This window comes from Myotis yumanensis, unplaced genomic scaffold, assembly GCF_028538775.1.
Source record: "Myotis yumanensis isolate MYYU_CA2020_CCGP unplaced genomic scaffold, mMyoYum1.0.hap1 SCAF_18, whole genome shotgun sequence".
NCBI lineage: Eukaryota > Metazoa > Chordata > Mammalia > Chiroptera > Vespertilionidae > Myotis > Myotis yumanensis.
The window spans coordinates 1,949,004-2,085,641 of record NW_027223769.1 but is presented as its reverse complement, the minus strand read 5'-3'; the positions used below and the strand labels follow the sequence as shown (position 1 = coordinate 2,085,641).

The following is a 136,638-nucleotide window of genomic DNA, read 5'->3' as shown; positions in this document are numbered from 1 at the left end:
AAGAGGGTGGGTCTGTTTTCTGTCCCTCCCTCCCGCGCCCAGCTGGAGGTTTCTGTGGAAACTGCAGCTGAGAAAGGACGAGTGAAGGTCACGCAGCGAGAGCCAAAACAAGGCCGAGTAGGAGGGGAGAGGTGGGGGAGAGAGAGAATGGGAAGAGACCCAGATGGGGGGGAGAGGTGGGGAGAGACAATGAGGGGTGCAGAGAGGGATAGGGAAGGAGAGTTCGGGGCAGATGAGGTGAAAGGATGAGAGATGGGCGGAGGGGGAGACAGGAAGCAGGGAGGGTACCTGGGAATTGAGGCTGAGAGAAGCAGGAATTGAGGTGGAGCAGAGAAGGTGAGAGACAAGAAGCCATAGGAAACTACAGGGTGACCGGAGGGGACTAGAGCAGTGAGCGAAGCCAAACGGACAGCGCGAGGCAGAGAGACTGGCCCTGCCCCTGTGGCCCAGAGCAGGGAGCTGTCCGTTCAGCACCGGACCGGCTGCAGCACTGCTCTGTCTCCCCGGCGGGGCCTGCCTTGGTAGAACTCGGGCAGGTCACACCCCAAGATACCTGCCTATTACACAGCACCCTCAATCCCCATTCAGCCCCTTCTGTATCAGACACTTGCCCTCAGGGACAAGTGTGAGAGTGAGCTTGTGTCTCAATGGTTCTGTTGTCTCCACATGTCTCTTACAGACTCTAATCGATGTCTCTGCCCTTGGCCCATACTGTGAGTCTGTCCAGAGACTAGACTACATTTGCAGACATTTCTAGTCTCTCCCAGTCCTGGTCCCAATACCACACTGCTGATCATCTCTGGGTTCTTCCCATTTCCGAGTCTCACCCCCACCCCCATTTCTGCTCTGAGTCTCTCCAGTCTTTATCTTGGAGTGTCTTCAGTTTTCTAACTGTCTGTGTCCCTGTGTCTGTGTCACCTTCACTGAGTACTTCTGTTGCTCTGTCTCCCTCCATCCATTTTCTCATCTCTGTTTTTGTCCATCTGTATCTGCCTCTCTCTGGTCCTGGACTATGTGTCCATTTCTCCTCTTAGGTGCCCCTGTCTCTAGTGCTGAGTTCCCCTGTCGTTGTCCATCCCTGTGACCTTCCTAAGTCTTCCCCCCCAATTCCGCAGAGCACCATGCACAGTCATCAGTCTCACCAGGGTGGTGCCTGAGGAGGGAGTGCGTGTCTAGCGTGGGGTGTGGGGACCAAGGCTTCCCGAGCCCAGCTGGAGAGTAGGAGGAGAGAACCTAGAATCTCTTGGGACCCGGACACCTCCAGGCTTCTCTGTCTCTCCATCCCTTCCCCATGGTCCTCGCTCATTCCTGCAGGCCAAGGTGTCAGGAGAGGGAGGAGATATGTTGACAGGTTCTCTCTTGCTCCCCCAGGAAGGAGACAGAGTTGGGGAGAGGAGCCTGGGGTCCAAATACCTGGCTTAAAAAATGTGCCCTCCCTTCCCCAGTCTCCATGGAGACAGGCCAGGTCTGCTGGCCCAGCCTCCTTTGCTGCATATTCGGCCTCCCTGTTACCATAGCAACAAGGGACAGCAGAGAGGGAAGGGGATAGGTCAGAGTAGGGCATTGGGCTGAGGCTCTGGGTGCTGGGAGAAGCCAAGAAACTGCCTCCCTGCCTCCTACTGACACACCAGGCTCACACTGCTCCTTGCCTGTGAACACTCCCATAGGTGGAGAGGAGACCCACATTCCGAGAAAGCCACAGGGACAGGTTCTCTGCTCCTTCTACTCTCCTCAGGGAGAGTCTGGAACATTCCTCATAGAGCCCAGGGGTGGGGTGGGAGACCATGACTCCTCGGGTTCCACTGGGTGACTGCTGGGGTGCTGGGTGTATGTGGCAGGCCTGGGGTATGGGTGCCGGCTGTGGGTCTGTATGTGCATACGCATACCAACATGGATGTGTGTGGCATATGGGTGAGGACGTTGGGGTGTATTTGGAGGTGCCACAAAGGTGTACACAATAACACCCCAATAGATGGTGTGTACAGCATGGGAGGTGTGTGGGATGGCATCGAGTGATGTTTCTGTGAATTGTTGTGCTGTGTGAGTCCATCATTAACAATTAGCAACCATAATTTGTCATTTTGGCACTGAGGGCCTTTGTTCATGCCCAGATATACTGGGGAGGCGCATATGTGATGGTGTGTGTGTGTGTTGTGTGACCATGCAACAGCGTCCACAAAGGCCCCTGTGGTGTCTGGAGGCAGTGTGAGGCCTGTGGTGTGCGATGACGCTGAGTGTGGATGTGTGTTGGTTCTGTGGGTGGCATGGTTTTGGGTCTCTGTGTGAGCTGGCACGAGGCCAGATATGGTGTAGTGTTCCGAGGGGGTGTGTTAATCTACATGGCACTTTATGACTGTGATTGTGTTGTGGTGTGGTGGTGTGTGAGGTTTGTGCTATGTGCATTTCATTTCTCCGTGTTCGTGAGGCTTGCTTGAGGTTTTGTGAGGGGGCAGTGCAGTGTGTGTGAGTGAGGGTGCTGTGATTGTCAAGCTGAGGTGGGGTGTGATGGAGTGGTGCGTGTGTGTCCCCAGGGTCTGGGCTACCTGGGTGACCGTGGCTGTGGTGCTGAGTGCGGCCTCTGGTTGTGATGTGCCTCCTGTGGGCCTGTGCAGTTGTGTCTTATTGGATGGCTCTGCCAAGGTGAGGGGCAGGAGGAATACACACATTGAGGGGCCTCAGGTCTCCTCCCCGCTCGCTCTGTAGCACCCCCTCCTCATTGTGGGGTCTCCCTTCCCACTTGTGCCCTTTACAGCGCCCCCTCCTGAGCAGAACCCCACGCAGTCTCCAGCCGCCCCCCCGCCCCCCTTCACTGCGGACAGAGGTGCTCTGGGCCCCCCGCCTCGCTGCGGTGGTTTACCGGGCTTTCCCCGCACCGGGTGTCCACCTCCCACAGCCCAGCCCTCCCCCTCGTGGCATACCCCACAATGAGGGGAATTCCGGGGCTCTCCCTCCCTCAGTGCCCCCTCCTCGGAGGCGCCCCCACATTGTGAGGGTCTCTAGGTTTTTCATTGCGGGGGATCTCCGGAATCCCCCTCCTGCAACGTTCTCCCTTGGCGGAGGCTGGGGGCGGGGAGGACAGCTGCAGTACCGGAGGCGGGGCCGCGGGCTGTTCGTCAGGGCGGCGGCGCCCCTGATTGGCCGGCGCCGGTCCCCCCCGCGGGCGCGGGCATATGAGACAGCGGAGGCGGCGGCCGCCGCAGACCCTGTGCGGTAGGGCTGACGGCCGACGGACGCGGACGGCGCGGGCGCTGCAGAGGCCCCCAGCCCGAGCCCGCGCCTGAGCCCACCCCGAGGCCCCTTCCCCGGCCCCTTCCCCGCCTGCGGGCCCGTGACCTCTGAAGCCGCCAAGATGGGGGTAGGTGCTCGGGCGGCGGGGCGGTGCCTGTGCGCAACCTGGAGGGTCCAGTTATGAGCGCGCTGACCCGGCCCGCGCTTGCCGTGTCTCCGGGGGAATGTGTTTGGCCACCTGGGTCGGGGTCTGTGCCGCATGTCGGCCTGTCTCTGTGTGCGGGTCCGCGGGGCACGGACCGGCCTCCGCATCCCTGCCTGCCCGATGCTGTGGCATGCCCAGTCTCTGTGCGTGCGTGTGCTTGTGCGCGCGTGTGAGCTCCTGGCTCTGCCAGGCCCTGGGAGCACCGTCCGCCTGCGATTGTGTAGCCCGGTGTGTCTGACCCTCTGCAACCACGTCTGGGTGTGTCTGCCGGCTGGTGTTTGTGTCTGGGGGTGTTGAAGCCCCTCTGCTTCCCTGGCCGGGTGGGGACCAGATGACCTCTCTTTCTCCTTCCAGGCCTGAGAGGGGGAGGGGGTCTCTGCAGTGCGGTGCAGTGCGGCCTGGGGCTGCGGTTGTGTTCAGCCCTTATCTGGGGGAGCAAACATTGGGGCTGGGAGGAGCAGGAGAACCCTGGCTGGGGACGGAGTGCCTGGCTGAAGGCAAACGTTTGCAAATGCGTGGTGGGGGGCGGTGGGAGGGGGATCCCGCATGCCTGGCTATGCCCTTGCCTCAGTGTCCGTGTGTCCTTGTCTGTCTGCGAGTCTCTCCAACAGATGCCGCCTCCTTTCCTGGCTGACCACCTGACCCCCAGCAGCCCTGGATTCCTCCCTGAGTGCCTGGGGCCCGTGGGGTGGGGGAGGAGAGGGATGGGAGAGCGGGTGGGCTAGGCTGGGTGAGATGCAGAGAGAGGGTCTGGATGGGAGAAGCTAAGAAAAAGAGAATATGAGGGATGGGGAGAAAGATGGCGGATGAACAGCTGATGGGCCCAGGGATGGAGGTGGGGGATGGGGTGTCAGATCTGTGGATTGAGGTGGGTGAGGGGGGATAGGGAGAAGAAATGGGTGGGGAGAGGACTAGGGAGAGGAAGGGGGGGTGGGAGTCAGTGATGCTTCCAGGTAAGTGGGATGGAGAAAGGGGACGCATGGCAGATGGAAGAGAGGACTGAGGCTAAAGGCCTTAGAGAAGGAACTGTCGGGGGGCGGGGGCGGGGGCCGGGGGGGCGGGCAGGAGGGTTGGGGGGAACTTGGGAAAAGAAGTGGGGACAAGAAGAGAAGTGAGGTGCTTTAGACATGGAAGCAGAGACAGAGACATGGCAAGATGGAGAAAAATGCAGGGACAAAGAGATACTCCAAAAGAGACAGGGAGAAAGAGAAAGAAAGAGACACGGGCAGAGAGACCTAGTAAGCCATAGAGAGACAAGGAGAGAAACAGGCTGAGAGAGGTGACCCAAGGACACACGTGCTCTCCAGACACAACCTGAGTTAGCCCGAGTGGGAGGAGGAGACAGAAGGCAATAGGGGAGGTGGAGGGAGAGATGCCCAAAGATGATGTACAGATACCCTGAGGGGGGAGGGACGGGCTGGCCAGGTACCGAGACTGTGTGAGCTGAGGGCATCAGGGAGGCGGACAGCACAGAAAATGGCAAGGAGCCACATAGGCAGACTGCAGCGAGACAGGCGCGCCCCCCACTCTTGAAGGTGCTCCCGCCCTGCAGTGCACCCCTCTGGGCCTCCTGCCTTCACTGGGAAAGTCTCAGCTCCCCCTCCAACAGATGGAAGCCTGTCCCCAAGGGAGTCTGGTCATGGCAAGGGCAAGCAAGAGCCAAGGTCGCCCAGCCCCCTCCCTCAGACTAGGGTCCAGGCCCCCAGCCCTTCCTCCCTCAGACCTAGGGGTCCAGGCCCCCAAGCCCTCCTCCCTCAGACCCAGGAGTCCAGGCCCCAGCCCCTCCTCCCTCAGACCCAGGAGTCCAGGCCCCAGCCCCTCCTCCCTCAGACCCAGGAGTCCAGGCCCCAGCCCCTCCTCCCTCAGACCCAGGGGTCCAGGTCCCAGCTCCTCCTCTAGAAGACCCAGGGTCCAGGTCCCACTCCTAGGCCTCACAGGGACCAGAGCATCAGTTCCCAGCCTCCCCTAAGGCTTCAGGGATGCACAGCTGGCTTTCTTCCCGACTCCAGCCAGGCCCCCATCTTTCCTCTCCTGCCTCCCCCTTCATATCTCTACCCTGACCCCAGGAGCTAATATCTCCACATCTCTCCTCCATGGGTCTACTTCTCTGCAGAGGCTGAGACCCCTCCTGGGACTGAGGCTGAAGGAGTGTCCTCACTGTCCCCAAGCCTCTGTGCGCCGTGTCAGGCGCAATGCTGCTGCAGGGCTGGCCCAGGGCCAACCCTCCCTCCCACCCCCTGTTCTGTCCCAGAAGCTCTAGGCTGCAGCCCTGCCCAGTAGCCCCCCAAGCTCAGCCTCGGGTCTGGGGGCAGATAGCAGGCAGCTCAGCCCTCTGCAAGGTCACGAGGAGATTATCGCTGAGCCTCGCTGAGCCTGGGATCCTGGCCTGGCCATGGGCCCATGGGATCTGTCAGCAGCCCTCCACCAGCACTCGGCCTCTCCCCACCCCTCCCTTCACCGTCCCAGGACACTGCCTTCCCCATCTGCCCAGGCTGCCAGACTGGGACTTCGGTCACTCGCCCTCACCGCATCCAGTCAAGCCAGGCCTGGGGCTTCTGCCTCTTGCTCTTGTGCACCCCTAATCCCAGCCAGCTCCCACTCTGTCCTCCAGAGACCTGACTGTGTCCACCCCTGTCCAACCTGTTCACAGGAGAGTGGCAGGGACCCACAGCTTGTCAATCAAAGCCCTCAGGCTGGCTGGCTCCCAAGATGTGCTGGGTCCTCTGAGAGACAGACTGAAACATCCGTGGGGCTGGGGAGTGAGGCCCAGGGTAAGAGACCGGAGGAGAAGAGCAGGGTGAGCAACATACATGAGAGCTGGAGCGGGAGGGACAGATGCCAAGCTGGGTGCAGAGACAGACAGACACAGAGAGGAAGACTGCAGAGTGAGACAGTGAGAGACAGTTAGGGAGAAACTCACCGAGCCTCACAGAGCAGAGGCAGATTGAGAGATGAAGGCAGACACAAGACCGAGAGGGGCAGAGATAAGGATGCGGAAAGATGCAAAGACAGAAAATACTGACACTTAGAGAGGCTGAGATCCCAGGCTGGGGGCCTGGACTCCTGGGTCTGGAGAAGGAACCCAGAGGGACAGACTCAGCTGGACTCAGCAGACAGAGATGGTTCAAGAGATGGAGACAGACATTGTGTGAGAGACAGAGAGACATAAAGAGCTGGAGAGCAGAGGGAAACAAAAGTCATAGAGAGACCCAGGCAGCGAGACTCAGACAGAGAGAGACACAGGCAGACAGCATTAAGTGAGGAGGGCGAGAGATCAGGGATAGAAATAGCCACAGAGATGCAGAGACAGGGGGAGACAGGGAGAGACAGGGGGAGACAAAACAGAACAAGATAGAGAGGCATAAACAGAGACCCAGACAAATCAAGAGAGAGGCAGACAGATACAAGACACAGACACTTGGAAGGTTGGACAGGCCTGGAGTGGGGGAGAAGGAGACAGAGGAGACACACAGAAGTAAAAAGACACATAGAGACAGAGGAAGTGACAGCAGACCTGGGCGCAGAAACAGAGAGACGCGCAGACACCCCGATGGAGACCCTCAGGGACAGACCCCCAGCAGCACGTGGAGCCAGAGGCGGTGGGGCCATTTGGCAGAGATGAGACTCACAAGTTTAAGAGACACCAAGAGCCAGAGGGAATCCCACCATGAGAGACACAGGGCAGGGGAGAGTGGCTCGGAGGACCGGTGCCCCCGTAACCCCTTCTCGCCCGCAGTCTGGTGGCTCTGACAGCTATCGTGTCGCCACCTCGCAGGACAAGAAAGATGACAAGAGCTCGCCCAAGAAGAGCAAGGCCGCCAAGGAGCGCCGGGACATGGAGGACCTCAAGAAGGAGGTGGCCATGGTAAGCCCTGCCCTTGGCACCGCACCGGGTCCCAGACAGGCCCCACCCCAGCCCTGGGCCCCACAGTCACATGCCTCCCCTCAAACCCTCGTTCCTCAGACAGAGCACAAGATGTCGGTGGAGGAGGTCTGCCGGAAGTACAACACGGACTGCGTGCAGGTGCGCGGGCCTGGGTGTGGGCTGGGCTGGGCCGGGTCCTGGGGTGCGCGTGGAGTGCTGGGGTGCCGGGGCTGCTCGGGGAAGGTTCTGTGTGAGACCTGTGCCCCCAGGGTCTGACCCACAGCAAAGCCCAGGAGATCCTGGCCCGGGACGGGCCTAATGCGCTCACGCCGCCGCCCACCACCCCCGAGTGGGTCAAGTTCTGCCGCCAGCTCTTCGGGGGCTTCTCTATCCTGCTGTGGATCGGGGCCATCCTCTGCTTCCTGGCCTACGGCATCCAGGCGGGCACCGAGGACGACCCCTCTGGGGACAACGTGAGTGCCCTCCACCCTGCTCTGCACAAGGCGCTTCTCCCTGTCCCCGTAGACTTTTCAGAGCCCACTCCCCTCCCTTTCTCTGCTGCCTTTCACAATCATCCCATGAAAGAACTGGAGAAAGGACAAGGGAAACAGCCTCAGATGGCCAAGTCACTTACCCAAGATCACACAGCAGGACACGTAAGCTGGGCTCCGTCCCAAGACTGTGTGATCTCAGTGGCCTCGGGGGCAGGCACCACCGGGGGCTGTGGCCTGAAAGAGCCCAAAGAGAGAGCTTGCTCATGTAGAGACCCAGGCAAACCCAACTACGGGGCTGTCAGGGCCCAACTACCAACACAGGGACACATGACATGCCCATGAACACAGGCCCACGCACTGATTACATATAGATTCTTGCCTGCACACACACGCACAGATACACATGCGCAGAGTCAGTGCAGTCACACTTGGGTACAGCCACGCAGCCACCTAGTTCAGGCACACGGGTACAGACAGGCTGATGGAAAGAGACACAGGACCTCGAACACACAGCGTTGCAAGCAGGCAAACATGAGGATCAGGCACAAACACACAGTATTCTCAGAAATTAAACCCAAACAGGAAGCGAGACCAACAGACAGAGACAAAGGTTCACACACAGAGACTCAAACACAGTCCCATAAATTTAAAGCCAGGCATGCAGACGGTCAGACATACACACTGACCTAAACAGACAGACACAGGGACAGACACTAGCACACCCCAGATTCTCTAACACAGACCGAAGGCAGACAGAGAGATGGACAAAATAGAGAGATGGACAGACCCAGACACCTAAACACTCATGCTCAGAAAGAGGGACTCACACATGATAGGCAGACAGACTCACAGACAAGAGAGACTGACACACAGACCTTTACATGGACACAGCCCTGGGGTCAGACACACAATTACAAACCCCCATTGGCACACAGCTCCCTTCCCAGATTCCACAAACTCGGCGGGGTGGGGGGGGTGGGGAGGGCTCGGCCAGCCTGACCCTGCATCTCCCCGCAGCTCTACCTGGGCATCGTGCTGGCGGCCGTGGTCATCATCACCGGCTGCTTCTCCTACTACCAGGAGGCCAAGAGCTCCAAGATCATGGAGTCCTTCAAGAACATGGTTCCCCAGGTGCGGGTGCCCAGGAAAGGCCAAAGGGGGAGGGGACAGGTGGTGGGTGCCCTGCCAAGAGACTGCAGGGAGAGAGTCCGGGAGGTGACTCCTTTCCATCCCTCCCCAGCAAGCCCTCGTGATCCGGGAAGGTGAGAAGATGCAGGTGAATGCTGAGGAGGTGGTGGTCGGGGACCTGGTGGAGATCAAGGGTGGAGACCGAGTCCCAGCAGACCTGCGGATTATCTCAGCCCACGGCTGCAAGGTGGGCCTGGGCCTGGGGCCCAGCTCTGCTCTTCCTAGAGTGGCCTGGAGTCCAGGCCCCCAGCCCCTCCTCCCTCAGACCCAGGAGTCCAGGCCCCCAGCCCCTCCTCCCTCAGACCCAGGAGTCCAGGCCCCCAGCCCCTCCTCCCTCAGACCCAGGAGTCCAGGCCCCAGCCCCTCCTCCCTCAGACCCAGGAGTCCAGGCCCCCAGCCCCTCCTCCCTCAGACCCAGGAGTCCAGGCCCCCAGCCCCTCCTCCCTCAGACCCAGGAGTCCAGGCCCCCAGCCCCTCCTCCCTCAGACCCAGGAGTCCAGGCCCCCAGCCCCTCCTCCCTCAGACCCAGGAGTCCAGGCCCCCAGCCCCTCCTCCCTCAGACCCAGGAGTCCAGGCCCCCAGCCCCTCCTCCCTCAGACCCAGGAGTCCAGGCCCCCAGCCCCTCCTCCCTCAGACCCAGGAGTCCAGGCCCCCAGCCCCTCCTCCCTCAGACCCAGGAGTCCAGGCCCCCAGCCCCTCCTCCCTCAGACCCAGGAGTCCAGGCCCCCAGCCCCTCCTCCCTCAGACCCAGGAGTCCAGGCCCCCAGCCCCTCCTCCCTCAGACCCAGGAGTCCAGGCCCCAGCCCCTCCTCCCTCAGACCCAGGAGTCCAGGCCCCCAGCCCCTCCTCCCTCAGACCCAGGAGTCCAGGCCCCCAGCCCCTCCTCCCTCACACCCAGGAGTCCAGGCCCCCAGCCCCTCCTCCCTCACACCCAGGAGTCCAGGCCCCCAGCCCCTCCTCCCTCAGACCCAGGAGTCCAGGCCCCCAGCCCCTCCTCCCTCACACCCAGGAGTCCAGGCCCCCAGCCCCTCCTCCCTCACACCCAGAAGTTCAGGCCCCCAGCCCCTCCTCCCTCAGACCCAGGAGTCCAGGTCCCCAACCCCTCCTCCCTCAGACCCAGGAGTCCAGGCCCCAGCCCCTCCTCCCTCAGACCCAGGAGTCCAGGTCCCCAACCCCTCCTCCCTCAGACCCAGAAGTCCAGGCCCCAGCCCCTCCTCCCTCAGACCCAGGAGTCCAGGTCCCCAACCCCTCCTCCCTCAGACCCAGGAGTCCAGGCCCCCAGCCCCTCCTCCCTCAGACCCAGGAGTCCAGGCCCCCAACCCCTCCTCCCTCAGACCCAGGAGTCCAGGCCCCAGGCCCTCCTCCTTCAAACCTAGGAGTCTAGGCCAAGCATGTCAAATTCAAAGGCTAACAGGGGCCAAATAAACAGGGTTTAATTTTATGTGGGGTGCAAAAAAACAAAAGCTTCAATTTTCATAGAAACGTAGGTTTATTTCGATAGAGACATGCTGAATATAAAGGGCTGAAATAAATGAGTAATCGTTAACATAAAATAATAGAACATTTTAATAAAAATTAATATTTTTTCTTGAACATGAACTTACCAGACACTGAATAACTGCACAAATTAATAAGCATAATGCAAACAAACCTATTTTTCCTGTTCTCCGAAAGCAAAATATTTCCTGTTGCGCACACCAAACAAGTCAGTCTAAGGCTAATGACGTGGCCATCGGCTGCTAAAATATTTGCTGCTAGTATTGGTGGAGAGAAATGGTGCGCCCGCACGTAAGGCGCGTAAGGGAAATGAATGCAACATGATTTATAGTAATCAGTCATTGGCGAGTGTTGTAGTTCTTAATTAATAATTATGTATAACAGGATATTGTAAAAATCAAGTTACGAAATTTTTATTAAAACGTTTCTTACATACCATTATATTGGCTGGGCCGCAAAAATATTCGTTGTGGGCTGCATGTGGCCTGTGGGCCGTGAGTTTGACATGCTTGGTCTAGGCTCCTGTCCCCACCCCGCAGACCCATAGGTGCCTGAGACTTTGGCAGAAGCCCTGTACCCTCTCCATCCATCTGCAGGAGCCCAACCTCTGGCCTTTCAAACACCACTCACCCACCCACCCACCCACCCACCCAGGCTTCTAGCTGTGACCTCAAGGGACACAGACTTCAGGCCCAGTCTCCTGTGGACAAACGGCCCCTGATCCCAGGCCCCGGGCTAAGCCCTCTCTCCTCCGCACCCACCCCCAGGTGGACAACTCCTCCCTGACCGGCGAGTCCGAACCCCAGACCCGCTCTCCCGACTGCACACACGACAACCCCTTGGAGACCCGGAACATCACCTTCTTTTCCACCAACTGTGTGGAAGGTGCGGTGGGGTGCGGTGGGGGCACCAGGTTGGGCAGGGCTGGTCCAGACGGGCCCAGGTCCCCCTGAACCTCACGGAGCTCCTCCCCACACCTCAGCCTAATCCCCTGTGGCCCCACAGGCACGGCTCGGGGCGTGGTGGTGGCCACAGGGGACCGCACTGTCATGGGCCGCATCGCCACCCTGGCCTCAGGGCTGGAGGTGGGCAAGACACCCATCGCCATCGAGATCGAGCACTTCATCCAGCTCATCACTGGCGTGGCCGTCTTCCTGGGCGTCTCCTTCTTCGTCCTCTCCCTCATTCTTGGGTACACCTGGCTCGAGGCTGTCATCTTCCTCATCGGCATCATCGTGGCCAATGTCCCAGAGGGCCTGCTGGCCACGGTCACTGTAAGGCCTGGACTTTACAGTGGGTTTGGGGGAGGGTGGGCTGGGGGTCCAGACCCCTGGGTCTGGGGGAGGAGGACCCTCTACTACTGGGTCTGAGGGAGGAGGGGCTGGGGTGTGGATTTCAATGTTCTTGATAAGGGCAACTTGGGTATTTCAGGCTGAGCCTCCTAGATCTTGAATGAGGAGGGTCCTGGGACTCAGAGAACCTCATTAACAAAACAAACAAACAAAAATCTTGAGAAACACTACAAGGCATAAAGGACTAACAAGTCTATCTTTTTAAAGTTAACTCACAAATTTAAGAAGTACACCGTAGTGATAGTGGTAGAAATCTAAAAAAGACATTAAAGCCCTAGCTGGTTTGGCTCAGTGGATAGAGTGTCGGCCTGCAGACTGAAGGGTCCCAGGTTCGATTCCAGTCAAGGGCACATGCTCGGGTTTCAGGCTCGATCCCCAGTAAGGGGTGTGCAAGAGGCAGCCGATCAACGATCATCTCTCTCATCATTGAGGATTCTGTTTCTCTCCCGCTCTCTTCTTCTCTGAAATCAATAAAAAATATATTTAAAAAAATAAAAAAGACATTAAAGTAGTTTAAAAATAAGATAACAGTCCCCTTTCCTCCGCTCAGCCGCCAGCCCCCTTACGGAAGTCCGCTCTCTGCGCTCCTCCCACAGGCGTGGGCACGTTGCAGCGTGTTAGAAGTTTTCATGCACGTCGAAGGGATGGTCCTAAGAAGACTCGTCTGCCTCTTGATCCTTTTAGTTAATACTAGAGGCCCGATGCACGAAATTCGTGCAAAGGGGATTGGCTCTCACAACCCCTCGCAGCCCCAGCCGGCCCTGGCAGCCTCAGCTTTGTCCAGACGGTCATTCTGCTGTTTGGTCTAATTAGCATATTAGCTCTTTATTATATAGGAGAATATTAGCAGGCAGAGTTTCCCACTTCACCATATTTGAAGCTACTCTTGGCCAAAGGCTGTTCACAGACATCGAATACACACACATGGGGTTGCACGTGAGAAGGTACAGACTGAGCATCAGGGCAAATGGAACACTCATGTCAGCTGCACCGGCTCAAGGTCCCCAGAATCCCCTTCAAGACCTCACCCAGCCCCTGCGTCCACCCCCAGGGAAACCCCTACACGGGCCCTGCTGAGGCACAGCTTTCCTGCTTCAGGTCAATTGGAATATTCAGTGTCAATTCTTGTTTCTGTTTCTTTTTTTTTGCTGAACATCCTGGGGGTGGGTGCGGAGGAGAGAGACTTTAATGAGACAGAATCATTGATCAGCTGCCTCCTGCACACCTCCTACTGGGGATCAAGCCTGCAACCTGGGCATATGCCCTTGACCAGAATCAAATCTGGGACCCTTCCGTCTGTAGGCTGATGCTCTATCCACTGAGCAAAAAGGCTAGGGCTGAACATCATATTTTTGAACTTTATCCATGCAGTTGCCTGCAACAGTAGCTTGCTCTTTTTCATTGTTATATAATATTCCATCTTTATTCCACAATTTATTTATCCCTCCTGCTGTTAGTGGGCATTGGGGTTGTTTTCATTTTGAAACTATTGTAAGTGCTGCTGCTGTGGACATTCCAGTACATGTCTTTTGAGACACATTTTTCTGTTGGTTTGTGCCTTGGGGTGGAATTGCTGGGTGACACCTTTCTCCCTGGGCGAGGCAGTTGGGTGGCTGGCGCTCGTATTGCTGGTCCAATCCTGCCGCCTGCCTCTGCCTGTACCTTGCCTGTCCCCGTGCATCCGCAGGTGTGCCTGACACTGACTGCCAAGCGCATGGCCCGGAAGAACTGCCTTGTGAAAAACCTGGAGGCTGTAGAGACCCTGGGCTCCACGTCCACCATCTGCTCGGACAAGACAGGGACCCTCACCCAGAACCGCATGACGGTTGCCCACATGTGGTTTGACAACCAGATCCACGAGGCCGACACCACGGAGGACCAGTCAGGTGAGGGTGGGATCCAGGCGGGGACCCAGGGGGCCTGGCCCCACACGCCCCCAGCTGTGACACGTGCCTCCTCCAGGGACCTCGTTCGACAAGAGCTCGCACACCTGGGTGGCCCTGTCCCACATCGCCGGGCTCTGCAACAGGGCCGTCTTCAAGGGTGGTCAGGACAACATCCCTGTGCTCAAGGTGGGTCCGGCTGCCCGCCTGGCTTTGGCCCCGCCCACGCCCACCCCTGCTGCTCTGCCCTGACAGCCCTCTCTCCCCAGAGGGACGTGGCCGGCGATGCCTCGGAGTCGGCCCTGCTCAAGTGCATCGAGCTGTCGTCCGGCTCCGTGAAGCTGATGCGGGAACGGAACAAGAAAGTGGCCGAGATCCCCTTTAACTCCACCAACAAATACCAGGTACCGGCCTGGACCTCCCTTTCTCTCTGATGCCTTAGCGGTCAGCCCTGCTGCCCTCCTGCTTTGGGTAGGTTACTAACCTTCACAGAGCCTTGGTTTCCCCATCTGTAAAATGGGAATGATAGTGCCCACCTGGCAGGGAGAGGAACAGAGCTGAGCAAGAGCGAGGTCTCTGCCGGAGCAGGAAACGGAGGAGTAAAGATCTTCCCGCAGCAGAGCGTGGGAACCAGCCGGGGGTCTCTTTCATTCATTTACATTTTTTTTTGAGCAGCCACCGCGTGTCACACACGTGGTTTAGATCCTGGGGGTAGATACCCAGTGAGTCCCTCTCATGGAACTTACTCTCTAGTGCTAGAAAACAGACAATGACAAAGGCACAAGGAAGTGGGGAATATTTCTGCCGGTCATCGTGCTGAGGGTGGGAGCCAGGGGAAGTGTCCCAGGCAGTGGGCACAGTATGTGCAAAGGCCCTGAGGTAGGAGTATGTTGACGTGTTTCAACAAGAGCCAGGCAGCCAGTGTGGCAGAGCAGAAAGCCAGGGAATGTGGTGGGAGCTGAGGGCAGTGGATGCTGGGCCAGGTCCTGGCAGGCCTTCCGGGCCGTGGAGAGGTCTTGGGTGTGACTCTGTTGGGGACATGAGCCACGGGAGGGCTCTGAGCAGGGGAGAGATGGAACCTGACTTATGTTCTTTAATTTAATATTTTTTTGTTAATCCTCACCAAAGGATATTGTTTTCCTTTTTCCCATTGATTTTTAAAGAAAACAGAAGAGAGAGAGGGAGTGAGGGGGAGAGGGGAAGAGAGAGAGAGAGAAACATCGATGTGAGAGAGCCGCATCAATTGGTTGCCTCTCACACGAGCCCCAACCGGAGCAGGGAGAGAACCTGCAACCCAAGTACCTGCCCTTGCCCGGAAATCAAACCCTCGACCTTTCGGTGCTTGAACCACTGAGCCACGCCAGCCAGGGCTTGCCTCACATTTTCAAACAGCTTTAGAGAGATTAATTCACATGCCATAGCTCACCCATTTAAAGTGTGTAACTCAGTACTTTTAGTATTTTCACAGGGATGTGCTGTCATCTACACAGTCAATTTTAGCACATTTATCACCTCAAAAAGAAACCCCACTTTCCTTAACTGTTGCCCTCAACCTCCCCCCCTCCCCAAGCCCTAGGCCAACACTAATCTACTTCCTGTCTCTATGGATTTGCCTGTTCTGGACTTTTCACATAAATGGCCTTTTGTATGTGGCTTCTTTCACGCAGCATAATGTTTTCAAGGTTTATCCATGTAGCAGGGATCAGTGTTTCATCCTTTTCATGGCCGAATAATCTTCCATTGAATGGATAGGCCACAATGTGTTTGTTCCTGTCGGCTAGTGTGAATAACGCTGCTGCGAACATTCACGGTACAAGTGTTTGGGTGGGAGCAGTCTGCATGTCTCTTGGGGGTATGCTAGGGGATGGCTGGGTCACAGGGTAACTCTGCATTTTGGGGAGCTGCCAGACTGTTTTCCAAAGTGGCTGCACCACTTCCCATTAACTCACACTGTTAAAGGACGTGTCTGCTGTGGGGGAGAAATGCTATGGGGCAGGGAAGGCTGAATGGGGCTTCAGTGTGGAGGCTGCTGCGATGTCCCATGTGAGAGGTGGTGGTGGCCAGGAGATCAGAATCTGGGTGCATTTCACAGGTGAGCCGACCAGATGTGGGGAGGCCCAGATGTGGGATAAGGAGACGGGGGAGGCCACGGGTAGGGAGAGAGGCATGCGTCCTGTGGACAGCTGGTATTTCTGTGGGAAATCAGAGGGGCAGAAATGTCTGCGGTAGAGACAGAAACTGGCAGGGGAGAGCAGAGCTCTCTGCAGGGTCTGAGAAACAATGATCTCAGCTAGCGGTGTAGCTAGCACCTCTGGGGGGGGCTGCCTGTCCTGGCGCCCCGGCTCCAGTGGGGCTGGGGTCCTCTCCCTGCCGGTTTGGGCAGCTCCAGGTCCCGGTGAGGCTCAGGCACTCCCACCCTCTCCCCTGTCCCCAGCTCTCCATCCATGAGACCGAGGACCCCAATGACAACCGGTACCTGCTGGTGATGAAGGGCGCCCCTGAGCGCATCCTGGACCGCTGCGCCACCATCCTGCTTCAGGGCAAGGAGCAGCCCCTGGACGAGGAGATGAAGGAAGCCTTCCAGAACGCCTACCTCGAGCTCGGAGGCCTGGGCGAGCGGGTGCTGGGTGCGCAGCATGGGTGGGGCTGAGTTGGGGCGCGGGCGGGGTCCTCTCTGGGGGTAAGGACGGGGTGACACTGCCCAGAGCTGGCTCAGAATAGGGTCTCCCAGAATGCACCCTGAATGAATGAATGAATGAATGAATGAGAAGGGATGACAGGGGATGACTGTTGGCTGGCTGGCTGGCCCACTGGGGATGACTGCTGGGACTGGAGGCCAGGAGCCGTGGGGCAAGAGGCCAGAGGCCTGGGGTGGGGGCCCTCATGCCTGCACCGTCTCTGCCACCAGGTTTCTGCCATTACTACCTGCCTGAGGAGCAGTTCCCCAAGGGCTTTGCCTTCGACTGTGATGACGTGAACTTCACCACAGACAACCTGTGCTTCGTGGGCCTCATGTCCATGATCGACCCGCCCCGGGCGGCCGTCCCGGATGCAGTGGGCAAGTGCCGCAGCGCAGGCATCAAGGTGTGGCCCGGGGCCGCTGGGGGGACAGGGCCGGCGCCCCAGGGGCCAGGGCAGAGGCTGGACCATCCCCAAACAATGCCCACAGGTCATCATGGTCACGGGCGATCACCCCATCACGGCAAAGGCCATTGCCAAGGGTGTGGGCATCATCTCCGAGGGCAACGAGACTGTGGAGGACATTGCCGCCCGGCTCAACATTCCCGTCAGCCAGGTCAACCCCCGGTGAGCACCTTCTCCCCAGGGGGCGGCGGCCCCCTTCCTGCCGGGCCTCCTCTGTGGACTCGGCGCCCTGGTCCCGTTCCTCCTCCACCGGTGAGGACTGCAGGCTGGAGTAGCCTCACATCCCAGCTTTGCACTCCGGGCCGTGTGACCTTGACCAAGTCATTCAGCCTCCCTGAGCCTCCGCTTCAGAGCAGGTCCTCTGCCTCTCCCGTCTGGGGCTCTGGCCTGCCGGCACCCTGCCCATCGGTCGCCGCACCACTCCCCACACGTCCTTCCTGACCACTCCCGCTCTTCCCAGGGACGCCAAGGCCTGTGTGATCCACGGCACCGACCTCAAGGACTTCACCTCCGAGCAAATCGACGAGATCCTGCAGAACCACACGGAGATCGTCTTCGCCCGCACGTCCCCCCAGCAGAAGCTCATCATCGTGGAGGGCTGTCAGAGACAGGTGGGCTGCGCCGGGCTCCTCGGAGGGGCCGGGCCGGGCTGGACTCGGGCGGCCTTCTCACCCTCTCTCCCTGCAGGGGGCCATCGTGGCTGTGACTGGGGACGGCGTGAACGACTCCCCCGCGCTGAAGAAGGCCGACATCGGGGTGGCCATGGGCATCGCTGGCTCTGACGTCTCAAAGCAGGCGGCGGACATGATTCTGCTGGACGACAACTTTGCCTCCATCGTCACGGGTGTGGAGGAGGGTGAGTGGCCGGTGGCCCTGGACACGGAGTCCCTGCCTGAGGCTGGGGAAAAGGAAGGGCCTAGGCCAGGGATGCATGGCAAGGAGACCCCGGAACCCCACTGTGACCAAGGAGCCCGGGCTTCTCCTTTCAGTCTCCCTCCCCGCGGGGTTGGGGCTTCCTGGGGGCAGGACCGAGAGGTTGCTCTCCTGGGTCCCAGTGTTGCCCAGCGCAGGCCCAGGCTGATGAGAAGATTCAGAAGCATTTTTAAACCCTTGTAAGTGCAAACACAGGAGCAGAGGGTCCCACAGGAGGCCCTCACCCATCGGGGGTCAGGGTCCTGGAAGCCGCCCAGGACCACGTGGGCAGTGCCAGGGAGGGAGCTACAGGCAGAGGAAGCTGAGTGTGTGAGACAGGGGCCCTGGGAGCCCAGGCCACACAGCCTGGGCCCCACCTCCTGACGGGTCTTGATACAGCCACTGATGGGGCTTGTTCTCATTTTTAAAAAATGATTTTTATAAGGAGAGGAAGGGAGAGAAAGAGAGAGGGAGAAACATCAGTGTGAGGGCAACATCGATTGGCTGCCTCTCGCACACCCCCTACTGGGGATCAAGTGGGCAAACCAGCAACCTTTTGGTGCCCGGAGGACACTCAGCCAACTGAGCTGCACAGGCCAGGCTGGGGCTTGTTCACGTTTAATTTTATTCTGATCGTCAAAGTAGCTCATGGTAATTATCTAAAATGTAGAGAAGCGTGAAGAAGGAAGTTGGAACTGCCCGGAACCTCACCACCCACAAGTAATCACTGTTCGTGCTGCGGCGTCCTTTCTCCCAGCTTCTCTCTCCCCATCGGAAATGTCCCCCGTGTAAAAAATTATGTGCAAGAGAGAATTCAAACAGGAAAGCTGAGCCTGAAGTGACACATTAAATGCCCTTTCCCTTGTCTCCTGCCTCCCAGAGGACACCATGGCTAACCCTGTGCATCTGCGTGTATGCAATGCACACACGCATGGATATGCGTGCTCACGTCTTCCAGACATTTACTAGGACCCTACTTTATGCATCACACAGGGTGCTGGAGACACAGCTGTGAGCAGAGCATGGTCCCTCTGTGGGAGAGACAGCTTTAAGTTCACCAACAAATAAATGCATAACTGCAAATTGCGATAAGTGCTAAGAAAGAAAGTAGGGTGCTATGACAGATGCTAATGGGGTTCCTTCCTCCTTAGAGAGGGAGGACAAGGCCTCTCTGGAGTGACAACAGCAGAGTTTAATTTCCATGAGGGGAAGTCCCTGTTATCTCCAAAGCAGAGTGAACAGCATAGTGAACCCCGCTGTCACCGACACCCAGCTCGGACAGTTACAGCTCATGCAGATCTTGTTTCATTTCCCCTCCCCCACTACACACTCTGGATCACGTTCAAGCACATTTAAGTAATTGTTTCATCCATAAATGTCTTAGGATGAGATACCGCTAGTTTGTGGAGAGTAGTGCATGCATTAGAGCAGTGGTTTGCAACCTTGGCTGCACATTAGAATCACCTGGGAATCCTTTTAAAACCCTGATTTCTGGGCCTCATCCTCCAGAAATTCTGTTTCTTTGGTATGGGGTGGGGTCACAACATTAGTAACAAAGAAACAGAATTTCCGGAGGATGAGGCCAAGGTTGAGAACCACTGCATTAGAGGGAGAGTGAATAGCAGGTGTAAACACCTAATCGTCTTATTGTTACACAAAGGTGATCAAACCATCCGTACATGCCTGCAGCCTACTTTCCGGTCCCTCCTTTCTTTTTGTTTTTTGTTTTTTGGGTTTTTTTTGGTTAATCCTCACCTGCGGATATTTTTCCATTGATTTTTAGGGAGAGTGGATGAGATAGGGGAACACAGAAACATCGATGTGAGAGAAACACATCGATTGGTTGCCTCCTGCACAGGCCCTGACCAGGGCCCAGGCAGGGAGGAGCTTGCAATCAAGGTACGTGCCCTTGACCGGAATCGAATCTGGGACCCTTTGGTCCACAGGCCGACACTCTAGCCACTGAGCCAAACCAGCCAGGGCTCCTGTTCCTTCACGACATATCTTGTTGCTCTTGTCTCTCAGCACATGAGAGATGGTGGAGCGAGGGGCTGGCTGGAGTCGTCTTTAGTTTCTTTGTACTTTGTATACACTGTACTGATTGAATTTTTTTTAAATATATTTTTATTGATTTCAGAGAGGAATTGAGAGGGAGAGAGAGATAAAAATATCAATGATGAGAGAGAATCATTGATCAGCTGCCTCCTGCACACCTCACACTGGGGATTGAGCCTGCATGTGCCTTTGACCGGAATTGAACCTGGGACCCTTCAGTCCGCAGGCCGATGCTCTGCCCACGGAGCCAAACCAGCCAGGGCTATTGGATTATGACATGTACAGTAAGGTGTAAGGTGGGCAGCTCAATGACTTTTACACATGTACACATCTGTGCAACCACCAGCCCCTTGAGTTTCATCAGGTCCCCTCCAGCCTTTATCCCTGCTCCCAGAAACAACCACTAGCTTGACTTTGGGCTCTATAAATCACTTTCAAATCTCATCTAAATGGAATCATGCAATATGAAAGCTTTTGTTTGTGGCTTTTTTCACTCAGTGGATCATCTGTGAGATTCATCCATGGAGTTGGGTGTGACCCAGCTTGATCCTTTTCCTTGCTGCGTGGTATTCCACTGTGTGGATGGGCCGGTTTATTTATCCACTCCCCTGTCGATTGACATGGGGGTCGGTTCTGGCTTTTGCTATCATGACTAACACTATGCTGAACATCCACACTTGCCTTTTGGTGGACAGAAGCACCGATTTCCCTTGGGTAGAAGCCTAGAGCAGGTCTACTGGGTCAATAGGGAAGGGGAGATTTAACCTTAGAGACTGCCAAACCGTCTTCCAAAGCGGTTGTATTTCAAGAACGGTTTGGACAGGGGTAATATGGTTGGACGTTTGTGTGGACAGTGGGCAGGTGAGGAGATGGATTAGTAAGGACCCGTGAATTGAGCAGGGAAGGGGCAGAGGGAATAGGATGCGATGGTTTGAGCACCTGAGGTCTGAACCAGTCCCTGCCACAGGCCGCCTGATCTTTGACAACCTGAAGAAGTCCATTGCCTATACCCTGACCAGCAACATCCCTGAGATCACACCCTTCCTACTGTTCATCATGGCCAACATCCCACTGCCTCTGGGCACCATCACCATCCTCTGCATCGACCTGGGCACTGACATGGTGAGCCCACAGCCACGCCCAGGGCCCTGGGGGCAGGGTCCCTCACTCCCCGGCTCACCCAGCCTCTCCTGCCCAGGTCCCTGCCATCTCATTGGCATACGAGGCTGCAGAGAGTGACATCATGAAGAGACAGCCCAGGAACCCGCGCACTGACAAGCTGGTTAATGAGCGGCTCATCAGCATGGCCTACGGGCAGATTGGTGAGGATCTGGGGACCCTGCCTTGACTATGGCTGTTGGCCCAAAACCTAGCGCAGTGCCTGGCCCACTGTGGGTACCCAGAAACCTTGTGCTGGATGAGTGGAGAACAAGTAGGACTTGGTGCTGCAGGTCTGGAAGAAGTGGCTTACAGATGGGTGGTGGTCACCACGGTGGGGGACAGGCCTGAAAGGGGGGTGCACCCGGGGGGCACATGGGACACTGAGTAGCAGAACAGGGTTGGCCCCAGGCTGCTCCCCAACCTCCGTGATGGGAAGGATGAGACCAGCCTGTGAGCTCTATGAGGGCATTTCTCTCTGCCTCCTCCTCAACCTGCTGCTAGAGGTGATGAGTGCTGAGCCTGAGGTGCTGAGCTCCCCGTCACTGGGATGTTCCAGGAAGCAGAGGCTTCCCGGTGGTGATCAGGAGCCTGGGGAGGTCATTCCTGCATGTGGTTAAGACTTAAGCCCAAGTGTCCTCGGGGATGTCCTGGTGTTCAGGGGGCCTCGTCAGGTGGGAGGGGCCACCAGGTTATCTGTCTGGGGAGCCCTCTCCCCGAGCTTCTGTCCCAGGTGACCCATCTCAGGTGCTCGCCACCAGACGGGCCTCTGAGAGCCCAGCCCCAGATGCTGTTTAGCATGAGGACTGAGGGGCCCACCCTCCGCCAGGTGGGGGTCTCAAGGGGCCCCAGAGGTGCCGTGGGCTGGCTGTCAGCCCACCCGAGCCTCTCCACGCCTCCCCTCTCTCCTCCTCTCAGGAATGATCCAAGCTCTCGGAGGCTTCTTCTCCTACTTTGTGATCCTGGCAGAAAATGGTTTCTTGCCTGGCAACCTGGTGGGCATCCGGTTGAACTGGGACGACCGCACCATCAATGACCTTGAGGACAGTTACGGGCAGCAGTGGGTGAGTGGGGCTGGCCCCACAGCATGGCAGGGCTCCCAGCCAGCGTCCCCCATGCAAGCTGTCCTGCTTCCTACGATGGCCCTTCTGCCCCAGAGTCCAGATGAACACCCTTGCTGGACACGCAGGGCCTCCGGAGCCCTAGGCCCAGCCTGTCAGGGCCTGGTGTCTACGGGCCACACACTCTCTGCCCTGCCAGGCGAGACACCTTCGCTGCCTTCTTCCCATCGCTGTCTGTCCCTTCAAAGCCCACTGGTGTCTGTCCCCTCGGGAGGCCCATGGGGTCCTCGACCTCCTCCCACTCCCCTCGATGCCAGGGATGGTCCCTGGTCCCCAACTGACGACTGAGGTCACCGTTAACCTCTCCTTCCAAGTACATCCCTGACTTCCCATGAGGCATGAGCCTAAGAGGGGAGACCTTTCTGAGGTGCTGGGGGACCCCATCGGGAGAGTCCCTGCTTTGCCCGGGTGCAGACAGGGAGCCTGGGGCCGGGCCACAGGCACACTGACTGCCGTCCTGCACGCTGGTCATGGCTCTTGCAGACGTACGAGCAGAGGAAAGTGGTGGAGTTCACGTGCCACACGGCCTTCTTTGTGAGCATCGTGGTCGTCCAGTGGGCTGACCTGATCATCTGCAAGACCCGCAGGAACTCGGTCTTCCAGCAGGGCATGAAGTGAGGGCTGCGTGCCTGCCTCCCCTCCTGCTGTTTCCGTTTTTTGCCTCTCAGTTGACCCCTCTCCCTCTCTCTGCATCTCTGTATCTCTGGTGTGTGTGTGTGTGTGTGTGTGTGTGTTCCTGGGTCCCTCTCCAGATCTGCTTTACCTTTTCACGCACCTGCCTGCCTGCGTGTCTGTCGTGGTTTCTGCCTTCCTGTCTTTATCTTTCATTGTGGCCATCTGCCCGGATCCCTTTTTGCCTCTCTGCCTCTTTCTGTCTGTCTCCCTGTGTCTCTGTGCCGGCCTCTCTGCCTGCCTTGGGGGTGCCTCTGTCTGTGGGTGGGTTAGGGCTGCTGGTCCAGCCCTGCCTATGCCTCCAGGAACAAGATCCTGATCTTCGGCTTGTTTGAGGAGACGGCCCTCGCTGCCTTCCTGTCCTACTGCCCCGGCATGGACGTGGCCCTTCGCATGTACCCTCTCAAGTGAGTGCCCCTCACACTCCCAGGACTTCCTGCCACCGGGAGGAGCCTACAGGAATCTCCCCAGGGGCCACCTCACAGGCCCCCTCTCTTGGTGTCTCCCGGAACCCCCTTCTCTGGGTCCCCACTGCAGCCCCTGTTCTGCAGCCACCAAGCCTCCCCCTCCACTGTGGGGTGTCCTCACAGTGGGTGCTCGGAAGAGCCCGGCCCGCAGCCATGGCCGAGGCACCCCTTCTTGTGGGCAGGAGGGGTCAAGGGAGAACCCCCCTCAGCGTGGCCCCTCCTGTCCTCTGGGACTCTGCCCACTGCCCCATCTCGGCCCCACACTGACGCCTCCTGTTGTCCCATCTCCGCAGGCCCAGCTGGTGGTTCTGTGCCTTCCCCTACAGCTTCCTCATCTTCGTCTATGACGAAATTCGCAAACTCATCCTGCGCAGGAACCCCGGGGGTGAGGGGCTACAGGGGCAGAAGGGCGGGACAGAGGAGTGGCTGAGGGAACAGGCAGGCACCGCGGGGGCGGGGCGGGGCGGCACCCCGGCGGCTGGTCTGGCGCTAACCTCACTCTCTGTCTCCCCACCTCCCTTCTATGTCCTCGTCTCTCCCTTCCCTTTCCAACTCTTCTCTCTCCCTGCCTCTCTGGGCCTCCTCTCTGTCTTTCCACGTGTGTCTCTCTCCTTCTTGGTTCCTTCCCATGTGTGTCTCTCTCTCTCTTTTTCTCTGTCTTGGTGTTTCTTTCCATGCCTGTCTCTCTCTGTGTCTGTTTCTTTCCTCTCCAGGTTGGGTGGAGAAGGAAACCTACTACTGACCTCAGCCCCACCACCTCACCCATCTCTTCCCTGCCCCCGAAGCCCAGGAGCGCCCCCTCCAGTCCCCCCAATTTTGTATTCTCTGGGGAGGGGTCCTCTCTCCCCTTGGTCCCCACCTTGGCCCCACCCCCTCAAAGTATCTCCAGCCCTCTCCCTCTGCTGGCTTCTCTCCCCACCCTCCCCCACCCCCCCCACCCCCCCCACCCGTCCCCGCCTCTCTCCTCTCTTTTCTGTGTCTCTGTTCCTCTCCCTCTCCTCACCTCTACTTCCCAGCCCCCTCCCTGGGCTCTTTTTTACTCCCCCTCAGCGTCCCCCCACCCTGGCTGATGCCATCTCTGGTTCTGGACAATTATCAAATACATCAGTGGGGAGAGAGAAACGCGTGTGTTGTGCTTGCTTTCTGGGCTGGAAGAGGGGGCGGGAAGGCGTCTCCTGTGCTGGCACACGGGGCTGGGGGGTTCACACAATGTCAGGAACATGGACTGGCTCCAGCTTGGGAGGCACAGGATCTCAGGGTTACAGTGAAAGCAAGTAGCTTGGATTCGACCGGCGACAGGCGATGGGCGATGGGATTGTGGGATGGATCAGAACAGGGGAGAGGAAGAGAATCCCACTCCGGATCCTCTCGTATTGGAACAGGACCCCAGGGAGGCAATGACAGTGACAACGTGATGATGTGATGGTGGTGATTCATTGAGCATCCACTCTGTGCTCTACCCTCTTATAAGCACTCTACATATATAAACACATGTAATCCTCACAGGTATGAGGCATAGAGAGGGAAAGTGACTTGCTCAAGGTCACACAGCAGAGAGGAGACAAATCTGAGATTTGTAGAGGCTATCCAAGCTCTAAGTCACTGTGCTATTTTTTCTCTCTTTTTAAATTGATTTGAGAGAGAGAGAGAGAAACATCAATGTGAGAGAGAAGCATCAATTGGTTGCCTTCTGTAAGTGCCCCAACCAAATATCAAACCGAAACTTGGGTATGTGCCCTGATCGGGAATCGAACCTGCCACCTTTCGGTGTATGGGATGACACTCCAACCAACTAAGCCACACTGACCAGGGCTCTCTCTCTTTTTATTGAGATAAACTTTCATATAGTGAAGTGCACAAATCTTAAAGGCACAGCTCAACAATGTAAAAAATTACATCCACGCTGTACAACAGGCCAGTGTGGCTCCGTTGGTTGGAGCATCATCCCTTACGCCACATTGTCGCATGTAATTGGTGGCCCACTCTTCACTGCTGCGTGGTATTCCACTGCACGACTATAACAAAATGTGTCCGTCTATTCTCCTGTTGATAGACATTCGGGTTGTTTACACTTTGAGGGCTATTGTAATTGGTGCTGCTAGGAATAGGAACATTCTAGTATTAACACATTGGGTACATGCATAGCAGTGAGACGACTGGTCATGGGGTGGACTCTGTTTAGCTTTAATTGAAACAGCTAGACCTTTCCCAAAGCTCTTGCGTCATTTTGCATTCCAATAGTGCATGAAAGTTCCATTTGCTCCACATCCTTGTCAACACTTGATATAGTCAGTCTTTTGAATTTTAGCCATTCTGGTTGGGCAGGTATACCACTTCCCTGAGGCAGCCTTTCTAACACAGCCCGGAGGTGTGAGTCAGAGGAGGGGCTGGGGGCAGGATGCTAAGAGCTCACAAGTGTGAGTGAGTATGTGCACATGTGCACTGCACAAACAATGCTGAAGGAGTGCCTGAATCTGAGGGGTGGGGGTTGTATGAGCCTGGACCTTTCCTAGGGAGGCTGCAGAAACTACTTTGTTCATCAGGTACCAGGTGAGAAATGCTCCCAGAGATGGGGGCAATCAGAGGCCCAGAGAGGGGAGGGACTTCCTTGAGGTCACACAACAGGGATATAACCCAGGTTTCTGATTATCTGTACTAAGGTCTTCTCACCCTCCCAGCTCTTCTTCCTTGGAGGATCCAAGAGGCAGGAAGGAGACCTCAGGCTAGAGGCATATGGGGCTAAGGCCCACCTCCCACAGTCTTCTCAGGCGACCCCCTCATCTCCCACCATCCCCCTAATTCAGGGCCCCCTTGCCATAGGCCCCCTCTCTCAAGGACCCGATCTCCCACTATCCCCTTGTCTCAGGGATTCTCCCATCTTTCACAATATTTCTCTCTGCCTTGGGGCCCCGTCTCCCACAATATCTGTTTCAGGGGTCTCCTCTTCCACACTGCCCCTGGGACAAGGCCCCATCTCCCCAAACCCTTGATTCAGAGTTTGATTCAAAGTTGCTCCTGCCGAAACCGGTTTGGCTCAGTGGATAGAGCGTCGGCCTGCGGACTGAGGGGTCCTGGGTTCGATTCCGGTTAAGGGCATGTACCTGGATTGCGGGCACGTACCCAGTGGGAGATGTGCAGGAGGCGGCTGATCGATGTTTCTCTCTCATCGATGTTTCTAGCTCTCTATCTCTCTCCCTTCCTCTCTGTAAAAAATCAATAAAATATATTAAAAAAAAAAAAGTTGCTCCCATGCCTTGCTTAAAGGCCTCGCCAACAATGCCCTGGCCTCTGGACCCCACCACCGTCCATGGCCCACGTGTTCAACACCTCAGGCCTCTGCCCATTATGTCCGCTCAGAGAAGTACTGGTGGGTTACGGAGTACAATCACTTCCATTGAGTTCCTGTAAGGCCACCCAACAGCTCTCATAACAAAAGTCAAATCCAAGTTTCCCCAGGTTGGCCATGGGAGGAGGCAGCTACTCTGGACCTCTGCCTCCAACTCTTGCTCCCCAGTATTTATCTTCCTCTTGGGGACTCTTTCACTGGTGACCCCTGCTGCTCCCACCACTTTGAACTCGGGTGCTGCTGCCCCATTAACACTCTGGGCTAAGTGTGCACTCACTGTCCTCCTTTGACTTCTTGAAGCCAAGTGGGAAACCTGAACAAGACTCGGCCCAAAGCTGGGGCTGATAAACAGTAACAGCCAATCGGGTCTTCACAGTGTGGTTCCTTCAGCTTCAGGTTAAGACCCTCCTCAGGGGCCTCCCTATTGCTCCACTAGTCCCTTCGGCAGAAGGATGTCCCCCACCTCCTGGGAGTGCCCTCCAACACTCTTCTCCCAGCTCCTCCTGGGTGAGACCATGGGTAGAGTCCCCTTAGGGCAGTGATGGCGAGCCTTTTGAGCTCGGTGTGTCAGCATTTTGAAAAACCCTAACTTAACTCTGGTGCCGTGTCACATATAGAAATTTTTTGATATTTGCAACCATAGTAAAACAAAGATTTATGTTTTTGATATTTATTTTATATATTTAAATGCCATTTAACAAAAATCAACCAAAAAAATGACACGCGTGTCACCTGACACGAGTGTCATAGGTTCGCCATCACTGCCTTAGGGTGCAATCACTTCCTGCCTCCCCAGATCTCCCTGTACCCATGCCACGTTGATCCTGTGAAGTTTGTGTCTTATTCCCCAGCTGACTGGCTCTTTGCCACCTCAAAGCCCAAACCCAAAAGGGATGTGGACCTTGGAAAACAAGAATTGGGGTTAAGAGTCACCTGGATATCCCACGTGGGAATCCAGCCTTGGAAAATGAGGCCTCAGTCTAGGCTTCCTGACACTTCACACACATTCTGAGGCTGTTTTGTGCACCCTTTAGAATGCCAGTCATTTTCCCACAACTCACTCAGAGGCAGGGTAGGGGCAAAGACTGAGAGAGACACGGATGTGGGAACTAGGGAAAAGAAAGTTCCAGGTCTCAGGTTTTGGGATATTCAAGGGGCCCACAGCCCTTAATATCTTACTGTTAAATTTGAGAAGGCTGAACTCTAGACATAATCATAACATGCATGATGCTATAGTAGCAATAACATCCCCTACCATTTACTGAACTAAGTGTCAAGACTCAAACACTTTACATGGACCATGTAACTGAATTATCACAACCCCGTTGGGTGCGGGTACTGTCAGGGTTCTCATTGTACAGGTGAATGCACTGAGGTTCAGGGAGCTGATGAGGTCAACACAACCCGATTTTCACCTCTCACTCAGCTCTTTTGGTTATAACAACTCCCTTTTTAAAAATTTCAACCTTTTCCCTTTCCCAACTTCCTTCTTCCTACTCAGGGAGGGTGGTGGTGGTGGAGGGGGTGTCTCTAAATTCCTAGTCCTAAACCATTCATCTCTGGGAGCCCAAAGGGTGGTGGGGGAAGTTTTGCTCCCCACCTCAAATACTCCTTCCAGCAACCATGGCCCTCTCACTAGTCTCTGTCTCTTGAGGAAGGAAGTAATAAGATTCCCATGAATTCTCTACAGTCTCACTGTTCAAAACGTGGTCCATGCACCAGTAACATCAGCATCACCTAAGTCTTAAGAACTTGTAAAAATCAGATAAATGGGCCTCACCCCAGATCGGCTGAATCAGTGTTTTTATGAAGTCTCCAAGTGTTTCGTATGCCTTCTAGAGTCAGAACGACAGCGCTCACGGTCCCCATTGTACATAGCACCCGCTTCTGCCTTAGAGCTCCCTTAATGGCCAATAGTGACAATCTCCCCGACGCCACACGCCCGACTTCTGGAACTACAACTCCCACAATGCCCAGAGGCGCTCGTCGTCACGTTACACGACTACATTTCCCAAGATGTTTGGGGACCACCATCATGGCGCCCACCCTCCCCGACACCAACAGAACTACAACTCCCACAATGCTTAGCGACAGAACTCCAGTTCCGAACGGCGCCACGTAGGCTCTGCTGGGTGGGGCCCGGCTCCCGAGGGGCCGGCGGGGTCCGCAGGACCCAGGACTCGTTACAGCGGTTCTACCCTTCACGACGCAGACATGGCAGCCGAGAAGGACCAGCAGAAGGATGCCGAGGCGGAAGGGCTGAGCGCTACGTGAGCAGGCCGGCTGTAGCCCCCCTGATCGAGACCCTCCCGGGCCCTCCGTCCCCCTCCTCCCTCGGGTCCCAGGAATCCAGGCCCCCAGACACTAGAGTCTGGGCCTCTGGTCTCCTCTCCGAGGCCTGTGGAGTCTGGGCCCTCAGCCCCCTTCCCCTAGGGTCCAGGAACCTTGCATCCTGACCCCCTAGGACCCCGGAGTCTGGGCCTCCGCAGCCTTCTTGGGGGGCGGGGGGCGGGGGTCCGGCCTCCAGCCCGGCTCCCACTGACCTGGCCCCGCCCACCAGGACTCTGCTGCCGAAACTGATCCCCTCCGGCGTGGGCCGTGAGTGGCTGGAACGGCACCGCGCCGCCATCCGGCCCTGGGGCGCCTTCGTGGACCAGCGCTGCTTCTCGCGGCCCCGCAACCTGGGCGAGCTGTGCCAGCGCCTCGTACGAAATGTGGAGTACTACCAGAGCAACTATGTGTTCGTGTTCCTCGGCCTCATCGTGTACTGCGTGTGAGTGCCCTCCGCCAGGCCCCGCACCGGCCCCGCCCCGCCGGCCCGGACCCTCCCGCCCCGGCCAGGCCCCGCCCCCACCGGGCAGGCCCGCCCCGACCGGCCAGGCCCCGCCCCCGCCGGCCCGGACCCTCCCGCCCCGGCCAGGCCCCACCCCGACCGGCCAGGCCCCACCCCGACCGGCCAGGCCCCGCCCCCACAGGCCCCACCCCACCTGCCCGGACCCTCCCGCCCCGGCCAGGCCCGCCCCCACCGGCCAGGCCCCACCCCGACCGGCCCCACCCCACCTGCCCGGACCCTCCCGCCCCGACCGGCCAGGCCCCACCCCGACCGGCCAGGCCCGCCCCGACCGGGCCGGCCCGCCCCGACCGGCCAGGCCCCGCCCCCACCGGGCAGGCCCGCCCCGACCGGCCAGGCCCCGCCCCCGCCGGCCCGGACCCTCCCGCCCCGGCCAGGCCCCACCCCGACCGGCCAGGTCCGCCCCCACCGGCCAGGCCCCGCCCCCACCGGCCAGGCCCCGCCCCCACCAGGTCTTGCTGGCCGGCCCAGCCCTCAGCGGCCAGCCCATCTTCTCTCTGGCCAGGCCCTGTCCCCAGGGGATAGCTCTGCCACTCTCTCACCAAAGACCTGGTCCCTACTTCCCAATCAGCCTGTCCTGTTTGACCAAATGTGACCTGAACTTGCCAGACCTCAAGGACATAGCCGCCATCCGCGGGTGTAAGGTCCGGGTCCCCCTGGTTGGGCCAGCCCCACTGCCTGACCGATGCCTCCCCGCCCTCCTGCAGGGTTACGTCTCCCATGCTGCTGGTGGCCCTGGCCGTCTTCTTTGGTGCCTGTTACATCCTCTATCTGCGCACATTGCAGTCCAAGCTCGTACTCTTTGGTGAGAAATCCCCTGCAAATGGATCCCTAGAGTCAGGCCTAGAGACCCTCAAATCCTGGTCTCATGGAACAAAAGCCTGAGAACCCAAACCCAAGTCTGGCCACGCCTAGATCGACACCAGACCCCCCCTCCCCGCCCCCCCAAACCCTAAAATCTCAGACGCACCAGATGCTCCACTCAGACTCAGCCACCCACATTTTTATTCCCCAAACCTAGGATGAGATACCCGGAACCCACTCTCCACCTGCTTCTGTTCCTTAAACTTACTCTTTGAGGAAACATCAGCTTTTGACACCCACACTGGACACCAGGTGGCGACGTTGTGCTGGCCTAGATCTGTCCCCATCCCTGTCCTGCCTCTTAGGGTGGGATCAGAAAAATCTTGAGACTTCTCAGGGAAGCTGAGGCCTTGGGAAGAAAGGGGCCTGAGTCCCTGGGTGGGGGTGCTCAAGGTTTGGAGTGGGGATAGGGAGGCGTTGGGATCTGATAAGCAGGTAGTCCTACAGGGGTCTGCAGGTTATATGCTTGACAAAGGTGGGCGGGTGGACAGGATGGTAAGCAAGGACAGGGCATGGAGGGAGCGGCTGGAGCACAGCCTCGGCCTGGTGTCAGCTGTTGCCGCCCGGGGGCCTGCACATCTGTCCTAGTCTGCCGAGAAACCAGAAGTCTGTGCTGTTACGTGAAGTAGTTTGGTTTCTCTGTCAGCCTCAAGTCAAATTCTTGGGGAACATTGTGCGTTTACAAGTCAGACTTGGCCCTTGGGCCACCAGTTTGAGACTCCTGGTCTGTATAAGAGCAGGTTGGAGCAGGAGAGCCCTAGTCTGGGGGGAGTGGGAGCCGGGAGCTTCCCAGAGGAAGTGGGGTTGGAGGCAGGGGGAGGGCTGAGGAAGGTGTGCTGACAGTGAAGACATTGGAGACACGGGTCGGCCTGGACTTGGAGGGCCTTGGCCTGAGGAGTTTGGGTGATCCTGAGGCTCCCACTGGACTGTTGGGGTGCATTCAGGGTTACTCTGGGAGAGAGCAGCTGCCCCAATGCTGTCTGTCCCCCAGGCCGAGAGGTGAGCCCAGCCCATCAGTATGCTATGGCTGGAGCCGTCTCCTTTCCCTTCTTCTGGCTGGCTGGCGCAGGCTCAGCCGTCTTCTGGGTTCTGGGTAAGTACAGCGTCTGGCTAGTGGGGGTGGAGGGTGGGTACCAGGAGAGGGAGCAAGGCCCTGAACTGTCCATTTTTCTGCAGGAGCCACCCTTGTGGTCATTGGCTCCCACGCCGCCTTCCACCAGATCCAGGCCGTGGATGGGGAAGAGCTGCAGATGGAGCCAGTGTGAGGGGTCTGCCAGCCTCCAGAGCCAGCTGCCCATCCCTGTCCCTGCCTGCCCAGCTCTGCTACTCCAGCCAACAGCTGCCTTCCCATCATAAGCCCAGGGAACCAGCTTTGGAAATAAAGCTGTTGTAGTTGTCATTCAGCACATACCATACTCTCCCTGGGTATTTTTTTGTGGGTCTGTGTGGGGTGATGCTGGGACACCTCAGAGACTGAGGCAGAGGGGGCCTGCCGTTCGGGAAAGATAATAGGCAGGATAAATAATTAAAATATTCGAGCATTGCCAGTGGTGGTAAGTGGAAAGAGGAGAAAAGAATTGGGAAGGGAGACTGTGCCAGGGCTCCCATGTTCGATGATTCACTGGGAAGACTTGGTACACAGCTGGGATTTATTGTGAAAAGATACAAAGCAAAATCGCAAAGGATAAAGGCACATGGAAAGGAAACCGGGCACAAGTGTCCCAGAGTCGCCCAGCGGAGGCACAGGGAGTGCTCCTTCCCCCAGCAGTGACCTGTGACAGCACGTGGGGAGTGTCTGCCAGGGAAGCCCCTAGGGTCTCGGGGCCCAGGCTTTCCCCTGGGGCTGGCCACGGAAGTCCCCTGTCTGACATGGACCAAAATTCCAGATCCCCAGGAGGAAAGCGGGTGTTCCGATAAACAATAGCATTTCACAAACTGTTCAGCCATGTGAGCCACTCCTCAGGGAATGGTGGGAACTGTCCTGAAGTCCAAGTTCCCAGATGCCAGCCCAGGGCCCACACACAGGCAGGCAGCTCTAAGGACAACAGCCCCGGGCCTGCTATGTTAAGGGCATAGAGAAAGTTCTGGAGTGAAGACCCAAATAGAGTGAGGGAGCAGCTGCAGATCCTTGGAAGGGAGAACATTTTGGGCAGAGGAAGCAGGGAGTTGGTGCAAAGGCCTGGAGATGGCAGTGTTTCTGGAGGTCTGAGGATCGGGGAGGAGGCTGGGTGGCTGGAGCAGCTGAGCTGGGGAATTTGGGAGCCTTGCCCTAGCCAGTTTTACTCAGTGGATAGAGCGTCAGCCTGCGGACTGAAGGGTCCCAGGTTCGATTCCCGTCAAGGGCACATGCCCCAGTTGCGGCTCCATCCTCAGTAGGGGGCGTGCAGGCGGCAGCCGATCAATGATTCTCATCATTGATGCTTCTCCCTCTCCCTTCCTCTCTGAAATCAATTAAAAAAAAGAACTTGGGAGCCTTGCAGGCTTCAGTGCAGGCTCTGAGTGAGATTAAAGGGACAGGAATTGCTTCTTATTGTAATGTGAAGACTGTCGTGTGGAAATACCGACAAAAGAGAAACACCTGGTAGGGAAAGCATTAGACAGATAATGACAACAATGTGAGGTGACAGAGAGGGCCTGGAAAGCTACTTCAGAAGGGGCTGATTCTGGAGGGCTCTCTGAGGAGGTGACATTTCGGTGAGCCCTGAGGGACACGAGCCACAGGAAGGGCTGAGGGGAAGGGTTCTAAGCAGAGGCATGGCCTCTCCAACATCATATCTCATCACCAAAATTCATGGTTCATCACTGATTCAGCAAATGTTATCAAATGCCCATGGAGGACCCAGCATCCTGTCAGTCATGAGAGCCACCAGCCACGTGTGGCTATTGAGCACTTGAAACATGGCTGGTCCAAACTGAGACATGTTGTGAGGGCAAAACAACAGATTGCAAGGACTTAGTAGGACAAGAGTGTAAAATGTCTCAATTTTTTATATTGGTTATGTGTTGGAAGGATATACTGGTTTAAATTATTTTCTCCTTTTACATTTTTCATAATTGATTAAATAGCACATGTAAAGCTACATTTGTGGCTCGGATTCTGTTCCCACTGGACTCGCTGGCTAAGATGCTGGGGAAACGTCAGGGTGGCAAATGGACAAGGCCCTGCTCGCTCAGAGCTCACATTCAGTGGGAAGGTGCAATACCCGGGCCAGACAACCAGCAGCGGGGAAGTCTCAGTCGTACACAGACTGAAGCCAATAAAACGGGATTGGGTGAGACTAGAGAGCAGTTGAGGAAGGGCAGGGCCTCGCTGGGCAGTGAAAAGGAGATTGCCTCTTGGAGGTCTGGGGGAAGAATATTCCAGCCAGAAGGACCAGCAAGTGCAAAGGGCCTGAGGTTGGCCGTGCTCAGGAGTGAGGGGACAGCCTTAGGAGATGATGTTGGGGGCCAGATCACACAGGACCTGCAAGCCATGGGAGGGCTTTGAGGAGCAGGGAAGGGACAGGATCAAGTGTGAGCATTAGAAATACCCCTTTGGGGGAGAAACCAAGATGGCGGCATAGGTAAACACCAGAGATTGCTGCCTCATACAATCACTTCAAAAATACAACTAAAAGACGGAACAGACATCATCCAGAACCACAGGAAGGCTGGCTGAGTGGAAATTCTACAACTAGAAGGAAAGAGAAAAGCATACTGAGACTCAGAGGAGGTGCAGTGCGGAAGTAAAATACAAAGGTGCGGAGGTGCATACGGAGAGGGCTGGCGGCTGAGGACACGATTGTCTTTTTCAATCGGGAGGGAGTCTCAAGCTCTGAGCTCCAGTTCTGGGCGAGTCTCTGGGGACCCAGACTCATACGGGAGAAACGGGACTGTCTGGCATTGGTCAGAACTTGAGGGCAGCTTTCTCTCGGAGGCACTCGCAGTGATTGCCAATTGCTAGAGCCTCTGAGGACAGGACTGAGAGCAGCCATACTGCTCGCTCCCCCAGCCCTGTTGATCCCCTGGGACCCCGCCCTGCCCAAGCCGTGCACGGAGGCTTTTGCATATGAAAGGCCCAGCCCTTTGTAATCTGAAAATTACTTAACAAACTGCAGCTGGCCCAAGGCCCCACAGCAACTTGCATTGCTTTACAGCTGGCTTCTGCTGGGTAGCCTCAGGCAGAAGCTAGATTAGCACCTCCTTAGATCCAAGAGCCAGTGTACCCAGTGGTCAGAGTGGGACCATCCAGTTACAACTCCTCAGATCCATAAGGGACACACTCAGGGGGCAGAATCAGTGAGCACCAAAGCCCCACTGAAGCAAGTTTTGCCCCTTAAGGGTGTTTTCAGCACAGAAGTTCTCCCACCGTAGACACAGCTGATTCTCACAGCCAGTTGGCCTGGAGGTCAATTCCTCCCAGTGATACCTACAACAATCAAGGCTTAACTACAACAAGACTGTGCACAAAGCCCACAAGGGGGTGCACCAAGAGTGTCTACCTCAGGTAATTGGGGAGGCTGAGCCACTGGGCCCTATAGGACACTTAGCACAGAAAGCCACTCTATCGACACAGCGAAGCATAAAAAATGCTGAGACAAAGAAACAGGACACAAATGACAGAAATGGAGGAAAGCAAACTACTGGATATAAAGTTCAAAACCACACTTTTAAGGTTTTTCAAGAATTTTCTAGAAACCGCCGATAAACTTAATGAGACCCTCAAGAAATCTAGTGAGACCCTCGATGTTGTGATAAAGGACCAACTAGAAATTAAGCATACACTGACTGAAATAAAGAATATTATACAGACTCCCAACAGCAGACTAGAGGATCGCAAGAATTAAGTCAAAGATTTGAAATACGAAAAAGTAAAAACACCCAACCAGAAAAGCAAAATGAAAAAAGATTCCATAAATATGAAGATAGTGTAAGGAGCCTCTGGGACAGCTTCAAGCGTACCAACATCCAAATTATAGGGGTGCCAGAAGAAGAGAGAGAGCAAGATATTGAAAACCTATTTGAAGAAATAATGACAGAAAACTTCCTCTACCTGGTGAAAGAAATAGACTTACAAGTCCAGGAAGCACAGAGAACCCCAAACAAAAGGAATCCAAAGAGGACCACACCAAGACACATCATAATTAAAATGCCAAGAGCAAAAGACAAAGAGAGAATCTTAAAAGCAGCAAGAGAAAGACAGTCAATTACCTACAAGGGAGTACCCATATGACTGTCAGCTGATTTCTCAACAGAAACTTTGCAGACCAGAAGGGAGTGGCAAGAAATATTCAAAGTGATGAATACCAAGAACCTACAACCAAGATTACTTTATCCAGCAAAGTTATCATTCAGAATTGAAGGTCAGATAAAGAGCTTCACAGATAAAGAAAAGCTAAAGGAGTTCATCACCACTAAACCAGTATTATATGAAATGCTGAAAGGTATCTTTTAAGAAGAGGAAGAAGAAGAAAAAGGTAAAGATACAAATTATGAACAACAAATACACATCCATCAATAAGTGAATCTAAAAATCAAGTGAATAGCCCTAACCGGTTTGGCTCAGTGGATAGAGCCTCGGCCTGTGGACTCAAGGGTCCCAGGTTCGATTCCGGTCAAGGGCATGTACCTTGATTGCTGGCACATCCCCAGTGGGGAGTTTGCAGGAGGCAGCTGATCTATGTTTCTCTCTCATCGATGTTTCTAACCCTCTATCCCTCTCCCTTCCTCTCTGTAAAAAATCAATAAAATATATTTTAAAAAAAAAGAAATACCCCTTTGAGGTGGTGGGATGAGTTGGAGGGAATGAGACCAGGGAGGATGCACCAAGCTAGGGAAGATGAGGCAGGGACGTGGAATGTAGAGGAGAGACAGGAAAGGTGGATTCAGGAAGAACAGGGTGAGGACTTGGTGACTGACCTAGTCACCAAGGAGCAGAGTGGAAGGGGTCATCCCACATTTCAGGTTTCCAGCAGGATGCAAACACCAGGAGGCCTGGTGTCTGGGTTCATACTGGTCCTACCAGGGACGCGCTTCCAGTGGCAGCCACCAGAGGGCGGAACGTGCTTCCTCCAGAGTCCAGACCTCCAAGGAGGGAGCCAGAAATGGATTGTCCTGCAGAGGAGACGCCGGGTGCCTGAGGCCCAGAGTCAGGCACCTAGGTTACTCCAAGATCAACATCCCCAACCCCATTTGGGGGTAACAGGGAGCATTTTGTCTGTTAATGCACATACCAGTGTTCCTGGGGAAGACCAGGTCTTCACACCAGGGGGGTGGAGGGAGACTGCATCCAGTTTCGGCTCCTGGGTCTGGAGTGAGTATGGTCAGGTGCCTGGTTGGAGGTGACTGGGGGCCCAGGGCCCTGGAGCTGAGGTCACTGAGGCAAGTGGTCAGCAGCCTGGGGCTAGGGGCCAGTGGGAGGCTGAGACTCAGTCCAGAAGCTTAATCTGGGGGTGACTGACTGACTTCAGGCCCCTGATTCTGATGTTGAGTTATTGAGATGCTGAGACCGGAAGATTCCATACAGGGTTGTCAAGGTCTAGGGACCATTTCCCATCCATCCCTGCCTGAATGACGCCGGGGTTCAGAGGTTTGCTTTGGGGGCCTGGTGTCTCATCAAGGAGACAGAGACCAAAAGTCTGGTTGTCAGTTTTGGTGATGGAGGCTGATTGGGAGTGACAGATTAGGGATCTGGCTGTCAACTTCATGATTAAAAAGCCTGTGGGTCCCAGTTTGGTGTGACAGGGACAAGGGATCCAGTTGTCCAGTATGGCGTGTCAGAGCCAGGGAGTGCCTGCACCTCCTTTTGGCAGTCAGACTGGGCATCTGGTTGTCTTGTTTGGGCTGAGAATCCAGTTTCTGGTTCAGGGTAATAGAAATAGGGAATCTATTGCCAACTTTGAGATGACAGACTGGTGGTCATTTATCTAGCTTGGGGTGACAGAAGGGGGTTCTTGAGGCCTGGGTGTCTAGGTGGCAAATTGGGAGTGATGATGCTAGGAGTCCGGGCCCTCATTTGGGATGACATGGTAGGGTGTCCCCTTGGCTGGAGGCAACCTGATTGGGATCTGGAGGCACCAACACTGTCTAGTTGGTGGTGACAAAGCCCAAAGGTCCTGTTGTATAATTTGGGACAATGAATATTGGGAGTCTCATTGCCTAGTGTGGGGGACAGTGACTGGGAGGATTGTGTTGTTTAGTTTGGGGAATACCTGCTTGTCTAGTTTGTTCTGAAAAACACACTGGGTCTAGTTCTCAGTTTAAGTGACAGATTAGGGACTCTTTTTCTGGTTGGGAATGACAGGGACGGAGTTGTTAGAGGTGTCAGAGACTACAATTCTTGTCAAGGTTGAGGTGACGGGGGATGGAATTCTAAGGTCTAGTTTGGGGTGACAGACTGAGGGTCTGATTGTCTAGTTTGGGGTAACCAAAAGTGGAGCTTCTTTAGGGATATCAGAATTGGGGCCTACTCTCTTTTGGGGTGACAGAATGGTAGTCTAGTTGCTGAATGAGACACCAAAATTTTAAGGTTGAGATTCCAGACTGAGCATTCAATTACTAGTTTGTAGTGACAGAAATTGGGGGTCTGGTGGGCTCTACGGGGATGTCTAAGACTTGTAGTCTCATTTTGGATGCCAGAGACACAAGGCCAATTGTCTTGCGTGGGGTTATAGAGACCAAGGGACTAATTATCTAGCTTGGGACAATGCATGACAGTGGGGTTCAGAGCTTTGGTTTGGGATGAGAGACAGTGGGTGATCACCGGGCTAGGTTGAGGTGACAGACCTACTGAGTCCTACTGTTGGGCTTGGGAGCAGAGATTACCGATGTGGTTGTGATTGAGATCTCAGAGGACGATGGGTTTCTTTGTTTAGTGTGGAGTCCCAGAAGCCGGGTGTCCAGATGGCTAATTTGGGACATCAGAAGTGGGGAGTTGCCCTAGCCCATTTGGCTCAGTGATTAGAGCATCGGCCTGCGGACTGAAGGGTCCCAGGTTCAATTCCAGTAAAGGGCACATACTTTGGTTGAAGGATCAATCAGGGCTTGTGCAGTAGGCAACCAATCGATGTGTCTCTCTCATATTGATGTTTCTCTCTCTGTGTCTCTCTCCCTCCCTTCCACTCTCTAAAAATCAATGGAGCCGAACCGGTTTGGCTCAGTGGATAGAGCGTCAGCCTGCAGACTCAAGGGTCCCAGGTTCGATTCCGGTCAAGGGCATGTACCTGGGTTGCGGGCACATCCCTACTGGGGGCTGTGCAGGAGGCAGCTGATCGATCTCTCTCATTGATGTTTCTAACTCTCTATCCCTCTCCCTTCTTCTCTGTAAAAATTCAATAAAATATATTTTTTAAAAATATCAATGGAAAAATATTCTCCTCAGGTGAGGATTTTTTAAAAAGTGGGGTTTATTTGTCTAGATTGGGGTGGCAGAGACTAGGGGTTCTGAAATCCCAGGACCTGGCTTGGGATGACAGACTCGGAAGTTGAGTTTGGGGTGACAGACCAGGAGATAGTTGTCTAATTTGTGATGACAGAGATGAGGGATCGGTTGTCCAGTTTGAGAAGAAATGACTGGGGTCACAGGGTCTAGTTTTGGGCGACTTAGAATGGGAGTTTGCTTGCTTCCTTTGGAATGAATGGACCAGAAGATGAAGGTTAATGGGGCTGTGGGTCCAGGCCTCTAGTTTGAGGTGACATGTTATGCATCTGTTGCTCACTGTGGAGTGACAGAGCCTAGAGGTACCATTGTCTTGTTTGGGTAGCAGAGTCTGGGGGTTGGGTTGTCTAGTATTATGGGACAGAGACTGGGTGCTGGGCATATTTGGGGTGACAGACTGGCACCTGGTTGTTAAGTGTTGAGTAACAAACCATAGGTATCAAGGAACACTTGGGCAAAGAGACTGGAGATTTGGCTATCTAGTTTTATAGGACAGAGACTGGGGACCCAGGCTGTATTTGAGGTGACAGACTGGGGTCTGGTTGTCTAGTTTGAGGGGACAGAGGCTGGGGCCCCAGGATTTACTTGGGGTATCAGAGACTATGGGTCTAGTTTGCTAGGATAATGACTGAGATCTTAGAGTGTGTTCGGGGTGGCAGAGATTAAGGTCTGATTGTCTAGTTTTGTGGGATAGAGACTGGCATCCCAGGACATTTTTGGGGTGGGGTGGCAGAGTGGTTGAGACTGGAGGTTTGGTTGTGGAGTCTGGGTGGGGGACTGGGTGCTCAGCTTGCTAACTTGTGGAGACCGTTTGAGTTCTGGTTGTCTAGTTTGATGTGGCAGATTTAGTCATCCATTGTCATGTTTGCGGTGGCAGGCTGTAGGTCTAGTTGTCTAGATGGTGTGACAGAAACTGTTGGTCTTGTTTTCTAGTTTTGGTGACATGACTGGGCCCTTTTGTCCTATCTGAGAAGACAGAGACTGGGATCAGCTGATGAGACCAGATGTCAAAGGCCCTGCTTTGGGGTGACATAGTGGGGGATACAGTCTTTCAGTTTCAGATGGCACTGACTGCTTGTCTCTGGGTCTGGGGCCAATTTATTTGAATAATAATTCAGTTTAAGTTTAGAAACTATGGGGCAAGTCATGTAGCTTGGGATGACAGAATTGGGGTCTCATTATCTACTTGTGGGTGATGAGGTAACAAAGATTGGGGACTCTGGTGGGTTTAAAGGAAATGAGATGGGGACTGGTCTGTCTTCTGTGGGTACCTTGGAGGGCTCTCAGAGACTGGGGTCTGGTAGTCTATTTTGGGGTGACAGCCTAGCTCAGTTGTCTAGTTTGGGGAGGCACAAACTTGGGGTCCAGTGGCTCAATGTGAGATGACACATGACGTTGTGGAGACCGCTTATGTTTTCATAACTGAGGGTCTGCTGCTCTGTTTGGGATGGTGTGACTGGGGCTGTGGGAGCCTAGCTTCATATGGCAGAGATTATGGTACAGGGTCTAGTTTGGGGCATTAGACCAGGAATCTGTGTAGTGTGTGGCAACATGGCTGCCAGTTGTCTAATTCAGGGCACAGAGCTTGGGGTGTGGCTATGCAGCTGGAGGCCATGGGACTGAGGACCGCCTTTTTCAAAAAATATATATTTTATTGATTTTTTACAGAGAGGAAGGGAGAGGGACAGAGAGTTAGAAACATCGATGAGCAAGAAACATCGATCAGCTGCCTCCTGCACGCCCCCCACTGGGGATATGCCCGCAGCCAAGGCACATGCCCTTGACCGGAATCAAACCCGGGACCCTTGAGTCCACAGGCTGATGCTCTAACCACTGAACAAAACCGGTTAGGGCGAGGAGCGCCTTTTTTAGTTTGAGGTGGTCAGAGCTGTCATTCCAGTCCCCTAGTTTGGGGTGCAGAGCCCAGGGACTCAGTGCCTTCCAAATGCAGCTGAGTCTGAGACAGCTGTCACGTGACTGAGTCAGGGGGTTCCCACTCCCCAGAATGGGGGACCTGAATGAATGTGGACTTCTGAGCAATTGTGGCCTGGGGTGGGGGTTACTGAAGCAGGGAGTCAGGAGGTCAGGACCCCAGGGCCCAGGACCCACTCGAGGAGCTTGGGGATGCCTATGACATGAAGACCAATGGCTCTCAAGGCTGTGCATCTCCATATGTGAGTGTGGAGGCGACAGACGCTGGGGTAGAGATACCGGAGGTGGGGAAGATTGAGGCTGGCGCACAACAAATGAGCTGGGGGGGGCCTTCTGGCCCTGCAGGGGTTGGGGGGGCTCTGATGCCTTTATCAGATACAATAGGATTACAAGAGTCAGTCTATTTCAGGGGCAAATGGTTATGATGGTAAAATGTGCTGTTGCAGATGATAAAACTGGGAACCCAGATGCCTACTGTGGGGAGATGGGCTGCATTTCATTTCATTTATCTATCTGTCTGTCTATCTGTCTGTCTGTCTATTTATTTATTTATTTATTTATTTTTAATCCTTACCCAATGATATTTTTTCCATTGATCTTTATTTTTTTTTTTTGCTCAAATAGAAAAATATTATGAGTTTGTCAGTACTTTTAAAAATTTTCAAATGGTGCCAAGAAAAGTCTAATGAAGAAACTCATCAGAAAAAACTTCCTACACAGATCATTAAATCTGTGCAGTTCTGTCTTGTTTATTTTTTTTAATTGGAAATGAACTAAACAAGGAGAACTAAATATTGTTAGGTGTTATCTAAGACAGCATTGCTGGTTTACTTTTAACCTTCACCCGGGCCACAGTTTTGAGAGAAGACATGATTATTGGATCACCATCCTATGTTTTTAATTAGGTTCTTGCCGAATATGCACCACAACTTTCTCTTCAGCTATTCTGGCAAGGACATAGAAGCATAAATTAACACATGACACCATTTGCTTACATGCTAAAGATGTCAAGTATTCTTTCTAGTTTTAATGTGTTATTGAGCCATCACATGGCTCCCATCCAGGTCGTGAGAATGGAGGCATCTTTGGATATGGAAACTAATCTTCAGACAAAAGTCACATCTAAGTACCTGGTGTATGTCCAAGTTGCTTATAGTCTCAAGATGCCAAATAATCATGTATCTTCTCCCAATTGCTTCTATTGTCATTGAGAGTTGATTATTTCTGTAGAACACAACCTGCTTTACAAATAGTCAAAGTCCAAAGTCGTTGGTGGAACTCTTTGAGCAGCACTCATTAACACCAGCCTGCGATGCCTACTTGTCCCGAGTCCTTCTGCATGAAGAACCCAGCTTTGTTGTTTTTCTCTCTCATGTAAACATAACCCCAGGCCTGGACTGGATTTCTCTCAGTTCTGGAGGCTGGGAGCTCCAAGATCAGGGTGCCAGCATGTTCACATTCTGGTTAGAACTCACATCCTGGTTCATGGCTGTGACTTCTCACTGTGTTCTCACATGGTGGAGGGAGTTCCATTGAAGAGAGTGGAAAAGAGGACAGAGAAGGGGAGAGAGAGAGAAACATTGATGTGAGAGAGACACATCACACATTGACTAGTTGCCTCCTGCCCAGGCCCTGACCGGGTCCAGGGATCGAACCTGCAAACCTTCTGTCAGAGGGCTGGTGCTCTAACCACTGAGCACCCGCCAACCCGCATTTCAAATAATGAACTTGGGGTGACTGGAGTCCCTTCTGCCAAAGCCTGGGCATTTGTGAGTCCGTGTTCTTGATTTGGGTGTCTAAAGCCAGGCTTTAGATCTGCAGTGGTGCAGACTTATGTGGGGCTGAAGGAGCTACTGATGCCTAGAGTGGAAGGGACCTGTCAAGATTGGGTGAATGAGCCCTGGCTGGTTTGGCTCAGTGGATGGAGCATTGGCCTGCAGACTGAAGGGTCCTAGGTTCGATTCTGGTCAGGGGCACATGCCCGGGGTGTGGGCTTGGTCCCCAGTGGGGGGCTTGCAGGCAGTGGTCAATCCATGATTCTCTTACATCATTGATGTTTCCATCTCTCTCTCCCTCTCCCTTCTTCTCTGAAATCAATAAAAATATATATATTTTTAAAAAGATTGGGTGAGTGAGTCTGGAGACTCAGCTATCCAGTTGAGAGTGACGGTTTAGGGTTCAGTGGTCACCACGTTGGGCAGCCCATATGCTCATTTGGAGTCCTACTAGGGACTAGTTTGGGGGTCACTGAGCCTGGGTGTCCCACACCTTGGTTTGGTGGGTATATCTGACTCTGGAACACCAGATGCCCAGCCTGTGGGTGACTAGCTGTGGGTTCAGATGCCTACATGGAGAGTGACTCACTATGGCTTTACTGACTGTAGGAACCTGAAGGTTAATTTAGGGGTGAGTGAGACTGTGACCTGCATTCTAAGTTGGGGACTAAAGCTGGGACCCTAAATGCCAAATTAGAGGCAATTTAGATGGACAGACACCAGATCCCTAGTTTGGGGTAGCTGAGGAAAACCACTCAGATGCCTAGTTTAGGGGTGCTGCCTATGGGCTGCCCAGATGTTGAGGTTGGGATGACTAACTGGGAGTCCAAATGCCCCTGGGTCACCTGTGGTTGACTGTGTCATCAGATGCCTCCTGGGGGGGGGGGGGGTTGTCATCTTGTGTATCAGAGCCTAGTTCTGAGGTCATTTGAGAGGGAAACTCGCTGCCTCGTTAAGAGTTCCTAATACTTACATACAATTTGGAGCTCACTAAGCCTCAAAGCCTAGTCGCCGAGGTTTGAGGTGATGAGGTGACTATCACTGGGGTTCGTTGTACCTGGCGTGGGGTGATAGTTTGGGGTGTTATTGCCTAGTATGGGGGTATCTGAGGTTAATTACTCAGGTACCTAGTTAGGGGTGACTGGCATGGAGGCTCAGACCTTGGGGAGCCTAGATGACTGGATTAGGGGTAATTTAATTTGGGGGTCTGAGACCTAGTTTGGGATGGGCTAACCTTGGGCCCAAATGCTGAGTTTGGGGTTTACCAACTAGTGGGGCTCTGATGCTTATTTTTTAGGGGTGCTGAGACCAAGTGCCTCATTTTGAGGTGTCTCAATGTCAACCGTCAATTGTGGCTGTGACCATGAAGTTAGAGGTTACTGCCTGGGGGGGACCCCAAGGCTCATTTAGTGGTGATGGTGGCTGTGACTTCATGTACACGCCTTGGGCTGCCTCAGCCTCAGGGTTTAGTTAACAGATTTAGGGGTGATTGCAGGTCTGATGCTGTGATGGTGGGAAACGAGGCTGAGATCCGGAAGCCTGGTCTGGGGACTAGAGCTAGTTTGGGGCAGCTGACTGTGCGGGTCCACATCCCTAGTTTTGGGGGTCACTGAGTCTAAGGATGCAGAGGCTTGGCTTGGGAGACTGTTAGTTTCCTGTGGTTGGTAACAAACTGGGTTGCTTAAAAGAACAGAACTGCATTCTCTCAGAGTCTGGAGGCCAGAAGTCCAAAACCAAGGTGACAGCAAGGCCGAGCTCCCCCTGAAGGCTCCCGGGGAGGCTCCTTCCTCCTCTGGTGGCTGCACCTGCCTCTGTCAGTCAGTTAATCCAGCGTGAGCTCATCTGGAGACCCTTCACTTCATTACATCTGCCAAGACCCTTTCCAATAAAGTCCCGGCTTACAACATGGGCTTTTAGGGGTTACCATCAACACACTACAGGGGCGTTTGAGGCAGGCACCCTAAATTCTGAGATTGAGTCTGATTGTGGGGTTCTGAGAGTTTGGCTTAGGGTGGCTGACCTTGGGAGTCAGCTCCTGATGCCTGATGTGGGGGCTCTTCACTTGATTTGCCCACTTTGAGGGGGGTAACAGCCTATGAGGTCCTAATGGTTAGTGTGTGGGTAACTAAAGCTTGGGGACCAGAGTGTAGTTTGGGTATCAAGCTTCAGTGTCACTTATTGGGGAGTTTGTGAGTCTTATGACGGGATGACTGAGGGATGGGGGGAGCTCAGATATCTATTTTAAGGGCAGCTGATGCTGGGGTTCCTGATGCAAGGTTTGGGGGTGATGGCAGAGGCCTAGATGACTAATGTCAGAGTAACGCCCTCCTCAAATGCCCTGCTGCTGTGGGGGTGGGAAGAGTTCTGATCGTGGTTTCGTGCAGCGGTTCTCAACCTGTGGGTCGCGACCCCTTTGGCGGTCGAACGACCCTTTCACAGGGGTCGCCTAAGACCATCCTGCATATCAGATATTTACATTATGATCCATAACAGTAGCAAAATTACAGTTATGAAGTAGCAACGAAAATAATTTTATGGTTGGGTCACAACATGAGGAACTGTATTTAAAGGTTGAGAACCACTAGTGGAAACTTAGTCTGGGGAACCAGATGTCTAGTTTGGGGATCTTAAGCTGGTGGGGCCCAGATTCTAAGTTTAGCTTGACTGGGTCTGGAGATCAAGATTGGGGCTGCCTAGTTGAGGGGTGACTGAGTTTCAGTTCCACTTCCTGGTTTCTATTGAGAATGGAGGTCACATGCTGAGTGGGGTTACAGCAGCTGAGGGCCCATTTGACTAGGTCACAGGTGATTTATCTTGGGGTCCTGATGTCTGTTTAGGGTTCAATGAGGAAGGTCCAGTTTAGGTGCCTAATTTGGGGGTGACTAAGTCTGGGGTGCCTATTTGGGGGTGAATTGTGGAATTACTGGCACTTATGTTGGGGTGACTGAGCCCATCTCCCTTATCCTATCAGTGTCTTGGGCTGGAGGTTTGAGGCAAATGGTGGCAGGGCCTAGAGTCCTCATTTTGGGGTGTCTTGGGCTGGGTTGCGGGTACATCCCTGATGTTTCTGAGTCTGGGTTATATTCTGATGGTCTGGGGTGACCCAGCTCACGGTAAAGGTCAGATCCTAGGTTCTCCTGTGGACTTGGGGGTTTCTGAGGAGGGGTGGGGGTTCGCATGCCTGTTTTGTGGATATTAGATGCCTTCTTTAGGGGAATCTGAGGCTGGGCCCAGAAGTGCTAAATCAGGCCCCAATGCTGTCCCCAAGGCTTGGCCTCTGCCCCGACAGTCCGTTCCGTGGGGACAGATTTGGGGATCACGGGCCTGGAACACGTGGTTCTGGCGGGGATTGAGGGGGCAGGCGGGGTGAGAGCGGGGCGCGGCGGCGCAGAGCCGGCTGCACCCCCGGGGCCGGCGGTGGCGCTGGCGGGGTTCCCGCGGGAAGCAGAGCGCGGCGGGGCCGCCGGCGGCGGGAGGGCGAGCGCCGGAGTGACAGGAGAGGAAGAAAAATGGGCCGAGAAATCAGAGTGGACGCGCGGGGGGCGCGAGTCCGGGAGCGGGCGGCGGCGGCGGCGGGCGGGGGCCGCGCTTCTGCCTCGAGGGACGCTGCCCGCGCCTCCGGACCCCCGCCCCCGGCGCCGACCCGACCTTCTCCCTAATTCCAGCCCGCACCGCCCTCGCGGTCCCCGCCCCCGCCCCCGCCGGGAGCGCTACTTTCCCCGGGGCCGCGCCCTCCCCGCGCGCGCTCCTCCCCCGCCGCCCGCTTTCCACTCGCGGCGCCCGCGTTCTAAACTCGGCCCCCTCCTCTCCCAGCTCAGCCCCGGCATCCCACTCCGTCCTCCTCAAATGCCCCCAGGACACCCCACCCCCCGCACCCCTCTCAAAGGTCTGCAGCGGAAACGGGCGCTGCGGGCGGGGCGGGGCGGGGCGGGGCGGGGGTGGCGGCCAATGGAGCGGGAAGCAGGACAAATGAGGCCCGGCCCGCGCGGCCGACAGGCCCCTCCATCTTCCCATTAGCGCCTAATGGCCCCCCCGCCGCCTCCTGATGAAGATTTATCGGCCCCGGAACTCCCGCCCCCTCCGCCCCCTCCGCCCCCTCCGCCCCCTCCGCCCTCCGGCCTCCCCCTCCCCGCCCGCCCCCGCCCCCGCCCCGGACACCTGATGAAGCCGTCAGCGGGGCGGGCGGGGCGGCGGGAGCCCGACCCGGGACGGCAGCGCGGGACTGAGTCGCTGCGACACCCCAGGGAACGTCCCGGGCCGTGGAGTCAGACCTGGGAGGGATTTGAGGGGGGCTGGGGGGGCGAGGCCCAGGAGCCCCCAGCGGTGATGGGAAGGGGGTGGGGGCTCCGGCCACCGCTGGAGCCGAGCCGGGCCTCCCACTCCCAGCGGGGTCCAGAGACCAGGGTCTGAGCGAGAAGTGGACTCGGGACCCGAACTCTGGGTCCTGAGAGCGGAGAAGATCGGGGCCGGGACCCTGGGGTCTGGGAGGCAGAGGGGGCTGGGAGCCTGGCATGGGGGGGCTGGGTTGGGAGCCCCCTGATTGATTTCTGTTTACGGCTGTCCCCGCGGGCGGAAGAGCGAATCGCGCCCCATCCATCAACAGGCTCGCAGCCTCCCTAATAAAAACATTTTACTCCTAAATGATCTCGAACTAATTAACTCAAAGTGTTAATTAAAGTTTGCGCAGACAGCATTGTCATCAGGGAGGGCGGTGGATCCATCTTCCTGAGAGAGAGAGACAGGGTTTGGGGGGGCAACTGGAGAAGGGAGGGCTCCCCGCCCCCTCCCAGCCGATCCCTGCCCCCTGCCGGGCCAACGCCCTGCAACCTCCCTGGCTTCTCTCTGCATCTGTCTCTCCTCTGAGTTTTTCTCTGTTGCTCTTTTCCTGCCTGTGTTTCTCCCATCTCTGTCACTACGTGGGTCTCTGTCTCTCTCTTACTATCTCCTACGGGAACACTGTTTCCCCAAGTTGCTCCCTCCTCCCCCTAATGTGCAGCCTTTATCCCTGTGTCTGTGTGCCCCGGGGTTATGTGTGTGGACACATGTGTGTGTCAGGGTTTGTGTGTGCACATATGTGTTTGGATCCAGGGCATGTCTGTGGACACGTGTCAGGGTTTGTGTGCACACAGCTATGCGTGAGCGCAGGGGTATGTGTGTGAGCACTGTGTGTCTGGACGTGTGACCAGTGCCAACAGACAGGCTGTGGGACCCTAGCAGGGTGTCCCTGAGACAGGGAGGACCTCTGAGGGACCCTGCGGACACGGCCGGGGTCCCCTTCCCATCTCCCCCTGGCAGGGGCAGGCAGGAGCCGAATGCAGGCACAGCAGGTGGGTGAGTGCCCAAGTGTGATTTCACCTGTGAACTCGCGAACTCCTGCACACGAGAATGTGCAGCCCCTCCCTCTGCCTCTCACAGGCGCCTCCTCCCCAGCCCCGCTCAGCTCAGCTCAGCGCCCCCTTGCTCCTCTTCCTCTGTCCGGGGCTGCCTGTGGGGCAAGGGAGCTGGGGCCAGGACAGGCCACCAGGCCATGGGCATCTGTGGGGTGGCTGGCTGGGCCGCCCGGTGTGAGCTCATACATCAGGGCTGACAGGCTCCGAAAGCCCCGGAATTAAAATCTAAATCGAATATTGATCACCCGCTCCGGCTCTGGCCGTGGCGCCCACTACTGCCCCCCCATCCCCAGCTCCTGCTCACGCTCCCTGCTCCCCTGCTCTCAGGCATCACCACTGTCCTGTCTTTCTCTCTCTTTCACTTCTCCTGGTGACTTGCCTCTGGCCCCCGCAGGTGCCCTCTCAGTCAGGGACAGAGAAATAGACACCCAGAGACAGAGAGATCGACACAGACACAGAGACACGGGGCTGCACAAAACAGACCCAGACACAGAACAGTTACACGCACACCCCAGTCAGGCCCAGAGCAAGAGACAGGGGCACAACGCAGGCAGACAAACAGCACACAGGCACACACAGACGCACACACAGGAAGTCACACAGTCACACCCTGAAAGACACACAGATACTACACACAGATGTACATAGAAAAAGTTACACTCGGACACACGGGCAGACAGACAAATATGCACAGGCCCATGGAGTTACAGCCACACACAGGTCACAGAGGCACAGATAGGCAGGCACAGTCACAAAGCAAGTTACAACGCAGGCAGCGTGAGAGAGAGACAGAAAGTACAGCCACCCATGCAAGACAGACACACTGAGCTCTGGAGTGGCAGAGAACACACACACCCCTGCCCCCCATTTCCACTCGTCCGTCCTGATATCATGGCCACCTCCCGCTGGCTTGCCCCCCAAATACCACCCCGACCGCTGGATCCAGACACCAACAAGACGCCCTGCACAGGGAGGATGCTCTCAGACCTCCCTTTGCCCACCCCAAATCCACTCAGCAGTCCCCTCCATGCCCCAAGGTCTTGGGCTCCAAGGAAGGGAGCTGGAGATGTGGGCCCCAGAGGGGGCAAAAAGAGACCCCCACCTCAGAGGGGCAGGGGCAGGGCCAAGGTCATGCTGCCCAGGCTGGTCCAGGAATATGGGGTCCCAGTTTCTGAGTCCACCTCCACAGGTGGGATGGAGGCCAGACAGCAGGAAGAACTTCCTTGGGCCACGAGGGCTGGGGCCCCACCCCACCCCACCCCCACCCCATGGCTTCCAGGCTGGGGTGGGTGGCGGAGGAGGCGGGCGGTGGCGGCTGCCTGGGAGAAGATGAATCTTTCATGAGTGATTTGCGGCCGCCTCTTCTCGTCCCGTGTTGTTTAATGTTTCAATTTGGGCGAAAGCAAAACATTCAATCAGGCGGATTAAGTGCGTAATGCGTCTCATCGCTCAATCTGTCGCCTCCGCCGGGCAGCCCGCCGTGTGGGGGGACGGGCGGGGGTGGCGGGTAGAGACCCAGTCGGGGGAGCCTGTGTCCCAGCTTCACTCCTAAGCTGCGCCTCTGGGACACCCTCAGCCCTCGACCGGCCAGGCCACAGTCTCCCCGTCCTGGGAATTCCACTCGCCTGCTGGGGCCCTGGCTTCTCTGCCCACCTGTCTTCTCTCCCCTGTGCTTCCTCTGCGACACGTCTCCCCCTTCTCCCCTTCTCCCTTCTTCAGGTCTGTCGGCCACCCCTCTGTCACACTGTCCTGTCCACATGGTTCCTGGCTCTCAGTCTACCTTTTCACCAGCCCAGACTCTCTCTCTCCTACCACGGTCTCCCTGTCACCCCTCTTCTCTGCCCACTGTCTGCAGACACCTCCCTCTGCCCCCCATCTTTCCCTGTCCCTCTCTGATTTGGCCATCTCCATGTCCTCTCCCTCTCTTTCCCACTCTCTTTCAACCAGGGTCTCAATCCTCTGTCTGCCTACTTCTCCGTCCCCTTTTCATCTCTGTCCCTGTATGTGTCCACCTGTCTCTCTGTCCATATCTCTCTGTCTCTGTCTCTGCTCCCATTTGGGTCTGTCCCTCTGCCCTGCCTTCCCTTCTCTGGGTCGCTTGGCTTGTCTGCACCCGGTCCCTTGCCTGGCCCAATCTCCGCGTCCACCAGGGGGCAGCACGTACAGGCTTTTCAGGTGGGGAGGCTGAGGAGCTCCCGGCTGGCCCTCTTGCCTGCCTGCAGACCGTCCTGTTCGTGAGTGTCCCTGCCAACCAGCTCCCTCCTCCCTCAGACCCAGGCGTCCAGGCCCCCCAGCGCCCTCCTCCGTCAGACTAGGAGCCCAGCCCCCCAACCTCCTCCTTCCTCAGACCAAGGACTCAGGATCCCCAACCACGTTCTCTCTTAGAACCCAGGGGTCCTGTCCTCCAGCCCCCTCCGTCCTCTCTTCCGGGCAGACTGACCTGCTCTGGGGGATAAATAGAGATTTTAGCTGGGAACTGACAGGCACTAACCAGAAGCGCTGTCACCACTGCCTGCTGCTGCGGCCCATGGGGCTGTGAGGCCAGGAACCCACCGTGTGTGCAGACTCAGGAACAGGGACACACAGATGGACTCAAGGACTCAACCTGCAAGAACACACACAGACAACAGCAACCCCCCCACACACACCTACCCTGAACACAGCCCATCACACTGGGTCAGACTCCTCGCCCCCTGAGAGGCTCAAAGACACACTCACACTCACACTCACACTCACACTCGGCCTCCACCAGGCCTGCAGCTCAGGCCTGGACACACACTTCCCCCCTTCAGAGGGCCTTTGGGGGCAGCACAGGCAGGGCAGGGGGTTCTCTCCAAGCCGCCACCTCTGTCTGTGCCCTCAGCCCAGGGCCCCCAAGCCTGGGCCCTTGCCTGCCCTTCCCCCCTCCCCTCTGCCCCTGCCTCTTCTCTCCTTCCCATATTCTCTCTCTTGCTCGGATCCCCAGGGGACTCCCTCCATGTCTCCTTCTCCCTTGTCTCTCACTTTTAGTGCCTCTTCCACCTGAGAGTTTCTCCTGCCTCTTCCTCCATCCTCCTCTTCCTCTGGATTTGTCTTGTCCATTTCTTTGCACCCACTGGTAGGTCTCTAACCTCTGGGTTTCTCTGTGAACACATTCAGTTTCTCTCTCTCTCTCTCTCTCTCTCTCTCTCAGCCCCCATCTTGTCTCTCTGTCTCTGAGTGTCTCTCGGAATGTCTCTGTCTCCTGCCCCCTCCCTCTCTGTAACTCTAGGCTTTAGCACCCTAAGTCTCTCTCTCGGTCTCCCCGCTCTGCATATCTCTGTCTCCCCTGACCCCATCTCCCTGGGCCTCCCTCTCACGGTCTGTCCCTCTCTCTGTCTCTCTGTCCATCCATCTCTCTCTCCTCCCAGCCCCTCCCGCCCCCCCTCTCTCCCTTTCTGTCTCACTCTTCGCCTCTCTCTTTTCTCTCTCAAGTGTTTTCAATTTTATTCTGAGTGGAATTAACTACCCCTGATGTCAAATTGCCGCCGAAATCGATAATAATATCTTTACAAAAGAGGATATTCTTCTCTCGGAGAACGGCCTCTGAAAAATGGAAAATTTAGTCGAAATTGATTCATTACTTGACACTTTATAGAACGGCTGCGTATTGATCGCACCTGTCATGTCCCATCTCCCCTAATCGAAGCTGAAGGCCGGCTCCGATGCCTGCTATTTTTCATAATTCCACCGCAGCCGACAGCTCCACAAACAGCGCCCGCCGCCTCCCGCTCCGGCCGCCGCCGCGCGCCCTCGGCCTGGCCCCGGCCTCGCGGGCCGCCTGCACCGCTGGCTCGGCGTCCATCTGTCCGCCAATTCCCTGACCGTCCTCTGTCTGTTCTCCCTCACGCATAACCACGCTCCCCTGCAGTCCGTCTGTCCTCTCTGCCCCAACCCGAGTCCGTCCATCCTTTTCATGCCCCCCCCCACCCCAGTCTACTCAACACCCCCGCCCTTGTCCCTCTGTCTGTCTCCGCGCGCGCGCACACACACACACACACACACACACACACACGGGTATGCCCGGCAGGCAAGGTTGCTTCCCTGAGCTTTGTGTCTGTCCCTGTGGCTGTCGGTTCGTCCTCCCTGCCAGGGGCCAACCTTCCCCCTTCTTCCCCCTTCCACTACCTCCCAGGGGTGGGGGATGGTGGGTTGGGGGAGGGGTGGGAATGCTGTCTGCTCCCCCACCCCTCCGCCCAGCTCCTGCCACCTCCCTGGGAAGCTGTGGCCCTGAACTCCTCTCTACTGCTCCTTCCCTCCACCCTCCCTGCTCTCTTTGCCGTCCTCCCGCTCCCTCCTGCCCTGTTCTGAACCTCAGTGAAGACCTAGACCAGCCAGACACAGGCCCTGCCCTCAAGGAGCTGTGAGCCAGGGACTTCCCCTCCCCCTCCCATCCCCACAGGATGTCAGACTTGCCAGAGGAGGTGCAGAGAGCCTGGGGGTAGGATGGACTCTGCTTGGTGGGGGTTCGGTCTCAGGGGGCAGCCGAGTCTATTGTGAGGGGTGTGTGGGGCCTTAGAGCAGGGCAGTGGGAACAGAGCCCCGCCCCAGGACCAGCGGCCTTGGCTCGGGTCCCACTTCCAACACCACCTAGCTGTGTGGAGTGGACAGGTGGCTTCTGGGCCTCAGTTTCCTCATGGGTAAAATGGGCGTAACACTGATAGCACCTGCCTCACAGGGCTGTGGTCCTGAGAATGAGACCAGTTAATCTGTGTACAGAGTTTGGGCCAGTGGCTGGTCCCAAGCAAATACCATTGAAATGCTCCTCGTCACGGTTATTCTAATTGTGCCTGGAAACTGTTCAGCCCCACCCCCTGCTCCCACTCGGGTGGTCCGGCCGTCAGGGAGGGCATGGAGGGAGTGGGTTAGGGGGCTGGATTCTGGGGTAAGGGGTCAGCTCACACCATCCTGGCTTCACTCTCTGGTGTTAAAAGCAATCCAAGGGGGTTATGAAGAGCCTATGGAGGCTACAGAGCCCAGGGGGTAATACATCTAGTCCCTTGGGTGTTAAAGGCTGGTGAGTGTGTCCTTCCCTCCTCTCTCTCCCTCCCTCTCTCCCTGGAGGCATTAAACATCCTGAGGGCGTTCTTTCCCAGGGGGGTCTTAACTACAGTCGCCTGCTATTGCAGCCTCCCTGGGGACATTAACTACAGCTTAATGGTCCCCCTCCTGTGAGACGCTTCCTTCAGTCAAGTAGGTGTTGGCGATACTGCTAATGAGTGAATGTGCGGCCTCAGTGGGTGGCACCCCCTCCTCGGGAAACGCCGAACACACACACCCTCCCTTTTATTGAGCACCTTCTATGTGTGGACAGGGCATGGCACACTCTGCCGTCCACCTTCTCACGAATCCTCCCAATGCCCTGGGGCTCAGAGAGGGAACAGAGATGGCCCCAAAATGCACAGCCCAAAGGGTGTTACAGAGATCAGGAAGGTGTCTTTTGGAGTGTTTTTCACCTGTCCTTGGCCTGTCGTCCAGCCTGCCAGGTCCTGGCTAGGGAGGCATGGGAGCTCTCCCCGGAGGCTGGCATAACCCGTGGGGACTGGAAGCCGTCAGCCTCTCTCTCACAGGTGTCGCCTGCCGTCTAACAAGTGTTTCTGACCCTCCGGGATGGCTTCATCTCTCCCAGCGGTGGGGCTTAGCGATAGAGTGTGAGAGCCCTCCTTGCTGGGCTGCCTTATGGGTGTCACTAACATTCCAGGGATGTTCCGTTTTCCGGAAAGGTGTTGTGTTCAGTGTAATAAGTGGTATTTCCCAGAGAGTGTGCTTACTGAAGGCTGTTACATACAGCCGATCGGGTTCTTTCTGCTCAGGTGTTCTCTCTCTCTTCCCAGGTGTCCTTTTGCTCATTTAATGGTCATCAGATACATTCGGGTTGGTGTTCTAGCTCTCTTCATGGGTGTCATAGCCACCTGCAGGGCGTTTTCTCTCTTCCAAGGGGCGGTGGGGGCAGTGAGGAGTCCTACCCCACAGAGGGTGCCCCAGAACCCCCTCCTTGGCATCCAGGGCCACTCACTGCAAAGGTGCTAGCACAGTGTTCTTCACAGTCCGGTGGGCGTCACAGACACCCAAGGGGTATGAATGTCAGAGACTGTCCAGCTGGTGAGCTACCTTCAAGGATGCTGCGTGCAGTCAGGGTCACTAGATACCAGAGGGTCCCGGCTGCCCTGTGGGCACTCAGGTACCACCTAATGAAGGGGCAGAGACGCCCAGTGCGGGACTTCTTGTTGGCTCCTTGAAAGTGTTGTTCCATGTGGAGACAGTGAGGGAATTCTCATGTTCTAGCAGAATGCTTGGTATTTTTAATATGATTAAGTTGAAGTAGTGTAGTGCTCAGAGCGAGTGTGTGTTGATTTGATGCTTGGAATGAGGCCAAGTGCGCGCCCTTCTCCTGCTATTGATCCATCCCGACAACTTTAGGAGGAAGTCCTCATTGTTGCTCCATTTTACAGATGAAGAAACTAAGGCTGGGGATGCTTGGGCACAAGTGAGTGGTGAGCGGTGGGAGAGCTGGAGCCTGTTTGAAGTCTCCTTCACGCCCCCAGCACCTGGCAGAGCTGTCCTGACCGTGGCATATCCACTTGGGGAAGGTTGTGTTGCCCCAGACTCTTTCCCCTCCTGAGGCAGGTGACTTTAGGAGTGGCCCCTGAGAATGTGGCTGTGGGACTTGTTGGGGGAAGCCTGACTTGGGAATGGGAGAGTAAGTGGGGAGGGAAGTGGCGAGGGGAGAGGGAGAAGAGGGAAAGGGAATGCGCTAGGAAGGGACAGGAGGGTGAATAATGAGGGTGATGGTCAGCCTGGGCCAGGGAGCCAGGAGTGGAGCTAAAGTCCAGGCTAGAGGCTGCTGCGTCCAGGGCCTGAGGCCTGGGGGTATTTACTTGTCATTTCAGTGGGAGCAGATCTGCTGGGCCCTTCCCTGTGGCTGCGGGTGTGCACCATGCTCCTGTGATTGCCTGGGCATTTGAAGGGGAGCGTCAGTGTGTCTGTCTACGTGCCCAGGGCTCATGTGTCAGCGAGGGTTTTCGGTGTCCAGGGATAGAGCACACCTGTATGTCACCATGGGTGTTGTGTGCCCATGTGTCCAGTTTGTGGGTCAGGGCAGGTCAGTGTGTGCTGGCTGCGTGTCCATCTCTGTGTGCATGCCTCTCTGTGTGTGTTCCTGCGGGTAGGGTGTCCATGTGCCCACTAAGCTGTCCTGTGTGAGAGTGCACTGTCTGTGTTACTGTATCCGTGTGTCCTTAGGGCCATGCGCCTGCTATCCAGGCCGTGTGTGTGTGTGTGTGTGTGTGTCCACCAGGGGTTCTGGCCTCCACCTCACGCCTGGTTCGTGTGTCCAAGGGCGTCCTCTTCGGGAGGGAGGGGCGCGGCAGGGAGGCAAGGGGGTCTCCCCACCTCTCCACCCACCCCGCCCCCACCCCTACTCTCTCAGTCCCGGGATCGAACCTTATTTAGAGTCGCGATTCGACATCTGTTTTCAAATTTGATCAGCTCTGAACTTTATTTTCCGAGTTTGAGGAAAATTATATTCCATCGATCGCGCTCCCGCCCCCTCCCCCGCACCGCCCGCCGCAGCCGCCGCCACCTCCATATATCTGCGCACCGAGCCGGGCCGGGCGGCCGCGAGGGCGGGAGGCTCGCGCGCGTGGAGGAGCCCGGGGAGGAGGAGGAGGAAAAGGAGGAAGAGGAGGTGGAGGAGGAGGGGGAGGAGGTGGAGGAGGAGGAGGCCCCGCGCCCCGATCACCGCGCCGCCACCCGCCCAGAGCTCGGTCCCCAGCTTCCCGCGTCTGGGTCTCTCTCTGCGCGTCTCTGTTTGGCGTCTCTCTGCGCCTCCCTGTCTCTGCGCAGCCCGTCTCTGGCTGTCTCCCGGTGTTGAGTCTCCCTCAGTCCCGATCTCTCCGTGACTCTCGCTTTCTGCCCGCGCCCCCTCTTTTTGCGCTCCCACCCCCGCCCCCGGGGCCCCGGGCGCCTCCCTCGCCCCGTCTCCGCCCCGGCGCCCCCTCCCCAGGACGCCGCGGGGCATGGCTGTGGGACCCGAACTTTAAACACTTCTCTCCGGACCGGGGCGGATGCGCAAACCCAGCAAGTGAGTGAGAGGCCGGCCGCACAGGGGCGGGGATGGGGGGCGTGGATTCCTGTCCCGGGCCGGGGCGGGCGCCGGGAGTGCTCCCGGGAGACCTGCGGAGGGGGGCGGGGGGGGGCCTGCGGAAGCCCGAGGCGGGAGGCGCGGGAGGGGGGTCGCCGCCCCGGCAGTGGGGGCGGGCGGGGGCTGCACCATCCCTGGGGAGGCGGGAGCGGGTGGGAAGGCTGGCGGTGCGCCCTCGGGCCAGGGCGGTTAGGGATCGGGCCAGGGGGCCGGGAAATGCGGGAGAGTGCGGGAGCGTGGGGCTGGGAGCGACTGGGGTCTGAAAATTTGGGAATGGGGCTGGCGGGCGACCTGAGGGCGTGTCTGGGCATTTGGCAAGAGCCCTGGTGGGTTTAGAGGGCGCCGAGGGCTGGAAATTTGGGACCTGGGGGCGCAGAGCCAGGAGACTGGGTGTTCGCAGTTGAGAGCTGGGGATCGGGACGGGTGTGTGGATATTTGGGGCTGGGTCAGTATGGGGGCTGGATTTGGGGTGCTGGGAGGTCTGTATTTGGAGCTCGAGTTCAAGGCTGAGGGTCTTTAAATTTGGGTCTGGATATTGGTGTGAGGGGTCAAAGGGGCTGTGGGAAAGACATTTGGGCCAATTTTGGGGTCTGCACAACTTGGGGTACAGAGCGCAGGCCCAACCCTGACTTTCCAGGCCGTGTCCTTCGGGGTCAGGCGGCTCACTGTGCCTGGCTGCCTGCTCCTCACTGTGTCTGTCCCTTCCAGCGGCTGTGTCCACTCCGACCCTCCCAGGATCTGTCCCTCTCACTCTTTATCTCGCCTCTTGCAGCATCTCTGTCTCTTTGGGCTCAACTCTTAGGCTGTCTCTCAGAATCGCCTTGCCTGTCTCCCTCTGCATCTTTCTCAGCGTCTCTCTGTCTCTCCGTCTCTCTGTCTCTCACTATCTCTGGGTCTCTGTCTCCCCCAGCATCTCTGTCTCTGTCTCCCCCTCGCTGGTTTCCGCTCAGATTAAGCCGGGGACCTAATTCCAGGCCCAGGATCGAATTTTCTGGCAACAAAGGGAAATAGCGAATCGATCGGTCGCTCCGGAGATTAAGAGACAAGCGGCGCGCGGATCTATCACGGCTAAACGCCCCCTCCCCCGCCCGTCCCCCGCCCCGCCGGCTGCGGAGGCCCGACGCGCTCCGAATGGCCAAGCAGCCTCAGGAGCTCGGGCCGCCGGGCCGCCGACAGCCAGGCCTGGCCGAGCCCAGAACTATCCTAACTGTGTGCCCGGCTGAGGATGGGGCCGCCCGAGGGATGGGAGAGCCGGGCCTGACCCAGGGGAGACCAGAGAGGGGAGTGGGTGAAACCCAGGCAGCAAACCACCCGGAAGGCTCATGCTGAACACACCTGTGGCCTCAGGTAACACCTCGTACAGTGTCCACTCCTGTCCGTCAATACACCTGTCACATCAGGGTTCCTCCTTCAGTCCCCACATCCGGACCTGCAGGTAACATTTCTCTCCTTATACCTGCTCCCTACTGGTAGCACCTGTCCTCTGCACCAGTTCCCCTCATCGGCCTCAGTGGGTACCACCTATTTCCTCTCACCTGCCCCCTCCAGGTAACACTTGTGGCCTTTACACCTGCTCCAATGATCTCAGACACCTGTGATCTCTCAGACCTGAGCATGGTCTCTTCTTACCTGCTCGCCAGGTAATACCTATTCTCCAAAAGCTGCCCTTTCCACCTGAAGCCCCGTCTGTGTCATTTCATAGGACGTTGCCCCCTTCCTACCTGCGCCTACACCTCCCACCTGTCCCCAAAACTGCGCACACACACTTGTTTCTCACACATTCATGTTTCTTCACACCTGCCTCCCCTCAAGCAGGAGCTGTTTGCCATATATTCACACACACACACACACACACACACTTTCCTTTGCACATAGTATTCACACGTGCATCCTCCCTCTGGCATGTTCTCCAGTAGCAGTTGTCCTCTCCCCCTTCCTGGCTCTCACCGGACCGCTCCCAGGCAATGCCAATGTGTCTGCCCTCTCACCTGTCCTTCCAGAAGCACTTCCCACACACGTGTCACCAAGAACACACCTGCTTCACACCCGCTCTCTGCCTGTGCCTCGCTCCCTCACACTCCCATTGTTTTACACACACACACACACACACTTCCAGAGGATTCCTGGATCTGTCTTTCCCACTTGTCTTTTCAGGTGACTCATCCCAGATAACACCTGCACCAATTCTGTGTCTCTCTCCTGCCGTGGTCTCTCACAGCCCTTGTCCTCTGAAAATCACCCCTGTCCACCTGCACACTGGCCGCTCGCCTTGTGTCTGACTCCTCACTGTTTCTGTCTCGCTGTCTTTCACAGCACAACACCACTTCCCACACTCACAGTTTGGGGCAGGAAATCTGTCCGTGGACACAGGTATCGGCCTCACCTGTATACCTGTTTCCCCACCCCTGCCCCTCAGGCGCTGCCTGCCTACTTCTTTCCCCACATACCCCATAGCTCATGTTGTTCACTTCCTCTCTCCTGCTGCACAAGGTCACATCAGCGTCTCCACACACCTGCCTCTTCCTCCTCACCTGTCTCCCTCAGGCACCATCACCTGCTCGGGTACCACGCTCACTCGTTTCCTCAGCAGATGGGTACTGAGCAGTCCACACTGCCCTCCGTAACCTCTCCGCTTTACATGTCTTCACCCGGTCTCTGCCCGAACCCTGGCCTCCTGTCCTGTCCCCACAGAGAACAGCTGCTCCCGGTCACACTTCTGCCCCACAGACAGGCACCTGACTCCCGACACCGGGTCCCCCTCTGTCCTCCTCCCCCACATCCGTGTAACCCTTGTCCCTTCATAGCTTTTTCAAACCTTGTGTATCCATAAGCACCTTGTCTCAGCTATGCTGACCTTCACTACCTGCTCATGCAACCTGTCACTCCCACACGTAGGAGACCAACCTCCGATCCCTCACACCTGTCTCCAGCCTGCGCCCCTCTGCAGACACGTGTCTCTTCACAGAGCGTGTCCCCAGCCATCTTCTCCTCAAGGAGCACCTTTTCGGTGAGCATAAGTGACACCTGCAGCATTTGTTACACATGCTACCCCTGTTCCCAGCCGTCCACACAGCTGCCCGCTGCATCGCGCAGAATCCCTTGCGTCCGAGGTTCTCAGACCTCAACGTGTCAGAAACACGGAGGGGCTTGTGGCAACACAGAGACTGGCCTCCCCAGAGGTTCTGGTGCAGCTGGTCTGGGTGGAGCCCGAGACCCTGCATTCCTAACACCCTCCCTGCTGCTGCTGCTGCCACCACATGGCCCACTCCCTGAGGAGCACCTATCCACGGCACCTTGCAAACTGCCACTTTGTTACACCTGTCCTGCGACAGGCGCTGTTCTCAGTTCTTCACATCCATTGTCTCATTTCCTCCTCACAGGACCCTTACGAGGGTGGTGCTTACTCTTCTCCCCGTTTTACAGAGAAGGAAACTGAGCCCAGAGCAATGGGGTCATTTCTTTGACGTCTCAGAAGCTGGTAGATAGTGGAGATTTGAGTCAAACTGAGGCCATCTGACTTCAGTCATCCAGGTGTGCTTGCCTCCCACACCTGCCTAGCTGCTGACCTTCCTCCGAAGACTCTGTCCACCTAGTCACAGGGGCCACGCTTGCGTCTCCATCGCCTGCCAGCTCTCCAACACCTCAGCCTTACACTCTCCCTCCCTCCTGCCCTGGGACACGCCTCACCTCCCTGGTGTCACACCTGCCGCTGTCCCACACTAACTCCAGGAAGCTTGCCATCCGAATTCTCACTCCCACCTGCTCCCCGCACCAGCCTCATGGGGCCACCACGAACCTGTCTCCCAGACACACCCTGGTCTCCGGAACTACCCACCTCTTTACCCGCTCGTGTCCATCTGCCTTTATCCCCTTCCTCTGTCTCTCTGCCCATCTCTGAATCTGAGTCTCCTTTTCTGTGTCTCTGTCTCTTCCTCTGGCTCTTTTCCTCCCTCCCAGTCTCCCTGTCTCTTCGTTGTCTGTCTCTTTTTCGCTGTCTCTGTATCTCTTCCTATCTCTTTATAGCCCTCTGACTCTCCTTCCTGCACTCTCTGTCTGTCTCCTTCCTCTTCTCTGTCCCTTGCTGTCTTTTCTGACATTGCAAATATCGGGGGACTTGAAGCTGTAACTGAGCCCTATTTGTGTCCAGGCATCAACATTCACCCCTGTGAAACTTTGGCCAAGTTACTTGCCCTGTCTGAGCCTCAGTTTCCACATCTGTGAAATGGGCATCATGACAGTTGCTACCTCCCAGGTCATGGTGAGGATGAGGTGCTGAGGGCAGTGAGAGGACCCAGGCTAGATAGGAGTTGGTCTCCCTTCTGTGGGTCGCTCTCTGTTCCTGTCTCTTTCCAAGGGCTGTAGCCCCCACCCCCGGCTGTCAGTGGGAGTGTGTGGTGGGGGGGAATGGAGAGAAAGGTGGGCAGAGGCATCCCGGCCGGCCGAGGCCTGGGCATGGGACCAGTGTGGGGCTGGGGACAGGGATCGATCCACTCGGCGGCAGTGCGCGGGCCAGGATTGCATCTTGTCACAATAATTTATTGCTCTCATCCCATCTGATCGATGGCGCTGAATTAGCACCGTGCAATGCCCCTGGAGCCCCAAGCCTCCCCAAGCCCCCTGGACCCGGCCCTTCTCTGGCCCCGTGGGATCCCCACAGCCAAGGCACCCAGTTCCAGCCGGCCCAGGCCCACACCTGGGCCTGGTGGGTGCTCGACCCTGCCCTCGGTCTGCTGTTTCCCTGTCCCCCTGTCTCTTCCCCTTCTCACTGTTCCACTTTTTGCCCCTCATGTTTGCCTTCCTGAGCCTTTGACCCCATGTGTCTGTTCCTCATTTTCTCTCAGTCACCCACTTCTCCCTCATTTTCAAGCCCATGTCTTCATCCATTTAATTCCCTGTTCCTCTCTGCTTCTGTGTCTGTCTCCCATCTGCCTGTCCCCTGGTTCTCTGCTCCATTCCTATCTGCCTGTCCCTGTCTCTCTGCCCCCTTTGTCCCAAGTCTTGCTACCCCACCTCCATTTCTGTCCCCCATTCCCTGGCTTTCTGGTCCCTCTGACTCACCATCCCTCTCTTTCTGTTTCCCTGCCTTGCTCCATTTCATCTGAATTCCATTTAAACAATTTTCCTGAGCACATACTTGGCACCAAGCCCCGTGAGTAGGACACACAGCGCCGTCCCTCGGCCATCCCAGCCCGTGCTCAGCCGCTGTCTCTGGTGGACGGCGGAAGGCGTGGGCTCAGAAGGTCCAGCCGGGGCAGCCTGGTGGGCCTGGGGCTGGGATGAGGAGGGGAGAGAGCTGGGATTGAGGGAGAACTTGTGTTGGGAAGAGGTGAGGGTTCAGGATGAGGCAGGTTTGGGTGTGGGAATGGGACCATGTGGAGGTGAGGAGGCGGGAGGGGGCTTGGAGTTGGGGTGGTAGCCCTGAGCTGACATCCCCCCAGGACTGCTGAAGGGCCCTGAACCCACCCTGAGATCAGCCCGCCCGCCTGCCCTCTTAGGCCTTTCCCACCCTCCAGCCTGCCCCCTGCAGCTGCCTCATCCACTTCTTCGCCTCGGCCCTAATCCCTCAATTTTCCGCATCTCTGCCCCCTCCTCTTCTTCTCCCCTGACCCCGGGTCTCTCCAGCAGCTCTCTCCCCGTCACCTCCGGAGCTTTAATTCACTTTGTCAAGCCTCTCTGACTCAACGCCTCTTCCAGGGGCCCCTGACTTGGGTCTCCCGCCTCGGTCTCTGCCTCTATCTCTGTCTCTGCCCCTCTGTCCCTCTCCCTCCATCGTTCTCTCTCCCTCTCTGTGTCTCTCTCCCTTTCTGTGTCTCTCTCCTTCTCTGTGTCTCTGCCTCTCTCTCTTCCTCTCTGTGTCTCTGGCCCTCTCTGGGTGTCTCTCCTGTCTTCCCCTTGCTCCCCGGCACTTCCTCCCTCTCTGGGCCTCTGGAGGGAGGGGCAGGGCTCCCCACGCAGAGGTTGGAGGAGCAGCCTGGATCCGCATAGCAGCTTCCCTCGCTCGCCTCCCTCTCCCCTCTCCCAGCGCTGTTTGGTAGGCGGGGTGCGTGGCACTGCGGCTCCCACCTCCCTGGGGACGCTCTCTCACCACCCCCACTGACACGGTGCTGCACGCTGGCCACAGCCCCAGGGACGTCCGTGCAGAGCCTGGGACTCAGGGAGAGAGACAGAGACCCAGAGAGACCCACCGCCCCAGACAGATGCCTGCTAGAGGGAGAGGCTGGGAGTGGGTGGGCGTGAGGTCTCCATCCCTGCCCTGGTTTGGTGCCTCCTAACCACCCTAAACCAGTGCCACAGACACGCCCTCTGGCTGGGAGCCTGTGCCTCACCATCCGTCTCACTCTGTCCCTCAGTCTGTCCTGCACAACGTAGCCTTGGCAGAGGTTCCCGTGTACGTGCGTGTGTGTTGCGTGTGTACGCTATGGCGACTGTCTGTGTGTGTGTCTGTGATGTGTGACACTACATATGCGTGTGGGTGGGTCTCGGCTGTCTCTTCGTGTGTCTGTGACTTGTGGAGGCGTGTGTGTTCCTGGGTGATCTAGGGACTGGCCTGTGTGCCTCATAAAGCCATGCGTGTCGTGTTTGTGAGCGTGTGTGTGACAGTGTGAGTGCCTGGTGTGACGTTCCCCAGTCAGGTGGCCAGGCCGGCAGCCCACGGCCTGAGGGCCAAGAGTCGGGCTTTGTCAGGGAGCCGAGGAAGGCCTGAGCGCTGCCGCCCCAATGGGACCCCAGGAGCCCGGCTGGGGTGGTTGTGAGGAACCCAGTGGGGAACTGCCCTGGGAAAAGGCCACAAAAATCCCCCCAAATCTGTGACCCGAGACCGGCGTGTGAGCTCGTGTGGCAGTGTGTTTGTGACAAGGCATTGCTGTTGTGTCTCTGAGCCTGCGGGTGTGTGTCTGAGTCTCGGATCAGACGTGCACGTTTGTGTGTGCGTGTGCGTGTGTGTAGTCATTTCGGGGAGCGGGATGTCACGGGCTGGGGAAGTAGGGCCAGCTCCTGAGAACCGAGTGAATGATGCTGTGTGACCAGCCAAAGGCTGGAGGCTGCGTGTGTGGTTGTGTATGTGTGTGTGTGGCTGTTGGCGGGTGCACGTGTGTGCTCCGTGTGTGAGCTGATGCCTGTGATGTGTGGGGCTGAGTTTCTGTGCTGACATGTGTGTGGTGCCTCTGTGTGTGTTCTGTGTGTCTGGGTGCGGATGAGCCAGCTCTCAAATGAACCAGCCTGTTGTGGGGGGGCGGGGGGGGGGGGGGAGACAGGGTGTGGCCTGGAGAGAAGTAGTGAGGTGTGTGTGTGTGTGTGTGTGTGTGTGTGTGTGTGCGTGCGCGCGCGCACGCCTATCCCAGGCACCCTCACCCAGGGTTGGGCCAGAGCATTTGGTTGATGTGAGCAGGAGTAGGAGTGGGGGTGCCTTTAGGGGGGTGTGGTTGTGTAAGTCCTGGCAGGAAAGTCCCCGTCACCTTCCTGACCCTGTCCTCCCCTGTGATGGTCTGGGTTTGTGTACCCACGGACATGGCCGTAATCTATACGGACTGGCGTGCGTGTGAGCGTGCACACGTATGGAGTGTGACAGCAGGCAGCCAGGACGCACGTGGTGTGGGAAGTGTGCCCACTGGTGGGTGTCCAGAGAGAGTGTGTGCAGGGGGCTCCACTGTGTGTCTCTACTGTGTGCATGGCATGTCCTGCAGGGTGTCTGGCGTAGGGAGGGGTGTGCCCCCCAGGTGGGTACAGGCTCCATGTCAGGCTGTATGTGTGTGTGTCCAGGCGTAATGTGTGTGCCTGTTGGTGTGTGTGTACGTGTGGGGGCGGCGGAGGGAGAAGGGTCTTGGGCCGCATCTCTCTCCTCTTTAGACAGAGCCCTGGAGAAGATATGAAATTTAAAAAAAAAATCAATTTTCATTCCACTTGTGCAGATTGTGTTAAGGGGAGCTGGGGGCTGGGTGAGGGATGAAGGGGCTGGGGAGGGGGTGAGGCCCGAGGCGGCTCCCGAGGCGGCCGGAGCAGCTTAGAGAAATCAAAACAACTGGTTAAACCCCAGCCCGGGGGCCCCAGTGATGGGAGGCGTAGAGAGACACGGAGAGACAGAGAAGGACAGAGAGAAACGGAGACGCCCAGAGACAGAGACAAGGAACAGAGACACTGGGAACAGGTATCCATCTGGAGAAGCGGCAGCCAGAGCGATGGAGCCGCAGGACCATCGGTGAGAGACGCCGATACCTTGTGGGGTCTGAGGGCCCAAGAGACCTGTCTCTGGAGAGACAGCACCAGAAGCAGACCTGAGACAGGGCACAGCTCACATGCGAGGGCACACATGCAGAGACATGCACACCTCACACAGAGAGACTGCACACCTTACACACATGTGCGTGCACGCAGAGACTGCACACCTTACATGCCTGTGCATGCACACAGAGACTGCACACCTTACATACATGTGCGTGCACGCAGAGACTGCACACCTTACATGCCTGTGCATGCACACAGAGACTGCACACTTTACATGCCTGTAAGTGCACAGAGACCGCACGCCTTACATGCCGGTGCGTGTGCACAAAGACCGCACACCTTACATGCCTGTGTGTGCACACAGAGACTGCACACCTTACATGCATGTGTGTGCATGCAGAGACTGCACACCTTACATGCCTGTGCATGCACACAGAGACTGCACACCTTACATGCATGTGTGTGCATGCAGAGACCACGTGCCTTACATGCCTGTGTGGGCACGCAGAGACTGCACACCTTACATGTCTGTGCTCACATGGAGAGACTGCACACTTTACATGCCTGTAAATGCACAGAGACCGCACACCTTACATGCCTGTGTGTGCACACAGAGCCTGCACAGCTTACATGTATGTGTGCATATGCCGAGACTGCACACATGTGTGCACACACAGAGACATGCTGGAGAAGGGTGGGGTGGATGGATGGACAGGCAGACAGCTGGGCAAATGGCAGCAGGAGCAACGGGATCCCAGGTGGGGATCTCTCTGAGTGTCCACCCCATCCCAACGCAGCCCCTCACCCAGATAGCCAGTGGGGGTGAGTGCCACTGTGCAGACAGTCCGTGTGTGTGGTGTGTGCATGTGCATCTCGTCTTCATGTGATGCAGCACATGTACACGAAGGGTCTCTAGTGCTTGCCTGTGTGACTCTGTGTGCTTGCATGTCACTGTGTGACTGGCTGTGCTGGTGCGAGCCCGGGGCCTGGGTATGTCTGTTTCCGTGTGGCGTTGCGTCACTTAGGTCTGTGTGTTTGCATTGCTTGTGGACCTTGGTGTGCAGTTATGTCTGTCAGTGTGTGTCTGTCTGTGACTTGGGATTGTGGGTCTTTGTTTCTGTGTGAATGTCTGTGATCATGATGTGTGACTATTTTGACAATCATGTCTGTGAGTTGTGTTTGACATAAGGCATGTGTGCCTGAGTTGCTGTGTGGGTCTGTGTGATGCGTGTTGGTTGTAACAGTCTTTGTGCATATGATTTTGTTGACTCGTGCATCACACATCTGAGTGTTGTGTTGTGTGATGTTGTGGTGTGTGCTGCTTTGCTGGCCCGTGTCTGTGTGTTGTGTTGTGTTGTGTGACGTTGTGGTGTGTGCTGCTTTGCTGACCTGTGTCTGTGTGTTGTGTTGTGTTGTGTTGTGTGACATTGTGGTGTGTGCTGCTTTGCTGACCCGTGTCTGTGTGTTGTGTTGTGTGACGTTGTGGTGTGTGCTGCTTTGCCGACCCGTGTCTGTGTGTTGTGTTGTGTGACGTTGTGGTGTGTGCTGCTTTGCCGACCCGTGTCTGTGTGTTGTGTTGTGTGACGTTGTGGTGTGTGCTGCTTTGCCGACCCGTGTCTGTGTGTTGTGTTGTGTAGTGTTGTGTGATGTTGTGGTGTGTGCTGCTTTGCTGACCCGTGTCTGTGTGTTGTGTTGTGCTGTTTGACGTTGTGGTGTGTGCTGCTTTGCTGACCCGTGTCTGTGTGTTGTGTTGTGCTGTTTGACGTTGTGGTGTGTGCTGCTTTGCTGACCTGTGTCTGTGTTGTGCTGTTTGACGTTGTGGTGTGTGTGCCTGGGTTGGTGTGTGGGTCTGTGATCTGCTTGGCAGGGAGAGGAGGAAGGCAGCTGTGGCCTGCCCAGCCCCTCTCTAACTGCTGTGTGCACACGCACACGCACACGCGCACACACATTCGGTGCTGTGGCTGCGGGCGGTGGAGATGGGGGTGGGGGGTGGAGGAAGCAAAATAAAATTAAAAATTAAAGCTTGCCCGGAGTCCCCATCCGCACAGCGGCCGTGGGGAGCCGCAGGGGGAGCAGCTCCCCCTCCACAGCCACCCTGGCTGGGGCTGTCTGTCTGTCTGTGTGTCTGTGTAGCTGTCCTACTGGACCCCTACCCGGCCCCACAGCCCCGGCCCGAAGGCCCCACTCTCTCCATCGGTCGATCAGTGATCAATGGGGCCAGGAGGGCGCCAGGGGCAGGGCGAGATCAAAGGGGCCCCAAGAGATGGACACGGGGACGGAAACAGAGACAGGGAGACAGACAGAGCCGTGGAGACAGAGTCAGAGACAGGAGATGGAATGGGGAGTGGAGAGACGTGGAGACCAGAGACATGAAGGCAGAGCAACGTGGAGACACAGAGCTGGCGGGAGGCATGATCCAGGGACCGAGACATGGGGATCCGGAGACTCAGGACTTCAAACCCGGACAGTCCGGCAAAAACGAAGGGAAGGGGACAGGATGGGAGGAGGCAGGGACCGGTCTGGTGGGCGACAGGGCAGAGGCGGGAGACAGAGACCAGAGAAGTGGCAGGCAGAGACCACGAGATGGCAGAGACATGTGAGAGAGACAGCGGCGGGGGGTGGGGGGAGCGTGGGAGCAGGGCCTGGAGCGCCGATCCCACGGCTCCTCGTTATAACGTGTCCGGAGGAGGCGGCGGGGAGTTGAAAGCATCGGGAAGAGAAATCAAAACCAACACGGAAATGAGAGGGGCCAATGGGGGGGGGGGGGGGATAGGGCGGGGGAAGGAGGGAGGGGACCCGGAGAGGCAGAGAGAGCCGGGGATGTGGGAGAGGTGGACAGGGAGAGGTGCGGAGTCCGGGTGATGGAGAGAGATGGGGAGACAAATGGGAGGGAGATGAAGAGAGAAACAGACAGGGACAGGGTGGGGGCAGAGACAGCGAGATGGGAGAGTTAGAGGTAGAGAGAAGGAGGAAAAGAGGTGGTGGAGAGAGAGGGAGCGAGAGACGGAGAGATGGAAGAACTGGGGAGATAGGGAGAGAGACGGAAGGGTTGGGGACGGGCGTGGAAGACAGAGAAATAGGGCAAAGGATTGAGTGGAGGCAGAGAGACCAAGAGAGATGGGGAGAAACAGTGACAGGGAGAGAGACACCACAGGTTGAGGAGAGACAAGGGAAGAGAGAAGAGAGAGAGAATTGGGAGGAGACAGAAGGAAAGAGACCGAGTGAGGAGAGAAATAAAGAGGGAGACGAAAGAGAAAGTTGGGCAGAGGGAGACCCTGAGGGGCAGATGAGGTGGGGGGTGGGGGTTGGCCCCAGAGGGGCCTGAGCGGGAGGGGATGTGTGGGAGGGGCCTCAGTAGACTCTGGGCCATGGGTTGGGGTGAGGGTGTGCGGGTGACTGGACAAGTCTGGGGGGAGTGAGCTATCTGACAAGTCCTCTCTGATGTCCACCGGGGAGGTGGGGCTTAGGGGGAGCAGGGTGCCTGTGGGTTTCTGAGGGACATGTAAGATCTTTGGGGAGCAGTGGGGTGTTTTAAGAGGATTGGTATATTTAAGGGTATGCGGGCTGAAATGTCTAAGGGGGGTGCCTGGGTGGTGGGGTGTCTGAGGGGTGGGGCTGCCAGAAGGGGAAGGTTCTGAGAGAGGGGCAAGGAGGGGTGGGGTGCCTTAGGGAGAGGAGGTATCTGAGGAGGGGTGTCTGCGGGAGGGGTCTGAGCGGGAGGACCCGTCTGAGGGGAGGCAGAGCTAACGGGAAGGAGTGCCTGAGGGGGAGGCAGATCTAAGGAGGAAGAGGCGCCTGGGAAGCAGGTCCAGGTGGCGGGTGAACCGCAGGTTGCAGGAGGGTGTCTGTGGGGGGCACATGCAGGCGCTGGGGCTGCTCTGTGTGGGTGGGCGGAGGGCAGGGCCGGCCTGTCCCCTCCCAGCCCGTGGGGCGGCACCCGCCCTGGCCAGCTCTGGGCAGACAGAGGAGAGGGATGGGGGTCAGCGGGGGGCGGGGTGGGGGCGAGGTTCAGAGAGAGAGAAACCTGGGGCAGCCACAGAGAGACAGAGGGAGAGGCCAGGCGCAAGAGGGGGACGCAGGGACGGCGGCAGAGACTGTGCGGGGCGGCGGGCGGGCTGGTGGGAGCGGCGCGTGTGAGTGAGCAAGTGAATGGTGAGGAGCCAGGAGGGAGGCTGGGAGCACCCCGTGCTGAGTGCTCCGGGCAGAGAAGGGAGGCAGCCGGGAGGGAAGGATCTCGGCACAGGGTCAGGGAAAGGGACCGGACGAGGGGCAGAGAGGTGCCAGGTGGGGGGGGAAGGCGGCTGGCAGGTCTCGGCGCTGACCCCTGTCTGTCTCTCCGCCCGCCCTGTGCTGTCCCGCGTGTCTGTCCCGGCCTCTCTGCAGGGCTGGCTCCACCATGGACTGTAGCTGCGTCTCCGACCTGCTCTTCGCCCCGCCTGCCCTGCCGGCTCTCTGGACCCCTGGTAACTGGCCTGGCCCCTCCCCCCACCCCAGCCCTCAGGCCTTCCCAGCGGCCCCTCCCGGTCTCTCCCTCTGCTCCCTCTCCCTCCCGGGTCTCTGTCAGAGTCTCCTGAATCCAATTCCTTAATGAAAAACTTGGCTAAAAACTTCACAGCCAGATGTCCCTGCCACCTGCCTGCGGGATGTGAGGGTCTTGGGGAGGGTGGGTGAGGTGTTGAGGTCCGAGAGGCACAGGGATTCAGGGTCCCGAGGTCCTGAGGGTTTGCTGAGCACATCTGAGCCTTCCGTCACCAGGGACCTGCGGGCAGGGAGAAGCGGCGGACTGCCTCAGGGTGAACCCTTCCGCCTGGCCCTTACCGGCCTGTGGCATGGCCTGTGGCATTCCTAATGGGGTCCTCGTGTGAGGGTGGGCGCCCCTGAGCCTCAGCCCTGGGTCCCTTTCTTGCACAGGCACTGATGGAGTGTGTGTGTGTGTAGGGGGAGGGGGGGGGGACCAGAGGCCCATAGGCCAGGGGCTGTGGACAAGGGACAGACAGGATCATCCAGACAGGGACTTGGAGACCCGGCCCAGCCAAAGGAGCCCTGGGAGGACGGCTGCTCAGAAGGCTGCTCAGGATGGGGACGTGGACAGTAAGAACCGGCTTGGGTGTGATTTGAGTCCAAGTCACACGCCCCACAGATGAGCAGTGCGCGCGCGCGTGTGTGTGTGTGTGTGTGTGTGTGTGTGTACGTGTGTTTGTGCAGACTGAGACCTGTGCCTGGTTATTTGGGGCTGTGGAGTGTCACACTTGAGTGTTTCTGGAAGAAGGGTCACTGGGATTGTGTGTGTGTGTGTGTGTGTGTGTGTGAGCTGGTGTGCCTCCTTGTGCTGCACAGCTGAGGCTGCCTGGGTGGCTCCGGTCGGGGCGTGTCGCATTTCTGTGGCACGTCTAGTGTGTCTACATTTTAGGATTGGGGTGGGTGTCTGCCAGCTTGCCGAGTGCACCTGCCTCAGTGAGTGAAGCCCCTTCGCCTGGTCCTTACTGGCCGGTGGCATGGCCTGTGGCATTCCTAATGGGGGTCTTGGTCCTGAGGGTGGGCGGCCCCGGGCCTCGCCTCAGCGCTGGGGCTGTGTGTGTGTGTGTGTGTTCTTGCATCTGTGCCACTGAGTGTGACTGAGTGTTGGAGGCTGTCAGTGTGTGTCCTGTGCTGAAGTGCTGGGTCCTCTCTCTGGGTGTGTGTGTGTGTACACGCGCCCGTGTGTCAGCAGGCACCACACATTTGAGGACAGGTGTGTTTCTGGGTTGGGTTGTGTGTGGCCAGTTGCGTTGTCACCTTTGGGTTGTGTGTGTATGTCTGTGATAGTCGCGTCCCCACTAGGATGTGTTCTGGGTGTGGACTGGGCCAGGCCCCCTGTGTTGATGGAGCCCTTGGTCTGAGGTGGGAAAAACCCCACATGGAGTTGAGAAAACTCTCCCTTCGGGGAGGAGACTGCCTGGCCTTCCTGTCCCGGCCTCAGGGAGGGCCTTGGTGCCCCGTGTACACACCAGGCAGCCCGGACCAGCCTTGCTCCTCCTCGCCTCCCGCCCCTGAAATCCTAATGAGCCAGAGAGGGAAGGGAAGGCCCGGGGACCACACAGCAGTGGACACAGGCTGGTCTCCCAGCTCGGCGTCGCCTCCCTCGCCCTCGAGAACCCCATTCCCTTTCTTACACGGCTCTCAGCTCTTTATAGGCCAATTCTGCCTCTGTCTTTTGTGTGTTTTTTCCTGCCTTGTTTTAATGCCAGGGCCTGGGGTCTCTGAGGAAGGGAAAGTAGATAGAGGATGTGGCCCAGGAATGCGTATAGGATCTGGGGCTTCCTGGATGGTGAGGTTGAGGGGTGAGCAAGCACATTCCATTTCCCCCCAGCGTCTGGGCATATTTGGACAACGGGGTGCAGGATGCCATTGGAGTGTGGAAAGCTGAGTGAGCTGTGGGTGTTATAGAGTGTGGGTGCCTGGGGGGGGGGGCTGTTATCATGGTGTCACCCTGTGTGTGCCTGTCAGGTTGACACGTCTGTCTTGATGCTGCCTCACTGTCTCCCCCACCCTCTGTCGTGTTTGGATCGTTGGGATCCTGTGTTTGTCGCCGCGGTTGTGTTGCAGTTCTGAGGGGCCCGAGGAGATGTGTAATTGTGTGTTGGGGTGAGTGTGCAGTGTTGGGTGTCTGGTGTGGCACATTGTGCTGGTGTGCTGTGCCCAGCAGGAGTGTGCCAGGCAGGTGCATCTGTGTCCAACGTGTAGCTGGTGTCCTCAAGGGGGAGTGGACGCCTGCGTGACAGGGGCACAGTGTGGGTATCTGCAGGCACACTGCTCTCCGACCGGCAGCACGGATGCAGGGAGGGAACCCAGTGGCGAGAAAGGCATAAATACATGACATAGAGATGTGTGCGCAGGCCCAGCCTGGATGTGCCAGGGTGGGGTGGGCCGCGAGGGGAGCTTTGGGGAGCAATGGAACAGGGACGGCACAGGGAGGCGGGAGGCGGCAGGCATGGGGCTGAGAAAGCAGACCAGAGACCTTGGGAGCAGGCCAGGGGGAGGTGGTGTGCAACGGAGGGAGAGGGTTAATGCCTTCCCTGCAGGCTAGCCCTCCCCACAGTCAAGGACAGGAAACTGGGCCTCCTACCCTCCACCCCAGGACGCTGAACCTGGGAGAGTAGTGCCAAGACAGGGACCCGATGCTGAGTTCTCTCGCATTATTGGGAGTTTGGGGACTAGAGAGCCATTGGGGCATGGAGAGTAGGAATTCAGTCCCTAAAGATGCCTGAGGCTGGGCAGCTGCTCATCTGGGGAGGGCGGGGTGCCTCCTGGGGTCTAAGCAGGGCCACTCCTCCTGCTGTCCCCAGGGTTTGCCTTCCCGGATTGGGCCTACAAGCCGGAGTCGTCGCCTGGCTCGAGGCAGATCCAGCTGTGGCACTTCATCCTGGAGCTGCTGCAGAAGGAGGAGTACCAGGGTGTCATCGCCTGGCAGGGGGACTACGGGGAATTCGTCATCAAGGACCCCGACGAGGTGGCCCGGCTCTGGGGCATCCGCAAGTGCAAGCCCCACATGAACTACGACAAGCTGAGCCGGGCCCTGCGGTGAGCCTCGCCCCTCCTCCCCTCGTGGGCCTCTGGGCCCTCCGGGGAGCTTCTCCTGGACTCCCAGGCAGAACCCCTGATCGCGGCCAGGGCTCTCCTCGGGTCTAGTACGTCCCCGAGTGGAAGGCAGGCGAGGAGGAAGGGCCCACACTGTGGGCTCTGAGCCACACAGGCAGGACCCGGGCCCTGCCTCACCCCACCTTGCTCTGGGACCTTGGTCAGGGGGCTTCTGTGAGCCTGTTTCCCCAGCTGTGCTCTGTGGCTGGCAGAGCATGGGCCCGGGACCCTCCCTCCACCCCTTCTCCCTCTCCCCACAGCTACTACTACAACAAGCGGATTCTCCACAAGACCAAAGGCAAGAGGTTCACCTACAAGTTCAACTTCAGCAAAGTTGTGCTGGTCAATTACCCGCTGCTGGACGTGGCGGCAGCCACCACGGGCTCCCCGCTCTTGCTGAGCCCTGGTCCCTTTGGGGGGGGCCCGGGGCCAGATGCTCCTCCCCTCACCCCCGAGGTGAGTTAGGATGCGGGGGTCTCAGAACTGGAGCATTTGGTGTCCCCAAGCCATGGAGCCCCTGGGGAGGGGTGGCCAGTCTGAGCAGCACCGCCTCCCTCACCTCCCCCTCCAGACCCTGCAGACCCTGTTCTCTGCCCCACGCCTGGGAGAGCCGGGGGCCCGGGCACCCCTGTTCACCCCTGAGACGGACAAACTGCGTCTGGACAGCCCTTTCCCATTCCTGGGCTCTGGTAAGGGCCTGGGTCCCAGGGGTGCTGGGAGGGGGATGCTGCAGCTTTAGGGAAGAGGATGGGCAAAGAGAGGGAGGAGACAGGATGCAGGAAGGAGGCGGGGTGGCAAGGCTTGTGCTTGTGTGTGTGTGTGTGTGTGTGTGTGTGTGTGTGTTTAAAAGCTGGAGAGGGATTTGCGGGGAGGGGAACTAGAAAGGGGGCTGGGCTGGGAGAAGGGCTCTCAGGGGCATCGAAGGACTGGGAAGCCTCATGAGGGTGGGGGGACAGGAGTGGGGGGGACAGTGCAGGGGCCACAGTAGGTGGGTGGCACCCTTCGCTCAGGCCCAGGCAGGCAGCCCTGACTGGAGCAATGGCCCAGCCCGATGCATCCCGTGTCCCTAGGTGCCACCGGCTATTCCAAGCCCCCTGGTCTGCTGGGCCCTTACAGCCGAGCCTTCCCGGAGTACCCCTGGAACTTTAACCCGTACCTCGCTGGCCCCTTCCCCAAGCTGCCCGCTTCTCTCTACCCGCCCCACTTCTACCCCAACCCTCTGGCCAGCTCCCTGGGCCATCTGCCCTCAGCAGGGGCAGGGGGAGGCCCCACGACTGTACCCCTACTGGCTGCCACAGGGGAGGGCCTGGGCCCCGAGCGCCCCTCGGGCCTGGCAGCAGCCCCCCGCCTGGCACTGCCAGGGGCTGGGGGTCCAGAGACCACGCTGGGAGGGAAGGAGGACAGCGACTCAGAGTTGGAGATCACGGATGTCAGCGGCTGCAGCTCTGACAGTGAGGGTGACGAAGGCCTCCCTGTGCCCCCCAAGCCCAAGGGGGGCAAAGGAGGGCTTGGCAGCTGAGCCAGCGTGGGGGATGGGTTCTGCTGGGGCAGGGACCAGGGCCACTGCCTGTGTAGCCTCTCCGTGTCTGGTTTGCCCTCGATGTCCTGCCAGAGGCCAGGGACCAGCCCTCAGCCCCGTCCAGGGCAGGACACGTGGCTGCCCAGTCTTCCTCCCCAGCCCCAGGTTGGGGTCTCACCTCCCCTCCAGAGAGGCGAGGGAACATGACGGCCTCCAGCCTTCTTCCCAGGCTCCCGTTTGAGGGGGTCCCTACCTGGCCCCACTCCCAAAGTGCAATACGGCGCCCAGCCTCCCCGCCCGCCCTACCCCCGTGCTGTGACCTGTGTGTTTGTGTGGCTGTGTGTCCCCTGTGCCAGCCCGTCCTGACACCCTCTCTACACAAGCCCCCTGGGGACAGGGTGCTCAGAGCAATAATCCCGCCCCCAGCCCCCGCCCAGGAGGGCTCCCCTCCCCACCAGCTCCCCATGACCCCAACAGCCACCTCCAGAGTTTACTACAAAAATAAAAGAACAGAAAGGAGTGTGGATGTGGGTGCCCAGCACTGTGGGTGACCATGGGGGTTGGGAGTGGGAGCTGGGGGGGTGGGGAGGGTGCCTGGGGGGAAACTGGTAACACATGGAATGAATGAACAAGTGGAGAAAGGCAGGAGGCACAGAGGCAACGCGGTGGGTCTGACCCAGGCAGGGGATGCCAGTCGGAGAGCTCCAGACACCATGCCAGGGCCCACCTCACCACACAGAGCTCTTCTTAGATAATATATATTAAAAATAAACCTCCAAGATATAAAAACAGAGCAAAGGCACTTGGGGGTGGGAGATGGGGGGGTGGCCCCCCAGGCAATACTGGGATGGCCCGGGAAATGGTGATCACTGTGGTGCCTGGGGAATGAAGCCCTGAGTCCCCCAAGCAGAAGGCCAAGGCCAGCGGGAGGGTGGAGGCGGCAGTGGTCCCAGCCGGACCCCCTCAGACTTGGCCCGAAAGCCTGCGCCCTGTCCGTGGGCCCTCGGGGTGCATATGCTGTGGCAGCTGTGCAGTAGTGGGTGGTGGTCCTCCCGTCTCTCCATCTTGCAGAAGGCCTTGGGGACGTAGGAGAAGAGCAGGAAGGAGAGAGGAGGGAGAGGAGGAGAGACAGAGAGAGAGACAGACATGGGAAAAGGGGAGAGAAAGGGAGGGTGGGGAGAAAGCAAAAAATGGCCTGAGAAACAGAAACTGACAAGATGGAAAGACGCGAAGGTGGACTGGGGAGATTCAGAAAGAGGAAGACAGGGAGAGGAGCGGATGTGGAGGGGCCCCTAGTACCCCTCTCTGGGCAGTGCTCAGCCCCCTAGCTCCCCACTCACCTGCCTGGGGCAGGGAGCCTCAGGTGCAGCCAGACTGGGAGACAGTGTTCTCTCCCAGCTGAGACAAGGTGAGTCGCAGGCGACAAAACTCCTCCTCCACCTCCTGGTTGGGGAGTCATCCATGAGAGGGGCCCTCACCGAGTCAGCCCCGCCCCGCACCCCCCTCCCACCTGCCCGCCACCACCTCCAGCTGTTTAATGGTCTCCTCCAGGCCAAGTAGCTCCTCTCGGATGTCCTGGGTCTGTGTGGGGCTCAAGGGGCCGCCCCCTGGGACCCCACCCCCTTCAGGGGGAGGCCTTGCCCCGCTGTCTTCCTCTGAGGGGAGCAGGAGCTGCTTCAGGGACAGCACTGGCCAGGGACAAGGGGTCAGAGTCAGAGGCTGGGCTGGGGTTGAGATGGGGGATTTGGAGGGGAGCAGGGAAGAGGCAAAGGAGGGGAGCAGCCAGGGGCCTGTGGGTGGGAGGGAGGGTGGGCGCCAGCCAGGCTGAGCTTGGGGTTAGCCGGGCCTGCAGATGGAGCTGGGATGCAAAAGGGAGGGCATAGGCGAGGCCGAGGCGAGGGCTGGGACCGGGTGGGAGGGCACCCAGGATGGAGGTGGGTCCAGGGAGACTGCACTGAAGGGACAGAAGCTGCAGAAGGGCCTGGGGCGGGCATGTGGCTGGCTGGCGCAGCTTGTGGCGGCTGAGCACGAGGCAGGTTGGGAAGCACCAGTCTGGCCCGGCGCAGCCCTGCGAGGAGAGGGGACTACCTTTCTGCAGGGCTTTGGCAGCGAGCTGGCCCTCGGGGCCGGGCCTGCAGAAGGGCTGGAGCGCGCTGAGGGTTCTCTCGATCCGGCCTGGGTGGGGAGCAGGATGGGTGGTCAGATTCTGCCTGGTTTCCTGTGGATACCCCACCCGCACTGGAGGCCCCTCCAGGCTCACCATCCGTGGGAGGCATCTCTCGGCTGCCACCGTTGCCGTTCTCAGAGCTGCTGAGCAGGGGTTCGCGGGTGCTGGGAGAGGAAGTGCTGGGTGACCCCCACACCCTTGACCTCGAGGGAGGCAGGGGCAGGGAGGGAGACCGAGACAGAGGTCAAGGCTGGGAGGCAGGGAGACAGAGAAGCCCGGCCAGTGGAAGGCAGAGGCCTGGGTGGGAGAAGGTGGGCCACGGTGGGGCAGCACACACACGCACACACACATGCACACAGGCATGCACATGGACCAAGGCTAGAGTTCAAGTTCTGGGGACACACAAGAAGCCAGGCCCAGCCCCCCAGCCCTCCAGTTCCCCCCCGCCCTGCTCACCTGCTTGGACTGGGCCGGGGTTTGGGGCGGGAGGCAGGGGCAGGGACCTTCAGGGATCCGGCGGTCTCAGTGATAAGGGCACACCAGCTGGGGAGACAGGCCAGCACCTGGGCAGTCAGAGCCCCCAGACCTTGTGCCAGGGCCTCCAGCCCTCACCCTGTCCCCAGGGACTCAGAGACCGGACCCTCCTCCTCCGCCTGTTTGTGGAACTCAACCCCCCTTACTTCTTCCGCTCTGACACGGTCTGCGCCACCAGCTCATAGATCTGGGCCTCTTGGTCCCAGGTGAAAATGACATAGAAGGCTTTGTGATCTGTGAGGGGATAGAGGCGGCTCAGAGCCAGGCAGCCCTCACGGACCCCGGTGCCCTCCTCCCAGCCTTCCCTCTCATGATCCCACATCGACCCAGGCAGCCCTTCTCCACCATCCTGGCCCCGGGGCAGCTTCTTGGCAACATGTTGGCAAATCCCTTGTCACTGGGCTCCTGGCTCCCACTCCTGCACCCCTACAGCCCCCAAGCGCCGTCAGGTGTCTTCAAAATGGCAGGTAGAGCTGGCCAGCCCTGTGCAAACCTGGGGCAGTGTCCCAGCTCACTTGGTAAAACCCACAACATGGCAGGGCCCTGCCCAGTTCTCGGGCTCCCTCCCACAGCCGGCCTCGAGCCTGCCACTGCTCAACCTCTGCTGTGGCCTCCCCTTCGCCAGAATGCGAGATCCCCGGCACTTTGGAGGGTTCCCTGCCCACTCCCTAGGGCCTAGGCAGCCATGCCTTGCGCCCAGGGCCAGGCCTCACCGGTGGCCACCTCCCGGGTCATGGCGGAGGTGAGCCGCAGCACTGGACGCAGCATGGTCTTGCCGTCGGGTGTGGGGGTCAGCGTCCGGCTGTGTGACTTGAGCAGCAGCCGCTCGTCCTGGCGCTGGAGCAGCAGCAGCAGGTCGTCCAGCAGCAGCACGTGGACCTCTGCAGGGGCACAGCCCTGCTCAGCACCCCGGCCTGAGCACCTCCCCCCCCCCCCCCCCCCCCGCCGCCGAGGCCTGGCTCGCCGCCCGGGGGCTCACCCACAGCCTTGTCCCTTGTCACCCGCCATGTCAGTGGGCCCTCGTGCACCAGCTTCTTCTTGGTGATGTCCAGGTTCTGGAGGCGGGAAGGAGTGACGGTCAGTGCAGGACAGGGCGGGGCAGGGTGGGTGGAGATGACCATGGGGCTGGGTATCAGTCGGGTCAGGATGGTGCTGGGGGAAGGGGGAGGGGTCAGCGTGGACGGGCCTCTCTGGGTCCCTGGGACCATTGGAGAAGGCCTGGGCAGCAGGGCCAGGGCCGAGGGAGAGGGGCGAAGGCAGGCAGGGTCACCTTGAACTCGCTCAGCATGGGGTCACTGCTCTGACGCAGGTGGGACAAGTCCAGGCGCCTCTGATAGTCCTTGAGCCGCTGGAGCAGGAGCAGTGTCATAAGTACAAGCCAAGGGCTGGGGCCATCCCACCGTGTCCCCAGGGAGACAAGCCCAGGGTGAGGCCTGACCTCCAGTAACCCTAAAAGGGAGGAGCTGAGGGTTACTCAGCAGAAGTGGCCCCGCGATGGGCTGAGCCAGGCTCACCAGCAGGTCCTCCATGTCCCGCACGGCCTGGTTGACGTGGTGCAGAATCTCTCGGCAGCACTCGGCTGCCAGCTCCACCTTCTCCCGTTCCGCAGGCTCCTCTGTGGGCGAGGGAGGGACCAGCCCAGGTGAGCTCCAAGCCTGGACACCGCTGGTCCCTGGCCAGGGTGGGAGACGGGAGAGCGGGCCCAGCAGGTGGGCGGGGCCGTACCTGTGTTCTGCGCGATGCTTTGCAGGAGCAGGGGGTACTTGGTCAGCCGCTGCATCTCCGTGGGGATCATGTCCTTCAGCTGCAGGCGGCGGCACCGCGGGCGGCTCTCGGCCTCCTAAGGGGACAGCAGCGCTGAGGTGGCCCACGCTTGGGCCTAGCCTCTGGGTCAGCGCACCAGCCCCTCCTCCCTGGACCATGACCCAGCGCCCCCCCTGCCCACCCCCACAACCCGCACAGCCTGCCTCACCTGCACGAAGGCACAGAAACGAGGCTCCTTGCGCTGCTTGGCTTTAAGCTGCTCTAAGGCAAAGGACTGGCGGCTGCAGAAGCGGGAGGAGATTTTCTGGAACCAGGAGCCCTCGGCACCATCGAACTATAGCGAGATTCAGGCCAGGGGGTGTCTCAGGTGGGACATGGAAGCCCAGACAGAAGGACAGAACTGGGGGCCCAGGCCCTTGGCTTCCAGGTCCCTGGCTGTAGGGGCGGGTGGGGTGTGCGGGGCAGGGGTGCGGGTGGAGCTGGGCTGGGCGCTCTCACCCGGGCCAGCAGCACATCTCCAATCTCCTCAATGAGGTAGCCGCTCTCCTGCCTCCGCTTCATCAGGCGATCAAGGAACAGAGCTGTGGGGGGACGGTCAGGATAGGGGGTGCTGTCAGAACTCCCAAGATTGTATATAGAGCCTGGTGGGAGCTGGCGGGGGTGGGGCTGCAGGTGTGTCTGCCTGATCCCTGGAGCCAGTGGGCTAGCCCCCTGGAATTTGAGCTCCGGGGGTCGGGGCGGGGTTGATCCCAGTGCTAGACTTGGGGGTCCAGGAGAGCGGGCTAGACCCCCAAGTCTAGGCGCCAAGGCCTCAGAGGAGGAGCCCGGTGGTGGGGTGGGCAGGAGGGCGGTGGCCCTGCACTCACAATGCACCTCGATGAGCTCGTCCAGGCTGGGGAAGATGTTCTGTAGCTCCTCCAGGGGGAAGAAGCCCCCGTCGGCCATGGGCTGGTAGAAGAGGTCGTGCAGCACCCGCAGCATACGCACGTGGGCCGCCTCCGTCACCAGCAGCTCTGTGGGCAGCAGGAAGGAAGTGTGGTTGGGAGGGTGCCGGCTATGGGGGCAGTCTCAGAGGCAGGCTGGGGGGATGAGGAGAAAGGGACGGGATGGAGACAACCCTCTCTGGGTTGAAGTCATCTGCCCCTGAGATCGCCACTGAGGAGGCGCTGGCCCGCTGCCTCTCCTTTCTGGCAGTGGCAGCCAGCAGGGCGACCAACGTGCCCGTCTGCCTGGCACCACAGGCTTCCCAGGACATGGGGTGTTAGTGCCCAAACGGGGAAAGTCCCGGGCAAACCAGGACGGCTCAGTCGCCCCATGGCCAGCACGCTGGCAGCTGTGCTCCGTGCCCAACCGTCCAGCAAGGGAATCAGCCTCGGTCTCAGGGACCACGACTCCCTCTACTCAGGGTGCAGCCCAGATGCAGGGCCCACGGTGCGTGCTGAGCACCAGGCCCTGCAGCCTCGCTGTGTGTCTGTGCCTCTTTTTCTGGTGAGAACCTGCTATGCTTCAGATGTGGTAGCCACTAGCCCCAGGCCGCTCTTCAAGTATTAAATAAAATGAAACACAAACTTCAGTCCTCAGGTGTACTCGCCAGAGTTCAAGTGCTCAACAGCCATTGCGTGGCTGCTGGTGACTCTGGTGACGGTGCTGCACAGGCACCGATCGGCATTTCCATCATTCCAGAAAGTTCTGAGAGCACTGCTTATGTTTCGAGCATGTACTTAGGAGGATCTGTGACCTAAAAAGCATTCGCCTACAGCTTTAAAAATCCCGAATGAGGACCTTCTCCAAGTAAACTTCCAAACGAGCTTCCAAAGTATCTCTTTTTGCCAAATGCCCTTTATACACACAATTCAAACCCACAGAAAAGAACAAGACAAAAATGAGACTCCCTCACTCTGCCCAGAACCAGCACGACCGATACCTTCCCCGTCTCCCCATGGACCCCCAGCGGCCGAGACCGTGTACCAGCAGCAGCTGCACTCGCTGCTCTCACTCTGCCCTACGTGTGCTAGACACTCCACGCGAACGTCTCATCCTGACAGCCCTTGAGACAGGAGCTATCAGTGCCCACGTCTCACCAACAGGGAAGCAAAGGCTACGCCAGAAATGCAACTGTACACACATCTCCTGCTCCCAGCACAGCACCGTCTTCAGAAACGTCTCCCTGCCGGCAGCACCCCTGCCGCGGAGCGGCCCTTCTACAGTTTACGTGAGAAACGGCCCGGCCTCCCGCGCTGCCTGCCGAGACCACGGCAGACGGACAGCTCCCTGCACCGTCTCCTCTGCGGAGCGGGACGCGTCCGAGGGCACACGGCTGGAGAGGGCACTCACCGCTAATGACCTCCTGCCGCTTCACCTGGCCCTTGGGCAGGCTGTGCAGGGTGCCGGGGGGTACGAGCTCCCGCCAGCCGGGGGGTTCTTCTGGTTCCAGCTCCAGTCCTGACCGTCCCGGCTCCCCCTCATCTCCGGGCTCAGGGCTGTGGGACAGAGGCCTGGTCAAGGCTCGGCTTAGGGTGGCCCAGAGAGGAGACGTGACTCCTAGTGTCCACCCCGCCCTGCCTCCCCCCACTTGTCTTCAGCATCTGTGCCCCCAGGTGGCCCATGCTGCAGAGCAGCCCAGATTTCTAGAAAGAACTGTCCTACCCTCTCCTGGAACCACTGCAGGCCTTCAGTGACCTCAGCATCGATACCCAGTTCTCTGTGACTCTGTCACTGACCCTCCCCTCGGCCCCCCATCCTCCCCAACTTTCCAGGCTGACTCAGTGGTTGGGGTGGGGTGTTGGAGTGACGTACGTGGCTCGTCGGGCAGGGCCAAGCACGGCCGTGGCAGAGCTGGGGTCCATGTCCACGTCGCTCCGGGAGCGGCCCCCACCCCGGCCCTTAGCCCCGAGGCTGCCCCGGGAAGGCCGGCGGCGGTCACTCACCCGCAGGCTCTCCGAGCGCCCCAGACGCCCCGATAGCCTGGACCCCGAGGCCAAGGATAGAGTCAGGCAGAGGCCAAGACAAGGACAGAGACGAAGAAAGACCAGGACAGGGAGAGACCAGGACAGGGACAGGGAGAGACCAGGACAGGGACAGATGGGGAGAGACCAGGACGGGGACAGGGAGAGAACAGGACAGGGACAGACGGGGAGAGACCAGGACGGGGACAGGGAGAGAACAGGACAGGGACAGACGGGGAGAGAACAGGACAGGGACAGGGAGAGACCAGGACGGGGACAGGGAGAGAACAGGACGGGGACAGGGAGAGACAAGGACGGGGACCAGGACAGAGATCAAACATGCAACAGAAGAGAGGAGTCAGAAGGAGCGGTGGCATGTAGGGGTGCTCAGTGGGGGTGGTCAGGAAAGATACGGAAACTTGGTGGGGAAGGGAGGGGAACCCAGTGTGGAACTCAGGACTGACCCCTCCCTTCCCTGAGGTGGGGGTGGGGGCAGAGCCAGGAGTTGGGGGTGGGAGAAGGGGGATTTTAATACTTAGCTCTTTGGCTGGGAGGGTGATGTCCCCACCCACCCCTCTTAGAGGTGAAGGGGAGTGGGTGGCCCATGGGGAGAGGGGAGGGGCTGGGAGAAATGGGGGAGGGGCTAGCCCTGCCCCATGACCCAAGGCCCAGGCACCCACCTCTTCCACTTTCTGGGGAGAGAGGGGCACAGGGTCAGAGGCGGACCCGAATGGAACCCAACTCACCTCCCCCATCCACCAAAGGGTCCCCAAAGCGGCTGCACAAGGACAGGCAGGGGGCAGAGCCTGCCCCCCCAACTGTGAGGGGGACAGGGCCCCCAGGCATGGAGCACAGAGGACTGGGGGGCTGAGGGAAGGGGCACCAGAAAGCAGGAGCAAGGCCGCAGGGCTGAGGCTTAAACGAGCAGAGGGAGGGATGAAAGTGAAGGGGTGAGGGGAGAGGGGCCAGTTAAGGGGTGAAGGGCATGGGAAGGAGGAGGAAAAGAGTGGGAGGAGCAGAGGCAAATGAAAGGAAAGAGGAAGGAGGAAGGAGAAATAATTATAAAAAAGAAGAGGGAAAAAAGGAAAAAGGAATGAAAGATGACGAAAGGGGGAAGAAGGAAAGAGGGAAGATAGAAAGGGAGAGCAGGGCAGAGTGAAGGTGGCTTGGGGACAGCAGGTGCAAATGGCAGCAAGACCCCCACGCCCATCCGCCCAGGCCCAATTCCTGCGCTCAGCACCCTGCCTGGGTACCTCTCTGTATCAGGACCCTCCTCGGTGCTCTCCAGGGGCGCTGGGGGCTCCAGGCTGGCGGGGCCCTGCGGGGGCGGGTCCCCCAGCTCCGGGGAGGCCTCACCTGTGGCGTGGGGGAGAGCAGGGCTGGCTGGGAGGCCCTTTGACAGAGACTCCGCTCTGGGGGTCTGTTTCTTCCGCCGGAATGAGGGGTGGAGACCATCCCCAACTGCCCCATCTAGTGCCTGGCAGACACCAAGTGGCTGCTCTGTACACTCATGGGGGACGGACAGACGGAAAGGCCTCTGAGAACACAGCTGGGGCCCACAGAACTGGTGGGGAGACTGGATGCTCTGCTCGAAGCCTCCACATCCATTTGTTCGCCTGACCCTCAGCACGGACTTTCGGGAAGAGGACACATACACCCCATTTAGAGATGAGGAGCTGAGGCTCAGAGAGGGGTGCTCAGTGGGGGGTGAATGCCAAGGTACAGCAAAGGCAAGCCTCAGAGCTGGGCTTTGAACCTGGGCCCGGCCAAGCAGCTGAGGTCCCAGAGGCTGAGCGCCACACAAGGATTGTGAGAAATGAAATTCATGGGGCTGGCGGCTCACCATCTAAGGCTGATTGGCAATGTACTCAGAGAGGGTTCTGGGAAATGAACCCACGGGGGTGATGGGAAATGTAGTCCAAGGATGTAGGAAACATCACCAGGACAGAAGTCAGAGCCTGGGAGGAAAGCCGAGGAAGGAGGGTGGCTTTACGAACAGCACTGGTGACTGGGAGCAGGATGGGACATGCGGGGAGAACTGAGGGGGGTATTGCCATGGGGACCAGCAGACTCACCTGGTTCCCGGTCAGGACTGTCCCCGGACACAGGTTGCAGTGAAACTCCAGGGGAGTCCTGCCCAGGGACCCCAACATTCCGGTCCCGGGAGGGCACCCCCAGGCCTCCCTTCCGTTCTGTGAGGCCTGGCTTCTCAGCTGGGGAGACATTAAGGGAGAAGGGGGGAGATGAGATCCAGTAACTAATCCACAGCAGCCGGGGCATCGAGATGCTGTGCTCCAGCCGTTCCTCTCCACCCAGAGGCCCTCCTCCTCCTGCAGACCCAGGAGCCCAGCCCCCGGCCCCCTCCGCCCTCAGACCCATCTTCCCCTCTTAGGTTCCCAAAATGGATGCTCTGGCTTCAGGAACATTACCATCAGCCTCCGTTTTGAGGTGTCGAAAATCTGGGGCTGAAAAGAGAGATGGGACCAATGGGACCTTAAGATAGGGGGAGGCGGTATGTTGGGTGTGGTGGGGGAGGCAGTGTGTTGGGGGGAGGCGGTGTGTTGGGTGTGGTGGGGGGAGATGGTGTGTTGGGGGGAGGTGGTGTGTTGGGTGTGGTGGGGGGAGATGGTGTGTTGGGTGTGGTGGGGGAGGCGGTGTGGTGGGTGTGGTGGGGGAGGCGGTGTGGTGGGTGTGGTGGGGGGAGGCGGTGTGGTGGGTGTGGTGGGGGAGGCAGTATGTTGCGGGGAGGCGGTGTGGTGGGTGTGGTGGGAGAGGTGGTGTGGGGAAGTCAGGGTGGGCGGGCCGGGCACCTCACCCTGGGGCTCTCCCCGGTTCCATCGGGCAGCGTCCAGGAAGCTGCTCAGTCCTTTCTTGGTCTTGGTGGGCTCATCTGAGCGCCGGTTTTCCTTCACCTGCGAGAGGTGGGGGAGGGCAGAGGGGCTGGTATTTCTGAGCCAATCACATAGAGGAGCTGGGCAGGGGCAGAGTCATGAGGCTCCCACGGGCTCTCTGGGGAGGAAAGGTCCAGGTTTGAGCGCTCAGGGAAGCACCTTTTTCCGGAAGAAATTCCTCCCCGTCTTCTTGTCCCCGCTCTTGGTCCGCACCCCGAGGTGGCGCATGTACAGGCTGATGGCGTTGACCACAGCGGCACTGTGGGGAGGGGACAGTAAGGACCCCACACGCTGACCTGCACACTGCGCCCCCACAGCCTGACCCTTCAAGTTCGCTTCCCACCCCAACCCCACACCACTTCCTGGGCACATCTCAGGAAGGGGCGAGGGCTCCAGGGGACAGGACCAGAGATGTGGCCGAACCCGGACCCCACGCCCCAGCCTCCTCCCTGGGGCCCAGGAGACTAAAACGCCCGTCTTGCTGTCCTCTGCCTCCATCACCTCTTTTCTTCATCGGTAGAGATGGTATGTCTGTGAGGAAGGAAAAGAGAGACAAGCTTGCTAAGCCTGGGGTCCCTGTCTACCCAGCACAAATGTCTAGTGGCTGTCCCTCTGAAGCTGGGACAGGACAGTGGAGAGGCAGAGAGGGTGCTGCCGAAGCAACGGGGAAGGAGAGAGATGATCTCATCCGGGTGCAGCCAAGGACAGAAGTGACAAGGACAAGACCCAAGTGCCAGGCCTGAATAGAGGCCTTGGACAGGCCTGGAAACTGGAAGACCCCACCGCTAGGAAGAGAAGATGAAAAACCAGATGAACTAAAATGCCAGGGCTGTGGGACCCAGAAGTCAAGGGAAGATGCTAAGAAATGAATGTGGAGCTGCAGAGGGAGCCCTGAAATGGATGGGGCAGCTGGCGAGGGGCTGGCCCACTCACTGCATCTCCTCCAAGTTGGCCAGCAGCCGCTCCGCCACCAGCCGTTCCCGGGCCTCGAAGCTGGCTCGATCCCGCCCCACCCAGGCCTCCAGCTGGGTCAGCTCCTGCTCCCAGGGTGTCATGCCCATGAGCCGCTTGGATCGGAAGTCCTCCAGCTGCCGGCTGATGGCTGCCTGCTGGCTCTGCACCACCTCCTGCACGAACTGCCGCTGGCTGTCCTCGGAGATGAGGTCAGGCCGCGTGCGGTCTGCAGGGATAGGGGTGAGGCTGGGGGCCAGGTTCCCGGGCCCTGGTTCCCCACCCACCCTCGGACTCCAGCAGTCATGCTTCCTTGGGCTGCTGCTTCAGGAGGAAGAAAGGAATCTCCACTGACCGAGAGCACGGTGTGTGGCCTCCCGCGAGGCCTGGCCCCTGCTAGACCCCTCCCTCATCCCAAAGTCCCCTCTCTTCTCCTTACCAAGTTCAAAGGCGACAGCGGAAGGGACAGACACCCGCAGAACCTGCTCAGGAGAGAGGATGGAGTGAAGGAGAGGACTGGGCAGTGATGGAATGGCAGCCTAGGTGCCCTGAGGAATGGTGGTCTGAGGGAGGAGCGGCGGGAGGAGGGCCAGGCTGGCACAGGGGCTCCCTGCCCAGGCTGTCCTTCCCATTGCCCTCAGCAGGACGGGGGCGGGGAGGCAGAGGGGACCGGGCCCCTGAAGGTGTCTCACCGCGGTCTTCTCCAGGAAGCTGTGGTAGAAGTCGAGGAAGGCCTTCTTGGCCTCCTTAGGGCCCAGAGAGCCCAGCAGGTCCGCGTGCAGGCAGCAGAGCTGGGGAGACAGAGGTGACCTGTTCTCCCTCCCGGCCACCCGAACCGCAGCTCCGCTTGGAAAACCTCGGGGCTCACGTCCTCTCGAAGTGTGCTCCCTGATCTCCACAGCCCCACCCCCAGGCCAGGCCTGCCTCTCTCAAAGCCCTCCCTGGGGCAACCATGAGCATCTGGTAATTTCTCTCCTGTGGAATGGTTCTCTGTGGCTCTGCCTGCCCGCTGCTGCCACTACCACCCGACACCTTCTAAACCCTTTATAAACACAAACCTGTTGGCTCACAGGGACGTCGTCCCATCTCACAGATGAGAAAGCTGAGCTCAAGTTTACTGACGCTCACACAGCCAGCAAGAGGCAAAGCTGGGGCTGGAACCCAGGCAGCCTACCTCCCTAGACTCCATTGCCTAGAGATGCTGTGAGTGACTTGAGGGTTAGTGTGGCGGGGGCGGGGGTGTAGGTGCTGATTCATCTGTGTCTCAGGCAAGCCCAGTGCATGGCAGGCCCCGCTGAGGGGGGCTCACTTATTCATTCATGAAGCACCTCCCTGGACCGCCCTGTGCTGGGAGACGCTGGCAATGCAGTGGGGACTCCGACCTGTCCTGACTCCTGGGGGGCTCTCGTCTCAGTGCACTAAGGACTCAGCCCACTGGGGGTGGGACTCCCTAAACACTTTCAACAAATATATCACCCCCACCCCAACCCAAGGCAAAAACTCCATGAAAGGTCATTGGGAAGCAGCCCGGGACCACAACGATCCCTCCGCTGCTCCCCCAGCTGGCGAAGTGAGGGAACAGCATGAGGACAAGTCTCAAAATGCCGAGGCCTCTGGGTCACCTCAGCCAAGTCCTGGCCCTCAGGCCGCGGGTTCTACTCTGTGGAAGGACATGGCTGAGTCCTCGGCGCTCAGTTCTAGACACCCCAGGCTCAGGAGGCCGGAACCTCCATGCACCAGGCGAGGGTCTGCACTTTTCTGGAGAGAAGGCAACTTCCTAATCTGCCGGTTTCTGAAGCCTCAGTGTCAGTCTACGTGCCCTTCTTTCTGCATCCCCCGGGCGCCCCTTCCTGGCACTTCCGCTGTCCCCTCGTCTTCCGGAGGGACCTGCTGGGCATTTCCAGTCCAGCCCAGTGCCCTGGGCTAACCCTGCTCTCAGCCCGTGCAGAGCTGCACTGGGGCTTCCTGGGAGGGGCTGCTGTCCACAGAGCTTCTTCCTTCCTACATCACCCGCGGGGTCCTCTGGACTCCCAGGTGTCTTGCACAGCATGGCGCTGCACCTGCAGCTCGCAGGTGTTTCTGGATCGCCAATTATCTGCCTTGAGGGCTGCTTGTTTCTGAATCAAGGCTGGTGCACCACCTGGATCTGAGGAGGCTGATGGATGCGCCAGCCCGCAATGACTGACTGGGTTCAATTTCTGGAGTCCATGGGGTAGTCCACAGGGATGGGTGACACGGCCACAGGCACAGGAGGGGATGGGCATGGCTTCTCCCCAGCTCCGGGATTCTGTTGCTCTCTCATGGCCCTGCTGTGTGTGCTCTCCCAGCCTGCACTCCAAGCTCACTGAGATTCATACGGGCACCTGCAATCTTGTCTGGACCACACAGTGGTCCCTCGGGCTCCCTCGTTCTAGATCTGCTTTCTGGATCTATTTTCTAGACCCTCCTGGCTCATCTTCATTGGCCTAACCCACTGACCACTCTGGCCTGGCCCAGCCCCACCCTGCCTGTGCCTACCCAGCCCCATCCTCACCAGGGGTCCTGGCTCAAACTGCAGGGCCACGTGCTGCAGGAGGGCCATCAGGTGGGCTGGACGCCGCTTCACCTGCTCCAGGCTCTGGAACTGGCTGTTTTGCTCCTCTGGGTTCTGAGGGTGGGAATGGGGGTGAGACTGTGGGGAGAAGGGGGGCCTTGGGCTTGACCCTGCCCCTTCCCTGGCACTTCCTGATGGATCCAAGCTGGGAGGAGGTGTCTATGCTGTAGAGGTGGCAGCAAGGCAGGTGAGAGATGAGGACATAAATTACAAGAGATGGGAAGGGGATCTCTGCTGTAATTGGGGAGCAGCGATAAAAATCGGGGTTAGAGTAAAAAGGCTGGGATCAAGAATGGGATGGGGAGACGAGGAAGGAGGCACCACGAAGACGAGAGAGAAGGGCTTTGAGAGGCTGCAGCGGGACAGCATCTGAGGACAGAGAACTGGACCTGAGGTGGGAGGGAACACTGAGGATGGGATTTGAGGGGCGGGGCCCCAGGGACAGAAGCTTTCCCTCTCCAACTCCTCACCGCCTCCAGTTCGTTCTCAAAATCCTCGTCCTCGGCCCCAATGATGCTGACGGGCACCAGGCCAGGCCGGGGGGGCCCTGGGGCCTGTGGAAGAGGAGGTTTGGCTTCAGCCCACAGTGCTCCCCACTCACAGCCCCCCAACCTCCTCACCCCTTGGCTCTCTCCACTCACCGCCCCTCGGACCACGACGCTGTCTGCCTCCATGGGCTCTGCAGGGCTGGGGGAAGAGGAGGAGCCGTGGTTAGGCGATGGGAGGAGGTGGCACAGGAGGTTACTCACAGATTCCTGGCCCAGGTGTGAAGGTGAGTAAACAGCCTTTCCCCATCTGGGCCTCCACAGCTCAATGGGGCCTCTGTGTGGCGACAAAGAGCTCTTCAGAGCCAGCCAGGGCGGGGAGCCCAAGGACAGGGAGACTTGTTGGGGGAGAAGCTGGAGTCCCAGGAGCCTGGGTCCATGAGAGCTGTGGCCGTGAGAGCCTGCAATTTTGGGGTCCCTAATGCAGGAGGGGGCTGGAGCTCAGACTCTGGGAACTGAGGGAGGAGGGGCTTGGGGCTGGGCCCAGGGGAGGCAGGGCGTGCAGGCCAGCAAGAGTTGGGAAGGTTAAAGGCAGGTAGGAGGTATATAAATGGGGTGTGTGGGGGCTCTCTTCTGATCTGTGACAGGCTTGGGGCAGGATGTTGCCTCTGAACCCACCAGCCCCACTTCCTGTGACAGGAAGTCACAATGGCAAATCCCTCAACCCCCAACTCTCTCCGCATAAGAAAACAAACTCTGAACCCTTCTCCCTCAAGGACCAAGAGTACCCCAACCCAGGAGTTCTTTCCCTCGAGGATCTGACATATTTCTGGCTTTTAGTCCCAGAAAAACAAGGAACAGTCCTCAGACAGCTCATCCCCAAGGTGTGTCTGTCTCCCTTTCCTGTGTCCGTCTTGCTGGCTCTCCTTTCTCCAGACAGTACTCCCTGGCTATATCTCCCTTGAATCTACCTCATCTGTGCCTCTCTTCCTCATTCTCTCCCTTCCTTCAGACCTGTCTCATTTTCCCCACTGTCTCTGCCTCCTCTCCCTCCTCCCAACCCCATCCTGCGTCTGTTGCTCCCTGCTTTTCCCTTCATCTGTCCCTGCCTCTGTCTTCCCACATTGGGTTCTGTAGCCACTGTCCCTGCACTTCTGAGTCAGTGTCTCATATCTCATATCCCATGTCATCTCCCTTAGAGTCTCCACTTCTGTGTCTTCCCACTGATATCTTCTGTGTCCTTCATTAATCTGACAATGTCACAAGAGCCCATGTCAGGCGGGAAGAGCTGTGGAAACAAGAGTGGGGTGGACCAGTGGGGGGGGGGGGGGGACTTCTCCCCACAGCCCAGAGCTATTTATAACCCTAGTTGCCTGACACCCACCCTTCCCCCTCTTCCATAGGCCGCCTCCCTAACCCTCAGTCAATGGCAGCTGTGATTTTGATTATGATCATTAAACAATGATGCTTCCTGGAGTGTCCAAATGCCATCCCATGGGGTTCCCCCGAGCAGCATCATTTTTATTCTTTTCCATAAAGGGTATGTGTCCAACACCCAAATTTGAGTAATTTATGAGCGTTGTTAAATGTTCACATAAATAAAACTGCAAACCAAGGCAGAAAAATAATAGTAATTATTTATTATGAGAGCTAAACTTACACAGCACTTACAGGGTGCCGGGCACTGCTCCGAGGGCTTCTCACACAGAGCTCAACCCTCATAGCCACAAGCAGCCCATGCTATCGTGACTCCCACCAGAGAGGGAAAACCTTCACTGGCTGCCAGCTCAGACTTCTGGGCTGGAAAACATGACCATGAACATGGAGAGTCCATGCTCATCCCGCTTAGGAGTGGACAGGTTCTACGGAAGCAGGGAGATTCCAGAAGAGCACAGGTTATCTGAGCGAATGCCAGGCAGGCCCCCGAGTCATGCACTTGGCATGGATTATCTCCTTGAAATAATGACTAAGGCTTAACGTGCACTAAATGCCATTAAGTGGCAGCACTACTGCTTTATAGGTATTAACCGACTTAATCCTCTCAGCGACCCCATGAGGTCATTATCATCACCCCCATTTCACGGAGGAGGAAACTTAGACACAGCTCATAAGGCACAGAACAGGACTCAGCCCCAGGCAGACTGGCTTCAGAGTTTATGCAGTTAACTACCAGAAAGTGCTGCTTCGGAGCATGGGGAACCCCAACCTTAGGAAACTAAAATCTGAACCGAAGCCGCGACACACGAGAATGGTCTGGGAAAGTCAGGGATATGTGGGCACTGTGGCCTGGCAGGAATGCAGGCTGGACTCGGCTGTGCCACAGAGGGTTGGGGCTGAGGGAGGATGGGGGAGTGGGGTTGGCTGCTTAGGGAGCAGGAGGGGATAAGGGGCTGCCACAAAGGCTGAAGCTGAAAAATGGATCTGTAGGCAACTGACAAGGCCTGAGGCCCAGCAGAGGGAGTGCTCTGTGCATGGGGCTGGTGGGGGTCAGGGCAGGTCTAGGGGTGGAGATCCTAGAGCAAAGCTGGCACACGCGGGGGCAGCATGGGCACCTGGGTTCTCTGCAGGGCTCAGTCTATAAGATATTGAATGGATGGTCCTGGTCTCTAAGAACCTCTGGGAGACTTGTAGAACCTAAAATATAGTGATTCTCTAAGGGGCCCTGATTCCACCTGACACATGGTGGGTCACACATGATCATGAAACCATGGAGAAAGCAGCCAGTCTATGGGATCTCTGGAGACTTAAAAGGGGACCAGAATTCTAGGGGCCTGTGGTGGATCTACAGGGCCCTGGAATCTAGGGGATGCTACTGACCCCCTAGTTGGGGACTCCACGTCTGTAAGGAGCCGGGTCTCCACAGGGGGCTAGCAGAAACCTGGGGTGTCTGTAGAACCTTGTATCTACATGGAACGTGGCGGGTCTACACGCGCCCCCAAAGCTATATGGGACGTGGCGGTCTACATGGGCCCCAAATCCTACAGGGAACGTGGCGGGGTGCACTTCCAGGGATGCTGGGGCGGACGTGCGGAGTCACGGTTTGACGCCCGCGGGGGCCGCGTCCCTCACCTGCTCGGGGTCGGAGAAGCCACCTCTGCTGCCAGGACCGAAGCCTCCGCGCGCCGGCTCCGGGTCGCCCCCACCCCCCTTCCAAGCCGCTCTAGCCGCCTCCGAGGCCACCTTTGATTCTAACTCCACTCCTCCCGCCAGCCGCTCTAGCCCGGCTCCTGACAGGTGACTCTATTCCTCCTGCCGGACGCTCTAGCTCCGCATTACGCCACGCTGGCCAGATGGGGCCGCTCTGGCCTGCCTCGGAGGGCTGGCGTTTCCGCATCTCGACTGCTCCCGTCACTCCCCTGGGCCCCGCCTCCTCTCGGGCGGGAGGTGAGGAGGACTCCAGCCCGACAGCCAGGGCTCAAGCTGAGATCTCAGAGGCACCTCGGCCCGTGGGTTCCCGGACGGGGCTCCCCACCCTGTCATGCCTCCCTAACTCGGAGATCAGTTGAATTCCGACGCTTGTACATGCAGTCTCCCCGCACCCCCACCCCCACCCGGCACATTTTCCGCTGGTCTGGAAAGCAAAAACCCTGGGTTCGAGCGTACCTTACCCGCCCCCCCCCCCTCCCCCGAGACGCAGTGTAACCTGGAATAAGCAATCACTTCTTTCCGGGCCTCAGTCTTCCCATCTATACAATGGGTGGAGTCCGCCAGCTCTGTCCCCCCACAACCCAGCTCTCAGGGTATAATTAGTGGCCCAGAAAAAGAGATTTCCAAAAACGCTTTCAAACAGCTCTCGGCAACTTTCAGCTTCGCAGCGGCCTACGACGTGGGTTAACCGTCGTGTTTTTTCTCCCGGGTCCGAAAGCAAGCGGGTTAGCAGACAGCGCTCGGCGGAAAGCACCTGCGGGTTCAAAGCCCAGCGCCACCGCCTCACGTGTGTGCCCGGGGCGAGGCGGCTCTGCTCCCGGGCCTCAGTTTCCCCACCCGCACCGTGGGCGTGACCTCCATCCTCCGCGGGACAGTTGGAGGCCTTGGCCCCGCCTCGCACGCCTCGCCCTCACCTATTGCACCTGACAGGTGTTCGTCCTCCTCTTTTTGTCCCTTTGACAGGTGGGGAAACTGAGGCCCGGGGAGGGGCGGCCGCCGGCTCAGCGGCGCCGAGGCGGCCCCTCCCCTGCCGGCCGCGCCCCGGCCCCTCCATCCTCCTCCCACTTCCCCAGCCGCCGGGGAGGGGCGGGCGGGGCCGCGGACGGGGTACCTGTTGTCCGCGCGGGGAGGTGACCGGCGGGCGCCCGGGGTCGGGCTTGGCGATCCCGGCCCTGCGTCCCGGCTCCCGCTTCCTGGCTGTGGCGGGGCAGGAAGTTGGGGCGTTTTTCCGGAGGCCCCCGCCCCGCCACCCCTCCCCGCTTCCTGCCCGCGCCCCGCTCCCGCCCGGCACCTCCGCTTCCTTCCCCTTCTCGCCGCCCGCCCGGCCCCCGAGGGCACCGCCCGCCCCGCCCCGCCCCGCCCCGCCCCGCCTCGTCCTGCGGTCCGGCCGTGGGTCTGCGGGGCGGCCTCCACCTCTGGCCGGTGTCCGCCGTCCCCTCCCAGCCGGCCGCGTCCGCCTCCGGCTGGCAGCAACCCTTTCCGTCCGCCTCTCCGTGTTTCTGTCCGTGTCCCTCCCTCCCTGTCTGTCTGTCTGTCTCTGTCCCCTGTTCTCCGTCCCCTCCGTCTCTGTCTCTTTCTCCCTCGGCGCCTTTTTCCCATCGGGATCTCTGCAGAGCCATCCGACTCCTTCCCCCACCTGTTGCTTTCCTCTCTATGTCCGTTTGTCCGTGGACCCTTCCCACCATCGCTTTCTGCGGTCTCTGACTATCTCCTCTCGGATCCCCTGTCCTTTGTCCTTCACTTGCCCCGTCTCTGTCACTCTGTGCCTCGGTCTTTCTCCCTCTGTCTCAGAAACTGCATATCCGTGCCTCTGTCATTGCCCCTCCGTCTCTCCCCTTCCCCAAGTTAGAGCCACAGACTCTCCAAATCCCCTGCCCCAGCCCACTCCCAGGGAACAGGTATGGCCATAGGAGAATTCCTTGCCAGTCCCCTGTGATTCTGAGACTTAAATATGCATAAATACACGTGGTCACCTCCATTCCCTCCTGTCGTCGGCCCACCACCACCCCCCGCCCCCTCGTCAGGGAAGACATGGCCTGGGGTGGAGCCTTCTGCAAGACACTTCTGTTTCTTTCAGGGGGCAGCCAGGATTGGCTACTGCTTTCAGGTAGCGGGAGAGGCAGAGGGGGGTGAGGAAGTGTGAGGGGGTATAAGGGGGAAGGGTTGGGCAGAATCCTGGGTCTGAGGGAGGAGGGGACTAGAGGCCTGGGTTGCGGGTCCCAGGGGACAAGGGTGGGCGTTCCCCGTGAGATCCATGACTCCTGCCAAGGTCTGCAGTTGGGAAGCATTTATTATAACTAAGTGGCCATGACAGAGCAGGGAGGGGGGAGGTGACACCGAGGCTGCCACAATCAGTCCCCTAGAGGCAGTGATTAAGGGCTCATTACCAGCGGGGTCAGTGAGTGGGTGGGAGCTTGGAAAAGGCAGCAGGGAGAGGAAGGAGGAAGTGCGGACACTCCCAAGGGGGAAGTTGAGGCGGGACCCTCCCGGGAATGATTGTGAAAAGGGCTGGTTCCAGGGAGCAGGGGAGACATAGCAGACGGGGGCTGGTCACGGCTTCTCCAGCTGGACGTCTCCGATGTGGAGGCTGCCCACGTCCTGGTAGGTGCCCTGGAGGCCCCGGGAGATGTCCTCGTACATGGAGCAGTCATCAAGGTTCAGGCCCTGGGGTGCACACGTGGTGGTGGGCCTCAGTGTCCTGATGCCTGGGCCCCTACCCCAGAGGACCCCCCCATGAGGCCTCCAACGCACCTGCTCCTAACTTGTGCCCACCCTCCACTCACCTCATAAAGATTTTCATCTTCATAGTCATCCCGGGTGTCCACTCCGAACTTCATGTTCTGCCATCGTTTCTGGGGGGGGTGGGAGTCTCAGTGGGTAGGGGGTATGTTTTCAGGCCCTTCTAGATGTCAGAAGGGCTTTCCCAGAGCCAGTAAGGGACCTTGCTCAAAGGCACAGACAGTACTGGTAAGTGGCACGGCTCTCTGGGTCCAAGCCAGTGTTCTTTTGGCTGTCTCCACTGCCCAATTGTTCTCCATGAATCACAACATCAGTAGTAAATAGCTATGGTTGCCCTGTGGTCTAAAGAAACTGCAGGTCACAGCGGCTGGGAGGATCCCCAGCCCCCATCTTCCCTGGCCTTGGCTACATCTGGAGGGCTACAGCACTCCTGCGTTGGGGAGGGTAAAGCACCCTGAGGGGGTGGGGGGTTGGGTGGGGGTAGAGTGAGAATATCCCTAGAGAAGGGCAATGATGACAGCCATGGGGAGACTGAGCAAGGGCAGTGCCCCAGCACCATGTAAAATCCTGTCATTGTATTCATTTGTTTACCACCCATGCACCCCTGTGTGTGTGTGTGGGGGGGCTGTCATTCTCCCAAGTTTTGGGCGGGGACCCTCAGACTCCAAGGGCCTGGTCCCAGGTGGCTCACCCTGAACAGCAGCAGTGTCCCGGGCACCACAGCGCAGAATAGCAGGATGATCCCCTCCGCTGTGATGATGTTGTTCTTGGTGCCCTCCCCCATGTCCAGGAAGGGTCTGGGAGCCGGCTCTGTGAGAAGGGGGTGCTGCTCAGAGCCCTGGCTCCTGGCCCTGTCCCCGGCCCCGCCCCTAGCAAGGCCCCACTGAAGCCCCCACTCTGCAGGTGAGAAATGGGTAAGTGTGTGGGAGCCGGGAGCAAGGATGCCCGTGATGCAGGCCCTGGCTCCCTCCCCACTTCCCAGACAGGAGGCCTAGAGTCCCTGGCACTCACCACGCACACGGAGGTAGGTGCCACAGGAGCGCCATTCCGTCTTGTTTTCCAGAGCATGGCACCTGTATAGGCCTCCGTGGCTCTTGTTCACCGATGAGATGATCAGATCACCATTGCTCTGGCCCCAGTCATGGAACTGAGCGGGCCACGTGAAGTTGCTTTGGAGGATTCGCCACCAGGTGACGTTAGGGCGGCTGCCGTTATGCAGGCACGGGAGGCGGGCCTCCTCCCCCAGGATCACCGTCACAGATGGCGGGCCCCTATCTACCCACAGGGTCAGGCCCCCTGGGCCTGCAAAGAGGCAGGTGGCTCAGGGACTGTGGATGGGATCACAGGCCCCAGCCCCAGCCCCAGCCTCTGCAGCTGCAGCACTCCTGGGTGTGTGAGGGGAGTATGAGGACCCTCGTGGGGGAGGACAGGGAGGTGTGGGGCACAGAGGACACACGGTGTTGGGCAGGGAGTGAGGGGGCACCTAGGGAAGGAGAGAAAGGTACCCCTGAGAAGAGAGAGGACATACCTTGTGGGGGGTGGGGGTTTGGGGACGTCCTGGGGGAGGAGAGTAAGACACCTGGATGGTGACACAGCCCCGGGTGCCCGCTCTCCAGTGCCACCTCTTGCATTTGGATACTTAGTTCCCTGGTAGCAGAGGGCCCCTGCCCAGGCAGTGACTTCCAGAATCAGTTTGGGCATCACCTCCTCCTGAAGGCTTTCCTGGCCCCAGCCCAGCCCCACACTTGACACTATCTTTCATTTTCAAAAAACCCTTAGAAGAAGGTTCTCTCCTTATGCCATTTTTCAGGTGGGACAGCAGAGGCCCAGGGCAGCAGGAGTGGGGAGGAGGGGCGCTAGGGGAGGGCAAACACCAGGCCTCCTGGGCCTCTTCCTGCCGGTGTTGGGCCTGCCTTGTCTGGTGTCTCTGAGCCCGCCCCTTATTCTCTGTAACGTGCACGTGTCAACCTGGGGGTCAGGGGTTGAGTTTAGTCCTTGGGCTGGGGGTTAGGGGAGCGTCTCGGCAGTGTGGGTGGTTAGAGGGAGCTGGTGGCCCAAACGCGCGTGTCCCCCCCCCCTCAAGCCCCAGCTATCAGAGCCAGTCCATATGGCTGCTCCCCCTCCTCTGGGGAGGGAAGGAGGGAATTGAGGAAGAGACAAGAAGGAAGAAATGGGGCAGAGGCAGCAACCTCAAGGTCAGGGGCTCCATTCCTGGCTCCCAATGTAACCTCGAGTGACCAGCTGCCTTTCTGAGCTCCTGGGTCAAACAGGTGGTCATAGCCCTGACAGCTGGCGTCGCTGAGGGAGGATGGTATCATGAGGCACCCCACCTCCAGCACGGAGAAGGGGCTCCCTGTGCAGGGGGTGACTGGGATTCCAGGCAGAGAAAGGGAAAGCTTTTTCTTCACTCTGAAGCTGAGTGCACCCCAAGGTCCCCTCCTGCCCCCAGCTCTGAAGCTCAGTCAAGGGCAACCCTAGTTCCTCATTTTGACCTGAGGGACAGGGTAGGGAAGGCACTCTGGCTCCTGCCTCCCTCCATGAGGCGGCAGATGCCCCTTTAACATCGCTGAGCCCCCTCCAGCCTCCCCGAGGCCTGTTTGGAACAGTCAAGCCTACAGATAGATGCAGTTTCTACAGAGGCCTTTCCCAGCTCCCCTCCTGCTGTCTCCTCTCTGCCTGTGCCCTCTCTCCAGCCTCCCCAGTCCCTCCTCCTCTCCCAAGTACCCGCCTGTTAGCCACATACCCAGGCCAGCAGCAGAGATCAAGAGGAAGAAGATGATGCCAGGCGGCGGGACTTGCAGGACTCCGGAACCCCCAGGCATCTTCTCCCAGTGGGTTGGTTCGTCTGGCTTGCAGCAGTCCCGGGGTACCAGATCCCACCTCCGCAGGCCCCAAACCCCACCCCACTTCCTGCCCAGCTCTCCAGGAGATGGGCTTCACTGGCCCCACTGCTGGGCAGCTCCTGCCAGTGTGCTTCAGATGTGAGCTGAGAGGAACTGCTCTCTGCACCTGTGGTGGCCACAAGTCCCCTGAGGGGAGGTTGCTTGGGTGGGGGAAAGAGGCTAGTTCAAGGTTTGGCTCCTCATTGGGTGCCTGCTGTGTGCAGGCAGTCAGGGCAGTGACTCTGAGCTTTCTTAGTCGTAGTCCCTACTGGCCTTGGGCAAAACCTGTGCCCAGCCTGAAACTCTGTGTGCTCCCTTTGTCGGGTTGGAAATGAGGATTTAAAGGCAAGGCGTTGTGCATGCACAGCACTGAACACAGCACCTGTCACCTAGTAGGTGCTCAGTAGTGTTGGTTGTTGTTAATGTTCATGAGGAATAAATGAGGCATGCCAGCGGGCTCTGTGAAGGGAAGTGGTGACTTCCCTTTCCAAACCTTTTGTTGTTGTTACTCCTCACCCGAGGGTATTTTTTTCATTGATTTTTAGAGGGTGGAAGAGAGGGAAAGACAGAGAAATACTGATGTGAGAGAAACACACCGATTGGTTGCCTCCTGCACACGCCCAGGGAGGAACCTGCAACCAAGGTACGTGCCCTTGACCAGTGCCCTTGACCAGAATCTAATCCAGTACCCTTTGGTCTGCAGGCCTACACTCTATCCACTTAGCCAACCCAGCTAGAGCTCCATTGATTTCTTTAGAGAGAATGAGAGGGATGGAGAGAAAGAGGCATGTGAGAGACACATTGATTAGTTGCTTCCCAAACTTGCCCTGACTGGGGCAGGGGATCAAACCAACAACCCAGTTACGTGACTGGGAATTGAACCTGTGACCCTTTGATGTAAGGGCCGATGCTTTAACCACTGAGCCACACCAGCCAGGGTAAGCCTTGGCATTTTTAATCCAAGAGACTAGGACAGCTTTGTTGTGACATGAGATGTTCCTGGTACCCAAGGAATTAATAGCAATAATGGGCTCTTTCTTGGCATTCTTTCACTCAGCCTCCCAAGCATCAAGCCCCTCCTTTTACAGAGGAGGAGACTGAGGCCCGGAGAGGGAATGCTGTCACTGTCACTTGTCTGGTGTTGTACAGTCTGGTGGTGGAGCGGGTTCTTTTTTTTTTTTTTTTTAAATATATTTTATTGATTTTTTTACAGAGAGGAAGGGAGAGGGATAGAGAGTTAGAAACATCGATGAGAGAGAAGCATCCATCAGCTGCCTCCTGCACACTCCCCACTGGGAATGTGCCCGCAACCCAGGTACATGCCCTTGACTGGAATCGAACCTGGGACCTTTCAGTCCACAGGCCGACGCTCTATCCACTGAGCCAAACCGGTTAGGGCAAGAGCGGGTTCTTTTAAGCATCATTTTAGGCCAAATGGGAGGAAAATGAGGTCTGAGGGGAGAGGGTGGGAAATGATATGAAATTGTTTAGATGTTTCTGAGCAGTTAGGGGACCATCACACACACACACACACACACACACACACGGGGACACATAGGAAAAACTTTTATTGCAGGGAGATTTCTGGTAGCAAAAACTGGGAAACAAACCAAACGATAAGCCCGTGCGTGGAGAATGGATGCATACATTGTGGTGCAGTCAGCCGATAGAGTAGTACACCGCAGGAGAAAGGCAGGCCCTCACGTGTCAACAGGGCTGCATTGGAGAAAAAAACATGAAAATGAGAAGATATAGTAGCATGATATGGTTGACTTGTTTTCAAAAGGCAAAACAATGCTGTGTGCTGTTAAGGACATGTGCGTCTGTAGTCAAGGTGCAGACAGACGGGTGCAGGGGAGTGACACCAAGTTCCTGAGAAGTTATCTCTGGCGGAAGCCAGGGGGTTGTGACTGGGAAGGTTACACAGAGGGCTTTGTCTGTCTAGATTTTATGTCTTTTTTTGTTTTATTTCTTAAATTAGGTGGTGGGCCTATGAGTCTTTGTTACACTATCATATACACTGTTTTGCTTGCTTGAAGTATTTCATAAATATTTTTAAAAAGCAACTGTTATGCTCACAGGCCTTCAGGAGCCACCATTCCTAGGTTTGAATCTCAGCTCTGCTAGCTGGCTGGTTGCCCGAGCCTCAGTTTCTTCAGTAATCTGGGTACAATCCCCCCACCTTGTGAGGCTGTGAGAATATCGGTGTGTTTAGCACAGTTCCTAGGACAAGTTCCTCTTCTCTGGCCAGGAGGCTCTCTCCCCTTTCCTCCAGCGACCCAGGTGTTCTGTCGGGACACTGGTGTATATAGCAGGTCATTAGCCCCTCTTGCTTTAGTTCCTTCTTATGATCCCCCTCCTAAGGAAGAAGCCTGGAATCAGAGGCTGCAGCCCTAGAAATTCACCTCCTGCCTCATCCATCAGTGGCTGAGCGGTTTCCAGGCCCTCCTCTGTCCCCTAGCGGCAGAGAGGCGCAACTGCGGGATTGCTGGCCCTCTTAGGCCTGTCTGGGCATCTGCACCTCCCATCACCCAGCACCTGTGCGTGGGAACCAGCTCCTTGGCATTTCGTTCTCATGACAGCTCTGGGAAATGTCTTCAATATTAGTCGACAAAAGACGTGATTGGGGCCAGAATGAGGAGTGACGTTGGGCCTCATTTCCCTCACTTCCGAGGGACAGTGCGCTTAGTAGATAGAGCCTGGAGATGGAGCCGTTACCTGGGTTCAGATACTGGCTTTGCCACTCCCCAACTATGGAGTATCAGACAAATCACCCCACCTGTGACTTACTTTCCCCTTCTTCAAACTGCAGGTGCTTTTTGGCATTTACTTCACAGGGTTGCAGCGTTAATGATACATATTTGCAAAGTGCCTTGCATGTGGTAGGCTGTTTATTCAGAAGTTTCCAGCACTGACAGCTGAGCTGGGATGACAGTGTAGGATTCTGATTTAGTTATTCTTTGAATATCTTGGTCTTAAACAGGGTAACACCGGGTTGATTGGCTGCCTGCCAGATGTGCTGCTCTGGGCCACAGCACCACCTACATGTGGCACCTCTGGAATCCCTCAGGAGCAAGCAGTGCTACAGGTGAGGATTGGAAGGTTCAGAGAGGGAGTGTTACTCAAGAGTTGCACAGAATTAGGGGCAGAGTTGCCATCTGATCCCAAGTTGTTTGAAATTCAGGCTTGGCACTGGAAAAAAGTGGGTGTGATCCTAAGTTACTTGGACTGGGGCCTTGTGCAAGCCAGCTCAGCTTTAGTTCTCCCCAACCAGGCAGGGCTGGTCACACGGGGAGGGTAATGGGCCCTTTTCCAGGCTTGCCCATCCCTTTGGCTCGATGTGTGCCCACTGGGCACTCTTTGATTCTACCACCCCCACTAGGGGCCCAATCACAGGCAGAGCTCCTTGGCACCAAGAGCCCATCACCATGCAGGACCACTGAAGCTATGCCAGGTGACAACACTCTGCCTCTGTGCAGGCACCAGCTGGCCTCAGCATCCATTACAGCTCTAGGGCAGGCACATCTAAGTCCGTTTCAGAGCAGGGCTATAGCCACAATGCAAAAGTGAAGGCTCAGGCAGGACTACCCTGCCCATGCAGGCCAGGAAAGCAAGTGCATACCAGGCACACAGCTCAACCAGAGCTGTAAGAGCTACAGGGTGTCAGGGTTTCGTTCCTGTCCACTTCCTTCCAAGGAAACATCTCAGTACAACCCCCCTGCCCCTCCTGTGTTCCAGCAGGAGAGAGTGCCACTCCAGTAACCCAGACTCCAGCTGGGGCCACTGCTTGAACAGCATCTTCTTTCAGTTTCTCATTTTCTGAGAATTGCAAAGGCAGGATATGAGGGAGGTCCAAGGCTTTCTAGGTCCTGCCCCGCCTAACCCAGGCTTCTTGCCCCTCGGGGGCAGAACTGGGAAGGCTGAGCTTTAGGCTTTGGCAGCCACAGCCACCCAGGGACTCCTGGCTCCTTCTTCCTCATGCCCCCAAATGGAAGAGCAAACAATCAAGAGACCAAGACCAAGATTATAAATGAGGCAATTTATTAACCCAGCACTTGTTCTAATGCTTCTTGTTGGCAGCTGCCACCTGTGGGAAAGATGGAAGAGTAAGTTAAGATCAGTCACGGGGTCCATGTTCTGGCACTTTGTAAGTTACCCACAGCCGACACCATGCATCCTGTTTTGTGGTCTCACATGTATTCTTGTCTAATCCTCACAACCCCAGGTACCTCCCCATTTTACAGAAGCGTCAACAGGCACTCAAGAGCGCTGGAGTGGGATTCCAATACTGCAAATGCCATCATACACACTGATGCCTGTGCAGGCCCTGTGTTCACCTCTCCTCTCAGGCCACCCAACTCTGAGGGCAACACCTTCCATTCCTTTCTGACACTTGATGTTAAGTGACTAAACACTCCAAGGCTCCTAGTAGGTCTGAGTCAATGATACAGAAAGGAAACCAATATGGGTTTATGCAAGGCCCTGGGGGGCTCCCACTGCTTGTAGATCACGGAATCCTAACCACCCCAAGGTAGGCAGGAGCAGATTGCTCCACAGATAGGGAGACTGGCTGCAGCCGAAGAACTGCAGGGTGTCCAGCCAGTCATCAGGATGGAGACCTGAATTCTGAGCCAGCCCGCCTCCCTCTCTCAGCAACCACCCCATCTCATGCCCAGTCAGCATGAAGAGTAAGGAGACGTTGATGCCAGAATCTGTGCAAGGCTGATGCCCTGCAGGAAAAGCAGCCCAACTGCACCACGGGGTTGGGTTCCCTTTACCTCAGCTCCAGCAAGCTGATTCAGAAATGCCTTTTTCCTGCCCACCCCCAGAGAAGGCCTCCTCTGAACCCCCACCAGCCTGGACTGTGCCCTTCAGGAAAATTCTGATTTGACAACCCCCAGGCCTGAGGGAACGCCCAGGCAGTGACAGAGGGACCCAACCCTAGCCCTCACCCAGGCCTCACCTGCCCTGCGATCCTGTCCAGATCTCTCTGTCCCTGAGGTGTCAATTTGCGGCCCCTGGGGAGAGAAGCGTCATGAATCCCTTCCAGGGTAGTGCAGGCTCTCAACCCCCCTTCCGGATGTGAGTCAGGCTTCCACAAAAGGCACCTGGCCATACTACGACCATATGCTGCCAGCCAACTCCCACTGAGGACCCCAGTGGGCTGCATTCTAAAGAGCTTGGGGCAGGAGTGGGAGCCCCCCTGGGAGCTGACAGGGTGTCGTTTGTGCAAGCATTAGATCAAAAGCCCCGAAAAATCAATTGGGCAAAGTTAACGAGCAGGCTAATGAAAGCGGACAGTCGCTAAATTACCTTCCTGGAGCCCAGGGTAGTCAGTTAGAGAGGTGGGAGTGAGGCCCTTAACCATCTGCTTTTCTACAGAATCCCCTGCCCACCAGAGGGCCAGGTACAGACAGTGCAGAGACCTAGCTCCTCTCTGCGTGTGGGCAGTGGGGACGGCCCTCGCTAACTTTATTATAGGTGGCTTGACCCAAGGCTCCTCATCACCCCCCGTTCCCACCCATCCTGATCCTTTGCTTACCCATCCTGATCCTTTTCCACCATTTTCAGCCCCTCCAGGGCTTGGAGGACTCTGCGGGCCACGCTCTTAGAGCCTCTGCTAAAGTGGCTGGGCATGACACCATTTCTCTGTCGTCCTCCATAGATCTTGGTCATGGAGCCAACCCCAGCGCCTCCCCGAAGGTACAGGTGCCGCGCTGTGGAAGCTGGGTGGAGTGAAGAGGGAAATTTAAGGGCCCTTCTCAGACAGAGAATACTCTTCCCCACAGCCGAGGGAAAGGCCTTGCCACACATAGTCTGTGTGTGGCAGCCAACTCACCATTTTACAGCCAGGGCAACTGTGCACACACTAAAACCCAGTGCCCCTCTCTCCCACCATGGCCAACCCATGCTGCACTCTGGGCCCAGCCTAGGAGACAGGGACAGCCAGGCAGTGGAGGGACTGCCAAAGCCACACTGCTAAGGCTAGACCTGAAGACTGTAGATAGAGCCTTGCAAATGTTTAAGCCACAACTGTCCACCTCCATATGCCTGAGTGGCAGGAGAGTGAAGAAGGGACCTACTGCCACTTGAGTGCAGCTCTCTGAGCCCTCAGCCCGAGAGCTTGGGGTGGGGGGAAGGGGGCCAGGACCGAGATCCATGCAGTGGATGTTCCCAACTTGGCATGTCTATCACCCCCTCCGTGGACACGGGGATTCCTCTCCCTAGATGGGCTTGGTTAAGTCCCTGGCCAGCCTCCTTGGAAATGCTCACTCCTATTCATGCAGAGCACTCAGTAGTCTGCCAGCCCTGTGCACCTGCTTTCACGTTCTCCTCCCATGAGATACTAAGATGCCTAAGGAGCTGGCCTAATGTTGTGGCCCTAGCAAGTCACCTACCCTCATCCAAAAACCAGGAGTAACTGTCCCTCAGATGAGGGTTATTGCGAGGACTCCATGCAAATGTGTCAAGTGCTGTCGTCCTCTGCAGAAAGGAAACAGGCTCCAAAGGGTACTCACTGGCTTCATGCCACAGCTCTGGAGGGACAGCTCCTCCAGACTGTTTTGGTTTCCTACCTCAGGGGGCCACTGAGGTTTAAAGGCATTGCAGCTGAGGTGCACAACGTGCCCAGACTTCAGTCATCACATGGCCCTACCTGGCTGGGAGCTGAAGGGCAGTGACGCCAGGCCACCCTAGACCCTGGAGATGTACTGCTACGAAGCAGGTGCCGGGCCATGTCCATGACCCTCCAGTGTTATGAACTAGGGGTGGGTGAGACGGATCTGTGGGGTGAGCTCCGCCTCCCCTCCAGCTGCCGCTCCCAGAGCACTCTTCCATGCCACTTGTTCCCAGCCCTCCAATTGCCTCAAACAGCCATGGGCTTCTGGGGTTCAAGAGCACAGCCTCTCTGTGGTCTCACTGTCTCTGGCCTCTGCTCACTTAAAAACCACTCTCTCCTTGGTCCTTTCTACCCCAACCTTCCCCTCACCCTACCCCTACACTACTGCCCTGACCCTCTTCCAGGCATTAAGCCACCTGCCCTGCGGATTAAGAGACTCACTTGGTATACATCAATACCCACAATCTTTCTACTGTGAGTGACATCACTGGAAAACTCCACCCTTATTGCCAGTGCAAATGCCTAACACCCACCACCATCCCTCCGGCGCCTGTCCCTGGAGAGAGACCTGCTTTCTCACCCAGGCTGGGGAGAGGACGTCTCAGGAAGGGGGCAAGGTGAACATTTCTAAGATGCCCAGGGCTGCACACCTGAAAGGAGATGCCCAAACTTGGCCTTGCCTAGCCAGGATTGGCGCTGACTAGTCCTAGCCTGGGGTCCATATGGAGAGGGTGGCCCAGCTCTGAGCTGTCTAGTAGACAGTGTTTGAATTTCAACACTGCTCATCAGTCTGCCTATTTTCCAGGTTTGTGTGGTGGTACTGAAGCGGATGGCTTACTTCAATCTTGAGTAGTGACTGGCAGAGAATAAGCTCCCATAAAACCTATTAGTTTCTTTATGGCGGGTGGTGGTTTACATTTCCTTAACACTGTATAAAATTATCTGGCCTGCTGTCAGATGTTACAAGGCCCTCACCATCACCCCAGTTTGCAATAATTCTCATGACTTAATAGGAGCCCTTGTGGCCCCAGCCCCAACCACACAAACCCAGGTGTTGTCACAAATGGCTTCTCCTTTAGTCCCCTCCAACGGCCTTCTGCTCCTCCTGATCCTTGGGAAACCTTGTCACTACTGCCAGCTGTGAAGGAGGACCAGGCAGGGCCCCCTACACACGGAGCCCAAAGTAGAGCAGGTAAGTGTCCTGCTAGGCCACTAGGTAGGACACACGCTACACTGAGCACATGGCAGATCAAAGGAAGCCTTCCCAGATGCATTTTGTCCTTGACCCTTCTCTGCTAAATTTCTAAAGGTGTGTGTGTGTGTGTGTGTGTGTGTGTGTGTGTAGGGAAATGACTTCCCTGACCTTGATCCATCCCTTGAATTTTTCCTGCAATGTCTCCAAGGCCCCGTTCCGGGATAGGACAGACCAACCTCTAACCTATAATAAAAAATGCACTCAGGCCTTAACTGGTTTGGCTCAGTGGATAGAGCCTGCAGACTGAAGGGTCCCAGGTTCGACTCTGGTCAAGGGCATGTATCTTGGTTGCGGGCACATCCCCAGGAGGGGGTGTGTAGGAGGCAGCTCATTGATGTTTCTCTCATTGATGCTTCTCTCTAACCCTCTCCCTTCCTCTCTCTCTCTCTATATATAAAATCAACAAAATATATTTTCTTAAAAAATGCACTCAGGTGTCCCACCTTAGCAGCTGCGCACTGCCAGATGTCTTGTTGAGGGCTACACTGCACCACCCTCTTCACGGGTGTCTTCCCTTGACACCATTCCTCCTCTTACAGCAGGTCTCCACTCTCCTGTCACAGGCTCTTTCTAGCCCTATCTCACCCTCAGCCCCTCCCCCCCCCCCAACTGCCTGGGGACTCCTTCCTCTTATAGCTCTGCCCTTCTTCTAGACCACCCTCAGGAGGGCCCTGCCCACTCCACACTGGCTCCTACACACCTCCAGAACTTATACCCCCCACCACTGCCACAAGACTGAGGGGCAAAACAGGCCAAGTCCCCATGATCCAGAAGAGAATAAGAATAGCACAGACCCTGCTGTGCCCCCTGGTAAAGGAGCATCTCCAGTGACTTCCACTTGGACAGAGAATAAGCTGACCACCAAACTAGACGGGAGCACTCTAGACCAGTGATGTTGAACCTATGAACTCATTTTTTTGGTTAATTTTTCTTTGTTAAATGGCATTTAAATATATAAAATAAATATCAAAAAAATTTCTATATGTGACACGGCACCAGAGTTAAGTTAGGGTTTTTCAAAATGCTGACACACCGAGCTCAAAAGGTTTGCCATCAATACTCTAAACCAGGGGTGGGCAAACTTTTTGACTCGAGGGCCACAATGGGTTCTTAAACTGGACCGGAGGGCCGGAACAAAAGCATGGATGGAGTGTTTGTGTGAACTAATATAAATTCAAAGTAAACATCATTACATAAAAGGGTACTGTCTTTTTTTTTTTTTTTTTTTTTTTTTAGTTTTATTCATTTCAAACGGGCCAGATCCGGCCCGTGGGCCATAGTTTGCCCACGGCTGCTCTAAACTCTAGGAGAGGTTGGCAAACTTTGTAAAGGGTCAAACAGCAAGTATCTTAGGCTCTGTAGGCTGTCACAACTGCAACTCTGCCTCTGCTGTGGATGAACAGATGGGCTTGGTTTATATCCCCAAGAAATATGCACACAACAACCCTTCGTCTAGAACCATCACCCTATGCCAATAGGGCAGCTGGGAAAGGAAGGTAAAAAGGAGAGCTTGGGAAACCCTCCCGGGACCAGGAGGGAAGGCAGAGGACACACCCCAGTGGGTGGAAGGGGCATGTTGGGCAGAAACTGGCCACAGCAAAATGAAAATTACACAAGGCCTTGACCCAATTTTCCATTAGTCTCTTACCACCTAAAAAATAAAGTATGAAATCCTGCCAGGGAAAAGATGAAGCTCCCCTGCCCCATGACAGGGTGGGGAAAACTGGCATCACAAGCTGGCAGACCCTCAACATGTTACTTAACCTCCCCGACATCAACTATTAAACCGAAAGCACCAGTCCTGCTTGGGAAATTTTTGATAGGTGCAGATTAAAATGGGAAAGCTATGATTCTTTGTCCTAATCTCAGATCCAAAGCTGTCCTGACTCTTGGGGCATTGGCAAAGAACATTCAGGACCAGGTAGCTTTACTTCCCAAGATGGACGTGGTTTTGTCCAGGCCCTATCACTGTTGTTTGCCCAGCAAAATCAAGTCAGCTTCTCTTCACCAACACTTCCCACCTCACAAAGTTGACCTTTTAGCCCTCAGGGGTCAAACGTGTGTCCAGGCTAGGGCCTGAAATACAGTGACATCTGATGCATGAGTAATCCACAAAATACATGCAAGGCTATTCTGAAGTTTTATTAATTTCAAAACTCTGCTTTCCACCAATTTCCCATATGGAGGCAAGCTTTGGCCTGGATGGAGCTCCCACTTCAGAGGAAAAAGGTTGGGGTGACAGTTCGGAGAAACTTGGAATGTCAAAAACAGGTGAGAACTAGCACTGTGAAGTCAGGGGTTACACTTGCAATCCGTCCAAGTTGCAAGTTACTGTACGATTAATGATAGGGGGCTGGTGACCATAAGGTTTTCTTCTGAGCACTTGAGACTCAAGATTTAGAGTAAAGAGCAACCTGGCTAGATAGCCAACCACTTAGGAATAACTTGGTAGAGACAGGGAGGCACTAGTGTGATGACCTGAGCAATAAAAAGAAAACAGCTGACTTTTCTTCAACGATTACTCTCCAACAGGCAAGCATATTTTAAAGCAGTTTGTTATTAGGCTAATTTGATCCAACAATAATTGGCACTGACACATTATTAACCCCATTTTAGAGATAGAAAACCAAAACACACTGGCAGATGGAGGTCACAAATTAAATATAGAGAATTTTAACTCGGGGAGCCTGGACCCCATGGACATAAGGATAATCCCTGCCTCTCAAACAAACCACCTCTAAGCAAAATATGAACATCCATTTGTCCCTGGGTTTCCCTGGAGGAAGCCACAGGTCCTCACACACACTTCTTACAAAGGAAGAAACAGAGTCAGGGTAGGAAGTTATTGAACATCACACAAAGCATGCAGTGACAGAGTCAGTCTCTTGCAATCTGGGGGGAGAGGGAGGCAAGTAAGAGCTCACAGAGGGGACGGGAGGAGGATCTGTGCCAGGGGTCACCCGTCTCCCCACTACCCAGCTGGACGCCCCAGTTCCTACCAGCTCGTGTGTAGAACCAATTCTCATCGTAGGGAGCAAGCTCTTTATGCTTGGCCAGCTTGACAGTGTCCACCCATTCAGGGACTTTCAGCTTCCCGGACCTGGGATCAAGACAGCAGGAAAGGTACAATTCACCGGTCTCCACACCCCCTCATCCCCTCTCCTCCACAGGACTGTGCGTTAACAGGAGCTGGACGTGTCCGAGCATAAGCAAGCTGAAACTCAAACACAACCCAGGCCTCAGGTGGAAAGGGGGACTCCACGCTGAGGCCCTCCAACAACTCCCCCCCCTACCAGAAGAGGGCGCTGCGGACCGAGGGGCCAGCGAAGACCACAGGCGCCAGCCACCGCGAACCCGTGCCCACACTCACTTTTTGAGGAAGGCTGCCAGAGCTCTGACGAACTCCTGCTGGTTCACGTCTTTTACAGTAACTCCGGGCATCTGCGGGAAGGACCACGCATGTGAACACGAGCTGGTGGGGACCAGCCACAGGGGCTGGGGCCGAGCCCCAACGCGACCTGCACCGCCGCCCTCCCCGGATTTCCCAAGGCCCTACTTCAAGTCCTGGCGCTAACGGCCCCGGCGGCTGGCGGTCCTAGAGTTCACCGGCGCCCACGACCACAGCCCGACCGCATTTGTGCAGACGCTGTATGACCCTAGTCCCTGACTCCGGGGTCCCGCACTCCCGGCTGCCCCCGGGCCCAGTCTCGCTTCCCGGACCACGCCGAACCAGCATGTCCGGGCCTGCCGCTCGCACGTGGCTGCGGCTTCGGGGGGCGGGGCGGCGCCGCGCGGTCACCCCGGGCTCCGAGACACACGCTTGGGGCTGGGGAATCGGGTCCCGACGCTCCGTGCCTAGTCCGAGTCAGAGAGCCCGCCTTACCGTGCGGCCTCCGCGCTGCCAGCCAGGGGAAAGGGAGCAACGGGGTTTCCCGGACGCACAAATCGGGCGTCAGGTCTCGCGAGGGTTCCGAGGGCTCGCGAGAACGGGGTTAGACAAGGCAGCTCCGCCTATCTCAGGGCGAATGGGGCTTCGCTTCCGCCGAGGTGGGCGGGTGTGTAGTGAGGAGGCGGGAAGGCAAAAGAGAAGGCTGTGGGGACGGGTGGGGAGGCTTGTTTCTTCCCTATTCCTCCTCCCGGAGTGTAAGAGAGAGAGGAGAGCGTTTCCGTCTGGAGCATTGATCAAAACATCAGCGGAGGACCCTGATGGCGGAAGTTATGAAGTTCGGTGGGCAGGAAAAGACCTAGCCATTTCTGGCGTTTCCGAAGGGACGACCCCCTCCCCCTTCAAAGTGGAAGTGGCTTTACTGGTCGGAAGTGGGGGTAGTAAGGGCGGATGTGATGGGGAACCCAGAGGAAATGCTAAGCAGAAATCTATCCACCAGCCCTCCCGAGAACTGGAGGCGGAAGCCCCACCCTTCTTAGGGCGGAAGTTGCTTCAGCAGAGCCCAGGCGGAGCGAGTGGGAATGAGGCAGTGGCGGCAGGGAAGAGATGAGGGCAGGGACGAGGAGGCGGAGGCGGGACCTTGGGAGAACTTAGTTCAGCTCTGCCTCCTAGCGTCTGAATCGGCTAGCTCAGCCCTTGGCCTTACTTGCCTATTTATATTTACCTACTGACCTGTGCAACTGTAGGCTGTCCATTGGCTCGGTCTTAAGTCTCTCCTTTAAAAAAAAAGGGGAGGGGGGGACTTAAATGGAAATACCGAGATCCCGATTATTTGCCTCTTTTAAGTGACTGCTTCTGTACATGGTGCATCTCTTATGAATTCTAGCAACATTTTGTGTGTATGTGTGTGCCTACCCTGTGCCAGGCACAGGTAAACGTTATGTAGTATTAGTACATGTACACTTGTTCAGAAGTGCAAAATCAAAGGTGCCAGCAGGTTTTGGGTCTGGTGAGGGTCCGCTTTCTGGTTTATAGACAACAATCTTTTTGTGCATTCTTATAGCAGAAAGTGGGAAAGGAAGCTCTCTGGGCCTTTCTTATGAGGGCACTAACCCTATTTGAGGAGTCCACCCTCATGACCTAATCACCTCTTAAAGGCACCACCTCCAAATACCATTACATTGCGGATTAGGTTTCAACATATTAATTTTTGGGGGCACACAAACATTCAGTTTATTTATAAACTTTTTAAGTTTATAATATGTATTTAAATAAGGGGCTTTATATTCATGTAGCATGTTGTCAAATCCTATTTTGCATTGTTTCTAAAATTTGAGAATAGTTTTAGTGTCTCAGATTCTCCCCCCTGAATCAACACTTGTATTTCCATGTGTAACTGTAAATGTATTCATGTAATGGGTAATTTTTTTTTCTTTACATGCTGACTTTATTTTTAATTTAAATATTTATTGTCAAGAGTATTACAGATGTCCCTCCTCTTTCCCTCCATTGTTCCCCTCTACTGGTTCCTGCCCCACTCCAGGCTTTCACCACCCTATTGTCAGTGTCCATAGTTAATGCATATCCTTCCTATATAATAAAACCCTAATATGCAAATTGACTGAACAGTGGAATGACTGGTCGCTATGATGTACACTGACCACCACGGGGCAGATGCTCAATGCAGAAGCTGCCCCCTGGTGGTCAGTGCGCTCCCCCTGTGGGAGGACTGCTCAGCCAGAAGCCAGGCTCATGGCTGGCAAGTGCAGCAGTGGTGGTGGGAGCCGCTCCTGCCTTCGCTGCTGTTGGGTGGTAAGGAGTGAGAGGTCCCGGACTGCAAGAGCCCTGGACTGCGAGATCGTCAGTCTGTTCCATGTTTCCATGACTTCAATTCTACTTTTTAGATTCAATTGTTGATAGCTATATATTTATTGCTATTTTGTTCATATTTTTACCTTTCTTGTTCTTCTTCCTCTTTTTAAAGAATACCCTTCAACATTTCTTTTTTTTTTTTTTTAAATATATTTTATTGATTTTTTTACAGAGAGGAAGGGAGAGGGATAGAGAGTTAGAAACATCGATGAGAGAGAAACATCGATCAGCTGCCTCCTGCACACCCCCGACTGGGGACGTGCCTGCAACCAAGGTATATGCCCTTGACTGGAATCGAACCTGGGACCCTTCAGTCCACAGGCCGACGCTCTATCCATTGAGCCAAACCAGTCAGGGCTACCCTTCAACATTTCATGTAATACTGGTGGTGATGAACTCCTTTAGCTTACTCTTGTCTGTGAAGCTCATCTGACCTTCGATTCTAAATGATAGCTTTGTTGGGTAGTGTAATCTTGGTTGTAGGTCCTTACTATTCATCACTTTGAATATTTCTTGCCACTCCCTTCTGGCCTGCAAAGTTTCTGTTGAGAAATTAGCTGACAGTTGTATGGGCACTCCCTTGTAGGTAACTGCTTTTCTCTGCAGCTTTTCTTTTGCAGCTTTTAAGATACTCTCATTGTCTTTAACCTTTGGCATTTTAATTATGATGTGTCTTAGTGTAGGCCTCTTTGGTTCCTTTGTATGGGACTCTTTGTGTTTCCTGGACTTGTAAGGTAAGCCTATTTCTTTCACCAGGTAGGGGAAGTTTTCTGTTATTATTTTTTTCAAAACCACCTGGCAGGAGGTTTTAAATATCTTGCTCTGTCTCTTTTCCTTCTGTCATTCCCGTAATGTGAATGTTGGTAAGTTTGAAGTTGTCCAGAGGCTCCATACACTGTCTTCATATTTTTGGACTATTTTTTATTTTTGCTCTTCTGATTGAGTTCTTTCTGCTTCCTCATATTTCATTTCATTGATTTGATTCTCAGAATCCTCTACTCTACTGTTGAATTCCTAGAAATTATTCTTCTTTTCAGTTAGTGTACTGGTATGCTTAATTTCTGAATGGTCCTTTTTTATGTCTTTGAAATTCTCACTAAGATTCTTGTCTTGCTAAGTCCTTTGAAGCTCTCATTAAGGACCTTGAGCAACCTATTAAGCATTGTTTTGAACTCTGTATTCATTTTGATTCCATTTTTTCCCATTTGTAACATGTTTCATTGTCTCCTCATTTTGACTGCTTCCCTGTGTTTGTTTCTATGTATCTACCTAATAATTAGGTAGATCTGTTATGTCTGCTGGACTTAGTAGAGTGGCCTTGTGTAGTAGGTGTTCTGTAGGGCCCAGTAGCTCAGCCTCCCCAGTCACTCTAGGTGCACCTCTGTGTGGGCTGTGTGCACAGTCTTGTATTTTTGTTGTAATTTTTTGTGTGGTACTGTGTGCTGTTTGTACTTTTTGGTCTCATAATTTTGTCTTCTTTTTCTCTAAAAGGCACTGCAAATTGTATAAATGTCAGACTTCACAAAACTACTCACACTGCTCCACTAGGCATTTCTCACAATGCATTGCATTTGCTTACATATACTCTTCCTCTAGAGGCATGTCTCATTCTCCTTGCATCCCTAAAACTTAACAGGGTCTGGTAAGCCCCCATTAAGTGTGCACTGAATTGAATCAAATAAGAATAGGAATAAAGTCTTGTTACTAGTATTTTTCTGATTCTCTATAACCCGTAGCTTATTGACTAAAATATTTAACTTCTGTCTTTCCCAAGCTTGACACTCAATGAAAAACCCCGTTTATCTCCAAAAGCCCGAAAGAGTGGTGTGTACAGATTTCTTTCTGAATCAGCAGGGAGAGGAAAAGGAGAAGATAAATCGTATGCAGTTTGCAGTGGGGTCTCATGGTGAGGAGTCCAAATGACCACCATGACTCAGCTGTACACTTGAGGTCAGCCATGGTTCCCTCCTCCCCTTTCTCTCTCCTATCCATCCAATCCACTGTAAGTCCCACACAAAAAGTTCTAAACTTTTGTGCTCTGAATTCTTTGGTGTCTCACAAAACCTACTGCTCCTTCTGAGAATTAGAAAAATGCGTAAGGTAAAATGTATAGGATTTCAAATGAAATCAATTATATTGAAATACATTCATCAAAAGTATTTGAATTGTGCTAATAGTAGTCTATGGGCTTCTTTAGCACATTATTTAAGATCAAGCAAAGGTCTGATGACGACTATCATCTCAAAGCCATCTCGAGTAAAACAGTATTTTAAGAGATCTGTAACAACTGTACAGAATATGGAAACAGCTGTGCATTCCATTGGTGACAAAGCCCAAGTACTGTTGTTTCATTGTGGTTTGTTGCCTACATTCAAGATAGGAGGAAATACTAGGTTTTTGGTCAGAGGATAGCAAATATCAAGATATAATTCCAAGTTCATGGACCCCCTCCCCCCGAATTCTATACCCAGACCCCTTGAAGGGTGGTGTGTGGAATCCAGGTTCCTGTTCTAAAATATTAATTGAACCAGAAAACTTCCTTTGGGTTTCATCACATTTGTAATGGAATCTAACTCCTTGTCATGGCCCTTCATGAGCCAGCCCCCTGCTTGCCTCTCCTTCCTCACCTCCCTTGACTTCCTCTCTTCCTAACTCTAATCAAGCCACACTGGTCTCCTTCCTGCTACTGAACCCAGAAAGAAGTCCCCGTCTCAGGGCCTTTGCACATGCTGCTGCTTTGTACCTTCCTTTCCCTCTTGGTCTGCACATGACTGGCCCCTCCTCGTCACTCAAGTCTTTATCAAATGCCTCCTCCTCAGGGAGGTCTCCCCTGGCCACCAATCTGGTAAGGAGTCTTCCTTTCCTTTGATCTAATTGATAATCTATTCATTGTTTAATAACATGCTATTTAGCCTCCATGTGTTTGAATGTTTTGGGGTGTTTTTACTGTAGTTGCTTTCTAATTTCATTCCACTGTGATCTGAGAAGATGCTTGATATGATTTCAATCTTCTTGAACTTGTAGAGACTTATTTTGCATCCTAACATGTGGTCTATCATTGTGAACGATCCATGTGCATTTGAGAAGAATGTATATTCTGCAGCTTTTGGGTGAAATATTCAATTAAATCCATCTGATCCAGTGTGTCCTTTAGAGTCACTGTTTCCTTGTTAATTTTTTGTCTGGAAGATCTATCCAGTGATGTCAGCGGGGTGTTAAAGTCCCCTAGTATGACTGTGTTGTTGTTGATCTCTCCCTTAAAGTCCTCTAGAAGTTTTTTTAAAAAATATTTTTATTGATATCAGAGAGGAAGGGAGAGGGAGAGAATCATTGATTGGCTGACTCCTGCATGCCCCTCCTGGAATTGAACCTGAGACCCTTGAGTCCACAGGCCGATGCTCTATCCAGTGAGCCAAACCTGCTAGGGCTAGAAGGGTTTTTTTTTTTTAAATATATATTTAGGTGCTCCTATATTGGGTACATATATATTTATCAGGGTTATATCCTCTTGTTGGATCGATCCCTTTAGTATTATGTAGTGACCTTTGTCGTCTCTTGTGATGACCTTCATTTTGAAGTCTATTTTGTCAGATAGGAATATTGCTACTCCAGCTTTTTTTTTCTTTTCCATTTGCATGGAATTTTTTTTTCCATTCCTTCATTCTCATTCTGTGTGAGTCTTTTCTTCTGAGGTGGGTCTCTTATAGATAGCATATAGTTGGGTCATGTTTTTGTATCCATTCAGCTACCCTATGCCTTTTGATTGGAGCATTTAATTTATTTACATTTAAGGTTATTATTGATAGGTACTTAATTATTGTCATTTTAATTCTGTATGGCTAGGTTTCTCTTTCTATTTCTTCTTCTCATTACAGCAGTCCCTTTAGTATTTCTTGTAATGCTGGCTTGGTGGTGATATACTTCTTTAGTGTTTTTGTTTGTTTGTTTGTTTGTTTTTGTTTTTGGTCTAGGAAACTCTTTATTTGACTGTCTATTTTGAATGATATCAATGCCGGATATAGTAATCTTGGTTTTAGATCCTTGCTTTTCATTACTTTGAGTACTTCATGCCATTCCCTTTTGACTTGTAGAGTTTCTGATGAGAAATCAGGTGTCAGCCTTATGGGAGCTCCTTTGTAGGTAACAGCTTTCTCTTGCTGCCTTTAAGATTCTCTCTTTGTCTTTAATTTTTGGCATTTTAAGTATGATGCGTCTGGGTGTGGGCCAGTTTGGGTTCTTGCTTGGGACTCTCTGTGCCTCCCGAACTTTTTTCTTTATCAGGTTAGGGAAGTTTTCTGCTTTTATTTCTGCAAACATGTTCTCTATTCCTTTCTCCCTTTATGCTTTTTCTGGCACACCTACTATTCGAATTTTGTTACATTTCATGTTGTCCCACAGGCTCTCTTAAGCTGCCCACCTGTTTTTTAATTGTTTTTTTTCTTTTTGGTTTTATGGTTTCTTGATTTTTTTTTCAACCCTGTCTTCTAATTCACTGTCAATCCTCAGCTTCCCCTTATCTGCTGTGTATTCTTTCCAATGTGTTCTTTATTTGTGCTATGTCATTCTTTATTTCTGTTTTCATAGTTATATCTTTACTCATGCTGCTGAGCATCTTTACCATAATTATTCTGAACTCTATATCAGATAAATTTCTTATCTCCATTTCATTTATCTCTTCTTCTGGAGAATTCTCTTGTTCTTTCATTTGGAGTTGTTTCTTTGTCTCCTCATTTTGGCTGCCTGTTTGGGTTTGTGACTGTGTATTAGGTAGATCTGCTACACCTCTCAATCTCTAGTGCAGGACAGTGTCAAATGCTGTTTCTGACTAATTAGATCAGGCAAAGACTCAAAGCCTCCAGAGACTGGCTCTGCCTACAGACTGATAGGATTCCATCTTGAATAGCCCACAAACAATCACCCACAGGGGTGGTGAGAGTTTTTTCAACCAGGTGGGGCAATTGCTTCTACCTGGAGGTTATTATTCTCAGTTTCTTAATGGGCCTCAGAAACTCCACACCTTGAGGCAAGGTGTTTTCCAATAGGGTGGGTCAACTGTCTTCCCCGTAGGTCAGTGGTTGGCAAACTGCGGCTTGGCAAACCACGGCTCACGAGCCACATGCGGCTGTTTGGCCCGTTGAGTGTGGCTCTTCCACAAAATACTGACTTCTGCGCATGGGCCATGAGGTTTCAATCACACTGTACGTGTGTGCCCGCATGTGGTATTTTGTGGAAGAGCCACACTCCAGTGGCCAAAGAGCCGCATGTGGCTCGAGAGCTGCAGTTTGCCAACCATAGCCCTAGGCAAAGCTGCCTGTATAGCAAATGTCTGCATGAGAAAGGTGACCCCTATAGCGTGAGGGAATGATTCAGCACAGGAAACCAGGGTCTCTGCCTTCTGAGTTCTAACTCCAGAGCCACCAATCCTGGCTTCTGCTCACACAGCTTCAGTCCACTGTGCCCTCCCTCTGCCAGAGCACAAGGTGAGTAGCTCAACAGGGAATTTTGTGCATTAGCCCTTTAAGATATGCCTGTATTACCAGTTGTCTCTCCCTGGCAGACAGCAACCCTGCTGCTTTTCATAGCTAGATGTTATATGGGTACCCTTCTCAGTCTGGTTCTCTTCTGGGAGGCCCAGCTTGGGGATTAGACCCCAGAGTTCTCAGTGCCAATCCCCCACAGCTAAGATATCTCTCTGGAACTTCAGTTCCTGTCTGTGGGTGCCTGGCCAACCCTTTTGTGTCTCCGTTCCTCCTACCAGTCTCTATGTGGTCTCCACTTTCTGTCCTTGGTTATTAGAGTTCTCTCCAGCTAGTCTTCCCTTGATTATTCAGGAAGTTTTTCTGTATTTTAGTTGTAATTCCAGTTTTGTCCTAGGAGCGTATCTGTGCAGCATCCACTTACTCTGCCACCATTTTTTAAAAAAAAATCTTCCTTTCCCTCAGTCACTCTCTAGTCCATTACATTCTTTTATTTCCTTCATAGCAACTGTCAGCCTCCTGTCTGTCTCCCCAACTAGAGAGGGTGCCAGCTCCATGAGAGCACAGACTTGTCTGCCTTGTTCCTCACTGTATCCCCAGGTAGAAAGGCGCCTGGACATGGAGGATGTTCACAAAGTTTGTTGACCAAAGGAATTAAAGAAGGAGAAAGAGATGATTCCGAGTGAACAGTGAGCTGATTCAGGACTGGGTTGGCCAGCAGGTGGCCCCATTTCTCTACAATTTAGAGAGAGTGTGAGATCTGAAGGCACTTGGGGGCACAATGTAGGTTTATCAGTTAGAACAAATGTACCCCTCTGGTGTGGATTGTTGTTAACTAAGGAGGCTGTGCATGTGTGGGGCATGGGAATATGGGAAATCTCTGTACCTTCTTATTTTTGCTGTGAAACTAAAACTGCTTTCAAAAAACTATTGCACAGCTCTAGCCGGTTTGGCTCAGTGGATAGAGTGTCGGCCTATAGACTGAAGGGTCCTGGGTTTAATTCCGATCAAGGGTACATGCCTGGGTAGTGGGCTTGATCCCCAGTGGGGGGAGTGCAGGAGGCAGCCAATTAATGATTCTCTGTTATCATTGATGTTTCTATCTTTTTCTTCCTCTTCCTTCCTCTCTGAAATCAATAAAAAAAAATATCAAGAAACCTCCCAAACTATTGCACAGCTGGTGTGGTTCAGTGGTTGAGCATTGACCTATGAACCAGGAAGTCATGGTTCTATTCCTGGAGAGGGCACATGCCTTGGTTATGGGCTTGATTCCCAGTAGGGGGCATGCAGGAGGCAGCCAATCAATGATTCTCTCTCATCATTGATGTATCTGTCTCTCTCCCTCTCCCTCTTCCTTCCTCTCTGAAATCAATAAAAATATATTTTCAAAAAAGAAATAAACTGTTTAAAAAATCCTTTGTGGGCAGGAAGCTGTTCATGCTATGATAAGGGGGAGAGGTGGCATCAGAGTGCATTAACTTTGTAGGAAAAAACCCAATTCCTAGGAATCAGAATGTGTTTACTTAAGTAATTTATTCTGATCTCCTGGAGAGAAACTGAACGCAGGTCCTGTCCAATGCGAGCACCTATTCTTGGGTAGGGAGACATAGTTGGACAGAGATAGGCACAGTTCAAGGTGATCAGGCCTGGGAAGAAGGGATGAAGTGCTCCTAAGGAATATAGAGAACTCTGCCTAAGGGGCATATCAGAGATGTTATTTTAAGTTAGAAGAAAAGGATGAATAAGCTTTTGGGAAGAGCTCAGGATCTCATGGGGGTCTATGCAGGGCATGTGTGTATGCAAACATATGCTGGAGACTGCAGACCCAGTTACACATGGACCAGGAAACCAGCAGCTCGGTAGAAACTGGATGGAGATGGGTGGTATGATGTCAGTTCTGCATTGGACAAGGAGTGTGGTCAGGACTGGACCAGGTTCACGTAGGGCTGAAGTGAAAGAAGCATGGATTTCCAAAGGGCAGAATATGAAATGAGCTTCTGAAGTAAAACCTGGGTAGTTATGGGGGAGAAGTCTTGTTTGGAGAGAGAGGAGCAGGGATGGTGCTCCAACTTTGGGATCTTATTGGTTATTTCTGCAGAATGTCAGGATGGTACATGAAGGAAGCTTAGAAGAGATATGCCCTATTGGATCAAAACACCTTTCCTTGCCCTGCAATGGGAAATGGAAAAGGGGTGGCATATGAAACAGTCAGTGCTCACAGTCCATTGGCTGTAGTATTTGAGGGCTAGTCAGAGGCCAGAAGCCCACTGGGTCTCTACAACTGCAGGTGAAGGTTGCTGCACCCAAAGAGACAGGGACATATAGGAAGATGAACAATTCTTAAATCTGCTCCTTTTCCCAAAGCTGATTTCTGCAGAACCTATTCCCTCTCCTTCATCACCAATGGGAAGCCCTAATGATTTGATAGACACATAGACCTAGCCAGTGGTGTGAAAAGCCCTGCCAGGTCTGGCAGTAAGGGGAGGTGAGCTGCAGAGCAGGGCCTGCCCCTAGCTTCTCCCCCCCATTCCCCAGTCTCCATCACTTTCTCTTTTTGCTCCTTTCTATTATCCTTTAACCCCAAATTATACTTTCCTTTTACTTTTCTCAGCTGTATGACCTTGGTGTATTGGGAACCTTAGGTCCCCTGAGTAGCAGGGTCTTATCCATGTTGCATGTTGCAATGCTTCCCTCCTCTGTGATGTGTGGGCTTGGTCACTGGGAAAACATGGCACAGCAAGGCTTAGGCAGGTCTATTGAGGGGCAATCATACATCTAAGTTATAGCAAGAGGAGGTAAGTAAGATGTGAAGCTAACTTTCATACTTTGATTATCTTGCACTGAGAAATGTTGCAAATTTGTTACTCTGTAATCTGTTGAGTAGTCCACCTTCCCAAAGCCCCAAACAAGAAAAAACAAATTGTAATTGGATGCCATTGCCATCAATAATTTTGAATAAAAAGAGTGGGGTAGGTAACATCAGAAAAATGAATCAGTGATCATACATGCCCACTGCCCTTTCTACAGGTGGGCATGGGGATTGAGGTCTCTAGGTCTTCATATATTTGGAACAATTCAAGAAGAAGGACTCGACAGCAGAGGACTAAGAAAAAAAATGCAAGGAAGATCTTAATATTACTTAAAGATATATTGAGTAGAAAAATACTTTTTGAAAAACACTTGAGACTTATGTCTGTCTCCTGGAGTCCTGAATCTTTCATTCTATGTTTAATAAAAATTATCTACTAATTGATTTGGGCCTGACAAGGAGAAGGAAACTTCCCCAAATATTTGCCTAGACATCTTCCCTAAAATACTTGGGTAAGAGACTTAAAAAAAAAAAACTTTATTGTTTAGATTATTACAGTTGTTCCTCTTTTCCCCCCCATAACTCCCCTCCACCTGTTTCCCACCCCACCCTCTGCCCTCACCCCTCGCCCCCCCCGCACTATCCTCATCCATAGGTGCATGATTTTTGTTCAGTCTCTTCCTGTATCTCCCACACCCCTTTTCCCCCCAAGAATAGTCAGTCCACTCCTTTTCTATGCCCCTGATTCTATTATAATCACCAGTTTATTCTGTTCATCAGATTATTTATTCACTTGATTTTTAGATCCACTTGTTGATAGATGTGTATTTGTTGGTCATAATTTGTATCTTTACCATTTTCTTCTTCTTCCTCTTCTTAAAGGATACCTTTCAGCATTTCATATAATACTGGTTTAGTGGTGGTGAACTCCTTTAGCTTTTTCTTATCTGTGAAGCTCTTTATTTGACCTTCAATTCTGAATAATAGCTTTGCTGGATACAGTAATCTTGGTTGTAGGTTCTTGGCATTCATCACTTTGAATATTTCTTGCCACTCCCTTCTGGCCTGCAAAGTTTCTGTTGAGAAATCAGCTGATAGTTGTATGGGTACTCCCTTGTAGGTAACTGACTATCTTTCTCTTGCTGCTTTTAAGATTCTCTCTTTGTCTTTTGCTCTTGGTATTTTAATTATGATGTGTCTTGGTGTGGTCCTCTTTGGATTCCTTTTGTTTGGGGTTCTCTGCACTTCCTGGACTTGTAAGTCTATTTCTTATTTTATTGATTTTCTACAGAGAGGAAGAGAGAGGGATAGAGAGTTAGAAACATCAATGAGAGAGAAACATTGACCAGCTGCCTCCTGCACATCTCCCACTGGGGGTGTGCCCGCAACCAACGCACATACCCCTGACCGGAATCGAACCCGGGACCTTTCAGTCCGCAGGCCAACGCTCTATCCACTGAGCCAAACCGGCTTCGGCTGTAAGTCTATTTCTTTCACCATGTAGGGGAAGTTTTCTGTCATTATTTCTTCAAGTAGGTTTTCAATATCTTGCTCTCTCTCTTCTTCTGGCACCCCTATAATTCGGATGTTGGTATGCTTGAAGCTGTCCCAGAGGCTCCTTACACTATCTTCATATTTTTGGATTCTTTTTTCATTTTGCTTTTCCGGTTGGGTGTTTTTTGCTTCTTCGTATTTCAAATCTTTGACTTGATTATTGCGATCGTCTAGTCTGCTCTTGGGAGTCTGTATAATATTCTTTATTTCAGTCAGTGTATGCTTAATTTCTAGTTGGTCCTTTATCACAACCTCAAGGGTCTCATTAGTTTTCTTGAGGGTCTCATTAAGTTTATCGGCGGTTTTTAGAAAATTCTTGAAAAGCCTTAAAAGTGTGGTTTTGATCTCTATATCCAGTAGTTTGCTTTCCTCCATTTCTGTCATTTGTGTCCTGTTTCTTTGTCTCCGCATTTTATTATGCTTTGCTGTATCAATAGAGTGGCTTTCTGTACTAGGTGTCCTATAGAGCCCAGTGGCTCATCCTCCCCAATTACCTGAGGTAGACACTCTTGGTGCTCCCCCTTGTGGGCTTTGTGCACAGTCTTGTTGTAGTTAAGCCTTGATTGTTGTAGGTAACACTGGGAGGGATTGACCTCCAAGCCAATTGGCTGTGAGAATCAGCTGTGTCTGCAGTGGGAGAACTTCTGTGCTGGAGACACCCTTCTGGGGCAAGACTTGCTTCAATGGGGCTTTGGTGTTCACTGAGTCTGCCCCCTGAGTGTGTCCTTTATGAATCCGAGGAGCTGAAATCTGGATGGTCCCACTCTGACTACTGGGCACACTGGCTCCTGGATCTCTAAGGAGGTGCTAATCTAGCTTCTGCCTGAGGTTATCCAGCAGGAGCCAGCTGTGATGCAATGCAAGTTGCCCTGGGGCCTTGGGCCAGCTACAGTTTGTTAGGTAATTATCAGATTGCAAAGGGCCAGACCTTTCATATGCAGGGCAGGGTTCCAGGGGATCAACAGGGCAGAGCGAGCAGTTATGGCTGCTCTCAGTCCTGCCCCCAGAGGCCCTGCTTCTCAGTGTCCTGGCAATCGCTGCAAGCACCCCCGAGAGAAAGCTGCCCTCGAGTTCTGACCGATGCCAGACAGTCCAGTTTCTCCCGTATGAGTCTGGGTCCCCAGAGACTAGCCCAGAACTGGAGCTCAGAGCCTGAGACTCCCTCCTGATTGAAAAAGACAACCGTGTCCTCAGCCACCAACCCTCTCCGCACGCGCCTCTGTACCTCTGTATTTTACTTCCGCACCGCACCTCCTCTGAGTCTCAGTATGCTTTTCTCTTTTCTTCTAGTTGTAGAATTTCCACTCAGCCAGCCTTCCTGTGGTTCTGGATGATGTCCGTTCCGTCTTTTAGTTGTATTTTTGAAGTGGTTGTGCGAGGTAGCAATCTCTGGTGTTTACCTATGCCGCTATCTTGGTTTCTCCGGGTAAGAGACTTTTATCTAAGCTTGTTCCTTTATTTGTAAAATGAATGTAATCATGCATAGTTTACCAAGTTGCTGTGAAGATATATGGGAATCACATACAGTGGGTACTCAGTAAATGGTAATAATTGTCTCTACCCTTTTAGGGGTCCTTCGAAACTTAGAGACGTGAACTTTCCTAGTTCAGGCAACACCCTTGATTATGACTAATTTGATTCTTCCTGTCCTGCTTGGCCTCAGTTTTCCCATTTGAAAAATGTTAGAATAGCATTAAATTGGCATTCTATTGGGCAGACCTGGCCTGAATATATGTTTTGTTTGGCCTACAGAGGATTTAGGGAAGAAAACTGAGACAACATTTGAAAATTAGGACATTTAGTTTTCCAGATTCTCTTGAAAAAATCAGAAGATATGGCAAAGCTGAGCCTACATTCCCTCCTGCGTGGCAATAATCTACTAGGGCCAAAAGGAGGCTTCCCTGTAAGGTAGGGCACATTTTCTAGGGCTCACCTGGCCTTCTTTACTCATTTATATGACCTGCTTGGCGCTATAGTTCACTTCAGTTTGTGGCCTTCTGGACAGTTGAACACTGTCTATGCCTGGCACAGAGCAGGCACTTAATTATTGAACAGTGAATCTCCCACTGTCTCCCTCTAGCACTCCTTATCTGGCCATAAGAAATACATGTTTGTATTTATCTGTGGTAATTCCTGAATAATCGATTTGCACTTTGAGAATTAAAATGAACAAGTCCTTTCTGTCAGTCAGGATAGACTAGGTATGGCTTTGGTAACAAACAATCCCCAAATCTCAGTGGCTTAAAACAAGAAAGCTTTATTTCTTCCTCACAGAAACCTAGACACAAAATGAAAATACTCTTCTGTTTTTGCATGCATGCAGACAGACATAAGTGCACAGGTATGTACAGAATCACATACCAAATAAATATCCTAGAACATGAATTCATGCAAAAACCTATTTTGAAGCTTAAATTGCACAGTTATATCTTTGTTGGGATATTAAAAAAATCCCAAGACCCAAGGGGGTAAGAGCATATCCACCACTGGCTAAGGAAATGCCCATGCTGAAAAAGGAACCAAAAGATAACAAAGCACCGGAAGGCTTAAAAACAAAGCTGAAGCTCCTACTGCACAAATCCCTCAATAAAATACCAAATATGCAGCATCTGCAGGCTGTTGCACCTGCCCCAGAGAGGCTCCCACTTCTGGGCTTCTAGCTTAGGAGGGAGATGGAACCCAGATGCCCAATATGCAAAGCCACGGAGGGGGCTGGACTGGGTCGAAGAGAAGGGCCAACAGGCTGGAATCCTCTTCCTCCAGCAGGAGCTATAGGCAGGAAGAAAGGGGGCAGGACCAGGTTACATCCATTCCCCTCCCCTTCACAACCCCTTCTTTAAAAATTTTTTAAAAATTGATTTTAGAGAGGCAGAGAGAGATAGAAACATCAATGATGAGAATCATTGATTGGCTGCCTCCTGCACACCCCACACTGGGGATCGAGCCTGCAACCTGGACATGTGCCCTGATTGGGAATTGAACCCTGACCTCTTGGTTCATAGTTGATGCTCAACCACTGAATCATGCTGGCTGGGCAGCAACCCCTTCTTTTTACCCCATTTAACCCAGGTCTCATCTTTGTTCACCTGGATTACACAAACACTTTCTCCTCAATGATTTTCCCACCTCCAGTCTTCTCTCTTCTAATCCCTCCATCACATCCACATACTTGTCTTTCTAAAGCTCAGATTCTCTGATATGTCCCTGTCTAGCCCAGAAATGTTTCTGGCTCCCCTTCATGCATAGCTGCTGGGCTAGACTCCTAAAACTGGCATGCCAGACCTCCATGATCAGAAAAGCCTGTCCAGCCTCATCTCATCCTGTTTTATCAGTTCTTCCAGGACGGTTTCCTCATCAGTACACCATGCCAACCCACTATTTTGGACAGGAGAATTCCCAATCTTCCCTCTCTGCCGCCATAGGTTTCTCATTCCTCAAGATTCCTGTGGTTCTCTCCAGGTTTGTCACCGAGTTTTGTGAAGGCATCCAGTTTTCCCAAGTAGAATGGAAACTTCTCAAATGCAGTCATCAGATCCCCTTCCAGGCCAGACCCTTGTTACATCTTCAGCCCCTCTCCAACCGTCAACAGGTAACTTGTGTAGAGAGAGCTTTGGCCTGGAGCCAGGAGACCAGACTCTGCCACTGTCTTGCTTTATGACCATAAACAAGTCCTTGCCTCCCCCCGGGCCTCACTTTCCTTGTCATCAGGGCACTGGACATTTGCTTTTGAGCACAAAGCTGATAAAACTGATCCACTGAATAACTCTCAACTGCAATCCCTAGGGGCTAGGTTGAGGGCCTGGCCTGAGGACATTCAAATTCCTGATGTCCTTGGTTAGTTCCTGCTTACTCCAGTACCCCCATCTCACAACCATCCCTACCCCATCCTCTGCTTTCAGGAAACAGGTTACCTGGATGGAGCAGGGAGATCCAGGCAGAGTTAGTGGGGACAGAAGGGGTCAGGCATGGAGCCTGGGATGAATCTTTCAGCCCCACAAGAGCTTCAGCTGCCTCCCGCTGCAGCTGCCGCTCTGCGGAGGCAGAGGTCCAGGCCAGGCGAGAGGCTCTGGGGGCCTGCAAGGGAAAGGGAGAGAAACAGAGTGGGAACCCTCACTTCTGCCTACCCTTCAAGTGCTTCCTCAGCCCACAATTACTTAACTATCCCCTACTCTTCCCTTTCCCAAGTCAACTTCCTCCCAGGGTTCTGGATCCCATTTCTTTCCCAAGACCTGTGGTTGAAGCAGAAGAGGGTCTGGGGTACCACAGGGCTGAAGTATCAAAGTTGAGCATCTAGAAATAAGGAGAGAAGATGCCAGGAATATTAAACACATGGATAGACATGTACACATGGGAAGAGGGGAAGGATTTTTCTATACAGCCATGCACCACATAACAATGTTTAGGTGAATGATGAACCACATATACATTCTTGGTTCCATAAGATTATAATGGAGCAGAAAAATTCCTATTGCCTCACGATGTGTAGCCATTGCAACATCATAGTGCAATGCATTACTCACATGTTTGTGGTAATGCTGGTGTAAACAAACCTACTGTGCTGCCAGTCATGTAAAAGTCTACAATTATGTATAGTACATAATACTTGATGACAATAAGCCACTGTGTTAATACTTAATGTATTCACTATACTATACTTAAAAAAAATTAATCTCACCCAAGGAGTAAGAATATTTTTCCTATTTATTTATTTATTTATTTATTTTTAGAGAGAGTGGAAGGGAGAGTGTAGGTGAAGGAGAGGAAGAGAAACATCAGTATGAGAGACACATATCGATTGGTTGCCTCTTGCACATGCCGACTGGGGGCATGAATCTGCAACCCAGTATGTGCCTTTGACTGGGAATCAAACCTGTGACCCTCCAGTGCCAGGCCAAGTTCTAACCACTGAGAAATGCTGGCCAGGGCTATACTATACTTTTAAAAAATATATTTTTATTGATTTTTAGAGAGAGAGGAAGGGAGAGGGATACAGAGATAGAAACACTGATGAGAAACATCATCGATTGGCATGTGCCCTGACTAGGAATTGAATCAGCAATCTCTTGGTACCTGGGTTATTGCTCAACCACTGAGCCACACTATACTATACTTTTTAGTGTTATCTTTCTACTCATAAAGCAAAGCTTGTTGTAAAACACTTACAGCAGCAACCTCATACATCTTGTGTTTACACCATCATTTTCTCCTGGTCTTGATTTAATCTCATTTTGTTTAATAAATAGAGTGCAGCTTAAGTGTGAAGTGTTTATAAAATCTACAGTAAATACAGTCATGTCCTAGGCCTTCACATTCACTCACCACTCACTGACTCACCCAGAGCAACTTCCAGTCCTGTAAGCTCTATTCATGGTAAGTGTCCTATACAGTTTTTATCAGTCAATTAGAGACACTATTACTTCTCAGGTTGTCATGAGAATTAGCAATAATAATATCTAATACTGTAGATTCTACAAACACTTCACAGGCTGCACTATACTTACTAAACAAAATGAGAGTACATGGTAAGTGTCCTAAACACTGTTTTTTGCTTTTATACCATATTTTTACTGTACCTTTTCTATGTTTACATACATAAATATTTACCATTGTGTTACAATTGTCTACACCAAGCATGTCAAACTCGAGGCTGGTGAGCCATGAGTTTGACATGCTTCGCCTACACTATTCAGTACAGTAACAGGATATACAGGTTTGTAGCCTAGGATCAATGGTCTATAACACATAGCCTAGGTGTGTAGTAGGCTGTACCATCAGGTTTGTGTAAGTGCACTCTATGATGTTCGCACAACAAAGAAATTGCTCAGAATGTATCCCTGTTGTTAAGTGGCTTGTGACTGTATTCAAATCTGGGAATCTGAGTGACTGCTCGGTCATTAGGCTTTGTGGCCTCGGACAAGTCCCTTCTCCTGTGTTAGTGTGCGTGCTTTGTTTTCTGTAAAATGACAATCCCTGCCAGCTTCTTTCTCCAGGGCTACTATGAGGATTATAGGAAATCATCGGTGTCAATTTTGTAAACACTGACAAAATGGGAGAACGGTTCCTGCCCTACCAGAGTCTGATTTTCCTCCCCTCGTTCCCTCATCCCCATGGAACTCGAGGAGCAGCCTGGCCCACCTTTAGGAAGCTTTCTCTAAAGGCCCCTGGCCTCTCTCCTGGCCTCTGAGGCTCTCATCATCCTCCTCTTGCCCCCATTTCAGCAGGTAATTTGACCTCATTTTATCTGTTTAAGCCGATTTAATAGCTACTATTTGTTCAAGGCCAGGGCCTGTGCTAGGTGTATTAGATATTATTATTACTAATTCTCATGACAACCTGAGAAGTAATAGTGTTTCTAATTTGCTGATAAAAAATAGGCTCAAAATAGGTAAAAACACTTGTACCAAGGTTCACATTATCTTCTCTCCCTACTCACCTGTGGGGCAGGGCAGAGGGCCCTTGGGGTTCTCCAGGAAGAGGAGCAGTCAGTATTGGGTGAGATCCTGGGCAGTTTGGGAGGGGCCCATGAGTGGGCAGCCGGAGGGAGGTGCCAGGGTCAAAGCCTAATGAGGGGAAGAGAATGCAGAGTGTATAGGGGTCAGAGGTCATGACTTCTGTCCTCCCTCTTCCTAGTCTGTATCCTCTTCCTCTTCTCTTTCTGATACAGTGGCACACTGGCATTCAAACATTTATTAAGTTCATCTTACCAGGGAAGGGATGCAGAGGGACAACAGGCTTTTGGCATAGCAAGCGGCACACTACTGGGGGTGGCATGGAAAGGCCTGGAGGCAGCCAATGTCCAGGGGTCCAAGCACTTGGAGTCCAGGGAAAAGGCAAGGGTTCTGGGGGACGGCTAAGCAGCAGAGGTCCCTGGGAATTCTCCTGGAAGGGCAGAGTACACAGGAAGTCAGGTGCAAGGCTGGGAAAGAAATGGGTATATTCTAGGATGAGGGTAGGACTCCAAAACTTCAGAGCTTGGAGGGCCGTGAAATCCCACCCCCTCATTTTGCTCAGGGAGAGAAGAGATTTGCCCAGGATGATACAGCAAGTCAGGGTTGACCTAGAACCCAGGTGACAAGGACAGAGAGAAAGGGGTCTGGGCGGGGCCCGGCTCTCCTTACCTTCCCAGGGGCGGTCAGTGCCAGTGGGACTGCCCCATGGAGGGTCTGAGGCTGGGGCGCTATGTTCTCCTTTCCGGCTGTGGGGGACCAGGGAGAGCTTTGGTGAATCCTTTCTCCCGATCCCATCCCACTCCAGCTGAAAACTGAGGAAAACTGAGTTCTCCTCTTTGCATGGGCCCTTTTCTACCCATGGATCTCAACGCAGCCTCCCAACACGTGATCACATTGTAAAGGCGGGGAGGCTAAGGCCCAGAGAAGAGAAACACCTAGTCCAAGGTCACACAACAATTCAGTGGAGCCTGGGACTCCTTTCCCTACTCATGCTTTCTCCACCCAAATCCTGGTTCCATCTTGAGCCAGAGACTCACAGGGGAGCCCTGGTCGCATGGCCGCCTTCTTGACGTGGCTGTGAGCTTTAGGAGAAGCCGCCCCTCTCATCAGCTCCTGAGCCAGGTGCCTCTTCAGCTGTGCCTCCTGCTGCCTACGCAAGGCCACCTGGGCAGCCATGACCCTTCGGCGCTCCCTGAAAGGAGGCTTGTGAGTAAAAAATCGGCCACCCTTGAGATGGAACGCATCCTCCTCCCTTCCCTGGACCCGCTACTCACAAGATGAGGACACATTTGTGACACTCGCAAGCCTGGAAGAGGCAGAGGCGCTTGTGGCCCTTGAGGTGAGCAGTGACGCCGTGGTTGCGGCAGCGGGCACAGGTTGGAGAGCGACTGACCGCTCTCTTAGGCACGAGCTCGGTGCCCTGGGGGACTCCGGTCTCATCCCCTGTGGCGGAGTCCGAGGAGCAGCGGTGGGCAGCGAGCATCTCATTAGGTTCCATGGACCTGGGGGCCGGAGTGGAGGGTCAGGAGGGCCGGGTGAGCGGCCCTCCTGCCCCTGGGAGGCCCATGGGGGAGGGGGTTCTCCATCCTGCCCTCTGGGCTCAGCTTTCACCCTCCCTTCTCCCTTCTTCACCCCACGCCCCTCCTCAGGCAGCCTCCTTCCTCCCAAGAACCCCTCCCCTCTTTCCCTACTTACCTATTCCTTCTTTTCTTTTTACATGTGTTTTTATTGATTTTTTACAGAGAGAGGAGGGGAGAGGGATATAGAAATAGAAACACCGATGAGAGAGGAACATCCATAGGCTGCCTCCTCCGGGCCCCCTACCAGGGACCGAGCCATCCATAGGCTGCCTCCTGCACGCCCCCTACCGGGACCGAGCCATCCATGGGCTGCCTCCTGCACGCCCCCTACCGGGACCGAGCCATCCATAGGCTGCCTCCTGCACGCCCCCTACAGGGACCGAGCCAATCATGGGCTGCCTCCTGCACGCCTCCTGCCGGGGACTGAGCCTGCCGCCCGGGCACCTGCCGCGACTGGGAATCGAGCTGGTGACCTCTTGGTCCCTGGGTCCATGCTCAACCGCTGAGCCACAAAGGCCGGGCTCTTATGTATTCTTTCAACTCAAGCATTATTCTCTGCGGCTCACCCGTACCTTCCCACGCACGAATCCCGGTTTTAGGCCCACGCACTCTCCTGCCCCCTGCAAGGAGTCCTCCCTTCCCTTCCCACCACCACCCTGTTCCAACAGGTTTTCTGGCTTTCTCTTGAACAATGATCCCCTCTCCCTCCTGCATTTACCCAATTCTTACAAATAGTTTATGCTCCCCTTTCCGCTCATGCATGCCCTGCAAGTCACCTTCCTCTTTGCCACCCTTTTGATTAGTTCACTCTCTTGCATCCACAGGAATTCCATTATCCTCAGGGAGTTCTTGCCCCACTTGCAATAATTATTTTCATTCTCTCAAGGAATGCGCTTTGAGCCCCTTTCACGTGCCGGGAGGAATACCACTGTTGCCCCCAACACAGTCTCCGAACTCTGATGCAAATCGGCGCATCACCGTGCCCCACACTTTCCGTCCATTGCTCACACTCAGCAATCGGGGGGGGGGGGGCGGGCATCCCAACTCCCGCAGTGCACCCCCTCATGCCGCTGTTACTCAAACCCCCCTTTCAGCGGCTGTCCCTCCAAAAGCTGTACTGTGGCCGGTCCCAGGGTCCCGGGGAGGGGGCGGGGCGGCCGAGGGCCCCAGGGTGGGGGAGGGGAGGCGAGGCGAGGAGCGCGAGGGGGAAGCCAGGGATGGGCGAGGGGATGTGGGGGGCGGGGAGAGGGGGTGTCCAGCGCAAGAAAGAGGGAGGTGGAACAGGGAGGGGCGGGGTCGTGTTCGCGTCCTCAGCCCACAGTTACCACAGTCTCGAGCTGGGTCAGACTCGGGAGGCGGCGAAAGGACGCGGTGAGGGAGTGACCTAAAGAACGGCTGCTCTCGCGCCAGTCTCCCCGCCCCTCCTCAGAAGGACCAATGAGCTTCAAGTTCCGCTTCTTGCCGGGGCAAGCGACCAATGAGCTTCAAGATCCTTCACGCATGGCCTGCCTCTCACCTGCCCTTGCTCTTCCCGTGGCCTCGCAGGCCAACCAATAGCGCTTCGAGTTGAGACTCGCGCCCGTTCCCTTCTCCCTGTGTCTTGCCTTTCCAGATGGTTCTTATGCTTTGGGGGGCGGTGGCCCGTGGGGCGTAGAATTCGGCTTCCAGGACACGGCTGGCCCTCTGCCCCCCTCCCCCAACAGCCAGCGCGGAACCGCCCCCTGGCAAGCGTTGAAGGTCCGTTTGCGCAGGCGCGGCCTTGCCATCGGCCTGTTACTGCCTCGCTGGCGCGTGCGCGCTGTTGGCTCAACGCTCCGGGTGGCTCCCCTTCGCTGCGTGGACACGTGTTTCCTTTCGCGTTTCTCCGGGCTCCCCCACTCCCGATCTGATCTCCCCTGCGATTTGTTTCCTTTCCCAGCCTCCCCTCGACGGCGCCCCTTTCCTGCGCCTCCTCTTGTCCGTGTTGGTGCTGACTTTCCGGACCGGTTTCCCATTGTTCTCTGGAGCCTCTGCGGGCCCATAACGCTCGTTTTCGGGTCGTCTCTCCTCATGCCTCCTTCCCTGACAGCTCGTCCCCCCACCGCACTCGCTTCACTCCCCTCGCCGCCGCCTCTGCCGAGCTGCTGCCTTTCGGCCCTGTCCCCCCTTTGGGTGCATCTGCCCCCCGGATTTCCCTCGCTGCTCCTCCCCGGCCTCGTTGCCTTCTCTGTGGGTCCCTATTAGACCCATCTCACGCTTCCCCTTCCAACCCTTTGCGTGCTGTCCACTCTCCTCTGCGGGCTCGGTTCGGGCCCCTTGCCCCCGAGACCCTGGTCCCTGTGCCCACTCCCCTTCCCTGCGGCTCTGGCTGTGCCCTCTGCTGGTCCCCCGGCTTCCTGCAAGGTGCTCGGCCCTCCAATCTCCCTCTCGTAGGGGGAGCATCTCCTCCAGCCACCACTTAAACCCCTTTTCCGTGAGGATTTCATTCCGTTTATTTTTTCTGGTTGTGCCCACGCTTTTGCTCAGGTGGTTGGCTCCGGCCCTTCTGCACCCCAGGCTGGTGTGTGCGGTCTCCTCTGATCGCATCAGCCTCTTTGTGTGATCCCTGGTCAGCCTTGAGTTCTCATCCCCGTGTCCCTGTTCTGCTGGTCATAGTCCTCTTATTCGCCAAGATTTCTGGGATCAGAGCCTGTGTGTCAGACATTCTGGACAGAAGAGTGCGGCAGTCGGTGACCTCTAGCTGGACTGCTGTGCAGGGGAGCGGGACTGGACAAAGCGGGAAAGGTGGTCTGGGACCAACCCAGGGCCGTGGGGGTGGGGGTGGGTGAATGGGAGACGTGAAAGCCAGCGGAAGAGATTGACCTTGATTCTCTTTTTTAAAAAATATATTTGTTTCAGAGAAAAAGGAAAAGGGAGAGAGAGACAGAAACATCAATGATGTGAGAGAATCATTGATCAGCTGCCTCCTGCACGCCCCCCACTGGGGATCCAGCCCGCAACCTGGGCATGTGCCCTTGGCCGGAATGGAACCTGGGACCCTTCAGTCCGCAGGCCAACGCTCTATCCACTGAGCCAAACAGGCTGGGGCATGACCTTGATTCTTTAGGTAAAAGAGGGTGGGGGTGGGGGGGGCGGGGAGGAGGAACCACTTATGGAGAGCTTAGCACTTGCCTGGTACTTTATGTTAAAAGATGCATTATAATCCACTTTATAAACGTGTTAAAAAAATTGCACACTTGAGATACATCATAATGCACTTTGTAAATGTGTTCAATAAGTTGCACAAGGTGGCATAGCTAAACGTAGGGTGAAGATTCCAGCCTTGGTCTCCGGACTATGTACAACCTACACTGTTTTAGTTATTTTCTGTAATCCCCGTTCCCTAGCCCTTCCTTCGGCACTCATTTCCGCTGGCTGATGCATGTCTTGTGGTTTGTGTGTGTGCTTGCAAGAGGTGCAGCATTTTACTTGCACGAGGTTTTGATATATGCAAGGGATGATTGTATTCTTTACTATTTAAAATAATTTGCACTGTGCTTTTATGACCCATCTATGTACACGTTATGTGCACATCTAATTTGTTTCTTCTAACTGCTGGGTGACAGTCCACGGTGTGCATCCTCTGTGCTGGGTGTTCACAAGGTCTCTGGGAAGGATGCCCACCTTGCCTTCAACTTACTGTCACCACAATAAAGCTGCAGCCTCAGACTTGTTCCCTTGTAGATGAAGGTGGACATCTTTCTTATGTGTTCCTAGGATACCACCAGAAACGGGTATTTGTAAACCTGATTTAACTAATTATTGCCAGAGTCCTCCCCGCAATGGTGCTTTGGGCCCGAGACACTGATCAGAACTCTTCTCTGTTCCTCAGGGTCCAGAAGAGTTCAAGTTGAGCTCAGGTGTCTCTTCACATGTTTGCTAGCCTTTTGCTTTGCTCCCCTGAGAATTGACTCTTTATGTGCTTGGGTCATTTTTCACCTGGGGTTGCTCTATTTTCTTGTCAATTTGCTGGAGTTCCTTAGTCATTTTCATTGGTTTAAGACATTGCATTAACTCCTCTATGCCAATTCTGGCGTTCCATATTATTTTAGAAATTTATCTACTTCATCTGGGTTTTTTCCATTTATAAATGTAGAGGTATTAATACTTTTATTATTTTAAAAACATCTGATGCCTGCCACTTCCTATTTTTCATTTTATTTGCATCTTCTCTTTTTCTCTTAATTGGATTTGCTAGTGAATTATCTTACTTTGTCAAAGAATGAATGTTAGTTTTTTTGTATTGATTTGTTATTGTTTTCTATTTTGTTGATTTCTACTATCTTCATTTCTATCCTTTGGGGGGGAATGCTTTGTTGCTTTTTATATAACTTCTTGAATTAAATCATGAACTTAGAAAACCTCACCCGAGGATAGGTTTTTATTGATTTTTGAGAGGCAGGAAGAGAGAGAGAGAGAGAGAGAGAGAGAGAGATATCAATGTGAAAGAAAAACACTGATCAGTTGCTCCCCAACCGGGAATTGAACTGCAACCTTTTGGTGTACTGGATGATGCTCCAACCAACGGAACCTGGCCAGGGCCATAAACATATTTTTAATGCTTCTTGTTTCTTGATAAATGTATTTAAAGTATGAATTTACTTCTAAATGTTGCTTTAGATTTGTCCCAAATTTTGATGAGTAGTTAAAAAACAACTTTTTTTTTTTTTTACAAATAGATACCATTAAAAAAAATATTTTATTAATTTTTTACAGAGAGGAAGGGAGAGAGACAGAGAGTCAGAAACATCGATGAGAGAGAAACATCGATCAGCTGCCTCCTGCACATCTCCCATTGGGGATGTGCCTGCAACCCCTACCTTCAGTCCGCAGGCCGACGCTCTATCCACTGAGCCAAACCGGCTTCGGCAACAACAACTTTTGACTTTGAAATTATTGTTAGCTCACAGGAACTTGCAAAAACTGTATATAGAGTTCCTTAGACCCTTTCTCCCTCTTCCCCATAGGGATATCTTATATAACTAGTTTATAGGAAGGAAATTGACAATGGTACAATACTCTTAACTAGACTGTAGGCCTTAATTCAGTTTTCACCAGATTTTACATGCACTTGTGTATGTGTGTAGTATGTTCAATGTTATTCATTTCTAAATACTTTTATTTATTTATTTTTATTTTAAAAAATATATTTTATTGATTTTTTACAGAGAGAAAGGGAGAGGGATAGAGAGTTAGAAACATCAATGAGAGAGAAACATCGATCAGCTGCCTCCTGCACACCCCCCACTGGGGATGTGCCAGCAATCAAGGTACATGCCCTTGACCGGAATCAAACCTGGGACCTTTCAGTCTGCAGACCGAAACCCTATCCACTGAGTCAAACCAGTCAGAGCATTTCTAAATACTTTTAAATTTCTTTTGGGAACCAAGGATTATTTAGCAACATGTCAATTAATTTCCATGCATGCATTTGTTGTTCTGATCTCATTGTCCCTGGAGAATAGTGATATTGAATAAGCCAGTATCCTCTTCTCAACACCCTGTGCAATGGGGAGGACCTAAGCAGGGGAGTGAGAAGCTAATGTGGTGGGTCCAGGTTAAGTTGGAGGGGAGACGATGGAAATGAGAAGACCTGTGTCCCTGAAGGTCTCAGGGAGCCTCTGTCACACAAAATAATAATCAATTTTCTGCCCTAGGAACAGTGACTCAGAGGCAGGTGGACAGAGAATCCAGGGTCTGAAAAGAAGGAAGCTTGAGACCTAGATTGAAATTGGTTCCAGACTGACCAGTAGCATCCAGGACCTTGACATAGGACCATGGGACTTCAGCATTTGAGACCCGTGCAGCTGCTCTGCCTTGTAGGGGCCATCTCCACTCTGCCTTGTATGTCCTGTGGTATGGGAATGCTTTGGGACCCCCAGAGGGAGGGGGCTGGATATCTGTGTTCCCCAGGGTACAGGATCTGTGTAGGCTGAGCTCTCGGTTGGCAGTTCAGGGGCGGTGTAAGTATTGTGAGGGACAGATAACTGGAAGATCATTCTCTGTTTAGGGGTTGGGGCTCTTTTGTGCTACGAAGCAACGTCCTCACTCTTCAGAGCTGTTAGTTTCCAGAACTGGAAATGGTTACTGATGAGGAGCATGGTGTGTAAGCTGAGTGAGGGCTGTGAGGAGACACTGGTGCTCATCAAGACAGGTGAAAGAAGAAGCTTTTATTTTTTTGGTGGTTCTTCTGGCTTCTAGCTTTATTCCCAGCACCCAGGGACTCTAGACTGAAGTTCCAGATATTTACCAAATTATATCTTTGGGAATAACCTCAAGACCTTGGCAGGAGAGGGCAGGACCCAGCTGGTTATGGTGTGGGCTGGAAAGAGGTGGGCAGATCCCAGGAGGAGCGGGGCAATCTAGGAACAAAGAAAAGGATGAGACACAAGGAGAGAGGATCAGAGGGACTTCTCTGGGGAGGGAAGTGAAAAGAAACAGATGGTGACCCCAACATCTGAGTCCCGTGAAGCTGCTGTGAGTGGACACTGAAGGAGAGGCAAAGTTGTTCATGGGGCAGTGCGAGTAGGAAGAACAGCGTGGCGGGGAGGGTGGGAGGGTTGGACTCTGGGTGTGGCCAACAACACTGATCAGAGCTCTCTAATCTCTGCTCCTCAGGGAACAGAAGGGGAGTTGTGGGTTTTAAAGGCTGCAGCCCATCCTCATCTTACCCCCAGCAAGTCTCCTACCTCGTTTCACCGCCTGGATTGTCCATTGCCTCCTATAGCCGCGTTTGCCGGACATATCTCTGCAATAATCTCACTAACTTGGATCCTTTTGTGAAACTCAAGGACACTCCTAAGCCTACAACGTTTTCTTCCCTTAGTTGCCCAACCTGTGTTGGGGAACACTCTCAGGATTGCCTCCCAAATTTTGTTACCACCGATTCTTGCCCCCACAATGCACCTGCGTGTTACAGTTCCACCATAAAATTTCAGGCAGGTGAGAAGAGAGAAACTTTATCAAATGCCTGCTCTATACCAAGTGCTGTCTGGCACCTTCCCATCTAAGATCTGGAAATGGGGTTGGGGTTGCGGGCACCAGGCACATGAAATCCAAGGAGGAAGGTGCCTGGTGCCCAAGTTTGGTGGGAGAGCAGGAGGCGCAGAAGCACCTGAGTCTTGGAAGTGTCCCTGACTCCTCCCTCTCTTCCTTGCAGGGCTTCTCAATACCACCTTCCTCCTCATGGGCTGTGCTCGTGAGTATCGCAAACTTTTAGCAGATTTTCGCTATATTGGGACCATCAGAGTGACGGAAGCCCTCAATGTCTTACAGAAAGCCCAGGTTGCTGGTGCAGAGCCCTCCAGTCGGGGTCCTGCTTGGGGCATCCTCTCAGGCCTCCTGCTCGCCTTTAGGGACTGACTATTTACTGGACCAGACAAATACCCAGACCCTTTCACAAAACCAAATAAAGTCACAGAGTTGCCTTTTTGCTTTGTCCTGTGGTCCATGGGGGTTATGGAGGTGTGGAAGGTGTGAGGAGGGCCAAACATGTCCAGGGAGGTGGAGGGGGGGCAGGCAGTGGGCAGTGCTCATGGTGAAGTGAGCAAGAGCAGGGGGTGGAGGGAGGAGGATCACTGGCAAAGTGACAGTGTCATGTTCAGCAACCGGGGGAACCCAAATACTTGTTTTCTCCTCCCACTTCCTGTGGGGACTTGAGTGCTAGCCTGGGCTCAGCCACTGACTGAGAAACCCTGGCCAAATCTCTCTGCTCTCCTGGGCCTCAGTTTCCTCCCCTTTAAAGTAAAGCACCTTATGAATTAGAGCTGAGTCTCATCAGGGTGATTTAAGAACATGATCCCTTATTGCCTACTTGGTATGTGTCCCTTGCAGTGCTATTATTAGGGTCTCATTTAAATCCTCACAAGACCCTAGGGCAGTGATGGTGAACCTATGACACGCGTGTCAGAGGTGACAAGTGAACTAATTTTTTGGTTGATTTTTCTTTGTTAAATGGCATTTAAATATATAAAATAAATATCAGAAATATAAGTCTTTGTTTTACTATGGTTGCAAATATCAAAAAAATTCTATATGTGACATGGTACCAGAGTTAAGTTAGGGTTTTTTAAAATGCTGACAAGCCGAGCTCAAAAGGTTCACCATCACTGCCCTAGGGAGCTAGCTTTTATCCCTATTTTGCAAGGAAGAAACATTTTTGGAGGTTAAATTATTTGACCAGAATTGAATCCCTCTTGCCTCCCCTACAGATCTCTTTTCCTGCTGATGGAATTTTGAGAAATTTGGAGACCTGAGCTGCTTTCCTCTGCACAGTAGTAGTTTTTTTTTTTACATGAGTCTAGAAATTTTATTCTGATTTTAAAAATATATACACATTTATATTAACACATGCTCGTAGTATAATAAAGGCTCTAGTTTTGCAGATAGGCTCATAAAAGAATTATGAATGTCTTAAAAATAAAATCTATATATAGTATAGCTTTTATTGAATGGTAAGATGAATTTTTATTATACATACTAGAGGCCCGGTGCACAAAAATTTGTGCACGGGGGGGGGGGGTCCCCTAGCCCGGCCTATGCCCTCTTACAGTCTGGGACCCCTCGGGAGGTAACGACCTGCTGGCTTAGGCCTGCTTCCGGGTGGCAGAGGGCAGGCCCAATCCCCAGGTGCAGCCCCTGGTCAGGCTCAGAGCAGGGCCGATTGGGGAGTTGGGGCACCACCCCGTCA

General features: G+C 55.1%; 8 protein-coding genes across 10 annotated transcripts; 4 read left to right on the top strand and 4 right to left on the bottom strand.

Annotated features, from left to right (window-relative positions):
- The first annotated feature begins 3,188 nt into the window (after positions 1-3,188).
- On the top strand, positions 3,189-24,363 carry ATP1A3 (ATPase Na+/K+ transporting subunit alpha 3). Its single transcript, XM_070397855.1, has 23 exons — positions 3,189-3,355; positions 7,209-7,298; positions 7,398-7,457; positions 7,568-7,771; positions 8,810-8,923; positions 9,033-9,167; positions 11,245-11,362; positions 11,483-11,751; positions 13,517-13,715; positions 13,792-13,901; positions 13,982-14,116; positions 16,147-16,339; positions 16,621-16,796; positions 16,882-17,018; positions 17,317-17,467; positions 17,544-17,712; positions 20,791-20,945; positions 21,022-21,145; positions 21,900-22,045; positions 22,586-22,716; positions 23,080-23,181; positions 23,535-23,626; positions 23,955-24,363. The coding sequence occupies exons 1-23, from the start codon at positions 3,350-3,352 to the stop codon at positions 23,981-23,983; spliced, it is 3,045 nt and encodes a 1,014-aa protein (XP_070253956.1). The 5' UTR covers positions 3,189-3,349; the 3' UTR covers positions 23,984-24,363.
- A 4,317-nt stretch (positions 24,364-28,680) lies between these two features.
- Positions 28,681-31,710, top strand: RABAC1 (Rab acceptor 1). Its single transcript, XM_070398384.1, has 5 exons — positions 28,681-28,857; positions 29,148-29,360; positions 30,146-30,243; positions 31,294-31,395; positions 31,479-31,710. Exons 1-5 carry the CDS (start codon positions 28,802-28,804, stop codon positions 31,565-31,567), a joined length of 558 nt encoding a protein of 185 aa, XP_070254485.1. The 5' UTR covers positions 28,681-28,801; the 3' UTR covers positions 31,568-31,710.
- Positions 31,711-55,898: 24,188 nt separating this feature from the next.
- Positions 55,899-73,332, top strand: ERFL (ETS repressor factor like). Its single transcript, XM_070398389.1, has 6 exons — positions 55,899-55,916; positions 68,580-68,659; positions 71,522-71,756; positions 72,074-72,269; positions 72,385-72,502; positions 72,884-73,332. The coding sequence occupies exons 1-6, from the start codon at positions 55,900-55,902 to the stop codon at positions 73,330-73,332; spliced, it is 1,095 nt and encodes a 364-aa protein (XP_070254490.1). The 5' UTR covers position 55,899.
- Positions 73,333-74,319: 987 nt separating this feature from the next.
- On the bottom strand, positions 74,320-92,046 carry ARHGEF1 (Rho guanine nucleotide exchange factor 1). Of its 3 annotated transcripts, none has more exons than XM_070397740.1 (30): positions 91,921-92,046; positions 87,819-87,864; positions 87,648-87,731; positions 87,118-87,231; positions 85,277-85,375; positions 85,024-85,066; positions 84,567-84,813; positions 84,135-84,164; positions 83,793-83,892; positions 83,558-83,654; positions 83,172-83,207; positions 82,818-82,955; positions 81,996-82,098; positions 80,594-80,761; positions 80,132-80,277; positions 78,664-78,810; positions 78,296-78,378; positions 78,006-78,131; positions 77,759-77,873; positions 77,548-77,648; positions 77,304-77,381; positions 77,013-77,088; positions 76,747-76,914; positions 76,180-76,267; positions 75,956-76,042; positions 75,593-75,663; positions 75,421-75,507; positions 74,857-75,020; positions 74,673-74,775; positions 74,320-74,408 (listed from the first exon to the last, which is right to left on the bottom strand). In XM_070397740.1, the coding sequence occupies exons 2-29, from the start codon at positions 87,849-87,851 to the stop codon at positions 74,692-74,694; spliced, it is 2,913 nt and encodes a 970-aa protein (XP_070253841.1). In that variant the 5' UTR covers positions 87,852-87,864; positions 91,921-92,046; the 3' UTR covers positions 74,320-74,408; positions 74,673-74,691. The 3 variants fall into 3 exon arrangements, with proteins under 3 accessions (XP_070253841.1, XP_070253842.1, XP_070253843.1); XM_070397741.1 differs by lacking the exon at positions 91,921-92,046 and adding an exon at positions 90,732-90,884; XM_070397742.1 differs by lacking the exon at positions 80,594-80,761.
- A 1,035-nt stretch (positions 92,047-93,081) lies between these two features.
- CD79A (CD79a molecule) lies at positions 93,082-96,465 on the bottom strand. The gene is made up of 5 exons (XM_070398543.1): positions 96,292-96,465; positions 94,560-94,850; positions 94,240-94,358; positions 93,593-93,661; positions 93,082-93,473 (listed from the first exon to the last, which is right to left on the bottom strand). The coding sequence occupies exons 1-5, from the start codon at positions 96,368-96,370 to the stop codon at positions 93,360-93,362; spliced, it is 672 nt and encodes a 223-aa protein (XP_070254644.1). The 5' UTR covers positions 96,371-96,465; the 3' UTR covers positions 93,082-93,359.
- Positions 96,466-100,454: 3,989 nt separating this feature from the next.
- RPS19 (ribosomal protein S19) lies at positions 100,455-108,228 on the bottom strand. The gene is made up of 6 exons (XM_070397932.1): positions 108,188-108,228; positions 107,675-107,745; positions 107,304-107,404; positions 101,973-102,156; positions 101,394-101,448; positions 100,455-100,517 (listed from the first exon to the last, which is right to left on the bottom strand). Exons 2-6 carry the CDS (start codon positions 107,743-107,745, stop codon positions 100,491-100,493), a joined length of 438 nt encoding a protein of 145 aa, XP_070254033.1. The 5' UTR covers positions 108,188-108,228; the 3' UTR covers positions 100,455-100,490.
- A 14,330-nt stretch (positions 108,229-122,558) lies between these two features.
- Positions 122,559-127,849, bottom strand: DMRTC2 (DMRT like family C2). Its single transcript, XM_070398630.1, has 8 exons — positions 127,626-127,849; positions 127,389-127,543; positions 127,021-127,097; positions 126,607-126,778; positions 126,336-126,462; positions 124,132-124,192; positions 123,814-123,976; positions 122,559-122,671 (listed from the first exon to the last, which is right to left on the bottom strand). The coding sequence occupies exons 1-8, from the start codon at positions 127,847-127,849 to the stop codon at positions 122,559-122,561; spliced, it is 1,092 nt and encodes a 363-aa protein (XP_070254731.1).
- A 5,877-nt stretch (positions 127,850-133,726) lies between these two features.
- On the top strand, positions 133,727-135,311 carry LYPD4 (LY6/PLAUR domain containing 4). The gene is made up of 4 exons (XM_070398776.1): positions 133,727-133,793; positions 133,960-134,103; positions 134,568-134,891; positions 135,109-135,311. The coding sequence occupies exons 1-4, from the start codon at positions 133,727-133,729 to the stop codon at positions 135,309-135,311; spliced, it is 738 nt and encodes a 245-aa protein (XP_070254877.1).
- The last annotated feature ends 1,327 nt before the right edge of the window (positions 135,312-136,638 follow it).

Coding starts and splice junctions, on each gene's coding strand:
- RPS19 (XM_070397932.1), bottom strand. CDS start 107,745: ATGCCCGGAGTTACTGTAAAAGACGTGAACCAGCAGGAGTTCGTCAGA. Junction 101,449..101,972: donor GTGGAAAAGGATCAGGATGG/GTAAGCAAAGGA, acceptor TTCTCTCCCCAG/GGGCCGCAAATTGACACCTC. Junction 100,518..101,393: donor TGGACAGGATCGCAGGGCAG/GTGAGGCCTGGG, acceptor TCTTTCCCACAG/GTGGCAGCTGCCAACAAGAA.
- ARHGEF1 (XM_070397740.1), bottom strand. CDS start 87,851: ATGGAGGCAGACAGCGTCGTGGTCCGAGGGGCG. Junction 76,915..77,012: donor GACAAGGGACAAGGCTGTGG/GTGAGCCCCCGG, acceptor GTGCCCCTGCAG/AGGTCCACGTGCTGCTGCTG. Junction 76,268..76,746: donor GACCCGGGAGGTGGCCACCG/GTGAGGCCTGGC, acceptor ATCCCCTCACAG/ATCACAAAGCCTTCTATGTC.
- ERFL (XM_070398389.1), top strand. Junction 72,270..72,384: donor CTCCTCCCCTCACCCCCGAG/GTGAGTTAGGAT, acceptor CTCCCCCTCCAG/ACCCTGCAGACCCTGTTCTC. Junction 72,503..72,883: donor TTTCCCATTCCTGGGCTCTG/GTAAGGGCCTGG, acceptor CCGTGTCCCTAG/GTGCCACCGGCTATTCCAAG.
- LYPD4 (XM_070398776.1), top strand. CDS start 133,727: ATGGGACTTCAGCATTTGAGACCCGTGCAGCTGCTCTGCCTTGTAGGG. Junction 133,794..133,959: donor GGCCATCTCCACTCTGCCTT/GTATGTCCTGTG, acceptor TTCTCTGTTTAG/GGGTTGGGGCTCTTTTGTGC. Junction 134,104..134,567: donor ACTGGTGCTCATCAAGACAG/GTGAAAGAAGAA, acceptor TCTGCTCCTCAG/GGAACAGAAGGGGAGTTGTG.
- ATP1A3 (XM_070397855.1), top strand. Junction 8,924..9,032: donor TCAAGAACATGGTTCCCCAG/GTGCGGGTGCCC, acceptor ATCCCTCCCCAG/CAAGCCCTCGTGATCCGGGA. Junction 22,717..23,079: donor GTCTTCCAGCAGGGCATGAA/GTGAGGGCTGCG, acceptor CTATGCCTCCAG/GAACAAGATCCTGATCTTCG.
- DMRTC2 (XM_070398630.1), bottom strand. CDS start 127,849: ATGGAACCTAATGAGATGCTCGCTGCCCACCGCTGCTCCTCGGACTCC. Junction 124,193..126,335: donor CCCTCTGCCCTGCCCCACAG/GTGAGTAGGGAG, acceptor CCTTATTTCTAG/ATGCTCAACTTTGATACTTC. Junction 122,672..123,813: donor GATCTCCCTGCTCCATCCAG/GTAACCTGTTTC, acceptor TCCTGCCTATAG/CTCCTGCTGGAGGAAGAGGA.
- RABAC1 (XM_070398384.1), top strand. CDS start 28,802: ATGGCAGCCGAGAAGGACCAGCAGAAGGATGCCGAGGCGGAAGGGCTG. Junction 28,858..29,147: donor GCGGAAGGGCTGAGCGCTAC/GTGAGCAGGCCG, acceptor CCCGCCCACCAG/GACTCTGCTGCCGAAACTGA. Junction 31,396..31,478: donor AGCCGTCTTCTGGGTTCTGG/GTAAGTACAGCG, acceptor ATTTTTCTGCAG/GAGCCACCCTTGTGGTCATT.
- CD79A (XM_070398543.1), bottom strand. CDS start 96,370: ATGCCTGGGGGTTCCGGAGTCCTGCAAGTCCCGCCGCCTGGCATCATC. Junction 94,851..96,291: donor GATCTCTGCTGCTGGCCTGG/GTATGTGGCTAA, acceptor GCCTCTTTGCAG/GCCCAGGGGGCCTGACCCTG. Junction 94,359..94,559: donor CACCTACCTCCGTGTGCGTG/GTGAGTGCCAGG, acceptor CCCTTCTCACAG/AGCCGGCTCCCAGACCCTTC.